This window comes from Rhinoderma darwinii, chromosome 1 (genome assembly GCF_050947455.1).
Source record: "Rhinoderma darwinii isolate aRhiDar2 chromosome 1, aRhiDar2.hap1, whole genome shotgun sequence".
Classification (NCBI taxonomy): Eukaryota; Metazoa; Chordata; class Amphibia; order Anura; family Rhinodermatidae; genus Rhinoderma; species Rhinoderma darwinii.
Genome location: NC_134687.1, coordinates 515464178 through 515608356, shown reverse-complemented (window position 1 = coordinate 515608356; position 144179 = coordinate 515464178). Strand labels below are relative to the sequence as shown.

General features: G+C 43.5%; 1 protein-coding gene across 2 annotated transcripts; it reads right to left on the bottom strand.

Annotated features, from left to right (window-relative positions):
* Nucleotides 1-29735: 29735 nt before the first annotated feature.
* On the bottom strand, nucleotides 29736-99938 carry TRIM36 (tripartite motif containing 36). 2 transcript variants are annotated; one of them, XM_075836503.1, is made up of 11 exons: nucleotides 99708-99938; nucleotides 81843-81911; nucleotides 76399-76633; nucleotides 56599-56924; nucleotides 46607-46753; nucleotides 44475-44570; nucleotides 42233-42486; nucleotides 40992-41113; nucleotides 35712-36002; nucleotides 33016-33313; nucleotides 29736-32343 (listed from the first exon to the last, which is right to left on the bottom strand). In XM_075836503.1, the coding sequence occupies exons 1-11, from the start codon at nucleotides 99744-99746 to the stop codon at nucleotides 31989-31991; spliced, it is 2232 nt and encodes a 743-aa protein (XP_075692618.1). In that variant the 5' UTR covers nucleotides 99747-99938; the 3' UTR covers nucleotides 29736-31988. The 2 variants fall into 2 exon arrangements, with proteins under 2 accessions (XP_075692618.1, XP_075692627.1); XM_075836512.1 differs by lacking the exon at nucleotides 81843-81911.
* Between the last annotated feature and the right edge of the window lie 44241 nt (nucleotides 99939-144179).

Here is a 144179-nt window from a genome sequence, read left to right as displayed (position 1 = left end):
AGGGGAAATCCATATACTCAAGTCTATTTACACAGAATTTAAAAGTGAATGAGTGCAAATGATAGCTCATATCTATAGTGATGGTTTAATCTTTAGCAGGAAAATCATAGTTTAAAAAAAAAACTAACAATATTTTTCAAACTTACTTCAGTTATTTTCTTCTAATCTCTGAAACGTTTATCACTTTCTCCAGGGAAATCTTCCTTCAGCCACATGGTTTTGTACTAAGAAAGCAACCAGTAACTAATGGCTGGCATATAATGAGCATCATCAGGGAAATACTGCCATCTAGTGTTACATATTGAAACAGCCCATATTTTACTTTTAGAGCTAGAGTCAAAAATGTTTGGTCTAACAATAGTAGTAGCAATGAAGAGGCTTGTAGCGTCCATGGCCGCGGGCCGTCGGGTTTACTCACCTCCCGACGCCCGCAGTCATGGATCCGTGAGCGCTGGCCCGTCTCCTTCCTAGGAGACGCCAGCGCTCACTTCCACTGTCCTGCTGTGTCCCGTAGGGTGCGCGCGCTCGCGCACGGCCTTAATGGGCCAGCGCGCGCACAATAGGATTGTCAACATCATCAACTGCCATGATTTCCTGGTCTTTAAGAAGGCCCCAGGCCTTCTGATCCTTACCTGAGCGTTGTTAGTCTATCCCAGTCTGTCTCGCAAATGGTCCCTTAGTGTTTCTCCGTTCCAGTTGTTACCCGTGCCCTGTTACCCGTTCCTGTATTCCGTATTGTTCTAGTTCCTGTGCCTACCAGCGTTGGAGTCGTGTCTACTGTACCTGCTGTCGTTTGCCACGTCCAGTGTCTTCTGCCACGTCCGATACTGCCCGCCACGTCTGGCGCCACCTGCCGCACCAGCCTCCATCCACGCGGAAGCCACAGCCACCGTCTGGACTATTCCAGGTACCCAAGCATTACTGTTTGCCATTGACTTTCGCATAGACTGTGACCTGGTCAGCTGCCTCCCCGCTAAGGCGGAGCGGCCTAGTGGGTCCACATACCCTGTGCCCGTGACAAGGCTGATTGTGTCATGTTGTTCAGTGGGAAATATAAACAATATTGAATGAAATAGTCATCCACTCTTGTAGATCCCTTGTAGAAGAGAAAGGAGGCATGTCCTTCAGGTTGGTTTCTTTCTCATTTTATATAATACTGTGGTGCTTATGGAGAGGGGAGCTCTATAGGTGATCAACTTTCCATGGGAAATGGGGGTCTGGCCAGATTTGGCTGTCCCTCTCACCTTCAAGGAACATATGGTTCTGAGTGAAAGCCTTTCAGAAAGTATGTGTCACGTTGGGTTTGTGGACCCATGGACCATACCGCCTTGGCGGTATGGCAGCTGGCCAACAGGGCACAGGCACAGGAAACAGTCTATAGTTCTGATAGGGTACCTGTGGAAGCTCGGACAGTAGTAAGGCAGGTTCGGCTGGGACTAGGCAACAGGCAGATGTCAGGCATGGTGTAGCAGGACAGGCTTGGTATGCAGCACAGCACGACTACAGCTCAGCACAGCACTAGATCAGGAAACAGGTTACAGGATACAGGTACGGGAAACACTGGGAACTGGAAGACACTAGGAGACCATTTGCATAGACAAACTAGGATACGACAAACAATGCTCAGGCATGGGAGAAAGGGGCTGGGACCTTCTTATAGCCCAGGGTGCTCTGGGAGCAATCAGCTCAATCTCCCACCTGCGTGTACTTTGGCTTCTTAAGTCTGGACTGAGCTCGCGAGCGCACCCTAGTGGTCACTGTGGAACAGGACGGCCGTATGTGCAGACATCTCTGGAGAGAAGGGCATCGACTGGATGGAAGGAGTTCGTGGTCAGCGACCACGGACGTTACAGTATGTGCAGTACAGTCTTGGAAATAGGAGGGAGAGGGTGGAATAAGAGAGGATTTTAGCTGTAAATCTGACATACAGTAGACAAAATCTACTTAAAGGGAATGTTCAACTGGACAACCCTGTCCATAAGCCCTATAAGAGCATATGGACATCACAGAGAAGGTCCCCAGTTTGAAGAGAGAGCCACAAACAAAGAATGGCAACCACTCTGGCAGACTCATTGCTGGTGGTTTTCAGCAGCCAGACCCAGAGGCGTAGCTAGGTTCTCCTGCACCTGGAGCAAAGATTCAGATCCTCCCCCCCCAAACTTATTTCCCGACATCTCCTTCTCTACCAATCAATGAGGTGTAATTTTCAAAAAAAATTCAATGTTACTCGAGCATAAAACAATTTCTACATTTTACAAGCGATATAGTTCTATGAGGTAGTTTAACATAGCGAAGTTAAAAGAAAATAAATCACACACAGCCCCCTGTATATAGCGCCACACAGCCCCCTTGTAGATAGCGCCACACACAGCCACCTTGCAGATAGTGCCACACACAGTCCCCTTCTAGATAGCGCCACACTGCCCCCCCCCCCCTTGTACTTAGTGCCACACTAACCCCCCCTTGTACTTAGCGCCCCACAGCCCACGTCCCCCTTGTACTTAGTGCCACACAACCCCCCTCCCCCTTGTTCTTAGTGCCACACTGCCGCCAGAGCGGAGAGCGGTAACCTACCGCTACTACTCTCCGCTCTGCCTGACGTGACTCACCAATAGGAGGAGCCAGAAGGTCATGCGGCAGCATTCTGACTGGGACAGTTGCCGGCCCGGGAGTGGACCAGTCCAGTAACCTGACTTGAGTCACCTGACCTCACGTCACTGATGAGAGATCAGGTGACAGGACAGGTCAGCTGACCGGACTGGTCCACTACCAGGCCGGCACTGACCCCAGTTAGAACGCCGCCGAATGACCTCCAGACTTCTCCTAACGCTGATCGTTGCTGCAGTCCAGCATGCAGTGTGCCTGTCAGCAGCTATCAGCTGTTTTGATACGGCTGCCCTGCGACACTCCCTCCCCCCCTTCCCTTCATCGTAGTTGCAGCCGGGTGCCCCCTATCTACACCCTGGTAAGACCCATCTGCTGATCACCACCAGCGTTGTTTTTTTTTTGTTTTTTTTTAAAGGTGTAGTCCATTTAATGCACCCCTTTAAGACAAATTTAGATAAGATTAAAAAAATTATGAAAGATGACAACAGTATATCAAAGTTTATTTAATGTCTAATCACGAGATTTTTTGCTGCCTTTCAAATGCATTTATACATGTGACAAGCAGCTAACTGCAGAAAGACACAAGATGTTATATTTTTATATTTAAACTCTTTACTAAGTTTTCCAAACATGTAATAAGGGAAAATCTGCGGTACAGAAAAAAGAAAAAGGGATAGGATCATAATGCAGTTCAGATTACACATGTGGTAGGATCAAGAACATTGAAGGACATTTATCCGCTTAATATTACTACATATGAGTATTATTATGAAGCCTGCGTATAATACGACAGATATATGTACTAATGCACGCTGGTTTTCAAATGTCGGTATACAAACCATGTTGCATGTGTCTACATTGGATGAAAACATAACATATATGATGGGAGAGACAGACTAAAAGGGGTACATGGAAGCAATCCAATACATAATGCACATGAAATCAGTACAGAAGAAAAATATCTACATGATAACAATACATATGATTATGAATCTGAAATATGGCATAACATATGTTATTACCAAAACAAGTGGAGTTACAGGTAATGTCACACAAACCATTCCTCATGTGCCTGCACTGGCTAGGAGCATGAAAAAAAAAAAAAATAGGGGAGAGGGAACTCGCCCCTTATTCTTCGCTCCCCCCACAGTACCCCATTTAAGGACCCTAAACGTCCTCCACGCTGTTATATTTTAACGTATCAATGGCTCATAATATAAATGTACTATGCATATTGAAAATGGAACAAACTAAACATGGAAAACATGGGCCACAATACTGTAAGAGATTCACGTGTTTTTGAGGGCATTAGTAGTTGTTCCCCTAAGGCTGGGTTCACACGAGCACATTAACGTCCGTAATGGACTCCTAGTTATGTACGACACTAGGAGTCCCTGCCTCTCCGTGGAACTACAGTCCCGTACTGAAAACATGATTACAGTACGGGACAGTTGTCCTGCAGAGAGGCAGGGACTCCTAGCATCGTACATAACTACGATGCTAGGAGCCCGGCTCCCTGCACTGAGTTCGGTCCGGGACTTCCGGCCGAAATACGTCCGTCCATTACGGACGTTAATGTGCTCGTGTGAACCCAGCATTATAGTATTATTTGTTATACCATATGTATCATATTATATGCACAATATTGATAATGATTCCCACTATTACTACTGCTAATAATAAAATAATGACATCACTCTGGTTGCCACGTTTTCCCTTTGATGCCCACTTCTTTAATTTAGTGTCATGACTGCTTGTTTTAAAAAATAAAATCCTTTAGCAATTATTTATAGAGTGGCTTCAGGCTCGTAGGAAACTGTAAAAAATACTTCTCAAAAATCTAATAACAGCAACTAGAGTGATTGTAAATTTTTACAAACAGGCTGTGCACATTCCTTAAAGAATTTAGTTTTTTAGAAATTCAGATGTAATAAAGATATGATGTTTGCATTTTTATGACATGCAATATTTTATTCAGTAACCAAAGTAATATTTTCTTCTGTAGCCAAGGAACAAGTACAAAATTCACGGTCATGAACTACATTTATAGAGGTGCATCTAATACAGAGGCTATGATTATATTACATCAAAAGCAATCGTGATGAAATAGTGGATGTTTGTGTGTAGCCAGTTATTTTATGACGCCAATTCCAACCAAAATATATTATATATATATATATATATATATATATATATATATATATATAACTTAATTAGGACCCCCAGGAGACCTCAGATATTTCTCAAATTCTGAGATCCCTACAGTAAAGTCCATCCTTTCATTATGTTCCACAAATCGTACACAATCCTTTAGTCAGAGCATTAAACCGCTACATATTGGTCAAAACTATTTAACAAAAAATCAGTGTCACCGGGTTAATGGCTAGAGCAGACTGTCTTTAGCCAGTGTAAATACCCTGCTGGTAGAACTGGTGACAGCAGACTGTAGTATTAATGGAGCTAACCCTACTAAGGCTAGCATTCATGAATTACATTCTTAAGGACCATTTGAAAGTTCCACCCTACATACACTCCTCCACATTGAAATTGCAACACCAAAAAGGAAAAGTTTTGGAATTGTGGAAATCACAGGATCGATAGACATGTTAATGATATGCAAATGGTAAAAAAAAAAAAATGGAAACAAAATATTCCAAACATCTTGATTTATTCAGTAGTGAGTATGAGTGCCACAGGCAGAAATACACGCACTTACACGCCTTGGCATGCTATCAATGAGGTTATTAATGGTTGTTTGAGGAATGTTATGCCACACTGAATGCACTTGGGCATGCAAATCATCAAGATTGGCTGCTGGCAGTTCCCTTTGCAATTGCCGACCAATAACATCCCAGGTGTGCTCAATGGGAGATAAGTCCAGAGATGCTGTAGGCCATGGTAGCTGCTCACAGTAGCGCGAGCAACATCCGGCCTGGCGTTGCCCTGTAGAAAAACGGCTTCTGGGACACTTTGGAGAAATGGCTCTAACACAGGTTCCACGATCAAATCAATGTAACTCGGAGTTGTTAATGTACCTGAAATGAAGACTATGGGGTCCAGCTACCGTACATTATGCCACAACATAATTCCGGGATTAGGACCGGTGTGACTTTCCCTTGTGTAGGCCTCCTCAAGGCGTTGCCCACGTTGTCTTCAGATCAATCTCCAGCTATCATTGCGTCCGAGACAAACCGGGACTCATCGCTGAAGAGGATAGATCTCTATTCCAGCCCCCATTGCCATCTTGCTGCACACCATTATAGACTTTGAGAGCGGTAGCGTGTGGTCAATGGACCACCTTTAGCTGGACGTCTAGCTCGTAGCCCAATGTTGTGCACATGCCTTTTGATGGTTTGCGTAGACACTGGTTGCCACCCTAGGCTTGGGCTGTGACGTCCAATTTCACTTGCAGTACAGAATTGATCACTATGCGCCATTCTTCCAATCAGACGATCCATCCGTGCAGAGGTTCACTTTCTGTCCCTCTTAGTTTGCGACAAGTGGCGATAACTGACACATCGACGAACAGGAGGCATCGCACAATCATCCCACACAACTTGATCTGATTTTTGAGGCTTCATGTGGCTACAAAACGTGAAAATTTGATCAGTTGCAGATCTCAGTGACACCTGCTACTTCCTCAATTTGTATAACCTTACACCTTGCCCTTCTTGGTGTTGCAATTTCAATGTTGGGGAGTGTATGTCCCAGACTTACGCAATTGCATGCCTATACAGTTGCATATATCTGCCGTTGAATCACATTAAAAAAAAATAATAATAATACACAGCAGTAGACACTTTTTTTTTTTTTTAATACAGTTGCAATGAAAAGCTTTTTAATACAGTTGAGATAAAGGTATATTAACATATCAAAGCTAAACTTAAATGGTCACTAACTTTTCAACAAACTGCATAAATCAATAAGATAAGGAACTTTGTAATATATCTTTTTAGAGAAAAATGCCTCTTACTCCACTTATCAAGCCCCCCCCCCCCCCTTCTTAACTGTTCATTCACTCTGAATTGACAGCTTTTTTTTCTATCTCCTCAATACAAGACAGACTATCAGATTACTAAAGGATTAGGGCACAGGCTGTCCACAGAAGTCTATGGAGGGGGGAGGAGACAGCAGGAGCAGAGTAAGAGAGAGGCAGAGAGACAGACGTTGCAGCAGCATCTAGTGAATGATATATCTTACCTCAGTGCTAGATTCAGAGCTACACTGCTCAGTACTGCTGTGTGATGTTCTCTAAGTTCCTGCTGTTTCTATATATGCGATAGAGATAGGATATCAGGATGTTGACTTCTCTATGTATGCTGTGCAGTAGACCATAGGCCCTGGACTGTTTCCCAAACTTGTGCCCCAATTCTCCCCCGCTGCCCTGCCGCACCGTGTCTATAGTTAATGTCAGGAGAGGTGACGTCCTCTATTAACCTCTTAATGACGCAGCCTAGTTTGGATCTTAACCTCTTAAGGACATGGACTAGTTTGCATGTTCAGGACGCAGCCCCATTTTTCAAATCTGACGTGTCACTTTATGTGGTAATAACTTTGGAATGCTTTTACCTACCCTAGCGATTCTGAGACGGTTTTCTTGTGACACATTATACTTTAAGTTAGTGGTAAAATTTTGTCGATACGTTCAGTATTTTATTGTGAAAAACACCAAAATTTAGCAAAAGTGTGAAAAAATTCGCATTTTTCTAAATTTAAATGTATCTGCTTGTAAAACAAATCGTAATACCACACAAAATAAATACTAATTAACATTTCCCACATGTCTACTTTAGATTGGCATAGTTTTTTTTTTTTATACATCCTTTTATTTTTCTAGGCCGTTACAAGGCTCAGAACTTTAGCAGAAATTTCTCACATTTTCAAGAAAATTTCAAAAGGCTATTTTTACAGGGACGAGTTCAGTTGTGAAGGGGTTTTAAGGGGCCCATGCAATGCAAACCCCCATAAATCACCCCATTTTAAAAACTACACCCCTCAAAGTATTCAAAACAGCATTTAGACAGTTTATTAAGCCTTTAGGCGTTTCACAAAAATTACTGCAGAGTAGGGATGAAATGTACAAATGTCATTTTTTTTTGCAAAAAAAATTTTTTCATCCTTTTTTTTCTGTAACATAGATGGTTTTACCAGAGAAACGCAACTCAATATTTATTGCACGGATTCTGCCGTTTTTAGAAATATCCCACATGTGGCCCTAGTGTGCCAATTCGCTGAAACACAGACCTCCAAAGCAAAGGAGCACCTAGAGGATTTTGGGGCCTTCTTTTTATTAGAATATATTTTAGGCACCACATCCACCATTGAAGAGGTCTTGTGATGCCAAAAAACAGTGGAAACACCCCCAAAAAGACACCATTTGGCAAACAACACCCCTCAAGGAATTTATCAAGCGGTATAGTGGGCATTTTGACCCCACGTTTTTTTTTTCGCTAAATTTAGTGGCATGAAGCCATGAAAATGAAAATCTACATTTTTTTTTCCAATAAAACATAGACATTTTTAATTTTTACAAGGCATAAAGGAGAAAAAAACTCCATCATTTGAAAAGCAATTTCTCCCGATTACGGCAATACCCCATATGTGGTTATAAACTGCTGTTTGGACACATGGCAGGTCTCAGAAAGGAAGGAGAACCATTTGGCTTTTTGAGCTCAAGTATTGCTGTAATGATTTTCAGGTGCCATGTCACATTAGCAAAGCCCCTGAGGGACCAAATCAGTGGAAACCCCCCAATAGTGACCCCATTTGGGAAATTAAACCCTCAAGAAATTTATCAGGTGGTATAGAGAGCATTTTGACCCCACAGGTTTTTTGCCGACTTTAGTGGAATTAGGCCATGAAAATGAAAATCTACATTTTTCCTAATAAAATATCAAAAGTTTCAAATTTTAAAAGGCATAAAAGGAGAAAAAGCACCCCAACATTTGAAAACAATTTTCTCCCGATTACGGCAATAGCCCATAAGTGGTGATAAACTGCTGTTTGGACACATGGCAGGGGTCAAAAGGGAAGGATCTTCGGGTGCCATGTCACATTTGCAAAGTGCCTGCGGAACCAAAACAGTAGGAACCCCCCAAAAGTAACCCCATTTGGGAAACTACACCCCTTAAGGAATCTATCTAGGGGTATAGTAAGCATTTAGACCCCACTGGTCTTTTACAGATTTTATTGGAATTAGGCCGTAAAAATGAATATCAACATTTTTTCCACTAAAAGGTTGAATGTTTTCATTTTCACAAAGGATAAAGTAGAAAAAGCCGCCCAACATTTGTAAAGCAATTTCTCCCGAGTACGGCAATACCCCACATGTGGTCATAAACTGCTGTTTGGACACACGGCAGGGCTCAGAAAGGCAGGAGCGCTATTTGGCACGCAGATTTTGCTGGATTGGTTTTTGGGTGCCATGTCGCATTTGCAAAACCCTAAGGTACCAGAGTACAGTGGAAGCCCCCAAGAAGTGACCCCACTTTGGAAACTACACCCCTCAAGGCATTTAACATTTGCCTGGACATATGACAGGGCTCAGAAGTGAAGAGCAACATGCACATTTGAGGCCTATTTTGGGGATTTTCACAGCATTGGCACACAATTGCAGGGCTCTGCGGTCAGATAGTAAAACAAACCCCCAAGTAGTGACCCCTATTTTGGAAACCGCACCCCTTAAGGCATTTTAAGGGGAGTAGTGAGCATTTTGCCCCCACAGGTGTTTTTCCATTAGTAATTACCCCCTTCCCAACATTTGACGTATGGTTACGTCATAGCCGGGTAGGGGACGTATGGAACGGGCTCACAAAGTTTTGCGAGGCGTCAATTACGGCCGTAATTTGGAGCTGTTCTTCATTGAAGTCAATGAAAAACGGCTCAAATTACGTCCCAAGAAGTGTCCTGCACTTCTTTGACGACGCTGTTATTTTACGCGCCGTCTTTTGACAGCGACGCGTAAAATTACAGGTCGTCGGCACAGTACGTCGGCAAACCCATTGAAATTAATGGGCAGATGTTTGCCAACGTACTTGAGCCGTGTTTTCAGGCGTAATTCGAGGCGTAAAATAGGTCGTGTGAACCCAGCCTAACAAGCGCGATCCTACTCGCTTAACTCGTTAAATGCCGATGTCAATAGCAAACCGCGGCATTTAAAAAGAGAGGGAGCAACCCCCTCTAACAGCTCATCGCGCCCCCCGCAATGCAATCGCGGTGTGGTCATGGTTGCTATGGCAGGGCTTAATAGAAGCCTGTCAGAAAGACGATATACTGCAATACATTAGTACTGCAGTATATCGTGCAAGCGATCCAATGATCGCTGGTTGAAGTCCCCTTGGGGGACTAATAAAAAAACTAAAAATGAATAAAATAAAGGTTTTTTGTGTAAAAAAAACAAATAAATTAAAAGTAAAAAAAAAAAACCTTTTCCCATTTTCCCCCTAGAGCATAGTAAAAAAATAAATAAAAAACATAATTGGTATCGCCACATCCGTAGAAGTCTTAAAGAGGCTCTGTCACCAGATTATAAGTGCACTATCTCCTATATAAGGAGATCGGCGCTATAATGTAGATGACAGGTAGGTAAGAAACTAATTAGCATAAAGCTAAAAATCGCTCATAAAGTGGTTTAAAATAAATAGTTTTTCTAAATAAAAAGCACTGCTGTCACCAACATTATAGTGCTGATATCCTTATATAGGAGATAGGGCACTTATATTGTAATAGTTAAAGAGGCTCTGTCACCACATTATATCATTATTTAACCCGCACGGTGTAGGCCGTAAAAAAATATATATTTGTAATGCCAGAATCGCTATTTTTTGGTCACCTCATCACCAACAAAAAATATAACAAAAAGTGATCAAAACATACCATAAAATGGTATCATTAAAAACTTCTGCTTATCCCGCAAAAAATAAGCCCTCATACCACTTACTTGACGGAAAAATAAAAAAGTTATGGCTCTCAGAATTTGGCGACACAAAATACATTTTATTTTTTACGCTTTGTTTTTTACTTGTAAAAGTAGTAAAATATAGAAACAACTACATCCATATTTGGTATGACCGTAATCGTATTGACCCGCAGAATAAAGTTAACATGTTGTTTTTATTGCACAGTGAATTCCGTAAAAACGAAGCGCAAAAAAATGTCGGGATCACAGTTTTTTTCATTTTCTACTCCACAAATAATATTTTTCCCATTTCCTAGTACAATAAATGTCACTACGAAAAAATAAAACTCGTCCCGCAAAAATCAAGCCCTCGTAGGACTATATTCAAGCAAAATGATAGAAGTTATGGCTTTTGGAAGGTGGGGAAGAAAAAATGAAAATTAAAATCTGAAAGTTGTTTACGACGGGAAAGGATGGTGCAAAGTGAAAATTGCAATTTTCCGCTGATATGCCATTTTAGTGCACTATATTTTGTGCTCAGTTTGTGCCACCGAAGACACACATCTCGTAAACTGCTAAGCTGGTTCCCCCGGGTATAGCGATGCCATATATGTGGACGTAAACTGCTATTTGGGGTTCAGAAGGGAGGGAGCGCGATTTGGGTTTTGGAGCGCAGATTTTAATTGGCAGTTCTGTTTGGAGTTTTGCTGGTATTTCAGTTTATAATGTGGGGACATATGTAAGCTGGGCAGAGAACATCCGGACATAATAAGAGGCTATAATAATGGGGCAAAAAAATAATAATTCAGAGATATGCGGCCTATGGTGCACTGATAAATAGTGCCCAATCTTATCCGCTTTTGGACACTCTGCACATTTTGTGTCGCTTTATTCTGAGATCCAGAACTTTTTTATTTTTCAGTCAAAAAAGCTGTGTAAGGGCTTGTTTATTGCGGGACGGGTTGTAGTTTTTATTGGTACTATTTTAGGGTGCATGCGACTTTATGATCACTTTTTATTTCATGTTTTGTGATGGGTGGTGATAAAAAAAATAGTGATTCTGGATTTTTTTTTATTTTATTTCTGCAGTGCGGGAAAAATAAAATTATACTTTTTTAGATTGGGTCGTTACGGATGCGGTGATACCAAATATGTGTACTTTTGTTAAAGTTTTCAGTTTTTTTCCCAATAATAAAAGGCTTGTTATATGAAAAAAGGCAGTGTTTGTTTTTATTAACTTGAAACTTTTCTTTTTACACTTTTATTCAACTTTTTTTTGTCCCACTTGGGGACTTGAGAGCCTGCACCTCTGATCTTTACTCTAATGCATTGCACTACCCATGTAGTGCAATGCATTAGAGCGGTCAGTCATTCACTGACAGCAAGCCTATTAGGTCCTGTCTGTGGGCGGTGCCTAATAGGCTATCATACGTGGCAGACAGGGAGGCCATTATTAGGCATCCGGTTACCATAGCAACGATCGGCATCGTCACGTTAACATCATGTCGATCGCTACAAACCACTAAGATGCTGCGATCGCATTTGATCGTGGCATGTAAGAAGTTAATTGCAGGGATCGGAGCTAGCTCCGTTCCCTGCCGTTACAGCACGGTGTCAGCTGTTACATACAGCCGACACCGATGACTGATGTCGCAGGCTCAGCTCCTGAGCCTGCGCCATCTTGTTAGCTCGGCCGGACACCTTTTAGGCCACGCCTCTGGGACGGGAACTAGCAGGCATCTGTACTTGGCAGACGGGAGGCCATTGTTAGGATTCCGGTCTGCCGGAGCAGTCATCGGAACCACGCGATTTCATTGCAGGGTTCCGATCTGCTTGTAAACACCGGTTAATTGGCCGGATCGGAGGCTAGCTTCGGTCCTGGCGTTGAAGCAGTGATAGCGTTAAATGGTTTTGAGGGGCCTATATATTAGAAACCCCCCATAAATCACCCCATTTTAAAAACTAGACCCCTCATAGTATTCAAAACATCATTTATAAAGTTTCTTAACCCTTTAGGTATTTTGCAGGAATTTAAAGCAAAGTAGAGGTGAAATTTACAAGTTTCATTTATTATGCAGAAAATCCTTTTTATTCCATTTTTTTTCTGTAAAACAGAAGGTTTTACCAGAGAAACGCAATTCTGCCGTTTTTTAGAAATATCCCACATGTGGCCCTAGTGTGGTAATGAACTGAAGCACTGGCCTCAGAAGTAAAGGCGCACCTAAAAGATTTTGGGGCCTCCTTTTTATTAGAATATATTTTAGGCACCATGTCAGGTTTCAAGAAGTTTTGTGGTGCCAAAACAGTAGAAATCCCCCAAAAGTGACCCCATTTGGCAAACTACAACCCTCAAGGAATTTAATCGAGGGGTATAGTGAGCATTTAAACCCCATAGCTTTTTTGCTGCATTTCGTGGAACTAAGCTGTGAAATTGAAAATCACATATTTTTCTGATAAAACGTGCACATTTTTAATTTTTACAAGGAATAAAAGTAGAAAAAAAGCACCCCAACATTTGTAAAGCAATTTCTACCGATTACGGCAATACCCCATATGTGGTCATAAACTGCTGGTTGGACAAACGGCAGGGCTCAGAAAGGCAGGAGAGCTATTTGGCATGTAGATTTTGCTGGACTGGTTCCTGGGTGCCATGTCGCATTTGCAGCTTCTGAGGTACCAGTACAGGGGAAACCACTTAAAAGTGACCCCATTTTGGAAACTAGACCTTCAAGAATTCATTGTAGTTTTCATGGGGGTGCATGCAACTTTTTAATCAGTTTTTATTCTATTTTTAAGAGCCATGGGTGTCTAAAAAACAGCAATTCTACTATTGTTTGTTATTCACTTTTTTTTTTTTTACAGCGTTCAGCATGCGCTATAAATAACACAGTCACTTTATTCTGTGAGGCGATACCATATGTTTATATATTTTTTTAGGTCTTATGGTGTTTGCACAATGAAAGTATTTTTTATAAAAAAATCATTTACTTTTTGTGTTGCCATATTCTAAGAGCCATAACTTTTTTATTTTTCCATCAAGGAAGCCATGTGAGGGCATGTTTTTTGCGTAACGAACTTTAGTTTCGATCAGTACCATATTTGGGTATATGTGACTTTTTGATCTCTTTATTTCATTTTTTGGTAGGTGAAGTGACCAAAAAATTGTGACTCTGGTATGCTTTATTATTATTTTATGGCATTCACCACGCGGGATAAATAAGGAAATACTTTCGTAGTTCAGGCCGTTACGGGCGAGGCAATACCAATTGCGTATAGTCTATTATTAAAAAATAAATAAAAATAAAATTTATAAAAGTAAAAATCCCTCTTTTTCCCTTATCCGTTTTATATTTACTTTTTTTTTTTGTCCCACTTGGGGACTTGAAGGCTGTGTATTAGAGCTGCCAGCTACTCGCTGACAGCAAGCATAGTGGATCCTGACTTTGTCATGACCCACAAAGCTTCTGTAGATGGCATAGCCAGAGGCCTTGTTAGGCCTCCGGATGCCATAGCAACCATCGGCGCCCGCGATGTTGATGGTGCTTTTACCCTAAGAAGCCGCAACTGCTATTGAACACGGCTTCTATACAGCTGAAGGAGCTGTGGCAACTGCTGTACGAGACAACAGTTGTCACAGCTATTGTATGTGCCCAGAGGGGGGCCGGAATGGCAGTTCCTCCCATGATGTACTATTCCATCACTGAGTGCGAACGATGCGCTCATCATGACGGAATAGTACATCAAGGAGCATGAAGGGGTTAATGCAGTGACTCACAGGTGACGTCTTCTCATATAATGGCTGTTCTTTTTCTCTTTTTTCTTTTCCATTCGGTAAAGATCTCATGACATCTTAGTGTAAAAATCTGCAGAATGGGTAGTGGCCAAGAGAGGTCTTCGTCTCCTCACTTTTTATAAATTTCTGCACCTATAAACGGAGATAAAATTCTCATGGTGCCACACACACACTATGCCCCTAAATATAATTGCACTATACACTGTGCCCTGAATATAATACTATCATACACTGTGCCACTGAATACAATTGTGTCAAACACTGTAACGTAAACGCACCACACACACACAGTGCCCCCTTTAGTGACACTCACAATGCCCCCTGTAGATGGTGCCCCATAGAGTTCCCTGTAGATAGTGCTCACTTGTCCTTGTTTCTGCAACACAGGCCTGGTCTCTTCTGACCAGGCCTCATCCAGTAGAACGACGCTGGTGGCGCAATGATGTCATTGCACTGCCAGCATCAATGGGAATGCACCGAATGGCGGGGTACGGAACTGATAGTTCCCGTGCCTTGCCAGCGCTAGCCTAATAGTATCCACGTCCTATGGACGCAGATACAAAGAGCGTATAGAGCACCGGTTCTGGTTTCCACCTTTCCGAAATGACTAATTTCAACAACCGGTTAGGAAGAACTGGGGTGAACTGGCCGAATACCACCGCTGCATGGGCCACCTGGGAGCCTCAGCCTGATCTGCTCCAATGATGATCCATCATTGATGCTGTGGATGGGAGACATGATAGCAGTTAGGCTTCCCCAGTAGCTCAGAAAAAACTGAGAATTAGAGATAAAGCCTGCAAAGAGAAAGCCTGCAATATTATGCAGAATACAAGTTATATAATGGCCAGAAATTGTATCATTTCTTATATGTACACACACGACAGCATATTCTAAAAAGTCAGCTAAAAGGTTAGGTATGCTTTAAGAAAACAGGACACTCTTTTGGCATATGTTTGGCTAATGATAATATATTGGCACATTAGGCTTCTACGTTGGATGAATTTCCCAGTATATGTCATGAACAATTTTTTGCCACTTCCATTAGATGATTTCATTGTTGGACATTTGATTGAGAACTTGGGAATGTGACATCGTTACTGTTATTACTGGGCCTATAATTGGTCTTATTATGACCAACCCTGAGCTACACAATGTGTTAACCCCCTAACCCCCTAGAATTGGTCTTGCTTTCTAACTTAAAAAAAACAGTGTATAGAGACCTATGTAAAACAAGAAGGGCAGAACTATGTTTAAAGATTTTACATCAGTTTTAAACTATGTGCTGTAGAATTCACTCATGCACTTACTATAGACATTACCAAAGCAGGGACACAATACTACAGTAACAGGGCACCTGTGCCAATGTATGGTGCCTCTGTGAGGCACTATATGCCCTAGCAGCAAGGGCCAATGTAACGATAGGATAAACACTGCATCTATCCCTGGAAGCTGCACCACCTTCAACTGTATCTTCACGGCACATATACAGTTGAACGCATTGGTGGAGGAGAGAGCCATCAGCTCCTTGTCCTGCCATTCTTTCTGGCGGGGCACAGGCATCAGTGGCAGGTCAGAATTGGCCTCAGCCACTCTGTACTCTGTTGGAAAGGGGTTAAATGAGTATGAGTTTTATTATTTTAACGGCCAATATTACTGTGGGTCACAAAATTGGGCCATTAATTCTATGCATGTAGGGGAGCAGTATTACAGTTTTTATGGTTTATAATTGAATGTCTAGACACAGGAAGACAATGAAGAAAAATGTTCCGATGGGGGGGGGGGGGGGGGGGTCACCAAAATGTAAAAACAGCCCTGCTAACAGCAATGCTTCAAGGGAAGAATACCTGCATAACACTGCAGCAAAAACAAAACTCCAACAGCACCAAGCTTAAATTTAAGGTTGGGTCAATGTCTCCAGAGAATCCCGATTCCCGATTCCAAATAGCAGCAATACCTTGAATGAAGTTTGAGGCAGCACTCCGGATTATTAAAATATAAGTGAGAGGTGTTTATTTACCCATGTCGCTATATGCGGTGCATAACACTGCATGTGTTGGGCCACAATTTTCTGTATGAAATAGAGGTAAAAACAATCTGCTTGGCTCTATTCACATCTTGTTATTTATACCTTGAATTTGTCTATAGTGCCAAGGACAGTTAGGTCCAGAATTATTTGGACAGTGACAAGTTTTTGCATTTTAGCGGTTTACCAAGACATATTCAATATACAGTTATATAATCAATATGGGCTTAAAGTGCAGACTCATCTTTAATTTGTGGTTATTCACATCCTAATTTGAGGAAGGGTTTAGGAATTACAGCTCTTTAATATGTAGCTGCCTCTTTTTCAAGGGACCAAAAGGTAATTGGACAATTATCTCAAAAGTTATTTAACCCCTTCCCGCAATTTCACGTAACTGTACGTGATGGGATGCAGTCTGTTCCCGCATTTCCACGTACAGTTACGTGAACGCTTTAAACTGACGCCGCACCGGGATGTGCGGCGGCAGCTTAAAACAGACGGCTGTCCTCGGCCGGTGATGGCTGTGATCGGTCCATAAGTGCAGATGGACCAATCACAACTTAGTGTGACGTTTCGAACAATTTAAACTTCCGCCGCACATCCTGGTGCGGCGGAAGTTTAAAAAAGACGGCTGTCAGAGACAGCCTAGCAGCTCTGGATGCCGGCCAAGGACCAATCACAGCGGTCCTCGGCCGGCGATCGCTGTGATTGGTCCATCAGTGCAGATGGACCAATCACAGCTTAATTTGATTTTGACAGCGTTACAGTTCTGGAAATAAGGCTGTCCAAGACAGCCTAGTAACAGGGGATGCCGGCCGAGGACCAACTACAGCTGTCCTCGGCCGGCGATCGCTGTGACTGGTCCATCAGTGCTGATGGACCAATCACAGTTTATTATGACAGTTGGAGAGGGGAGTTTAGTGTAGTCTCCGTCTCTGACCGCTTCACTTTTGTCAGGGAAGCGATCAGAGAAGGAGCTATTGCTAGATATATTATAAATTAGTAATTAACCATATAAATTAACCCCTGGACCACCCAGCAGCCAATCTACTGTGCCCTATACAGGTGTCCTGTCCCTATACAGCTGTCCTGTGACCTATATAGGTGTCCATCACCAGCCATCTGTACCACAGTACCCTTGGTGCCCTAAAATAAGACTGGTAGCCTCGTGCGCCGCATCCAGCCTCCCTGTGCCGCATCCAGCCCCCCTGTGCACCAAGACGTCTGTTACTGCCCAGCGTTTAAAATAAAAAAATTAAAACCCTCCTGTGCTTGATTGGCACCAATCAGCCTCATCAGAACTCTGCCACCAGTATCACCTGTGACCCCTGCAAATCACTGCCCACCTGTAATTATCCTGTGATACCTGCCCAGTGACGTGTGTGAAAAGTGAGGTGTAAAATAAATCCACCCCTTCATTGTCTCATCGCTACCGTCCTGTATTCTGCGCCTAATTGGGACATACCAAACTCCATCCACCTGCGTTTGACACCTGTTACCCGGGATTTTTTGTAGATAGATTAAGAAAAAATACCTTGGTTTTAGGGAATTAGTTATTCTATAAACTAAAAAAACACTAAAAAAAACACTAAAAAAAACTAAAAAAACAAAAATACAAAAAAAGTTTTACGTTACTTTCAACGCCAGTGACACTTTGTTACCAAGTTTACAGAAGAAAAAAAAATTACTAAGCGTCTGTATACTGCCAAAGAGGCATGTGCCATGCTCTTTGAGGCCTCTGATTCTGGTAGTGGGGAAGAGGTGACATTTTTAGTGTCCTCTTCGTCTAGTGACTCATCTACTGGTGAACCGCCAGGCGTCCAAGGGTAGGCGTCAGTAGTGCACAATCGCAGCCCAGTACAGCTGACTCCACATGGATCCCCGCTGATAATTTTGTGCCCCAGGTGCCTGAATTCACTGCGACTCCAGGCATCAATGTAGATACCGCAGGCTTCAGTGAAATGAACTATTTCCAACTGTTCTTCACTGATGACCTTGTAAATTTGATTGTGGCACAAACAAACATATATGCCCAGCAATTTATTTCCCGCAATCCAAATAGTTTTTATGCCAGGCCCCAAAAATGGACCCCCACAAACCCCACTGAAATCCGCAAGATCTGGGGACTTCTACTGAGTATGGGCATTACCAAAAAACCCACGATACGTTCCTATTGGAACAGAGACATCCTTTATTATTCCCCTCTTTATTTTCTTGCCATGCCCAGGACCCGTTTTGAAATTTTATTAAAATTCATTCACTATAACAATAACGATGAGTGCCCACCCCAAAACGACCCCAATTATGATAGACTGTATAAAATTAGGCCAGTAGTTGACCACAACAACTTAAAATTCAGTCAGGTCTATACGCCCCAAAAATGCTAGCAGTGGACGAATCCCTAGTCCACTTTAAAGGCAGATTACACTTCTGCCAGTACCTGCCCAATAAAAGGGCTAGGTATGGCGTGTAGCTGTATAAGGCCTGCAAAAGTGTGTCTGGGTATACACTGCGCTTTCGTGTATATGAAGCGAAGGATTCGAAGATCGAGCCACCAGACTGTCCCCCTGTCTTGGGAATAAGTGGCAGGATAGAGGAGCTTTGCTCCACCCCATACTAGACCAAGGATACCACTTGTATGTGGACAATTTTCACAAATAGCGTCCCTCTCCTGAAGTGCCTTTCTGCCAGGGGCACACTAGCATGTGGCACAATTCGGCAAAATCAAAAGGGTCTCTCAAAGTCCTTTATAGAGCAGACACTGCGCCGTGGGGAAAGCAGGGCTGTTTGCTCCGAAAATTTGATGCTTGTCAAATATAAAGACAAGCGTGATGTCTGTTTTGACCACACTGCATGCTGATCGATTCACCCCAGTTCCAGTCAGAGGAGCCACAGAGCAGACCACCAAGCCTGTGTGCATTCAGGACTATAGCCAATTCATGGGAGGGGTGGATCTTTCGGTCCAGGTACTGCAGCCGTACAGTGCCCTAAGAAAATCTAAGGTGTGGTATAAAAAATTGGCGGTATACCTCACCCAAGTGGTACTGTATAACGCCTTTGTTCTCTACAGAACATCCAGCAATACGGAGACTTTCCTGGGATTCCAAGAAAAAATTTAAAAAAAGATTTTTGGAGACCAGGAAGCAGAGGGCAGTAGTGAAGGTAGCAGCACTTCTGGGCTCTCCAGAATAATACATGGCCAGAATTTCCCAGGAGTACTTCCCCCCCCCCACCACAGAAAAAAACCAAAAACCCCAGAAAAGGTGTCGAGTTTGCTCAAGCAGAGGGATTAGGAAAGACACCACTCACTACTGTATGAACTGTCCCTCTAAACCAGGCCTCTGCATCGGAGAATGCTTCCGTTTTTATCACACCTCTGTTGATATTTGTTAAATCTAATTTTTACTACTCCAATGACATCACATCCATTCCATTTATTTGTTAACTACCCCCTGGGCATTTATTTTCCAAATTAATTTGATATCTCAATAATACCACACCCAACTTCCCCATCCCCCAAAAAAATACAAATTCCCGTTATACCCCTAGATGAATACTGTGCTTTGAAGGGTGCAATTTTATTACATGAGGCATTTCTTGAATTTACTTTATGTTCTGGAGCCTCTGCAAACATAAGGTGTTGCTTAAAAATCATGCACGTAAAAAGTAGGCCCTAGAGACCTACTAGAACTGTGTAAAAATCATATATGGAGTATTATTCAGCACAAGATCCAAAAACAAAATGGTAGGCCTTCCCTTTTGAGCCCAGGCAGCAGTTAATGGCCACATATGGGGTATTGGCCTTATCCGGAGAAACTGCACAACAAATTTTGGGGTGCTTTTTTTTTTATTACCATTGTATAAAAGAAAAATTTGAGGATAAAGCAGGATAAGCTTTATTGGAGAAAATTAAATTCTGCATTTTCACAGCCCAGTGTTTATAACTTCTAAGAAGCACCTTTCGAGTCAAAATGTTCACTACACCCCTAAATAAATTCCTTAAGGAGTGTAGTTTACAAAATGGGGTCACTTCCTGGGGGTTTCCACTGTACTTGTACCTCAGTAGCTCTGCAAACGCGATATGGCACCCGAAAACCATTCCAGACAAATCTGAGCTTCAAATAGCGCTACTTCTCTTCTGAACCCTGTCGTGGGTCCAAACAGCAATTTAATACCACACATGGGGTATTCCCGTAAATCGGGAAAAGTTGCTTTACAAATTTTGGGTTTCTTTTTCTCCTTTATTCCTAGTAAAAATTAAACATTTCTACGTTTTCTCAGAAAAAAAAAGTCGATTTTCATATTCCTGGCCGAATTCCACTAAATTCTGCAAAAAACCTGTGGGGTCAAAATGCTAACTATACCACTAGGAAAATTCCTTATGGGGTGTAGTTTCCAAAATGGGGGCACTTTTGGGGGGTTTCCACTGTTTTGGTCCTTCCAGGACGTTGCAAATATGACATGGCACAGAAAATCATTCCAGCAAAATTTGTGCTCCAAAATCCAAATGCCGCTGTTTCCCTTCTGAGCCCTGCCGTGGGTCCAAACAGTCGTCTATTACCACATATGGAGTACTGCCGTAAACGGGAGAAAGTGCTTTATAAACGCTGGGGTTCTTTTTCTCCTTTATTCCTTGGAAAAATTAAAAAAATTCTATGTTTATTCAGAAAAAAGGTGGATTTTCAATTTTACAGACTTTTTCCAATAAATTTAGCAAAAAACCTGTGGGGTTAAAATGCTAACTACACCCCTCGATAAATTCCCTGAGGGGTGTAGTTTCCAAAATGGGCTCACTTTTGGTGGCTTTCCACTGTTTTGGCACCACAAGACCTCTTCAAACCGGACATGGTGCCTAAAATATATTCTATTGAGTGGCAATTCTTGGCTAAAACCTTCTGTGGTACAATTTTTTTTTATTACAAATGAATTTTGTAAAAAAAAAAATAATGAAAATTAGTACATTTCACATCTATTTTGCTTTAATTCCTGTGGAACGCATAAAGGGTTAAGAAACTTTTTGAATGCTGTTTTGAATACTTTGAGGGGTGCATTTTTTTAAATGGGGTGATTTATGGGGGCTTTCTAATACATAAGGCCCTCAAAGCCACTTCAGAACTGAACTGGTCCCTGTAAAAATAGCCTTTTGAAATTTTCTTGAAAATGTGAGAAATTGCTGCTAAAGTTCTAAGCTTTGTAACGTCCTAGAAAAATAAAAGGCCGTTCAAAAAACAATGCAAACATAAAGCAGACATATGGGGGATGTTAACTAGTAGTAATTAGCATAAATCTAAACTAGCTCATAACTTGCTCAAAAATGATCGTTTTTCAAAATAAAAACCACTGCTCTTATCTACATTACAGCGCCAATCACATTATGTAGGAGACAGGGCACTTATAATCTGGTGACAGAGCCTCTTTAAGACAAAACTTAAAGGGAGAAAGACCCACAAACAATCAACAACTGAAGACGCTGCAGTAAAGGCCGGGCAAAGCATCCCAAAGGAGGAAACCCAGCGTTTGATGTCCATGTGTTCCAGACTTCAGGCAGTCATTGCCTGCAAAGTATTCTCTACAAAGTGTTAAAAGAACATTATTTTTTTTCTAATGTTAATTTGACCAATTACTTTTGAGCCCCTGAAATGAGGAGGTTGTGTAGAAAAATGGTTGCAATTCCTAAACTTTTCACAGGATATTTTTATTCAACCCCTTGAATTAAACCTGAAAGTCTACACTTCAATTACATCTCAGTTGTTTCATTTCAAATACAATGTGGAGGCAGAGCCCAAATCATGAAGATTGTGTCACTGTCCAAATAATTCTGGACCCAACTGTAAATGCAAAGAGTGTCCTTTTGGTATATGCCTGGCTCGGATCATTATTTTTTATTTTATTTTACTATATAGGAAACGAATCTGCTGCGCTCTCCTGAGGGCTAGAATGAAAAATCTATATCGGGTGGTATATGGTTTCAGTCAATAGACTATGTACGCCTCTTTATATCTATAGGGGCATATATCAAAGTACCCACAATGTTTTTTCCTTCCATTGGAAACATGTGAGATGTAAAGAGCCTTCCTCTGTATAAACTTATAATGTGGTGACAGAGCCTCTTTAAGTGCCGTATCTCCTAGATAAGGAGATCGGCGCTATAATGTAGGTGACAGCAGTGCTTTTTATTTTAAAAAAAAGCCTATTTTTACCACTTTATTAGCGTTTTTAGATTTATGCTAATGAGTTGCTTAATGCCCAAGTGGGCGTGTTTTTACCTTAGACCAAGTGGGCGTTGTACAGGGGAGTGTATGACGCTGACCAATCAGCATCATGCACTCCTCTCCATTCATTTACACAGCGCATAGGGATCCTGTTAGTATAAGGGTATGTTCACACGGCAGCGTCCGTAACGGCTGAAATTACGGGGATGTTTTCAGGAGAAAACATCCCCGTAATTTCAGCCGTAACGGCATGTGCAGGCTCTTGAACGCCGCGTCCATTACGGACGTAATTGGCGCTGCTTTTCATTGGAGTCAATGAATAACGGCTCCAATTACGCCCCAAGAAGTGACGGGTCACTTCTTTGACACGGGCGTCTATTTACGCGCCGTCATTTGACAGCAGCGCGTAAATATACGCCTCGTGTGAACAGACAAACGTCAGCCCATTGCTTTCAATGGGCAGATGTTTGTCAACGCTTTCACGCCGTATTTTTCAGACGTAATTCGGGGCAAAACCGCCAGAATTACGTCCGTAATTAGTGTGTGTGAACATACCCTAAGACAGCACATAAGGATCTAACACATTAACAATACTGAAGTGTTTAGACAGTGAATAGACAGTCCACGGGATGTCTATTCACAATCTCTGCACTTCGTTACTCTGTCTGTGGTAGTTACAGCAGGGAACGCGTAACCTCGCGAGATTACGCGGTAAATAACAGGTTACAACGAGATCACGCTTCCTCGGCTGTAACTTCCATAGAAACAGTAACTAAGTGCAGAGATTGTGAATAGACCTCTCGTGGAATGTCTATTCACTGTCTAAACACTTCAGTATTGTTAATGTGTTAGTATAAGACCGCACATAAGGCTCTAGCAGGATCCCTATGCGCTGTGTAAATGAATGGAGAGGAGTGCATGATGCCGATTGGTCAAAAGTAAAACTACACCCAGTTGGGCATTAAGCAACTCATTAGCATAAATCTAAAAACGCTAATTAAGTGGTAAAAATAGATCGTTTTTTTAAATAAAAAGCACTGCGGTTACCTACATTATAGTGCCCATCTCCTTATGTAGGAGATAGGGCACTTATAATGTGGTGACAGAGCCTCTTTAAATTCACGTAGAGGTATAGACCCCTACCAGGCTATGAGAGCTGTACAACGCATATGAACAACACAAAACGGTCATATCATAGTATGCACAAGTCCTTATATTGTAAGTTTTGATTTATTCATTATTATTTTTTCCCACCTCAATTTGTAATACCACCAAGGACAGGGCTCCCATATATTTTGATATTTGTTGACGTTATTGAGCCCTTATTCACACGACAGGGTTTCCCAGCCGGGTGACGGCCGTTCATAAATCGGCCGTCACCCGGCTGCATTAGGAATAATAGACCCCTAATGGGGCTATTCACACGACCGATTTTTTGACGGGCCGGGAAAACCGGCCGTCAAAAACTGGGACATGCCCTATTTTCGGCCGGGTACCCGGCTCCCATAGAAGTCTATGGGGCCGGGTAATACACGGCCATCACCGGAATGTGTCCCGAATGATGGCCGGGTCTACCGTCGCTCGTGCACTCTCTCCTCCTCCTCACAGCGCAGAGTGAATGTGAGGAGGAGGAGCTGATGCCATTCGGACGAATGGCTACGCTGGAGATACTGTGTGGCGTGGCAGGGCAGGGGTGTACAGCAGGTGGAAGGGAGCGCTGCGCTGGCTCCCTTCCCTTGCTTGTTACGGTTCCCGACCACTGGCTGTGTATTTTTACGGCCAGCGGTCAGGGTCCTTAAAACCCGAGCCATAGACTTTTTACGGCTCGGGTTTTAACTTGCTGCCCAAGCGATCGGGCAGCTGAATGTCAGGTCTCCGGCTGTCAGTGACTGCCGGGGACCCTGAGGAGAGGATAGAAGCAGCTTTCGTTGCTTCTGTCTTCTCCGATGTCTTTTTACACAGCGTTCAATGAACGCTGTGTATAGGAATAGAGGCAGCGGCCGCGCTGCTGTCTCTATTCCTCCCGGTGATCATGTGACTGGACATGATTGCCGGGGTGACGTTCGTGGCAGACTGCTGCTGGGTCTTACTAGACCCAGCACAGCCCTATTAGTGACAATCGTCACCATGAGAGGGCTGATTTCCCCTGTAACTGGGGCTGCTGTGCAGCCTCAGTTACAGGGGAAAAGCCTGGTGTAAAAGAAAGAAAAAAAATTATTAAAAGTTCCAAAAAGGTCTTTTTTGACCTTTGAGGGACAGACCATAATAATAAAAAAATAAGTGCAAAAAATTCATCCGATTAAAAAACAGTCAGGGGAAAAAACCGGAAGCAAACCGGCCAATTTTCCCGGCCGACACTCGGACCGTCGTGTGAATGAGGTCTTATACTGGATGTATTTCTATTAAATCAGGCTGTGTAAATAATGCATATGCAGAGTACAGTTAACGTATACACTTGTATGCATAGGCCCACAATCACCCGACAGAGGCAAAAGGGGTGTTCTTTTGTCCTCCGTCTTGGCAGTATATGTCCGTTTACCGCCAAAAAAAATAAAATATGAAATGGTGTAGTAGACTACCACACATTATCCAATAAAAAAAAATATATATATATATAGTTTTATCAGCAACATGTACACCTGTACAGTGTAATAAGCCAGCCTCCATCTTACGCATACGTGGTGAGACCCTCCTGGCGTCTGCCTCAGACCTAGACATTTTACATTATTTTAAAGGGTGTTTATCTCTTCCCAGAATGGAGTTCATTGATCAGTCCCTGATTTCAGACATTATGCCTGATCTCCAGCAGAACATTTAACACCTACCTGATAAGTAGCACTTGATATGTATCCATAAGGAACTCAAAACAGGAAATTAAACAGAATTCCTGTATCCAAGGTCTTCACTGACCACATGCAAAAATTTTTAGAAACGTTAACGTGTTCAAGGAACAAAAGAACAAATATGCATAGAACAAGTCTATACCATGACCCTTGGTGCATGACCGCATTTAAAATGTGGTGTACTGCAGTTGTCCATTCGCTGTAATTCTCCATAGTCTCCTCTAGGTGTCGCACTTTGAACAGGTAGATAACATGTTTGAACTATGTACATCATATCTGTGACTATATGAACCCATAGCTTCCTGTGACACTTGGTATAGGTTTGATAGTTCCTGGTTTGTTGGCTTTTAGGTTTTTTTCTTCACAATAATGACAGGGCAAATATACTGATGTTAACAATTGGCATTTAAAAAAATAAAATAATATTTCACAGCAAACTGCTGATATTAGAGCCAGGCAGATGTGAATTTCCCCTGCAGTGTCTCTCCGCTCTAGCCTAGGCTTCGTTCACATCTGCATCATGACTCATGGGTTCCGTCAGACCTTTCAGTTATGGGAACCTATGACCGGAAACCAAACTGAAAACAGAAACCATAGCATTCCGTTTGCGTTACCATTCATTTCAATGGTAACGAAGCCGTTGCAAATGGTTTCCATTGTTTTGACAGGATGAATAGCACAGGCGACTAGGGTAACGATTGTCAAATCAACGGAAACCATTTACAATGGATATGTCACCATTGAAATCAAATGGTAATGTAAACCGAACGCTATGGTTCCCGTTCATGGGCTCTGCGGACTTAAAGATCCGACGGAACCCTGATGCAGATGTGAACGAAGCCTTACATATGAAGGTGATGACCCAGGGACCCACCTCTATGTTCTTGGTCTTCGTTTGCCCTTCTAGGACATGTGGACAGTTATGGCACAACCCTTAAAAAATTAAAACCAGTAAATATTTGCCATACGCCAAAGTCAGGTAGGGGAACAGGCTCACGGAGTAAATCCACTCCATACGATGCCGGTGTCTGCTGTATGTTACAGCCGACACTTGAGTAACGAGCAGCATCGCGCTTGAGCGCGATCCAGCTCGTTTAACGCTGCAGTCAATAGCGACCGCAGCATTTAAATCATTAGAAAGAGGGGAGCGACCCCCTCTAAGTTATTCGTGCCCCCCCCCCCCGCCACCGGAGGGGGGCGATGGTTGCTATGGCTGCCTGGGGGCCTAAGGAAGCCCCCAGGTCCGCCATCTTTGTGCTCCTATTAAGCCCTGCCTAATAGAAGCCTGTCAGAATCATGATATACTGCAATACATTAGTACTGCAGTATATCGTGCAAGCTGGTTGAAGTCCCCTAGGGGCACTAATTTAAAAAAAATATATATATATATATATATATATATATCTATATCCATATATACACAAATAAGTCAAATAAAGTTTGATTTCTATTTAAAAAATAAAAAAAGTAAAAAAAACAAAACATAATTGGTATCGCCACGTCCATAAAAGTCTGAACTATTACAATATATCATTATTTAACCCGCACGGGGGAACGCCGTAAAAAAAAATAAAAAAAAATTATAATTTTAAAAAACGCCAGAATCTCATTTTTTTTTGTAGGAGAGGTGACAAAAATAAAAACAAAGCGATCAAAACATCACAAAAGATAAGCCCTCATACCACTTAGACAGGGGGAAAAAAAAAAAGTTATGGCTCTAGGAGTTTGGCGACACAAAATTACAATTTTTACACTTTATTTTACTACTTTTACAAGAAAAAAAACATATATATATATATATATATATATATATATATATATATATAATCCAAAAATCAGGCAGCACTCCAAGGTATAAGCAAGGTAGAGAAAGGTGCTTTATTGGTCCATATACACACGACGTTTCAGCTCAACACACGTCGTGTGTGTATATGGACCAATAAAGCACCTTTTTCTACCTTGCTTATACCTTGGAGTGCTGCCTGATTTTTGGATTCTACTACAGCAGGTCTGTTAGCCCTGACCTGGGCAGGTCGGCACCCACCTATGAGTTACAAGGCTGTGCGGCTGACATTGTATTTGGACTTATATATATATATTTATTTGGTATCGGCGTAATTGTATTGACCCACAGAATAAAGTTAACATATTAATTGCACAGTGAATTCCGTAAAAACAACGTGCAAAAAAACAATGGAGGAATCGCTGTTTTTTTTTTTCTATTTTCTACCCCACAAATAATTTTTCCCGTTTCCTACTACATTATATGGTAAAATAAATGGTGCTACGAAAAACTACATCTCATCCCACAAAAATCAAGCCGTCATAGGACTAGATGACAGGAGGGAAAAAAAAAAAAAAAAAGTTATGGCTTTTGGAAGGTGGGGAGGAAAAAACGAAAATGAAAATCTGAAAAAGGGCAGCGGCAGGAAGGTGTTAAAAAAGTTGGCTATAAGCTTGGAAATAGGCCATTAATGCCGTATGGGTGCGACCACTAACCTCTGCCTAACATAATATTGCATTAGCTTTTCTTAATTATATTATTTATGACAATTTTTTTTTCGTTCAACTTTTTTCTTATTGAAAATTTGACTTTTAGGATGCAAATAAAAAGCAGAGCATACACCCTGAAACCTTGATCTTACTTGTTTTTTGCTCTGCTTCCATTATTAACCCCTTTAGGGCACAGCCTCATTCTGGCCCTGTGGACACAGATTTTCAAATCTGACATTTTTCGCTTTATGTGGTAATAACCTTGGAATGCTTTTACCTATCCAAGCGATGTCACTGTCTGTGACATTTTGTACTTTATTAGTGGGGGGAAAAAAAAAAAAACGGTCGAGGACAATATCAAGGACAATAAAAAACCCACAACATATTTTTCAAAACCGATGTCCCCTCTACATAGCCACCTAAAGTAATATAAAACTAAACTTTGATCTACATAAATTAATCCTAGACTAAATATCTGAAAGTATGTAAACACCCCTCCCAATTGAGTGTTTGTCATAGCCATTGCAAATAGGTGCATAAAATAATGCACACAGCCATGCAAACCCCATAGACAAACATTGCTAGTGGTATGGGTCGCATCGAAGAGCTGTCACAAAGCATTCGACCACAAAGTCAGATTAGAGCCGCTGAATACAAAAGCGTGTGGGGTGTAAAAACATCACCTTTCCTCCATTCCATCACTTACTACAGTGTTCCAAACGGTCTCAGAAAGTGACATCAGTACAAGTATTGTGCAACTGCGAGCTTCATGAAATGGGTTTCCGTGGTCAAGCAGCTGAGCACAAGCCTAGGATCTCCATTGCACAATGCCAAGCGTCAACTAAAAGTGGTGTCATGAACGCCACTACTGGGCTTTCCAGAGAACACATTTCCAAAGCTTCAGTCACAGACAACCTCCGTATCTTAAAAGCACTATGATCAGGAGTTCATTACCTTCTGACACATAAAAAGGAACCTATCCCTGCAATGTAAGAAAATGCAAATGATGCGCTCTTATAATGACCACAGGCAAGAAACATATCCCCAACATACAGCAGGACTAGAAGATTCGAGGCAGCCACATGTTCTACAACCAATGTTGTGTACCTGATTCTTTGCACCTATTGGGGGTCAATATGTTGGAGAAACAGCACAGAAACAAAGCAAAGATGGTCTCATTGCCACACAATTAAAAGACAAAAAAACAAAGACCCCAAAAAAATAAAAAAACACACCAAACATTTACTTGTGGCTGAACATTAAAGTCAATCTTAGACCACTGTATGCTTCCAACTTCATGGTAAGTTTGGGAAAGGCACGCTCCTGTTCCAGCAGGACTGACCAAGTGCGGTCTATAAAGACCTAGTTTGAGGAGTTTGATGTTGAGTTACTTGAGGCCTGCACATAGCCCTGACCTCAATCCCGATGAACACCGATCGCAAGCCCGACCTTCTCATCCAACATCCGTATACAAGCTCACAAATGCTCTTTGGGTACAATTCCCAGACACTCCATAATCTTGTGGAAAGCCTTACCAGAAGAGTGGAGGTTATAGCCACATGGTTTCGAAATGGGACGTCCAACAAGCTCATAATTGTGATGTCAGGTGTTTTTTTTGGGTCTAACGCTAGAGACACAGGAGCAAGATTGAGCGGTATGGTCTGATAAGAAGTTAAAAAGGATGTCAATCAGATTGGGGAGAACATTGCGGTGTACAATCCCAACCGTATTTATCACAATGACAACAGCTTTGTGCCGCTCCCAAGTCTAGTACAAGGATGTTATAAATGAGTAAGAGACAATACACTTAAAAAAGCCATTTTAATACTTTACTTAAAAACACAAAAGCAAAAACATGTAGGTTTTTTTTTTGCTTAGAGAGATCTAAACACTAAAGCTTTCTTGAGGAAATCAAGAGCTGCATAATGTATATATTATTCATTTACAGTAGTACCCAAATGTTTCATTGTAGCAGCATAATTGCACATTTCTACCATTGCATAGTACAGCGATAAGTCTATGCTATAAAGTGCCTTTAACCAAGGAAAATCGCTACCTCAACTAGGTGCATTTAAAGGGGTTTCCAGCCAGTAAAAATGTATGGCCTTTTCTCGGGATAAGCCATCAATAGCTGATGGGTTGGGGTCCGACTCCCGGAACCCCCACCGCTCAGCTGTTTTGAAGGGGCCGCAACGCTCGTACGAGTGCCGCTTCCCCTTAATTTCTTCTTGCTCACTGAATCTTCAACACTCATTTAGTGGCAATTCACAGGTGTTAGTCTTCTCCCTTGAAGTGAACAGGAGAAAAGGCTGCAATACTTGTGAATCGCTGCTAAATGTACGTCGATCATTCACAATGAGCAAAAAGAAATGAAGGGGAAGCAGTGCTCATACGAGCGCTGTGGCCCCTTCAAAAACGCTGATCGGCAGGGGTCCTGGGAGTCGGACCCCGACCCATCAGCTATTGATGGCCTATCCTGAGGATAGGTCCATTTTTACTGGCTGGAAAACCCCTTTAACCATTTACCAGCAATGCAGAGAACCAACCCATAAATCATGTGTGGGGTTTGACTGTGTATCGTTTCCAAATATCTCAACTTTCACAAATCCATTAAAATCAAGTTGCTTTAATCCCAGTAATAAATATTATTTAAGTCAACAAATACAGTTTTATGAAAAAGAAGGGTGTTGATCAGTGCATAAGAGTAAAGGGGAGAGTAAAAATATAACTAAATGTAAAAAAAAGGCCCAAGTGGTTAGTGTTAAATTCCCCTATAAGGAGTTCATTTGTGATATATGAGGTTTCAGAGAACATATCAAGGCATCAATTAAGATACATTAAGGCTTATATGTAGAAACATAGTGCAAAGGAAAAGTGGATTAGTGTCCCATAGCAACCAAATAAATAACAGCTATGTTTGTTGGTTAGAGTGTAAAACAGGCTGGAGAGGTTGTCCATCGTGACCACACTTTTGAAATGAGAAGTTGATGTAGTAGAAATTACAACAAACCACTTTACTGCAATATGGAATCTGAACAAGGCTGTTAAAGGGGTTGTAGGATGTTAGAAGACCTAGTATAACCACTCAGTGCCACTCCATTGGCTGCGTATGGTATTACCACGATGCCCAATTGAATGGTTATGAGCTGCAATGCCAGACAGCCCATAAACTAGAGTGGCGCTGCTTGTAGGAGGGAAAAAAGCAGACACCATCTTAAACTCACACAACCTCTTTAACGTGCCGTTCTACATGAACCACATTGACAATGTCCATCTTCAGCCGCTCATTCAACCTCCAGCTGAAAGATCATACTACAATCTCAGCCAATGGTTTTCAAGTGTTTGCACTTCTTTAACCTTACAATATTTTTATTTTTGGACAAAATGCAACTTCTATTTCAGAAAATGGGGTCATATTTCTAATGTAAACAAGTATAGCCCGTTACTCAAAAGCCAGTTTTGCAGATCTAACTGAATATGCCCAACATATATCCTATTGTGTTCAGTAGTAGAATGGTGCCCAGTGCCTTCGAATTTCTAGCGCTTGATAAAAGACACACATTATAAATAGTACATACAAGAATGACAGTGTTTCAGGAAACATTAGTGAATCGTGTTGAAATCCATAATTCACATGACAGTAAAATAAATACAAACAAACATTCATTGTACCTCCAACTACCAAGCAGTGAAAACATTTAAAAACCATTTCCATCAATGAGGCCTCTGCTACACGGAAGGTGCGTTTAAAAAAAAAAAAAAAAAAAAAAAGTTTATAACATATGTCGTATTGGCTACAGATGAACAGCTCTCATTAACATTCTCTCAGTAATTTAGTAGATACACCTAAAATAATCTAGAACTATTCTAGATATTTAAAAAAAAAAAAAAAAAAAAAAAGAAGAAGCCCTTTGAGGAGACACTTTAAAGGACAAACTTTCAGACAAACATATATACCAGCTTTGAGGGCTTATCCAAGTGACCTTCAGCTAAAACAGACCGTGGAATGACATTTAAAATGATCAGAATGAGGTGCAAACAATGCGCTTACGGGCATTTTTTGAAATGTATTTCAGAATTCAGGCGTATAATAAACGAATGACAGTTGGTTTCTAAGTCGTCACATTTCATGAGAATAATTCAAGTGTTTTGCAGTGATTACTTCCTCCAAACGGATTGCTCCACCGCCCATCAACGCAAAAGCTGGATACATTGTTCCGACGCAGTCCACTTCTCTCTCGTAGAGACATTTCATATTGTTGGCGTCATAGAAACCGACTTTGCCTTTCTCATAGTCCAGACAAACCCCAATCCGGGCAGGAAGAGGAAGAACGCGCTCTCCATAAGGGGTGGAAACATTAGATGCCTTGGGGACAAAAAGCTTTCTCATTCCTATGGTAGCCAAGGTGAAAGGCTGTGATGAGTCAAAGGCAACATCTTCACTGCCGCTGTCGTGACCACTGTCTTGATCATACCTGGAAAACAACATTAGACATAGTACCAGGTTATGAAGGGTTTGAACTCTTCCTTTATGTAAAGTACTGGTAGTGGCATTTACTTAGGAGACGCCTGAGAGGTTACAGTTCATACACTGGAGTCAGTGTTGTGAAGGCTAAGGGTTATTTAGGAAAGACTGCTGTAGGCCGAACTCGACATAAACCGGGTTTCGTTCCAGGCGAACAAGTCATCAGCATAAAACTAATTTCTCAGCAATTTCACTTTTTAAGCGATTACTTAGAATAGGCCATGGAATGCCCCTTAGGGTGGGACAGACTCCTAATAATGTACTAGAGGCTGACAAATAACATTCGTTGCTAGGAGTACGGCTTCAGTTGAAACAAATTAATGTCTTGGAGCGTAGTTCTTTTCTTTGCTTTTAGATTTTATTACATTTAAACCACAAATAAGGGATGTTACATTTAAGGAGGCTGCGTACATTTTTCAGTAGCCGTTTTGAAATATATGTACATCATCTTTTACAAAAAAAAAAAGATGGCTAAAATGAAATACGAGAATGAACATAAAGTAGGTTCACCCCTTTTGAAGGCATAGAAATTGATAGAAAAATAATCCTCTAAGAAAATGACAAAAAAAAACACAAACTTCACACCAACCTCATCAGTACCGTACTCTGATAACTAGATTACCTTGGACTGCTAATGTCACGAGGGTTATGCAGCCATTCTTGCAGCTTTATATCCGATGCAACTCCAACTTTTACCATGTACGAGTAGGACTCAACAGAGAAAGCCCAAAAATGCTTGCCCTTAGTGATGCCAGCATCGCCAATAATGTAATCTAGGCACATGTAACTTCCTACTTGAACACGCTCCGCTCCGAGAAGTAGGGGATGGCCAGCTACACTTTCTACAGTGTTCCTTTTGTCATTAAGCATGAGGCGTTCCTTGTTGAATCCACACTTATCATCAAATAGAAAGCTAAACACTGCAAGAAAGAAAGAAAAAAAAAAAGCAAGTTTTCACAAAAATCATATTGCACATAAGTTTAGGTAAGAAATTATGCCAGAAAATTTATATTATATTTTTTCACTGCAGATTTTCCAATAGGTGTTACACGGAAATTTGTGCCAAACTCACAGCAAAATCTGCGGCTGTGCATTGTAACAAACCTGCTGCAGATGTGTGAAAATCTGTGGTGGAAAAAAAATGGCAAAAGTTCAAACTTACCCTTATTAAGGTATGTTCCAAAAATTCTGCAACATACCCTGCCCGTGGGAACAGAAAACCTGCAGCAGAATCGGAATTACCAGAGGTTTTTTTTGTTCTAAAAATACGCCGCAAATAGCACGTGTTGCAGAGACGCGGCATTTTTATTCTGTGGATTTATTGTGAAGCATTGATTATAGCAAATTTGTGCACCTCTGGATTTTTAGCAGTTTAGACTGTGTTCCCACTGCACAAATGCTGTACAAAACAACTTGCGTATTTAAATGCAGAATTTATGCTCCCCATTAAAAGTCTATGGGCCAAGCAAGCTGCAATTTTGGCCAGATAACAGCATAAGTGGACAAGCTGCGGATTTGAAATATCGCACTGCAGAGCACTTTCCGCAAGACTAAGTTTACTTTCCCACATCGTCTGAGATCTTCAAAACCTTTCGCTTTGCTGCTACTGTAAATTCTGCAGAATTTCTGCGCAGCATTCGGTTGCAGAAATTCCGTGTTTACTGTGGGAATCCAGCCTACGTGTGTACTCGCATCTAAACGCCTTTGTGCGTTCTCAAAAAATAACGTTTTTGCAGGTTAAAAAAAAAAAAAAAAAAAAGAAAGTTTTCACCATGACTGTATAGAGAATTAGCATATTTAATATACACACAAATATAAAAAAAAAAGGGGCTGGGCAATATACACACTAGGGCTGGGCAATTATTCAAATTAATTTGCCCTTAAGGCCTCGGACTACTTTTTTTTTTTTTTTTTAACAGAATCGTTGAATCTATTCTTTAGTGAGCGCCGTGCTGCAGGAGGAAGCTCCACTCTGCCTAGTCACCTGCCTGGTGTGCACAGTCTGACAAGCTGCACCCCGTTCCGTCCCTGCTTTCCCACAGAACAGCTGTTCCATACTGTATCGTTTTGTTCAGTACAGAACAGCAGTTACGTGGGGAGGCAGGGACTTCTAGTATACAGCCACACCGCCCTGTAGATAGCACCACCACCATGCTGTAGATTGCACCCTCACCGCCCCCCTTGTAAATCGCAGCACCACCCCCCCCCCCCCCACCCCCATCCTTTTTGTAGATCGCAATACTGTAGCTCCCTCTAGGAGCGGAATCCCCGGTTAAGAGTCGGCAACTTCTGGCCAGGTATTCAGCTGAAATGAATTGATCAGTTTTTAATGGCCATTTTTTTCAGTGTCGTGTGACTGTAGCCTAAGTGACTGACATCAGGAGTCCCTTTCACATACACCGCGGTCGGGCAGAGAAATCTTTCTGACAAACAGTTTTTCGCGGTCCAATCACGGTTGTGTGAATCCAGCCTTAAAAAGGGGTTTCTCATGAGGGACATTTATGACACATCTACAGGACACTAATGTAGTTTCGCCCCAGAGTGCCCGTTTGGGGCCATCTGCCTGGCCCTGCTGAAATTTAGACTACTCTCACCTGCAATGTCAGAGACCCAATTGTATTTCTGATAAAAAATATTTGCAGAGGTTAAAAGTTGTGAAGTTACATACAATTATAGCAATATATGTTCAATTATTTTATTTAAATAAACTATTAGATTAGCTCTTGGTATTACTTCGAAACGAGATTCAAAAATCGAAAACTGCCCCTAGTGTAGGAGGGGGGGGGAATAAATCAAATTAAAAAAAAAAATCTAGATTTACATTTTTGACAAAATCGCCCAGCCCTACCACACGATATCAAACACCTACATAGCGTGCTTTTTTTTTTATATAACATTACTTTAATGTGAAAATTTCCCTTTTTTTTTTGAATCCCATAGGGGGGATTTTACATTTTTCTACTGTAATGTCCTGGCATGTATCTATATGCCAGTACATTAGCCTGTGTACCCATAGTACACAGGCAGTTAGAGCATACCTAACAGGAAAGAAGGTCAAAAAGCCCTGGGGACCTAAAATGGACCCTGGGCTGTCTATCCATAGAAGGTATGTTTCTCAATTCTGTCACAGGGATTCCCGGGGTCGGGGGTCACCCCCTTAAACTGTCGCAATCAACTTTGGTCGTGGCATTCAAGGGGTTAACGGCGAAGAGCAGTTATTTTTTTGGGTCTTCTATACAACACTTAAACACTGCTGTCCATGCATAAGTGAGGAGGAGTAAGGTTGCAATGCTTTGAAATGAAAAACACAAGGTTTACCTGGAGCTGGAGGGGTCTGCAGAATAACTTCTTTGCTGTGGGTGCTGCACAAAGTGCCCCTAAGGCCCTGCACCCGAAAACAGTAGGAGCTGTTGAGATCTAGATCAGAGACAACTTTACTTGTACTTGCAGCTTCAATTTCATTCCACGCAGGATCTACATTTTTGTCAAGCTTCCGGTATTCAAGAACATAGCTCTCCGCCAGACCTGAATCATTAGGCTGATTCCAACAAATCTTTGCATTGTTATACACCTTGCTCTCAGTTATATTAATTTCAGGTACATCTAGAGCTAAAAAAAAAAAGAAAATGTAATAAGATGACAAAAAGGCATTGAAGTCATAATTAATATTTTTTTAAAACTCACATCTAGTATATATTTAAAAAAAATACGTTTTATATTATATATCTATATATAAATATAAAAATTAAAAAAGTATTTCAAAGGTAGCCTTTAATAAGGGACCATGAGGAATTTGTGACTGGAGACAGTCAGTGTATTAGTACAGTGGTACTTTAAACAAGACTGTAGCTTCATTCATGGTATACAGTTAAAGGGGTTTTCCAGACTTGGATATTGATACTATCCTTCGGGTATTGATGACCTATCCTATCGGTGAGGGGGGGGGGGGGTCGGTCTCCCAGAACCCCCACGATTAGATTCTTATTGAAGGGGCCGTTGCCCTCTGAGTGCTGGGGTCTGTACATTGCTTACCAGGCACAGCTTTGTGTATTCAGTAGTGGCGGTGTCTGGTACTGGAGCTGTGCCTGGCAAGCAATGGAGGGGTAGAAGTGCTCATTGGAGCGAATTGGTGGGGATGCCGGGAGTCAGGATAGGTAGTATCAGACCGGTGGGAGCCTAGGAATAGGTCATCAATACCAAAGTCCAGGAAAATCCTTTTAAGCGAATGAACATCTGATCAAAGGTCCTATACCTGTGTTAATTAAAAGGGAACTCAGCATAATTCGTTTTCAAGATCTCTTCACAAAAAATCCAATAAAACACATGAGCAGGGGACATGTGGAGTGTAATGTCTTTGTTACCACTTTATTATAGGGTTGCACGATGAAAAAAAAAAAAAAAAAAAAGATAATTTCGACGCAGCTCAAACGGTTCAATACCTTTAATTCATGTAATTCATGTATTTTGATAATAAGCTGTGCGGCTGCACAGCTTAGTAATGTGATATATGAATGTAGTTCGAGCGGGGCTGCAGCCATTGCCCAGCTCCTGGCAAGTGTGCATGCGTTCAGTGTGAGGCGATGCGGCTAGCGCTGCACTTATGAGCGGCAGCACTGAAGACGGAGAACATGGCGAGTGCAATGCAAAACACCTCCACGTTCTGCATTCAGTGCAGGCGCCGCCACTCATTATTGCAGCGCCAGCCTTATGCCATCACATGCTGACCGCAGCGCACACTTGTCAGGAGTAGGGCAATGGCTGTATTACACAGGTGCAGCCCCACTCTAACGGCAGATCTCTGCCGTTATCCCCTTGAATGATGCAATCAAAGCGGACTGCAGCATTCAAGGATAAAAGGAGCATGGAGAATACCCCATTGATTGCATCACTGGGAATCCCTGTGATGTGATCAAGGAACATACCATATATGGGCAGACAGCTCAGGGTCCATTTAAGGACCCCAGGGCTATCTGACCATATTTCCTGTTAGGGCATACTTCGTACATAGGCAGCTGTTAGGACATACCCATTGGTATACAAACTAATATACTGGCATATAGATATATGCCAGTACATTAAAGGGGTTCAACCATTTTCGCTATCACTGCCTCCCAGCCACTTCCTGGTTGTATGGTCGGGAGATACGAAAACAGCATAGCTCTCTGAGCTACGCTGCTTACATAAGTCCCATAATAGTAAATGGCAGTTAAGGAAGCAGCATATCACGCGAGCTACGCTGTTTCCGTAACGACCATTTAGTTCTATGGGACTTATGGAAACAGTGTAGCTCAGCAAGCTATGCGGTTTCCAAAATTCATGGTCAGAACTAACCTGCTTCTGCCTCAGAGCGGCAGAACGGGTTTTAAAGGGCCTTGTTCTAGAGATAGGTGGGACCCGCATCTATCTGACATTTCCTGTGGATATGTCAAATGTCTGTTGGAAAAACACCTTTAAAGTTTAAAAATAAAGTAATAAAAGTATTGTAAATGTTGTTCCAGTCCGCTTTAACCCCTTCCCGCTTTGGCCACTTCTGACCTTCCTGACAGAGCCTCATTTTTCAAATCTGACATGTTTCACTTTGCGTGGTAATAACTTCGGCCTGCTTTCACCTATCCAAGCGATTCTGAGATTGCTTTCTTGTGACACATTGGCAAAATTTGCTCGATACATTCAGTATTGAATTGTGAAAAACACCAAAACTTTGCAAAAATTTGCATTTTTCTAAATGTAAGTGTATCTGCTTGTAAGACAGGCAGTTATACCACACAAAATTGTTCCTAATTAACATCCCCCATATGTCTACTTTAGATTGGCATTGTTTTTTTGAGTATAGTTTTATTTTTCTAGGACGTTACAAGGCGTAGAACTTTAGCAGCAATTTCTCTTATTTTCAAGAAAATTTCAAAAGGCTATTTTTTACAGGGGGCAGTTCAGTTGTGAAGTGGCTTTTAGGGCCTTATACAGGGTGGGCCATTTATATGGATACACCTAAATAAAATGAGAATGGTTGGTGATATTAACTTCCTGTTTGTGGCACATTAGTATATGGGAGGGGGGAAACTTTTCAAGCTGGGTGCCAAAACAGTGGAAATACCCCAAAAATGACTCCATTTGGGAAACTAGACAGCTCAAGGAAATTATCTAGGGGTATAGTGAGCATTTTGACCCCACAGGTTTCTTGCAGAAATTGGAAGTAGGCCATGAAAATTAAAATCTACATCGATTCAAAAAAAAATAAATGTAGGTTTAGCTAATTTTTTCTAATTTCCACGAGGAAAGGAGAAAAAGCACCACAACATTTGTAAAGCAATTTCTCCCGATTAAAACAAATACCCCACACGTGGTCCTAAAAGGCTTTTTGGACACACGGCAGGGCTTAGAAGTGAAAGAGCACCATTGGGCTTTTGGAGCTAAAATTTAGCAGGAATGGTTTGCGGAGGCCATGTCGCATTTGCAAAGCCCCCGAAGGGACAAAGCAGTGAAAAACCCCCCACAAGTGACCCCATTTTAGAAGCTACACCCCTTGAAGAATTCATCTAGGAGTGTAGTGAGCATTTTGACCCCACATGTTTCATAGATTTTATTAGGATTGGGCAGTGAAAATGAAAAAAGAAAAATCTTTTTTTCGATAAGACGTAGCTTTAGCTCAAAATTTTTCATTTCTCAATAAATAAAAGGAAAGAAAGAACCAACAATTATAAAGCAATTTCGCCTGAGTATGGCAATCCCCGATATGTGGTCATAAACTGCTGTTTGGGCACACAGTAGGGCTCATTTGGCTTTTGAAGTACAGATTTTGCTGGATTGGTTTCTGGTCGCTATGTAGCATTTGCAAAGACCCTGTGGGACCAAAACAGTGGAAACCCCCCACAAGTGACCCCATTTTGGAAACTACACCCATCAAGGTATTCATCTAGCGGTGTAGCTAGATGTAATATGTTTGGGCCCCCCCTCCCCTTCCTGGTTCCCCAATTTTAGGGCCTTGATAAATCTCCACTTGAAACAGAAGAGCTGTTCCCCTCGGGCCGGCACAACTTCATATTTTTCTTTCCTGAGTTATTGGAGCTTTAACTAATTTTATTTTTTCAGAGACGTATTGGTATGGGGGCTGTTCCTTTTCAGGACGAGCTGTAGTTATTATTGGTACCATTTTGGGGTACATGTGACTTTTTGATCACTTTTTTTGGGAGGCAAGGTGACAAAAAAAAACAGCAATTCTGGCATAGTTTTTCGTATCATAAATTACATGTTAACTTTATTCTGCGGGTCAGTACGATTCCGGCAATACCAAATTTATAGAACTTTTTTTATGTTTTACAACTTTTTGCACAATAAAATAATTTTTGTAAAAATATATTTTTTCTGTCGCCATGTTGTGAGAACCATAACTTTTTCATTTTTTAGTCGACGGAGCTGTGTGAGGGCTTGTTTTTTGCGAGATGAGCTATAGTTTTTATAGGTACCATTTTTGGATACATGCGACTTTTTGATCACTTTTTATTTCAATTTTTGGAAGACAGTGACTTGATACTTTTATTTTTACACTTTTCTTCAGTGCCACTAGGGGACCTGAAGATCCAACTGTTTGATTGATATTCTAATACATTGCACTACCCATGTAGTGAAACGTATAAGAACTGTCAGTTCACTGACAGCAAGCCGATCAGGCTCCGGTCGAAGCCTAATCAGCTTCCGTAATGGCAGGCAGGAGGCCATTGTTAGGCCTCCTGTTGCCATAGTAGCAGTCAGCAGCCTTGCCATCGCATGGCAGGCTGCCGATTTGCTACAAACCACTAAGACGCAGCCATCGCATCGCTGCTGATGACGAAAGGCTTTTAGGCCCCGCCAGCGAGCAGGGCATAGGAGGCTTCCGTTGCTGGCAGACCGGGAAGTATTAGGCCTCCGATTGCCATTGCCGCCACCGGCAACCCAGCTATCACGTTGCTGGTGTGCCGGTGGCTAAAACCTCCTCACAAGCTGCGATCTTTATTGAACGCAGCATCTGAGGGGTTAATCGGCCGGATCGGATGCTAGTTCCGGTCCCGGCCGTTACCTCAGGGTGCCAGCTGTAACATACAGCTGGTACTCGGCGGTGATGGTGGGGGCTCAGCTCCTGAGCCCGCACCATCACCGCGGCTTAATGATACTGCGCTTTGCGGTATATATACGGTGGATGTGGGGAAGGGGTTAAGATGCTGTATGAGAAACCGAAAACCAAAGCAAAAACACCTATAGAACACATCCTTCCATGGGGCGGAGCTTGAATACCTAATAATCCACTTTGAGGATGCATTCCTTATTGTCAGGAATATGGTGTAACGTCAATTTGTTGCATGTTTTACGTTTTCCTCATAACGAGGAAGGCGCCCCTAAAATTAGGCATCCCAAGTATCAGGTATTTTACACTGAGTAACAAATTCAGTGTACAATAAATAAAATAATTTAAAAAAAAGAAATTCCATGGAGGATATTTACCCATTTGGCAAATGCAGAGAACACATTTGTTACTAAAGCTAAATGCATTCTAAAATGTAATGGCATCTTAATTCCAGATGCTTTAGCGGGAGAAGATTCTTCTTGAAAAAACATAAGATTTACCTTTGGAGAAGGATAAGTCATTCAATAAACCTTCTTCCTTAGACACATCAACAAAATAGTCTTCAAAGCTGGAATCTGCGACTGGGCGGAAGGTTTTCAAAGACTCTGAAGCTTTTTGAATTCTGTAAAACAAATCCAGATCATATATCACATATAAAACAGACCAGCTAACTTATTCTAGTCCTGTGAGCGAAAATAAAGTAAAATAAATCACTAATACATACATTGCTATAAAAAATATCTCCACTATTAGAAGGTGGTTGCATAGAAAAAAAAAAAAAAAGGAAGTGTTTATTTTCCATAAAGCCTCAACAGATTAGGTAAATTAAAAGTCCAAACAATGAAGGATTCATTCAGGCGTTCGGTGTAAAATAAAGACAGCAAATACAATTTCTGGTGCTTAGGCTAGGTTTGCTTCAAAATATTTAAATAAATAAAAAAAAATACTAAAAAAAAATAAGTGCAAGGGCATTTGTACATAGTTTAACATCCGAATTACACTGCCTGTGCCAACCGCAGTGGGTACCAGCTGTAATATACGGACGACATCTTGCTGCAAGGGCAGGGATCAGAGAACTCCAATCCTGGACGCGTAACCACTTCGATGCTATTGATCTTGGGATCAAAGTATTGGCAAAGGGAAGGGACTGTCTCTGCTTCTCCATTGCTGCCCTGTGACGCGATCGCACGGAGGCGTGTTGCCATAGCAGCCAGGGGCTCATTAAAAGGTCAATGGCCCAGCCGAATAGATTGCTGTCAGTTTATCAATAATGCTTTTGTATATAACTGCATTGTAAAGTACCCTAGTGAAAAAAAAAAAAAGCTTGCAAGAAACGACAATAGTTTTTGGGTTATCAGGACTAAATGATGCATAATGGCCACAAAAACCAGTTCAGTTCTCTATACAAGTCATCCGTTACACATTCAACGGTTGCATGTCTTTGAACCCTACCCTCGTGACTGACGACTTTATACAAATATTTAGGTTGTCAAGCCAGTAATAGACATTTCCTTTGAAGGATTGGTCATTGAAAAGCGATCCATGCACTGCCCATTACACTTATTATTCTGTTACTTTCAACCAAACTAGCGTTGTGTGCCATTACGGTTTCTGTTATTTTGAGTACATGGGCTTAAGATTGGCAGCATTAAGGGCAGATCAATACTATAAATAAGTGTAATAGAGCTATAAATGACAGTATACAGACTACGTATGAAAGGTGTAAAAGGAAAATAAATACCTGGTGTGTAGCTGCTTTGCAGTTTGAACAAAACAAGAATGATCGGTTTCCTTCAGGACTTCTTGTGCATAGCCCACCAGCCCATTATTCTCCAAAAGGCCCTGATATTCATCCAATTGACTATGTAGGTTTTCTAATCGAGTAGACTGAGAACTCTTTATAGATTGCAGCACAAACGCTCTCCTGTCTTCCAAGATATTAAACAATTTGTCAAAGTTGTATGTAGCCTCTTCTACGGCACGATCTCCATTGCTCTGAAAGATAGAGGATTGCAGAACAACTATGTAATCCAAGAAATTAAAGGGGTATACACACAACAAACATTTATGGCATAGCCACAGGATATGCCATAAATCTCTGATAGATGCAGGTCCCAGCACGGAGTCCTGCACCTATATCGAGAACGGGGGTCACGAGTTTGCCTTGTGAGTCTGCTGCTGACTGCAGATTCCAGGCAGGAACTAGTAGAGAGGAGGCCGTGTACAGCACCTCATTCTGTTCTATGGGACTTACGGAAACAGTAGAGCAGCGCTATGCTTAAGAACAATCAGACATTTATGGCATATCCATGAATGTCTAAGTTGGGAATAGCCCTTTAAAAATATATTTCGGACCATACAAAATAAAAATAATATTTCCCTGCAATAAAAGCAAGTCGCAATCACCAAAACCTCAGATCTAAGAAATTATAATTCATGGAAGACAAAGCCCAGATGAGCCTGGTGGGGAATTAAAACGGACACTGAAAGTTCAAAAGGGACCTGGATGTCTGTGTAATATTACAACTTATGGTTGATTAAGGGATTTATTCTAATATTGGAGTCGGAAAATTGGCTTTTGCCTCTTTGGGATTTTTTGCTTCCTCTGGATCAATAATGCATAATAAGGGTATGTTCACACGCAGTGACCAAAAACGTGTTTTGCCGCAACTCGCGTTTTTCGCAGCGTATTTTACGGCCGTTTTTGGAGCGCATTTTCAATAGAGTCAATGAAAAACGCCTCCAAAAACGTCAAGTGACATGCACTTCTTTTTCGCGGGCGTCTTTTTACGCGCCATATTTTGACAGCGACGCGTAAAATTAAGCCTCGTGGGAAAAGAACACCGTAAATCCATTGCAAGCAATGAGCAGATGTTTGTAGGCGTAAATGGAGCAGTTCTTTCAGGCGTTATTCGAGGCGTAAAACGCCCAAATTACGTCTGAAATCACTGCGTGTGAACATACCCCAATAGGCTGAACTGGATAGACTTCTCTTTTTCAGCCTTACTTACATTGGATGAGCATTGCACAAGCAGGTGACTGCAGTTCAGAAATAGAGATTACAACATGAGCCGGCTAAGCGTGCTTAAAAGAGCACCCTAAGGCCTTATTCACAAAACGTTCTGTTTTCATTCATTCTTTTTACTACTGTTGCACAAATCACACACGGCACCCGGAAGTGCTTCCGTGTGCCGAGCGCGATTTGCATGCACCCATTGACTTCAATGGGTGCGTGCTGCGCGAAACACGGGCAAGTATAGGACATGTCATGAGTTTTACGCAGAGCAGATATGCTGTGTGAAAATCACTGACCGTCTGAACGGTCCTATTCACTTACATAGGTCAGAGTGAAAATCACACGCATAGCACGGACGTATAACACGTTCGTGTGCATAAGGCCTAAGGGTATGTCCACACTTAAAATACAGAGCGGTTTTCAAGGGAAACCAGCTCCTGATTTTCAGCTGTTTAATCAAACTAGCGTTTTTCAATGCGTTTTTTACGGTCGTTTTTCTATTGAGTCAATGAAAAACTGCTCCAAAAACGGCTCAAAAAGTGACCTGCACTTTACAAGGCGTGTTTTTTTTTTTTGTTTTTTTTTAGGCCGTTTTTAAAGACAGCCACCTAAATACCACCCCCTTTGGAACAGAACGCCGTATTTTCCATTGAAAAATCGGAAGCAGAACGCCTACAAACATCTGCCCGTTTATTTCAGATGTTTTTCGGGACGTTTACGCCAGAAAGACGGCTGAAAATAGCCCGTGTGACCATACCCTTAGAGCGGTTATGTGAATTCTATAGGGAGACGGCCCATAGCAGGGAACTGGGCTGTTACATCAGAACTACAAATCACACCGGATAAAGATCTGGTTGTCAAAAACATTGCAAATCCATCCAAAATATGTACTTCAAATGGTCATTTTTTTTGAATCCTCAAACTATTTAAACAAACGAGTTTATTATAGATCTCCTGTTTTACATACCTCAGTTCTTCTAATTAAAATCTCCAGTTCCGATATCTGGGTCTTCACTTGGCTTTCTTTGCTGATAAGATAACTGATGCCCTTTGTAAGCTTTTCCTGTAGAGGACAATGATTTAGACTTCGTGTTCAGAAAGATGCATCATATATACAATGGTCTAATTAAAACCAAATACGTTTTTTTTTCTAATCTGTTATTTTTTGGATTAAGAATTTTATTATTTTTTCTGTACACAATTATGGGGGCAGCCATCTTGCTCAAGCTACTATTACCAGCATTTAGAGATGCTTTGAAACAGCCACGTGGACCATAGGAAGCAAGTCTGGAGCTGAGCAATGGACGTCTCCGGGAAGCGTTCTAGGCATGCCTAGTAAACTGTGCAAGAAGGGATAGGAGGGGAGCGCTGGCCATCATATATTGTCAATGGTGGGTCCTGGGTTATCTATCTTTATCATCCTGACGGTAATAAGGAGGACAGCGGAGAAGTGATCTCTACAGAACAGGAAGTGTCAGTCTATTGTGCGGCTCCGTGGCCAGAGTGACAGCTGCTACTGTATGTGGGTGCAGCTACTTAAACTGAAATAAGTTCTAGCTTTTTGATATTTTAGCTTATGCTACAAAGCCCTGTACTCTTTACTACATGCATGTAGGGACATGTAGGATGAGGAGTGATGTGCGGTCACTCACCAGCTCTGCTCCTACATGGATGTTTAGCTTGTGCCATCTGCTGGTCTGGACATGCGTGCCTAGGAGGAGTACTTAAAGGGGGTTTTTTTATCCAGTAAATATTGATGGGTCGGGGCCCAACTCCTGGAACAACCGCCGATCAGTTGTTTTGAAGGGGGTGCAGCGCTCATACAAGCGCTGCTTCCTCTTCATTTCTTCGACACGCATTTAGCGGCGATTCATAGGCATCGCAGCCTTTTCTCCCATTAAAGTGAATGGGAGAAAAGACTGCAATATCTGTACATCGCCACTAAATGCGTGTCGATAACTCAGTGAGCAAGAGGAAACTAAGGGGAATCAGCGCTCGTACGACCACAGCAGCCCCTTCAAAACAGCTGACCGGCAGGGGTCCCAAAAGTTGGACCCCGTCCCATAAGCTATTGATAGCCTATCCTGAGGATAGGCCATAAATCTTTAGTTGGTGGAAAACCCATTTAAGTATTAATGACAACACAGGTAGACTGACAGTTTGGTTAAAAGAGCCAGAGTATTAGTGGGCCCACAGCTTGCCAGTTAGAAACTACCATATAGGATTTGGTTCAATGGGGGCCATATGCAGTTAGCTTCCCCTAGTGGTGACCGCAGGCAGCCAAAATGATATCACTTATCTCTATGACTGTATTTAGGGGTCAGAGTACCATTTTTCTTAAACAAAGATCTATGGTACCTAGTTCTAGTAGTCCTCAGAATCCCTTGCTGGTCTACTGCACTAAGCAGTTGTGCCATTTTGCCCATAGGGACGACAACCTGTTTACAGCCGCGTCATGTTATTGTGGCTACAGCATCACACGACCAGCAAAGGAATTTTGACAGCAAGAACAAAAAAAGAAATATAAAAAAAGCGTAATACATTACGATTGATACATTGATACACACAACTTTGGGCTTGAGTGTTCCTTTAAAATCAATGGACATTCAGACCTATTGTGCCATTTCAAGAATTGGGAATCGAATCGCTTCTTACAGAGCAGTGCTAAGGACTTTGTAAGCACAAACAATAGCTAGCTACTCTTCATGAGCACAAACAATAGCTAGCTACTCTTCATGAGCACAAACAATAGCTAGCTACTCTTCATGAGCACAAACAATAGCTAGCTACTCTTCATGAGCACAAACAATAGCTAGCTACTCTTCATGAGCACAAACAATAGCTAGCTACTCTTCATGAGCACAAACAATAGCTAGCTACTCTTCATGAGCACAGGAAGGCTAGTGGTGACCATGTCCTCACCTTCCTTGAGAAAGGATTTCTTTTTTTTTTTTACAGAAAAGACAACCACACCTTGAGTACTGATGCATTTGTGATCTACTCTTACCACAAGTCACAACACTGAATAAAACAATCCATGTTGTATCACATTCTTGATGGTTTTATGTTCAATGCCACCCAGGTGCCAGGCTTACCTACCTTCAAAGTTTTGTAGGCGTTACTCATTGTGGTCACTCTGTGGTTTGCATGCGAACCTGCGAGTTTACACAAATGACAAACTGGTCTCCTGCAGATTTCACAATACATATTCACCTTCTCCGTCTCGTGTTCAGGACACATGAGGACCTATAGAATACAGTACATCATGAGGATATACAGCCTTTCCTACAGACAGCTTTATCCTGTTCCTGAACAAATTTAGTTTGGATTTACTTATGTTGTGTCAGTTTATCTATACATTCATCATTTAGTTTCTCATCTAAGAGGAGTTGCACAGGATTAGAAAAACAGGACTGCTTTCTTGAAGAAACAGCGCCACCCCGATTCATATGTTGCATCTGGTACTGCAGCTCCGCTCCATTGAAGTGAATTAAGCGGAGCTGCAATACCACACGATTGTGGACAGGTGTGGATCGGTTTTTCTAATTCTGTTGTGAGCACATGAATAGCGTTTACAGCCATTTGTGACAATTCACCCTGTATGCCCTAGTATAAATGCAATAAGGATCATGGCAACAAGTTTTCCTAAAAGATAAAAATTAGTGCATCATAAGTTATTATCTGGAATGACTATGAAAAAGTAGTTGATCATTTCCCAGGTGCAGATGCCATCTACCTTTGTGTCATACAGGAGATACTGACGGTCTTGGAATATGGAAAGTGTATAACCTTCTAGAAGGGGTCTATGTAAATCAATTGAAAAAAAATAAGAATCTGTAGGATTTCCTGGTTACCATAAACATTTTAAAGAAAGGCGGATGCGTTGTAAACCACGGCACACTTTCCCCAATTTATCTGGTTATTTATAGCATGGTTGCCTTGGTGACTCAGTATCTAGCTAGCCTCCTTGAGTCATAGTCTTGGTGTTTCTTAATATTTGGTGCCATAGGTTTATGGGCAATAACACGGTATGTATTAAAAAAAAAAAAGTTAAAGAGGAGTGTAAAACATTCAATTAAAAAAAAAAAAAAAAAAAAAAAAATCACCACAAACGAGAGTAAAATCAATCATTTGTGCTGCATAAAATACACAGTTTCATAACAAAAAAAAAACGACACTTTATTGAAAAGTGTGGGTTAGTACTAGATATTTCCAATCTCTATGGTAACTTTCAAGCAAGTATTTGTGGAGATTATGAAATCCATATACGGTCCAGCAACCCTATACTAATCATTCTGGTCTGGTTTCTTCTAAAATTATCTGTACTACATGGATCTGCCCACCGAACACAAAGCAGGAGAAAGAAATTGGGAATGAATTTACATTATTCCCTAGAGTACACATAATGGGTAGTGTTCAAAACTAAAACCACCACCGTCAACCATTACTAACTGCCCATGACGGCTTTTTTAAGTTGGTCAAAATGCGTTTTTTTAACCCGCGACGTGTGAATTCAGGTTTGTAGTTGACAAACTATGTGCCTTAGCCAAAAATGGGTAAAATGGAACTATTGTGACCTTTACATTTGATGCCATCTTTCTTCCTCGGTGTGAATACAAATTATTATTTAGAAGCTCAACATTGCTGTTATGTCATAGATACAACTAATTGCTACAAGTACTGCAGATATTTATCCCGTAACCAGACCCTCCCGGAGGAGTCATTAAATGGTCCCTGCATTACAATAAAAGCTCAAAACTGGATTTTCAATAAAATAATGGGACCTCAGTGGAAAAAATAAATAACTAAAGTGTATTAAATATCTGTAGGATCACCAGTTTCATGATAGAACTAGTCATCAAATGCACTGAAAATACACACATTAATCCTACTGTAGATAAGAAAACAGATGGTGCTTTCCACAGAGAGAAACATAATATCCCAACAACTGGCGATGACTTCATCAGGGAATGAATATATATATATATATATATATATATATATATATATATATACACACATACATACATACACACACGCTAAAGCAATAAGAACACTTTAGTTAATCCGTATTAACAATTAAAAACACAAAATCAGTTCACTTTACATCACCTACTTCCCAGGGCCAGTTTATTATATAAAAAGACATTTCAGATGGTCAGGGATAAAGTATAAATGTCAGACCTATAATCAAACAAAAGGATCCCATCTTAAAAATGTTCCATTTGCTCACCAAATACTACGTCACTTGCCCAATAATCTTTGAACCAATCAACCAGAGTCTCTCAATAACAGGCCCCACCCCAAACCGTGGAGAGGTAGACCAAAAACTTAGGCCTCGTTCAAATCAGCGTTGGATTCCGTTGATCGGTTCCGCTGGAAAAGGTCTAGCGGAGCCCATGAACAGAATAAATCTATGCCCAACTCTGATGTGAACAAGGACTTAACTAAATAAGTCTATGCTGAGGAAACCCAAAACAAAAAACACGTCATTCAAAGTTTCTTCTTCAGCAGAGTAAAAATATTCCTCTTCGCATTAATTTAAAAAATTTTTTTTACCCAAGGAGGAGTATATAATTTGCAGTAACACACACTACTGTAAATGCTGTGGTCAGACTGGACTGGCCGACCACAGCATTTACAACTGAAAACTTGTTACTATATATTATACCCTTCAGGCAGGTAGGTGGCCCGAGGGGGTTTGTGTTCCGCTTTCATAATTTTACCCTAGAAGATATGGACACTTTACATTGAAAAATTATTGTTGTATATGTTAGCGGTTACCTGGAGTTCAATGCAATTTATTTTTTTATTTGTTTTAGGTTTAAAAAGGGGTATTTCCCATCTTAGACATTCATGGCATATTAACAGGATATGCCGTAAAGGTCTGATAGATGCGGGTCCCACCTATATATAGAGAACAGGGGTTGTCTGAACCCAGTACCACCTGGTGAATCCTGGCAAGGGACTAGTGGAACTCTCCATTCTGTTATATGGTCGTTCTGTAACTACCATTTAACTGAACGGCATGGCCCTCTCTCCACTACTCCAGAACGGATTGATGGGAAAATTATTTTATATTTTTTTTTCCCCTAAAAGTGGTAGAACATAACTTCGGTATCGCCATAATTGTATCAACCTGTAGAATAAGGTGAACATGTCGTTTCTACCGCCTGAAAGACGTCGTAAAATAAAACCCCTGAAAAAAATATTGCGCAAATCGCATTTTTTTTTGCCTATTTCACACCACAAATTTTTCCCCAGCTTCCTGGTACATTAGGTGGTAAAATAAATGGTGCCATGAAAAAACTGCAACTTATCCCACAAAACACAAGCCTTCATATGGCTATGTCGACTAAAAAACAAGTTATGGCTTTTGGAAGACTGGGAGGGAAAAACGAAAACGGATCTATGGGAGCTGTGCAGCGATCAGCTAATCACCGCAGGGGAAATGCAGTACTACATGGCAGCCATACGCTGCCGATTCTGGTTCAGAGGGGGCTCCAAGTAGGTGGGACAATGGACCCCCATTCAGGAAGTGTGTGGGTCCCAAGGTTGGAACCCTCATCTATTAGACATATATAGCATGTCCTTTAAATATTCCATAAATGTCTTCGATGGGAATAACCGGTGATGAAGCTACAGAATATTGTAAAGGTCTTCTAAAGTTTACAATATTTTAGGGGTTACCAAAATATTGCACAGTAGAGACACTCCATTCTAAAAAACACAGTAAAGAGTACTCGGTCTCCTCACATACATGTGTATGCTTGGAACAAACAGGCTGTAAATATCAGCAATTCCAGTCTAAGGGTTTGCACATTAAGTGTCATGCTGAACGTGAGGCAGACACTTGTAACGGAGCCTCTTCGCCCTCCCTGCGACGGCCTCTTCTGGTTAGATTCAGGCTTATGATGTTATGTTGCTTAGTAACAGCCAGCAGAGATATTACAAATAGTTGGCTCCGAATATGTGCTGACAGGGCATTGTGCTCCTCGTCACCTTTCATCCACATTCTCACTGGAGCTCTGGGCTAGACACAAATATAGCCCAGGGCAATTCAGATTACATATTAAGATGTACTATAATAAAACAACCAGGTATGTGGGAAAGTTTAAGTCCATCTTATTAAGTCTATTTTTTTTAACTTTAATATTTGATGCTATACAACGAAAATAATAAAAAAAACAACTTAATCAAAGATGATCAGGTAAAACAATGCAAGTGTAAACATCGATATTATTGAGCTTAGAGTTCACCCTTATCTGCACACCCCAAATAGTAGCCCAGAATAAGAAAGTGTCCAGTCTTGTGAATAGTAAATCTAATATCTTGATTTGGGCAAGTAAATTTCACTCAAAAAAAATAAAAATAAAAAGTTAGAATTGGACAGTCCAAAAAAAGAAATAAAAATTCTAATTAAAAAGAAAGGTACTAAAAACCCCAAAATAACCTCTTGGGGACCAGGACTATAGACAGGAGGCCTTTAAAATGCCATTGTTGTGAAACTGTGGTGCTTTATAGAAGGGTATCTTTAGGATGTCCACAAAGGGTTAACCCAACAGACGTTAAAATCGTAGTTCAGGGGTTCGGTGCACCATCCTACCAGTCCCTAAAAGGTGTGTGGACCGTGCATTGGGTGGAAAGCCTCGTCAGTCAGCAGATCTCCTCCAATCAGTAAGCAGAGTTGACCGACAGCCATATTAGATACTTGTACAGAGCCGTATCGCTGCACCCATAAAATTCTATGGGCCTGGACCTCCATGTTCTTTTGATTTCATCCAAAAGGCCAAGAGTTTTTTTTTTTGCCTTAACCTATTTTTTGACAAAAGGTATTCAATGCTCCCACAGGAGACTGCGGTGCCGTACGGAGACAGAGTTACCACATCTTCGTAATCCCTAACTATAGGGACTCTGTGCACGGAGCCTGTAAGGCAACCTACACTGATTTAAAAGCGATGTCAGGGCCATTTTATTAAAGACTGACTGCCGACAGGGGATGAAACCAGTCATTCACCTGGTAAATCCCCGACCACTCTCAGTCTGTCTGTTTGCTTTTAATGGAAGTGAGGTCTCGTTAAACCCATGTGACCGCTACAGCCAATCACTGGCCTTAGCAGTCACATGGCTAGAACAGGATGTCATTTTTCTACAAAAACAAATACCAGCAGGGACCACCAGAGCAGCGATGCTGGAGTGTTGTGGGATTTACCGGGTGAGTATTCTTTATTTTATCACATGCCCTGCCTGTAGCCTTTTAAATCTCTCAGACAACCCCTTTAAGTTGTATTTTCCTCTTTAGTGATCGAGACTCAGGCCAAGTCCACACTGCTACTATACGGTTACCTCTGACAGAGGAAGAGCGCATCGATACATTAAAATAGAAAGCAACGGTTACGTTAGAATTCGGTTCCATTGATTTCAGTGGTAATTCTTTTGCATCAGTTGCTTTCGGTTTGACTGTTCACTAGGTTTACCTTTTTGTTTTTTTAAAGCAACTGATACAAAAGAATAACCATTGAAATAAACCGTTGCTTTCCGTTTAATGCATCGATCCTCTGACAGAAAAGAGGTAAACGCATACTAACGTTAGTGTGAAAGAAGCCTTAAGGGGTTTTCTGCGCTTTAATCTCACTGCAGTTAAACCATTTGCCCACAATATGTAATCCCTTATTAACCAGCCTATTTTAGACCTTAATGACCAGCCATTTTTTATGTTTTTCCATCGTCTCATTTAAAGAGCTATAACTTTTTCATTTTTGCGTCGACAGATGTACAAGGTCTTATTTTTTGCGGGACAAGTTGTAATTTTTAATAGAACCATTTTGGGGTACATAGAATTTATTAACTTTAATAAACTTTTTTTGGAGGGGGAAATAGAAAAAAAAACTGCAATTTGCATCCTAAATTTACGCAGTTTATCGTGTGATATAAATAACACAATAACTTTATTCAGCGGGTTCTTGCGATTGCAACGATCCAAAATTTGTATAAACACAGTAAAAACTCTTGTTAAAAAAATTATTTGTTTTTGTGTCTCCATATTTGAAGAGCCATAACTTTATTTTTTCGCCGATACAGTTGTAGGAGGGCTTTTTTTTGCGGGACAAGTTTTTAGCGGTACCATTTTGTTGTAGATTCAACATTTTGATCACTATCACATTTTTTTTTTAAAGGCAGGATTCAAAGAAAACAGCAATTTTAGCTTTGTTTTTTCTGACATTCACCTTGGGGGTTAAATTATGTAATCGCTTTATAGTCGGGGTCGTTACGGACGCAGCGATACCAAATGTGTGTAACTTTTTTACTGTAGTTTAATAAAGCAGTTTGTAAGGGGAAAAAGTGTGTATTTTTTTTCTTAACTTTTTTTCTTTTTTTTTTTACTTTACTAGCCCCACTAGGGGACTTCACTATGCGATTATCCGATCGCATTTATAATACACTGCAATACTTCTATATTGCAGTGTATTATGCCTGTCCGTGCAAAACGGACAGGCATCTGCTAGGCCATGCCTCTGGCATGACCTAGCAGGCATTCACTACAGGCAGACCTGGGGGCCCTCATTAGGCCCTTGGCTGCCATCGGAGACACACTCGGCGATCTTATCGCCGGGATGAGAGGGAGCTCCCTCCCTCTCTCCAGAACCACTCAGATGCGGTGCACGCTATTAAGCGCCGCATCTAAGGGGTTAAACGGGTGAGATCGATACTTATAATCGATCTCACACGTTAGAGTAGGGATGCCCCGAGCCCTCAGCTACATCTGGTAGCTGAGAGCAGGGAGATTTAACGGTTCCCTGCTCTGTATATTTATTCAGATGAAGAGCCGTAAAAAGGCGTATGCATCAGAATAAAGCCCGTTGGTGGCCGCCGTAAAAACGCTATGGGGCAGTCACTAACGGGTTATTCCCATCTGGCCACTTATTGTTTTTTGGCCACTTATTGTTTTTTGGCCAGCACACATGTATGATCAAAAATAACCCTATTGAACTTCTCCATTCAGACTTCCTACCAGGATTTTATACTCCATCTTTTCCCTGCTGCTTGTGAAGATTTGTGGGTGGTTCGCTGTGAGACACGTGCTGCAGAAGCGATCTCAGACACAAACTGCTTGTTCTAAACTAAACACTTCTCTATATTTACACATGGGGCTCTACAGCTGTGGGAGGAGAGGTTTAGAAAGATTAGCGGTTTCAAGGCTGCGTATGCCCGGGAGCAGTCCTATTTACTTTCATTCGAGCAGGAATGAGGTGGCCGGGCTGGGAGCTAATGCGCACACCAGAGAACGCAGCTAGCATAATAGGAGCTGCGCAAACGCGGCAACTGTGGCTGTAACCATTTACAAACAATCCATCCGGTCCACCCCATGTCTTTTGGTTTATCTTCTGAATGCCACAAAACTTAGGTATTTTCAAATATGCATACATTTCCATATACAACAATTTCAGCTAGAATCATTGAGATGGGAAGACCCCTTTTAAAGGGGTATTCCCATCTTAATGATCAATGTCCATGTCATCCTTAAAGAGGCTCTGTCACCACATTATAAGTGCCCTATCTCCTACACAAGGAGATCGGCGCTATAATGTATGATGCTGGCCAATCAGCGTCATGCACTTCTCTCCATTCATTTAGGCAGCGCATAGGGATCCTTTCAGATCAGTATGTGCTGTGTTATACGAACACATTAACGATACTGAAGTGTTTAGACAGTGAATAGACATTCCACGGGATGTCTATTCACAATCTCTGCACTTCGTTACTGTTTCTATGTAGTTACAGCAGAGGAAGCGTAATCTCGTTGTAACCGGTCATCTACAGCGTAATCTCACGAGATTACGCTTCCTCTGCTGTAACTACCACAGAAACAGTAACGAAGTGCAGAGATTGTGAATAGACATCCCGTGGAATGTCTATTCACTGTCTAAACACTTCAGTATTGTGTGTTAGTATAAGACAGCACATAAGGATCTAGCAGGATCCCTATGCGCTGCCTAAATGAATGGAGAGGAGTGCATGACACTCCTCTGTACAACACCCACTTGGTCTAAAGAATAAACACGCCCACTTGGGCATTAAGCAACTCATTAGCATAAAACTAAAAACTATAATAAAGTGGTAAAAATAGATCTTTTTTTAAATAAAAGCACTGCTGTCAGCTACATTATAGCGCCCATCTCTGTATGTAGAAGATAGGGCACTTATAATGTGGTGACAGAGCCTCTTTAATGTAAATATAAGCATATTCATAAATACCTTTATTTTTTAATGATTCAGCATTTGCCAGATATTTCATGCTGTGCAACATATGTTACCTTCTTTGTTTGATTGCAATCACCTATAGATACGGCCACCGCCGGGGTCCAGCAGCGGTGGCCGCACTTGTCCAGTTTCCTCTGTCACTAGCTTGATTTTGTCCAGGTCACGAGTGCACGCATGGATTGCATTTGCGCACTAGCTCCTAGCCGGCCACCTCTCTCTTTTTCTATGTAAATCAATGGGCCGGCTCCAGGGCATGCACACTTCCCTGGAGGCGGTCAATCGCTTATTAGGTAAGAGATACTGTGCTTGCTCAGATACAATGTTATCTCTATTGTGGACTTTGAAGCAAGCATAGTGTCTCGGACTCACTGCATCATAGGGAATGTATGTTTTTGTTTGTTTCTATTTGTACGCCCGATGCTGCTATCGGTATTTTAGATAGTAGCATCGGGAACACACATGTTGAAGAAAGAGGTGCTGCGAGGTTATCACAGCGCCGCTTTCTGGTGATGCTTATGAAGCGTCACACCCACATTTCTAAAGGGAAATGTACACGGATGATGAGGAAGTCATGGTAGGGGGAAAAAAAAACACCACATGGGAGATGTGCAATGAAATAGAGAGACACACACACAAAACGAGGGAGATTTGGATAACCCTTTCCAGTTGCTCCTATGGCGATTTACATTGGGAAAGGGTATTTAAATATGGCGCCCGCACAGAAGCAGAGAGGGCGCCATAGCCCTAAGCGTGTATCCAAAAAAAAAAAAAAAAAAGATAGAAGCAGCACTCAAAAAAACTCTGGCTTATTCATCCACCAGAGTTTTTTTGAGTGCTGCTTCTATCTCTCTTTTTTTTGGGGGATACACGTTTGTGCAGGGAGAGGTCACTCCCTGTTTGAAAGCTGAGCACCAGCCTTAACAGGCAAGGAATCACAGTGCTGCGCCTACCCTTGATTTGTCTATAGCCCTAAGCATATGTTCATACAGGTTTTTTGCAGGGAAAAAAAATGGGAGGCAATTTTGAGGTTTTTTTCCACAGTTTCTATTGCACAAAACACATAAAAACTGTGTAAACAGGGCCTAATAATGCCCACAGCAAGCCCTAGCTAAATGAAAATGTACTACACAGGTGAGAAACATGAAAAATAAGTACTTCTGGGCTATGGTGGCATCATCTAGTAACTATTCAGATACATTACAGATGTAGCAATCTTGACAACATACATGGCGCCAAGAAAATTGATTGTTGTGGGATATCACACTGCAGCAAGTTATCAGAGTCAACTTTGCTACATCTGTAGATACTTTTCATAAGTTTGAACACCTTTCAAACTAAAAAAAATAAATAAAATGTAGTCGTCCCCTCGTTTTTATTTCCCCAACTTTATGCATTTATTGAAACCATGTAAAAAGGTGGGTTCACAATACCATAGGAAACCCGGACATCAATTTCCAGAAAAAGGAATTCCAGTAATCCAGTACGGTTAGGCCAAATCTGCAGCATAATACAGTGCCAGCAAAGTAAATGAGATCTCAAGTAAAGTTTTTTTGTTAAACACACGCAAACCTGCAGCATAAAACCGAACCTATTTTCGCATCAAAATGTAAATCCTGCAAAAAAAACCGCATAAAAAATAAATAAAACAAGCAAGCATTATTAGGTGCGAATTTTACCCGCGGAATGATCCGTGTTTACCTGTGGTTTTGATGTGGATTTTCTGCACCCAATTCTGCTACATGTGCATATAGCCTTACTGTTTACTAATACCAGTGGATGATGAATACGGATATATTCTTCTAATAAGATAAAAATATAGAAGAACTTACTTTAGGTCTGAAGTTTGTTGTAGGTCCAACATATTCATGCTGGGCTTTGATGGTTCCCCAGGGATGGTTAATCTTGAAGCACTCGTTGCAGAAGCTGGCACTACAATCCAAGCAGCTTTTTGTGGACTCTTGGACTGGAGGTTTACAAAAGTCACACATAATAGCAGTGGCAGCACGGGCCGCCTGTCTGTATCGCTCTACTATAGTCTCCAAGGTAAAGTTCCGAAAAAGCCCATTAATGCCTCGTTCTCCAAGGTCCACATCACGTAGACAGCCAGGACATGACAATGACGTAATTCTGGGAGTTAAAGAATTGCGCTTTGACCCTATGAAAATATAACTTTGTTAGTTCAGGGAATTAAGGAATGCGGAGAAATAACCTTCAAGAAATATAACAGTTTGTTTGTATTTTAAAATACAGACTGCAATTATTCTTAGGAACAAACCACCCGTGTCTAACACTTATAGAAAACTTAAAAAAGGAAGAAAAATATGTAAGTGGATTGTTTTAAAGGAAATTTCAGTTCTATTTAAATGTTTATTACACTTAAAAAGGAAACCAGTCACCAGATCCCTTTGGATTAGGTCAGTACGATGCCCTATCACAACAGATCAAGTACAATAACTGCCCATTTTTCTACCCCCAAACAGAAAAAAAAATAAATTAAATTAAAAATAAAACTATTTCTCACCTCATACAGCCACGTCAATTAAAAAAGTTATGGCTGCTGAAAGGCAGAGGTAAAAACTGAAAAATGTAGCTGTCAAAGCCTATTCAGGCCCGGTCATTAAGGGGTTAAGATCCCCTTCCCTTACTGAATGTGACATTTGGCAAAACATTTCATGTACTCGGCATCTATTTGCTTTTTAATCTATATATATGTGTCTAAACCAATTTCACACCAAATTTGGCACATAGGTACATCGGGTGTCCGGGAAGGTTTTCGTAATGGTCCCAACCTTGCTGTTCTCGGTTATTAGCCATCACATGATCACGATCCAATACTTTGAGAATACAGACATTTGCTTTTATAGTAAATGTGTTTTTTTATCTGGCAGCAGCAGGTAATGCACTTTAAAAGAGAATCCTAGATGGGAAGGTACAGGGGAGCGGTTACATATAACCGATTATTTATGGCCAGGAGGAAAGCTGCATTACTAGCTGCAGAGACTCCTTTTGCCCAAATGCAAGCTGGTCAAATGCGTGATACTGCTGCTCGAGCTGCTGAAACTCCTCAGCAAAATCTGATCTGTTGCTGAGAGAGCCAGACAGGCGGCTCTCAGAAGCGCAGAGACTCCTGCCCGAACCCAGGCCAGAAAGCAAGCTTATAGAGCGCATGATGTTCAGCGTGCTAATGAGTAGGCTTTCATGCATGATGCGGTTTTCAATTATGATCCAACCATAGTCTGTGGCCAACTGCTAATAAAATTGCCAATGGTAATCAAAAGGCTCTGTCACAGGAAATGGAGTTATAAGACTACCAGTTTAGTTGTTGGGTATTTAGGATGTTAACATTGAACTAAACATTGTGTAACTGCTGGGGTATATAGGGCTACTAGCGATTTCCGCGTAAACCAAGAAAATACGAGGGCGTGGATTAGCCTCCTGTGCACCCTTGGAACAAATCCAATGAACACACAGACAGACATTATACCTGGGCAGCGCCAGGTACTTTTTCTAGTACAATATATATATAAACTCTCCCTTTATTTGTATCTATCCTACGCAATTTTACATTTCACTTCATTTACTCCAACAAAAAGAAAGAATGGCAAGATCAATTTCACACGTTTTCGTAGTCTTATGTAAGGCACTAACCTAATGAATGCAAATGATTGTCACCATATGACTGACAATCTAAATGGTAATTCGGACATATTTCCTTACACAGGAGAGGTATGTGTTGTGACAGAAATTGCTCAAGCTCTAGAATTGCTCAGTGTTAGAGCCATTGTTAAGGGCCTGTTCACATTAGTGTTCTCTTCCCGTTGAGGGGTTCAGTCTGAGCTTTCCATTGGGGGGAACCCCCCAGCGGAAAGGCAAACGGAAAACGTAGTTTCCGTTTGCATCACCATTGATCCCAATGGTTACAGATACTTTCACAACGGTGACAAGCGGAAACCATTAGCAAAGTCCCGTTTTCTTTTTTACAGAATCAATAGCGCAGTCGACTGATTGTCAAAAAAGACTGAACCCTTTCACAACGGTGACGGAACCCCTCGATGGAAAGACAACGCTGATGTGATCAGGTCCGAAGAAAGAAAATCTAGCATAAATGTTTTCAGAAAAGGGGGGGGGGGCTTTCTATGTTGAGCTTTTGTAGCTCTTAAAGATCTAAATTAAAAATAAAGGACAAATGTGCATATCACTTTTTTGGCCTACAATTAACATATGGACCGAACAGCTCCCATCTTAGAAGTTAAATGTAGGCAGTGACGGATGCCTTAACTGTTCAAGATCTCATAAACCCGTTCATGAAATCCATTAAACTGATGCCTTTATAGACTATGGGTGACGGAAGTCACTATTAGGCATCCGTTCAACGCATATATGTTACCCATAGACTATATCCGTATCCATTTATACATAGTGAAGGGCTATTGAAAAGCCCATGATGTATATATGTTAAACGTATACCATAGAGTGGCAAACATCACCCGTAGACTCCCACGTTAAACAAACACGTCACCAATACGTATACGGTGCGGTATTCCTTTTTGGGTCATCACTCGGGATGGAAAAGTGTAGTCTACTATGCTATTCCATCCTACAAAAAAAAACAAAAACACACGTATACAAGCTCATCGGGGAAAACTGAGCCCAATGGACAAGTTTAGCGTGTACGTCGGAGCAACGTACACGGTAAACGTCGGGTCAAAAACGTATTGTGCACTAAGCCTTAGTTTAAAGACAAAAACCACAACATAAAACGGTGTTTAACTTCAAATAAAACGCATGCACCAAAATAAAGAGTATGAAAAGGCGAGGCACACAGTAAAGAATTCACCAGTCATTACAATACATCTGCAAACTTTCATTCTGTTGGAAACATTCCAAATAACATGAATTCTAACCTGAATTAATAATTAAATAAGACATTTTAGTAAATGAGTGTTCATGAAATGTCATTCAGAAAAATAAAAAAGAGCTATGGCGTAACTGCTTTTTTTCCCCCCTCAATTATTCTTTAAATGTTATAATCCAACCCAAAGAATGAATAAAAGTTTAATAACTGGTTCTGAAAGCCCAAAATAGGCTGGTCCTTAATAAATTTGGTGCATCTTCGTCTTCGTCTTCGCCTCCAGGGGACCAACTGATTCACTCATAGCCGGAATAGATTAAATCTTTTTGGGCGAAAAACCCCTTTTGCTAAACCCCACCCAACTCTCGCTTTTGCAACAGTAGCGTAAAACGTCAAATTACTAAGTTAAGTGGGTATACACATAAAATAACCATAGCCCTAGTACTCGCGGACCCTAGTTTTTCCTCCCAAATCCATCATTAACATGCATTCTTATCTTTATAGAGGCTCCGTCACCAGATTATAAGTGCCCTATCTCCTACATAATGTGATCGGCGCTGTAATGTAGATAACAGCAGTGGTTTTTATTTTGAAAACGATCATTTTTGAGCAAGTTATGAACAATTTTAGTTTTATGCTAATTAGTTTCTTAATAGACAACTGGGAGCGTTTTTACCAACTGGGTGATTGGTCAGCATCATACACTTCTCTTTACAACATACACGTTTAGCTGTACTCAAAGCACCGTGATCTCGCGAGATCACGCTGTGCGGTCACATACTCCCACATTAACTTTACCGAAGCGTCTTGAGTCAATAGACCTCGACTCCAGCCAGTGGGGAGTACAGCTAAATAGGAAAGAAGAGCAGTGTATGAGGCTGATTGGTCAGCGTCATACACTTCTGTTTAAAACGCCCAGTTGTCTATTAACCCTTTCAGGACCAAGGGTCATCAATGCCTCAATGACCACCCCCATTTTTTCAAATGTGTCATTTTATGTGGTAATAACTCTGAATCGCTTGGATAGGTAAAACATTCCAGAGATTGTTTTCTTGAGACATATTGTACTATGTTAGTGGAAAAATTGTTAATAAATTCTTAGCTAAAACACCAAAATGTAAAGAAAATGTGCAAAAATTTTTTCTAATTTTAAACGTACTCTCCTTGTAAAAGACAGATAGTAATACCACATAAATTTGTTGCTAATTAACATCCCCCATATGTCTACTTTATATTTGCATCGTGTTTTGAACATTTTATTTTTCTAGGACGTTACAAGGCTTAGAACTTTAGCAGCAATTTCTCATTTTCAAGAAAATTTCAAAAGGCTATTTTGTCAAGGAGCAGTTCAGTTCTAAAGTGGCTTTGAGGGCCTTATGTACTAGATAGACCCCATAAATCTCCCCATTTTAATAACTGCACCCCTCAAAGTATTCAAAACAGCATTCAGAAAGTTTATTAACCCTTTAGGTGTTTCACAGGAATTAAAGGAAAGTAGAGGTGAAATTTACTAATTATTTTTTTGCCGAAATTCATTTGTAATACATATTTTTCTGTAAAACAGAAGGTTTTACCAGAGAAACGCAACTCAATATTTATTGCCCAGATTCTGCAGTTTTTACAAATATCCCACATGTGGCTCTAGTGTGATAATGGACTGAAGCACCGGCCTCAGAAGCAAAGGAGCACCTAGAGGATTTTGGAGTCTCCTTTTTTTAGAATATATTTTAGGCACCATGTCAGGTTTGAAGAGGTCTTGTGGTGCCAAAATAGTGGAAACTCCGCAAAAGTGGTTTTGGAATCTACACACCTCAAGGAATTTATCTAGGGGTATAGTTAGCATCTTGACCAGACAGGTATTTTGCTATATTTATTGGAATAGGTCTGTGAAAATGAAAATCTACTTTTTTTCAGAAAAAATAATGTCATTTTTACAAGGAATAAAGAATAAAAAAAAGCACCCCAAAACTTGTAAAGCTATTTCTCACGATAATTACCACATATGGGGTATTGCCGTAAACTGCTGTTTGGACCCACGGCAGAGCTTAGAAGGGAAGGAGCACCATTTGGAGCGCAGATTTTGCTGGGTAATAGTTCTGTTAGGGGTTTTGCTGGTATTTCAATTTATAATGTGGTGGCATATGTAAGCTGGGCAAAGTACATCAGGGCATAATAACAGGGGGAAATAATTCATAGATGTGTGGCCAGTGTCGCACTTATAAATGGTGCCCAATCTTATCCGCTTTTAGACACTGCACAATTTGTCGCTATATTCAGAGCGCCAGAACTTTTTTTTATTTTTTCTCCACAGGAGCCGTGCGAGGGCTTATTTGTTATGTTACAAACTGTAGTTTTCATTGGTAGCATTTTAGGGTACATGTGATTTTTTGATCACTTTTTATTAATTTTTTTGGCAAACAAAGTGACAAAAAAAACAAAATACATTTTGACAATGTTTTTGTCTTTTTTTTTACAGTAATCACCGTGCTATAAATGACATTTTACTTTATTCTGCAGGTCGGTACGATTACGGTGATACCATGTGTATATCGTTTTTTTATGTTTTGTGGCGTGTGCACATTAAAATCACTTTTCTATAAAATTTATTTTTGTGTCACCATATTCTGACAGCCATAATTTTTTTATTTTTCAGTCAAAAAAGTTCTGTAAGGGCTTTTTTCTTGTGGGACGGGTTGTAGTTTTTATTGGTATTATTTTGGGATACATGTGGATTTTTGATCATTTTTTATTCTATATTTTGGGAGGGGTGATCGAAAAAAAATAAAATAAAAATAGTGATGCTGGCATGGTTTCATTATTTTTTGCCGTGTTTACCGTGCAGGAAAATTTTAGTTTTATAGTTGGGGTCGTTACGAACGCGGTGATACCAAATGTGTACTTTTAATATAGGAAAAATAAAAATGTTCAAGACTTATTATAGGAAAAAAAAGCAACTTTTTTTTTTTAACTTGTTTTACTTGAAGACCTGCAGCACTGATGGCTGCTATAATACATTACACTACCTAGGTAGTGTAACGTATTCTAAACTGTCAGTGTGACGTTGACAGTCACACTGACAGGAAGCCTATGAGGACCAGCTGGTCCTCATAGGCTTCCGTGAATGGCATACCTGGAGGCCGTTGTATGGCCTCTGGTTTTGCTATGCAACCAAGGGCAGCACCCGCAATCGGCCCCGGGAAAGTTTGTTGCTACAACAAACTTTCCCTGCGATCACATGATCGGGACTTCAACCAATCAGGTCCCGGTCATGTCTCCGGGACCAGAGGCAGGTGTTAACAGCGCGATCCGGGTATCAGAACTACTCTGAGACACCCGGATCGCGCTTTTAACACCCACTGGGAATTCACGTCGGCGCTGCACGGAGCCCAGCAAGCGCCAACGTGCATTTACTATGGGCGGTGAGGAAACCGTTAATAACGGTGATCATGTTCTCTGTAGCCGAACCAATAGGTTTGGCTGTCAGAGAACATGTTGCTGGGGAGCCGCAGACACTGACACAGCCGGCGTCCGAGCGCTTTTCACAGCACTATGCCGGCTGAAACAGAGATCTGTATATTCATGCCCTGGCTGCACAGGGGTATGTGCGAAAAGGACGTGAATATACAGAATGTCGGCATGAAAGGGTTAAGAAATGAATTCGCATAAATCTAAAATTGTTCATAACTTGCTCAAGAATGATAATTTTTCAAAATAAAAACACTGTTATCTACATTACAGCGCTGATCAGATTATGTAGAAGATAGGGCATTTATAATCTGGTGACAAAGCCTCTTTAATGGGGGAGGAGTAAAGGCCCTTTTACACTGGCCGATAATCGTACAGATGTGTTCGCGTAATGCTCGTTGCCGATAATTGCCCAGTTTAAGCAGGGCAGCGATCAGCAGATGAATGAGCAAACGCTCGATCTTAGTATTGTTTTAAGACCGTGAAATTTCATAGTTGTTGGCAGCGCGCCTCCGTGTAAACAGGGAGACGCACTGCCGACATAACGTATAGGGACGAGCGATCGGAGTAACGACTGCTCGTCGCCATCCATAGCTCCATGTGACAGGAGCCGATTAGCACCGATCAATGACTTCTCGTTGGACGTTCGCTGCAGCGGCCGTTTGTTGGCAGGTGTACAAGGCCCTTAAGCCACTGCCAGACACCTCTAGCAGTGGCTTATCTCCTGTGGGAACAAAGGATCAGGAATGTTTAAAGAGGCTCTGTCACCAGATTTTGCAACCCCTATCTCCTATTGCAGCAGATCGGCGCTGCAATGTAGATAAGAGTAACGTTTTGTTTTGTTTTTTAAAAACGAGCATTTTTGGCCAAGTTATAACCATTTTTATATTTATGCAAATGAGGCTTTCTAAAGTACAACTGGGCATGTTTAAAGTTAAAGTACAACTGGGCGTGTATGTACATCGGGGCATTTTTACTTCTTTTACTAGCTGGGCGTTGTGAATAGAAGTGTATGATGCTGACGAATCAGCATCATCCACTTCCCTTCACAACGCCCAGCTTCTGGAAGCACAGACACACAGCGTGTTCTCGAGATCACGCTGTGACGTCACTCACTTCCTGCCCCAGGTCCTGCATCGTGTCGGACGAGCGAGGACACATCGGCACCAGAGGCTACATTTGATTCTGCAGCAGCATCGGCGTTTGCAGGTAAGTCGATGTAGCTACTTACCTGCAAACGCTGATGCAGCTGCAGAAATCAACTGTAGCCTCTGGTGCCGATGTGTCCTCGCTCGTCCGACACGATGAAGGACCTGGGGCAGGAAGTGAGTGACGTCGCAGCGTGATCTCTCGAACACGCTGTGTCTGTGCACTGCCAGAAGCTGGGCGTTGTGAAGAGAAGTGGATGATGCTGATTCGTCAGCATCATACACTTCTATTCACAACGCCCAGCTAGTAAAAGAAGTAAAAACGCCCAGATGTACAGACACAATACACGCCCACTTGTACATAACTTTAAACATGCCCAGTTGTACTTTAGAAAGCCTCATTTACATAAATATAAAAATGGTCATAACTTGGCCAAAAATGCTAGTTTTAAAAAAAAAAAAAAAAAAAACACACGTTACTCTTATCTACATTGCAGCGCCGATCTGTGGCAATAGGAGATAGGGGTTGCAAAATCTGGTGACAGAGCCTCTTTAAATTCAACACGCCCAAACCCCCCCGCCCCCCCCCCCCCCCCCCGACAGAGGAGAGTCGGGAGGCCCCTAAGGTGGACACTTAGGATGGATAAAGTCTAGCTGCCCAAACGCAGATAGTTAAATGAAAGTTACCTCTAAAAAATACCAGCTGCTATCTTATTAGTTTACATACAGACAGTATCTTATTTGCAAAACTCTAAAATATTCCCTAGAGGTATCTTTCTACTGCATATAGGCTTATTATTTATACCTGTGTTGTCTCGTGAAGATAAACCATCATATGCCCTGCTCCTGTGCTGGCGGACCCGGCTAGATCATTGATTAATTTTGTCGGCCACTCATTTGCACGGCCACCATGTAACACTACACCCTGCAATAACAGTTGATCGCCAAGGTTAGGATAGCTAGACATGCAGCGATCAGCTGACCATCGCACAGACTTACTTCAAAGAGGGTGTCTCATGAAAACAAACCCTTTTTAACTATTAGGCCTGTGACATTGTGTTGGTGGTTACTTATATATATTTTCAAAAGTTTGTTTGCAGCCCAATTATTCATTGGTTTAAAATCAGGGGATTGCACTGACAGGCTCCGCCCCCTATTGAGGACATGGCAGCCCATAAGTGGCTGCAACGTACATCATTCCTCGCTGAATTGCCTAACACAGCAGCACTGCGATATTGGCCACAGCGGGTTTACACAAAGGCAGGACAGTTGTCCTGTCTCGTATAATCGAGGGACTAAAATGCATGGAGAAGCAATGAGGGACTAATGGTAAAGATGAGGAGCGAGGAAAAATTATGCCAAATGGGCATGAATCAGAAGTCCCCGCCCCTCATCCACCACTTCGTAGCTTAGTCTAGGAGCACTGGCTTAGGACTTATTTCCTAAAGGGAATACTTTTTAATTTGATTAGGTGTCAGTGTTAAAGGAACAGTGTCACGAAAAAAAAAATTTTTAATATCAGTTTGATTTTAGACTTTTATTAAAAACTTTTATATTTGTGTGTTACTTTTTTTTATTTTTACACTTTTTCTTCCCTATGGGGGCTGCCATTTTTTACTCCATTTCTGTATGTGTCGATTAACGACACATACAGATATGGAGTACGGCAGCCCCAGTCCCATAGTGAATGCAAACGGGGCCCGTTCCATCCACTATGGTGTACGCCGTCTGTGTGGGAACGGCGCATGCGCCGCTCCCACACAGTCCAAGTTGAACTGCGCGCCGTCCGGCGCCATTTTCCTGTGGACCGGAAGTCGCGGCCGGACAGTAAGATTACTACTTCCTGTCGCGGCTTCCGGACTTGTGCACTTGGAGCAGCGGCAGCAGACGGACCGGAGGGAGCGGCGGCGACAGGAGCAGGTAAGTGATTTCTATGTATGTTCATGTTTCAGTGTGTTTTACTACTGTATGTTAACCTTCTACACTGTGTGTTAGCTCAAAAAATGGCGACACAGTGTAGGAGGTTTGACCGTTCAATCCCCTCGTTTCTCCCGGCACTAGCCAGGATAAAGGAGGGGGGGATTCTGAGAGCTCACTAGAGCGAGGGATTTTTTCCCAATTTTGCAGCATAAAGCAATGTGGTTGCTTTACCACATGCAATGCTGCAATTTTGGGAATTGCTCCATCTAGTGACCAGTGGTGGGAAATATTATAAATTAGAATCTAATTTATAATATTTCCTGACTCGTGAAAAAAATAAAAAAAATTAGAACAATGTTTAATCACCTACACAAAATTTTAACAAAAAAATAAAAATAAAAATTTTTTTGCTAACACATTCCCTTTAAGGATATTTAATGGTGCTTCCAATAACATTGGGTCCGGTGTCACCAGTATTCCACCCGTACTTACGGACCCGTTTTCTCTGCACTATTCGGCAGCCCCTTCTCTGTGTGCTGGAATAGAGAAGGGGCAGCCCTTTCAGGCAGAGCTTACGCAGCCATTGAAAGTAAAAAGTTCATACGTACTGTTGTCTTGGTGACACGTTCCTCTTGACATCCAGACCGACCTCCCTTGACGTGGCAGTCCATGTGACCGCTGCAGCCTGTGATTGGCTACAGCGATCACATGGGATGAAACGTCACCCCGGGAGGCTGGACTGGAGGAAGAAGCGGGTAAGTTAACTTTTAATACTTTATATGGGAGCAAGACCCGCATAATAATTAAAGTATGGAAGCACGGTCCGTAAAAAGCCAAAACAGGACATGTCCCATCTTTTGCGGAGCCTTTCTACGGCACGGACACCTTCCTGTAAATATACAGGAAGGTGTCCATGAGCTATAGAAGTGGATGGGTCCATAATTACGGACAAATTCTACGTTAGTTTGCATGGGGCCTTACAACACATAATTGGGTATTTAAATAGTGAGCTTTTACTCTATCTATACTGTAAGTCAACCTCCCGAGCAACCCCAGGTATAAAAGCTAGTAAGACAATAGTACAATTTCCACTTGTAATAGCATATGTTCTCAGACTCCATGCTTTGCAGGTGTAACATAAAATCTTATAAAAAATCTATAAATAAAAATATCAATCCTCCTGCATAACAAATTGTAGTAATGTGTGATCTTTCAGGAGGCAAGAAATGGTGATAATAAACTCACATTAAAAAAATAAATATATATATATATATATATATATATATATATATATATATATGTATTTAGTTAGAGGTTGTTTTTTTTACATATGTTAAAGTCTACATTTTTTCCAGATTTCACTTTAGCTTTATAGACAATGTTGCCTTATGGTCTGCCTCTCCAACAGAATGATACCGAATTCAAACAGCAGAAAAATTAGAAGTAAAGCCAATACACAAAGAAGAACAGAGCCCATTAAAGCCATAGAATATTAGTCACCTCTACTTCTTAGAACATAACAGCTCCGTTGTGATGCTGCAAAATATTAACATTTATATTGTGAGACATTTTAGTAGATAAAGTACGTTCATAATCGTCACGATTTCAGTATAGCGAACAGTCAACAGCAGCAAATCAACTTACCTTATCTAAGAACCTTTGTTAGGAAAAGGAACACTGAAAAAACATATTCAAGACTACACAGAGTGGACTCTCGAAAGTCGTGCAGTGATCAGCAGCAGGAACTTTCATTCAGCCATCGATTAAATTAACTCACAACAGAGGCGATGTCCCGGGAGGATGTTTATTTACATACAGATGTGTCCAGCCTTACTGTTCCTTGAATTGTGTTAATTTACAGTGCCTTGCAAAAATATTCACCCCTCTTAAATTGATTTTTGGCGAGTTTGTTCCATTTTATTTACACAACATGCCGGCCACTTTGAAAGTACAAAATATATTTTTCACTGACAATTAAGAAATAAAACAGAACTTTAACCCCTTAACATACTATTACATCGCTGTCATTAAGGACTTAACGAGCTCCAACATGTAGGTACGTTAGAGCGTTAAGCAGTCACCATGTCGAAAAAGACATGGTGACAGAGTAGAGAGGGCTGCTCTTCTGCAAAGCAGGCCATCTTTACTCCTCACCACCCAAAGTGGTGGTGACACACACACGCTTATGGGGGGTACCCAAACCACGTACATTCCATGATATACATTTTAAAGTTTGAGCCATGAAAAGCAGTAAAAATAGTAAGTGCATATATAATAGGCATGAAAATGACTAAGATATTGAATTGACTTGCGACAGGCTAATAACATTAGAACATAATACCATATCAGGGTATTCCTGAAGTACAAAAACAAAATGACCCTAAGAAGATGTAACAGAGTTGTATTTAAGATAAATGGAATGCCTGACCATAATTTTGTCAGACATGTGACAGAGCAAACTTGGTGAGAGTAACCAAAAGACCATAATATCAAGGTGTTAAGTGCCATCTCACTTGCTATATAGCTAGTATGATGTGTTGTACAGAAAGGTATTAATGCATCACGGTAGTTTTGAAATAGGCAACTCCCATCATCCATGTGGAAACATTTCCCCTATATTCTCTCACCCATAACACGGAAGAGGAATCAATACAGAATAGATAGCTAGAAATACATCCCCGCAATACCCTCATGTGTGTAGTACATCACCCAGCGTCCAAATCAAGATTGAGGTGGATGCATCTGGAGCCACTCAGTCGCTTCTCCCGGAGTATGCAGAAAGACCACCTTTCCGTCAGCCACAATTCGGAGACGAGCCGGATAAGACATCGAGTAGGGAATGCCACAATCTCGAAATTTCTTCTTCACTTCAATAAAGGTGGCACGTTGTTTCTGTAACTCAGCCGAAAAAACAGGAAATATGGAAACGATTGAGTTATTGTGCTTTAGTGGTCACTTCAGGCGAGCGAGGCGGAGGGCCGTATCCCGGTCCCTATAATTCAGCAGTCTAGCCAAAAACGGTCGAGGACTTGCACCTGGAGGTGGAGGTTTGGCCGGGACTCTGTGTGTCTCCCAAAGTAGTTTTAAGCGAAGGATTCGGGGGCCTGCCCCTCGGTTTTCTCAGGAAGACTAATAATGCGTAGGTTATTACAACGCATTCGATTTTCCAGTTCGTCCATTTTAGAATAATTAGCTTCCAATTTGCGAGAGGTGGAGGAGAGTGTAGAGATCAATGGACGAATTTTATCCTCTGTCCGGGAGACTCTGTCGTCCATTTCTCCGATGCGTCCCCGCAGGTTTTGCATGTCTTGACGCAATAAGGGGACGTCGATCTTTATTTCATCGATTTTATTTGTTAATGAGGTCTTACAGGTGTTTATGGCCGCCAGCAATTGAGTAGAGACTTGGCGTAAGGTAGGCTCGGGATCCATCTCAGGTTCAGCGTTATCCCGTGAGTGGGAATCACCGTCTCGTGTCTTGCCGTGTAGAACGAGGAGTGGAGACAGTGTCATCGTTGTCTGTATGAGCATATTTTTCAGCCTATCCATAGTGGGTTGAAGTTTAGATCTGTGCATGTCGTTTATATGAGAAGTAAGCAACTGGCAAGTTACTATAACGAATTATCAAGGCGATCTTGAGAGTAGCAGGGTAAAGGATGAAGCTCCAAAGTGCAGGGGAAGTGTACTGCTGAGGCGGAGACAGGCAGGGCAGGCTCAGTATATCGTCCCCGTTAGCACAGGATGGTCCGGATAATAATGGCGGTAACTCTGGATTTCCTGGTATATTCCTCCCTGCACCAACACTGAGGGACGCCGTGAAATATATATGAGGCCGAGGAGGGTTAATACTGGGTCAGACCACAGTGCTGCTCAAGATCCAGGGCGCGTCTCTCACCCCTCTGCGCCCCACCGCTGCCGTTCCCAAAGTCGTGCTGTACTGTGCACCGTCACGTGGCCTAAGACAGAAGCAACACCCCGGAGGGTAAACATGCCGTACCTGCTCCGGTGACAACTTCTGCCGAGATACTTCGGCTCCGGGCACCCGCCGGTGCACTCAGGTAGGATATGAGCGGTGTGCTGCAGGAGTTCTGTGGCAGTTGGCGCTCAGTGGAGACGGCTAGACCGCAGCCACACGCGGCCCGCACTGCACTCGGTAATTACTCGGTGCCGTGAGTAGGTAGAGGTTGCCGAGTCGGCCCGGGGATAGTCAGGGGTATAGTGGTCCGGTTCCGGTCACTCCAGACCACCAGACCATGCTGTCGGCTCAGGATTTTAGCAGGATGTGCAGCGGTCCCCTGGAGAGCAGCTCAAACGCGTCCAGCCATCTTGCCCGCTATCCACGCCCCCCCCCCATTATAATCATAATTAAGTGCCTGCCCCGTGATGACCCCACACGACCTCCTATTCAAAATCAAGCCAGTCAATTTTGGCACAAAATTTGAAGAATCTCCGAAAAAAGCGTTGCAATAGACGAGTCCCTTGTACATTTTATGTGTAGGCCAAAATTGTGCCAATACCTGCCCAGTAAGAGGGCAAGGTATGGGATAAAAATGTACCAACTGTGCGAGAGTAGCTCTGGGTACTCCTACAGGTTTATGAAGTTAAGGACCCCAGGATTGAACCTCCAAAATGTACCTCCATCCTGGGAGCTAGTGGGAAAATAGTGCCGGATTTAATGAACCTACTGCTGGACGGACCAGGGTAACCACCTTTAAAGAGGATCTGTCACCAGATTTTGCAACCCCTATCTGCTATTGCAGCAGATCGGCGCTGCAATGTAGATAAGAGTAACGTTTTTTTTTTTTGTTTTTTTTTTTGTTTTTTTTTAAAAACGAGCATTTTTGACCATTTTTATATTTATTCAAATGAGGCTTTATAAAGTACAACTGGGCGTGTATTATGTGCGTACATCTGGGCGTTTTTACTTCTTTTACTAGCTGGGCGTTGTGAATGGGAGTGTATGATGCTGACGAATCAGCATCATCCACTTCTCTTCGTTAACACCCAGCTTCTGGCAGTGCACAGACACAGCGTGTTCGAGAGATCACGCTGCGACGTCACTCACTTCCTGCCCCAGGTCCTTCATTGTGACGGACGAGCGAGGACACATTTGATTCTGCAGCAGCATCAGCGTTTGCAGGTAAGTAGCTACACCGACTTACCTGCAAACGCCGATGCTGCTGCAGAATCAACTGTAGCCTCTGGTGCCGATGTGTCCTCGCTCGTCCGACACGATGCAGGACCTGGGGCAGGAAGTGAGTGACGTCACAGCGTGATCTCGAGAACACGCTGTGTCTGTGCACTGCCAGAAGCTGGGTGTTAACGAAGAGAAGTGGATGATGCTGATTAGTCAGCATCATACACTCCCATTCACAACGCCCAGCTAGTAAAAGAAGTAAAAACGCCCAGATGTACGCACATAATACACGCCCAGTTGTACTTTAGAAAGCCTCATTTGCATAAATATACAAATAGTCATAACTTGGCCAAAAATGCTCTTTTTAAAAAAAAAAAAAAAAAACACGTTACTCTTATCTACATTGCAGCGCCGATCTGCTGCAATAGGAGATAGGGGTTGCAAAATCTGGTGACAGAGCCTCTTTAAGTGGATAACTTCTACATAGCATCCCATTATGTAACTGCCTCCCCACCAGAAATAAATGCAGCATGTGGCACCGTGAGCAAAAACCAGAAAGGCCTCCCAAAAACACTGCTTTGCCAACTTCTCATAAGGGGTGAGAGCAGGGCAGTATGCAGCGAGAACATGTTTTGCTCTTGACCACAATACATGTTGACAGCAGTACCCCTGTCCCTGTACGAGGTAGCACTACAATGATCCCCAAGCCAGATTGCATCGTGGGCTATAACAAGCACATGGGAGAGGTTGATCGCTCTGATAAAGTGCTGAAGCTGCATAGTGCCATGCGAAAAACAAGGGAGTGTTACAAAAAGTTGGCCGTGCAGATGGTACAGATGGCATTGTATAACTCTTACGTGCTATTCCAATGTGCAGGCCGGAAAGGGTCATTACTTAATTTGCAACAGGTGATTACCAAGGAACTTGTGTTTGAAAACAAGGAAGGGGAGGGCCCAAGCACATCTGCTGAAAGCGAGGGCGCCCGTATCGTACCAGGGCAACACTTTCCAGACATCGTGCCAAGTTGCAAAGAAGGGAAGATCCCCAAAAAAGGTGGAGTGTTTAAAGAGGGGGAGAAGAAAGGACACCACTTATCAGTGAGACTCCTGCCCTGAAAAACCAGGCCTGCACATTAAACCTTGCTTCAAGGCTTACCACACATCTATGGATTCATTTATGCACCCTTTTATTATACTCGGACTTGCTTGTCACAGCTTACATATGCCCCCACATAATATATTGAAATACCAGTAAACACGGCCTAATTCAATTAAATACAGCAAACCACCTGTGGGGTCAAAATGCTAATTATACCCTTAGATAAGTTCCTTGAGTGGGTATAGGTTTCGAAATAGGGTCACTTTGGGGGCATTTCCACGGTTTTGGTTTCTGACAGGCTTTGCAAATGAGACATGGCACCGCAAACCAATCCAGCAATATCTGAATGTCAAATAGCGTTCCTTCCCTTCTAAGCCGTGGTGTGTGTCCAAAATGCAGATTACCATTATTAAAGCAATTTCTCCTGTGGTAGAGTTCTCTCATTTATCAATTGTGAAAATTAAAAAAAAAAATTATATATATATATATATATATATATAAATGTTGATTTCTTATTTTTACGGCCTACTTCAATAATTTCTGCAAAATACCTGTGGGGTCAAAGTTCGATATACCTATAAATATTTTATCCTTGAGGTTGTAGTTTCCAAAATGGGGTCACTTGTGGGGGGTTTCCACGGTTTTGGTCCCACATGGGCTTTGCAAATGCGACATGGCCTCCGCAAACCATTCCAGCTAAATTTGAGCACCAAAAGCCAAATGGTGCTCCTTCCCCTCTGAGCCCTGCCATGTGTCCAAACAGCAGTTTTTGACATGGTGTATTTGCCGGTCGGAATTTGCTTTACAAATGTTGGGGTGATTTATCTCCTTTAGACCTTGTAAAATTGAAAAATAAAAAACTCACGGCCTAATTTTGTTGGGTCAAAATACTCAATATACCACTCTATAAATTCCTTGAGGGGTGTAGTTTGCCAGATGGTGCTTTTTGGGGGGGGAGGTTTCACTGTTTTAGCACCACAAGACCTCTTCAAACCTGACATGGCGCCTAAAATATATTCTAATAGAAAGGAGGCCCCAAAATAACCAAGGTGCTCTCTTGCTTCTGAGGCCTGTGCTTCAGTCCATTACCACACTAGGGTCACATGTGGGATATTTCGAAAAACTGCAGAATCAGGCAATAAATATTGAGTTTCTTTTTTCTGGTAAAACAGAGATGTCATGGCAACCCCAGAGCTGGAGTCCCGGGCAGGGTGCTAGTAGGCTCTTCCTGGGACTCCAGCTGTGATCCTGACATCACTGGGACTCATGCTCTGGGGAAGCCCCTGACATAATTGTCGATGCATGGACAGCGATGTCAGAGGCTGTCCCAGAGCAGAGCCTCTACTAGCGCTCTTGCCCGAAACTCCGGCTCTGGGGAAGCCCCAGACATCGTGTGTCCAAACATGGACACGGATGTCAGGGAATTCCACAGAGTCCGGGAGCAGAGCCGATACTAGCGCTCTGGCCGGGTCTCCGCTCTGGGGAAGACCGACACACTGCCCATATATGGACAGCGATGTCAGGGAATTCCACAGAGTCCCAGAGCAGAGCCTATACTAGCGGCTCTGCGTCGCGCAGTCCGAAATGACAGCCCCAGGGGCCGCGTGCTTGAGAGCCCTGGACCAGACCATTCCAAGACATTTAAAAAAGTTCCCCTTAAACCACTCCTGCAGATGAAAAGCATCCCACAGCAGGACACTACCACCATGCTTCACTGTGGCAAAGCAAAAAAAATAAATATAATATATATATTATAAAAAAACACTTGAGGACGGCATGTTAGAGGGTGACTTGAGAGAAAGCAGACGGCATAGAAAATAGGTATGTAATTTCAGAGATTATTATCTTGGAGTATGAGAAATTAGGGGAGGGTTTTATAGTTTATATAATTTTTAGGTAGTCCAGGGAGCAGTACTGATGCTCACTTTCAATTTCTAAATAATTGGGAACGAGTGAGGTCTCAGAGTATGGATGTTATAAATGAAGATGATGCAGCAGATACTAATGAGTAAGTAAGTATATGTGTGGTTATACATAGGGCTCTCTAATATTGCAGTAAAGATAGAGCGGTTTCAGGTTACATGTCACTTCCTGCAGGAGGTGTGGTTGTGGAGAGGGATTTTTTTAGATTAGCCATTACTTCTGGTGTGAGAAAGGAGATGTAGAAGAGGAGATAGTGGTGTTTGAGGTCATGTGTCACTTCCTGTAGGTGGTGTGGCTGTGGATAGGGGTCAAATTATGAGTCATCCGGTGCGAGAAGAGACATGGGAGCATAGATAGAGCGGTTTCAGGTTGTGTCACTTCCTGTGGGAGGAGCTAGATGTCAGGCTGAATCGCATTAGAGGGGTTGCCACTTTACATCACTTCCGAGTAGGGGAGGTGGGGGAAAGTGGGTATTTAGCAGTGTTAGTATATGACCGCTTATGTTTCCTGATGAAGGGGGATGCCCCGATACGCATGGAATGTTTAGCCATTTTATATTCAAATATTAAAATCATCTTTCTACTTTGGTTGATGATTCTGCCTGCTGCATTATTGAGAGAGTGACCAGGGGAGTGATATTTAAAGTGAACGAGGATCGGAGGGGAGCTAGGTGCCTGGCTCTACACACGGGAGTACGATCCCATTTGAAAGCCAATTTGACTGCATTACATTGAATTTCAATACAACTGCTCTCCAAAGATTTTTTTTCTATATTTTTGCATTGTTTATATGGAACCGGATAATGAAGGACTCCGGAAGGATTGCAGCGGCTGGAAAATAAGTATTTCTGTCTGCTTTGGATTGTTTGTGGGTGGTAACTTTGTATAGTATAGTATAGAGTATAAGTTGGGAAAACATACTACGTTATAAAGGAGGATAATATTATAGTGGCTGGTATATTTGCGCTCCCTACTTTTTCTGTTTGTTCCATCATTGTGACAAAGGGTAGTGTTGGCTTTGCACCAGAGTTTCCCCAGGATGACCAAAAAGTAAAATTTTAGTTTAATCCGACTAGAAGACCTTCCACCATGCGTTTGGGAAGTCTGCCAAATGCTGGTTGGCTAACAAGTGTTGGTTTTTCTTTAAGCAATGGCTTTTTTTTCTGGCCACTCTTCCATAAAGTCCCCCTCTTAAGTGTACGGCTTTATAGTGGTCATATGGACAAATACTTCCATCTTTAATCCACGATTAAGGTCTTCCTTGCCCAGGGCTGTGGTTTGCTAGTCAGGTTTGTAGCGATCATTCTTTCTCACTTTAACGGATTGAATGGTAATCTGTAGGAGTTCAAAGTTTAAAACTATGTTTTAATAGCTCAACCCCTATGCTTGGAGTGCTCCTTGGTCTTCATGTTGCTGGCGGCTCCATCGCCCTTCAAAACCGGTGTATTTATACATGTGTGGTGTGACCCTTTGCTAGAACAGAAGGGAACTTTTTATAAACCAATTATGTGGCTTCTGGTCAAACCAATTACCCTCACACCTGATTTAGGGGTATCCTGGCAAAGAGGACAAATATATGCAATCAAAACTAATAACGAAGGTGTAACAAGGTATTTTTTCCCTCATTGAACTATTTTTTATTTCATGAAATTCAAGATCATTTTAATTCAAGATTTTAATGCAGCAAAAACAGGAATACCACCAAGGAGGTGAAGATTTTCACAAGGCACTGTACAATGTCCTGATCCCAATTTAATACTATCCAGAAAAGGGGGAAAAAATAAAAAATAAAAAAATAAAAGTCTATTGATGACGGATGCCTCTAATGTATGTCATCCGTCGGCCATCTGTAGCCAAAACTCACATTTATATAAAAAAAAAAAAAAAAAAAAAAAAAAAGAAGGATATGTCGAACGTATTTGTTATTTTACTGGATGTACGTGAAGTAATTTTTGGGCAACAAATGGCAACCAGCAGAAGTTATTTTTTTTTACAGGCTTAACATATTGCGCTATATATCTCAGGTTATGTCACATAGCTTGCACAGCCTGGCAATAAACCTGTGAAACATGGTAAACTATAACAAACCTGATCTAAGTAGTCTGTCGATTCTTTCCATGCTCGGTGACTGGATGCGAACACGGGGGCTTCCAGGTGTCGAAGCTTCTGAACTTACATCTGTGGAGTCCTCCAAAGTCACGAAGAGCAGCTCCTTTACACATTTGTGACAAATGCTGTGCTGACATGGTAAAATCAGTGGATGGGTGTATAGTTCTTTACAGGCAGGACATATAAGCTCCCGCTCAATATTTCTGATGGTTACCTGGAGGATACAAAAAAATAACTGAAATTAGAATCATATCTGGAAAATGCAATCTACAAATAATCTCACTGTAAAGCAGAAAAAAAAAAAAAAAAAAAAGAGATATATCTTTTCTATCTCAAGATTATAAACCTACACGCAGAAACAATTACCATCCTATTCTTTGCAAAATCAAAGAGGACCCTCAAACACTGATGTAATGCAATATAGTAAACCAACACGAATATATTTGTTAAATTACCAAACATTTTGAATATAAAAATAAAATCAAAAAATAGTAGAAATTTGAGACACAATTAAAAATAAATTTGAATTAATGGGGGATACTCTTTTTTTCAAGTATTTCCCAGGGAGTTAGTATCAATTCAAAACGCAATTGATAATCGAACTGGGCATTACTTTACAGACATGGCAGGCAGATCTATATTCCTGGATATTATACTTATTGGGTATAGACTTGTGTTAGCCAATGTTTATATCCCCCTACGTCTTCTTTAAAATTTGATTATACAAAAAAAATAGAGCCAAGGCTTCGTTCACATATCTGTTCGGGCTCTATTCAGATGTTCTGTCAGAGGTTTCAGTCAGAATAGAGCCCTGACTGGCACAAATGGAAACCATAGGTTTTAATAGTTCAGACTTTTACAGAAGCAGCAATACCAATTTTAAACTTTATTTTTTATATTACTTTAGAGGGAAAAGATTTTAGTTCTTTTTAACTTAAAGTGTTTAGTAGTGAAAAAAGTAAAAAAAAAAAAAGTTACATTTTTTTCTTCATTAGTTTCTCTAGGGGACTTGAACCAGCGATTGTTGTATTGTCATTTTAAGGGTATGTTCACACACAGTGACCAAAAACTTCTGAAAATACGGAGCTGTTTTCAGGCGAACACAGCTTCTGATTTTCAGACGTTTTTGTAGCAACTCGCGTTTTTCGCGGCGTATTTTAACAACATTATTGGAGCGGTTTTTCAATGGGGGTCAATGAAAAACTGCTCCAAAAACATCTCAAGAAGTGACATGAACTTTTTCACGGGCGTCTTTTTACGCGCCGTATTTTGACAGACGCCTCGTGGGAACAGAACACTGTAAAACCCGTTGCAAGCAATGGGCAGATGTTTGCAGGCGTATTAGGGGAGATTTTTCAGGAGTAATTCGTGGCGTAAAACGCATCAGAAATTAATGGTATATCTATATAGGGTATGCCATCAAAGTCTCAGGTTGCAATACCCTTTTAATTCCAGGGTGCTGTACAAGGTTTACATGGTGGTACAAAGGAAGAGAACTCTGCCCGCGAGGGCTTAGAATCTACGAGGGAAGTTAAAGAAAACGGATATTAAAATGAAACCTTAAATAAAACCAAACCTTGGCAATCTGATAAAAAACACAAAAAAAACTAATTCAGGTTCAATCCAATAAACATTTAAAGGTTCAGAAAATGGAAGGTCTTTATATTTGTGTTTTTCTTATTGTTGGCAAAGTATCGTTTTGGTATTGAGAAATCAAAATACTACACGAAGTATCGGTATCGAAGTCCAAAGTCTGGTATCGTGACAACCCAAATACATCGTAGATAGTCCGCAAGGGTAAGCTATGAGCCTGTTCACATCACCTTTGCCCTTCTGTTGAGGGGTTCCGTCTGAGGTTTCAGTCAGGTTAACCCCCTCAACAGAAAAGGCAAACGGAAACCTAATCTTCTGTTTCCCCTCACCATGTTTTTTTTATCAATGGTGCCGGAAACGTTGCTAGAGGTTTCAGTTGGTCACCGTTTTGATTGGTTCCGTTGTTTTGAGGAAATAGATAGCGCAGTCGATTCAGCACAATGGCCGAAACTTAACAAGCAGACCATGCAGTCAAACAATGGAGTAAAGAATAGCGTTGTGCCAGGAGCCCACTTACAGCCAACGTGTTTTGCCACTATGCTTAGTCAGTGGAAAAGGCAAACATCATTCCCCTGACAATGTACACCTCTAGAAGCAATTTTTATTTTATTTTTTCATTGAATGAACGTCTTTTTTGTCTTTAAGCAACTTATAAAATCACTTATTTATATAGAAAAAAAATACCATAAAGCTACCCCGGAAATAACACATTGACCTATGCTATAGTTTGTGGTAAAAGGACACTTTTCTTCTAAGACAGCATTGGTACCGAAGGCCCAGAATGTCATGTCCATCTAGAACGGATCTGAGCCTTTTACCTGTGAGAGAAACCTGAGGAGAGACAAGCCTGCTCGAGTATCCTTACTTGAGTCCTAACCTTGTCACACCTGGTCAGGGGTACTCTGAATTGACAGACATCGGTAAGGTTTGTATTATTACTTTCTCCAGAGTCTATGTCCCGGTTTTATTGCGGAGTGTCCTTATGACCTACATCTACTTAAACAATGGGAGAGAAATGTAACTTTTTTTTCCCCTCTCTTTTCACTCCCCATGTTAGTCAAATTTCTTGTTTGTTATTCGCACCTCAGCAAGAACGTACAGGAATATTCGCCCCCCCACCCCCATTTACTTAGGGGGGTGTCTATCCCTTCCATCTTTTGGAGACCAATTAATTGGGTGATGTTTGTGTATTAGATATGTTCGGTTTCTCACTATGCATTTGTTGTCCCTCCCTCTTGTTTGTCCGGCACCATTTTGAATGTTCTTTTCTCCCTCCCTCCCTCAAGAGCTAGTTATGAATTTGCTGTGTCTCACTGCCAGTAGTCACCAAGACGGATAGCCTACCAGTGCAGGTTCTTTACTATACATTATGGTGACTAGTAGTGTCCCTCCAGACAAACTTTCCCCATTTAAAATTATAGCTCACAACGTGAAGGGGTTTAACTTCTCAAAATTCAAAAAGGCCTTGCAGCAGTATCACTTTTGGGACCAAGGTCCTTATGCTACACTGTTCCTTCCCATTTGCACAGGGGGGGGGGGGTTCCCCACATTTTTTGCTGACCTCTTTAGAAAAAGGGGTGCAGCGATCTGCTATTCTAACCAAGCATGCTTTACACTACATGTCATGAAGGATCCAGAGGGTAGGTTTATCTTAATCACAGGTAAGATTCTGGAATCCCTGGTCTTTTTTATATCTTATTATGCTTCCAGCTCTCACTTTATTTTCCATGGGATGTTCGATGCCCTCCTGCCTCATGTAGAGGGCTTGCCATTTCTAGAAGACTAAAATGCCTCTGGACCATGTCCTGGATAAGACGAATCCTGATCATACTCTATTACAACCTCTAAATCCCAAGGCGGATCATCAGCTTGCTAGACCTGGCCTATCTTCTAAGAAACACAAATCTCCTCCTGAAAGGGACTTGAGGGGTAAAACAGAAAAAGCGCAGTTGGGATATACAAAAGCAGTCATTCTTGACGAATGCAGAGTTGCCGACACGCGCTCCTTCTCATGTGGACCTCATAGAGAAGGACATTACTTTGGAAGAGGTCTCATTAGCTAATAAAACTGCTAAGTCTTCCAGTTTTCCTGATCCGTATAGATTTGGGGCTTTGTAATAGAAGGAATTATAGATCAGTTTCGCTCATGAATAATGAAATGACAAAAATATTGTCAAATTGGAATCATGTGTCCGTTTTTGGAGACCTACATCCATCGAGACTAGGTGGGCTTTTGACCATCATTACAGGCAGCAAGCCAGACCAGCTACATTGAATTAGGGATAGAAGGTCTACAATCTAAAATCAGGATGATCGAACCTCTTAAAGTGGGAATGCTGCCTTCATTGGACTGGGGTGGGGTGGGGTGGAGAAGAAGTGTATAATAAAAAAATAAAAACCTTCCATTAGCTTAGAGTGTTTGTTTCTGGTACAGAGGAGGTGGAGCTTCAGCGCACACTGCCTGTCGCTGCTCAGTGTACTTTATAGGAACCCCATGGCTAGGGTGAATATTAGGGGCTTGGCTTCCGATACAACAAATAGGCATGAGACAGGGATGGCATTTGTAATCAGTTTTGTTTCGCCGTGGAGCCCTTACCAGCACTGTACTGATATTCAAGGTTTCCAGGTAGAACAAAAGTGCATAATTTGCAGTTGACTTACTGATGTCTCTTCTCCACTCACCAACCTCCCAAATTTATTCCACTTGCTGCAGAATTTTATGGAAACCTCTGATTTAGAGCTAACCTCTGCAAAGACGGAAGCTCTTAGTTCAACTTACATAAGAACATTGTTAAGTTGCATTAGCAACTTTGTAAATTCCATTTAAAATCAGACATTGGTGCATTTAGGCATTTGGCTGACTCCGAATGTTTCCTCCCTATATGGAACCAACATTTCCCCTTTATTTAAAAAAAACCAAGAGGTTGAATGGCTTTTTCGAAAATCCTCAGTGTCCTGAATAGAAAAAAAACAACTTCTACAAAGGTGAATGTGTGACCTGCACGCTTTACGCATTTTGTACCCTTTTCATTCAGGCTTCCCTTTCTACCTTGAGGCATATGCAGACTGACTCACTAAACTGTGTGGGATTCAAAGGGGAGACCGGTTGGACGTATACTTTCCACCTTCATGGCGATTTGGGAATGCCACAGATCACTAGATATTCTCAGGTGGCACAGCTGGTCTAGCTTTTGCAGATCAGAGGACTCCGATACCCTTATGGGCCGATATGAAAGAACTGGTTTGTGTTAATTTCGGAATTAATCTCTGTACAAATTGTGACCAGCAATCCTATGCCAGGCACGGTCGCATTATGGAATAGATTACGCTTTAATTATTATCATTCCCGCACAGACCGTTTTTTCACAATTCCAGATTTTTCCCCCCTGAGGTAGACTGCCTCGCAATTTAGCTGGTGGCTAAAGGAATGCTTCCTACAGACGGGGGACTTTATAGACCGGCTTGGGGTTAAGTCCTTGACATTTTTTACTTCTATATACAAAATTACCAGACACCAAACATTTTAGTATATCAAATTATGTATTTTGTAAAAAGCCTCAAAATCAATGACATTACCACTAGTGCCTCTTCAATCACTAGGATTTGGAACTGGGGAAGGGACCTTGTGATCGGCATATGGTTCTTTCACCATTGCCTGGAAAGCTACCCTATAGTCGCAAATTAAATGGAAATCAGATATAAGCAAGACATTTGACAGACTCTACTCAGGCGGCTTCAATTACTACATTCTAAAATAGGTCTTTGGTGGAGGCTGGCTGCGAGGTCTTGCTTAGATGGTATCCAATTCCACTAAACTGGCTCAAACCCACCACGTAGTCTCCCCACTTTGCTTTAGACGAAGCGGTAATCAAAAGGTTCCATGTATCATATTTGGTCATCTATAATGTGGGAAAAAAAAAAAAAAAAAAAAAAGATGAGGAGATGCACGGCACCACAGTGCAGGAAAAACTGCGAAAATAAAAAAGGTAGCAATGGTATCGTGCTCACCTATAGGAGTTGTGTACATCAGAGTTGTGTCTGAATAGAACGAGGGTTAAAATAGCCTGCCACGGTCTGATCCAGTAACAAGGTGTGTTACTGCTAACAAATGACAGAAAAAAAAAAAAAGGGAGGGCCACAAAATGGCACTGCTATACATATAAGGGTCAATGTGGTTTAAATAATTTCAAAAGGATTTATTTAACCAGTTCAGGACCAGGCTATTTTGAGCCTTCAGGACCAGACACCGTTTAGCCATTTTTAGCACGTGTTAGATAAATGGCTATAACTTTTTTTATTTGTTGGGCTAGAAACGTAATTTTTGTGATTGTTTTTCCGTAGACAATGCAGGTTTGTTTTTGTAATCATTTTTATACACATCCTTTTTGCGATGTTAGAATATTTAGGCTTAAATAGTAAAAAAAATAAGCTTTTTTACTTTTCAGCTATTTTTTTGGGGTAATAACAGTTTTACCCTAAAATAGACCTTTTATTTGTGATAGTCATTGTCTACCATAAATTAATATATTATATGTCTATATTAGGGTAATTGGGTCAGAGCTAGCGTAAGAGGCTCTGTCACCAGATTCTGAAATCCCTATCTCCTATTGCATTTGATTGGTGCTGCAATGTAGATAACAGCAACGTGTTGTTTTTTTTAAAACGTTAATTTTTGGCCAAGTTATGAGCTATTTTATATATATGCAAATGAGGTTTGAAATGGACAACTGGGCGTTTTTTTGTCGTTATGTCCAACTGGGCGTGTATTGTGTTTTTAACTGGGCGTGTTTACGTGTATGACGCTGACCAATCAGTGACCAGTCAGCATCATACACTCATCTCTATTGATTTACACAGCAGCGATGTGCAGCCACATAAACAGAGACTATGGCCTGTCCCTCAAAAGGTCAAAAAAAAAAAAAAAAACGACCTTCGAGGAACTTTATATATTTATTTTTTTCCTTTTACACCATGCTTTTCCACTGTAGCAGCCCCAGTTACAGGGAAATCATCCCTCTCATAGTGACGATTGTCACTAATAGGGCTGTGCTGGGTCTAGCAGGACCCAGCAGCAGTCTGCCACGAACGTCACCCCGGCGATCATGTCCAGTCACATGATCACCGGGACCAATAGAGACAGCGGCGCTCTGTTTATGGAGCGCTGTGTAAAAGAGATCGGAGAAGACTGAAGCAGCGAAAGCTGCTTCTATCTTCTCCTCAGGGTCCCCGGCAGTCACTGACAGCCGGAGACCCGACATTCAGCTGCCCGTTAGCTCGGGCAGCAAGTTAAAACCTGCGCCGTAAATAGTCTATGGCTCGGGTTTTAAGGACCCTGACCGCAAAAACACAGCCGGTGGTCTGGAACCAGTTAAACAGGCTACACGTCATGACATCGAACTGATGTCTTCATAAGGCCATAGATATGATAAATACTGCATCTTAAATACAATTTGTTCACATAAAAAAAAAAAAAAAAAAAAAGCCAGATCTGCACAGGTCAAAGAGCAGTCATGTCATGCAGGGGGTCATAGTGATGCATTATTCTGCTTAATATATCAATATATATTAGAAAGATGTTTATTGATTCTGTTACATAGGGCTTGAGCAGTTCTACCTATATACTGTAGGTTACATGAACACTATGTAATCTATTTATTGCAGTCACTTCCACAATTCAGAAATGACTGTATAGGAAACTATTCTAACGTTAACTACTCAAGCCCTACGTAACAGAATCAATAAACATTGTGCCAATGTGGTATTCGAAAACACAGCGTTTCACGCCATTTTACATATGCACATAACTGTAAATTTGATTCGATCAACATTACTCCTATCGAACAAATTCCCCCAGAGACCACTAACCGATTAAATTAACGGTAAAACTACTGGATTTTTAAATCCTCATGTTTATACCCAGGGGGACATTCTGGGTTCAATAACTGTTTCGAGTTAATGGTGGACAGTTGGCGTGAGTCGATTAAAGAGCCTCTGTCACCACATTATAAGTGCCCTATATTGTACATTATGTGATCGGCGCTGTAATTTAGATTACAGCAGTGTTTTTTATTTAGAACAACAATAATTTTTGACGGAGTTATGACCTATTTTAGCTTTATGCTAATGAGTTTCTTAATGACCAACTGGAAGTTGGAGAGAAGTGTATGACGCTGACCAATCAGCGTCATACACTTCTCCCCATTCATTTACACTGCACATAGCGATATAGCTATGTGGAGCCACATACACACACACTAACGTTACTGCAGTGTCCTGACAATGAATATACATTACCTCCAGCCAGGACGGGATGTGTATTCAGAATCCTGACCACTTCTGTAGCGTCTGAGACTACAGCATAATCTCGCTGTGAATGACCGTTTACAGCGTAATCTCGCGGGACTACGCCTGCTATGCTGTAAATCACAGAGAAGTAGTCAGGATTCTGAATACAGATCACGTCCTGGCTGGAGGTAATGTCTAGTCATTGTCAGGACACTGAAGTAACATTAGCGTGTGTTTGTGTGACTGCACATAGCGATATAGCTATATCGCTATGTGCAGTGTGAATGAAGAGAAGTGTATGACACGGATTGGTCAGCGTCATACACTCCTCCGTACAATGCCCACTTGGCCATATAGTAAAACACGCCCAGTTGGTCATTATGAAAATTATTAGCATAAAGCTAATATAGGTCATAACTCCATCAAAAATGATTGTTTTTCTAAATAAAAAACAGCTGTAATCTACATTACAGCGCCGATCACATTATGTACAATATAGGCCACTTATAATGTAGTGACAGAGGATCTTTAAATAGCCATTTTGTAAAGTGTGGAGAAGTCCTCTGGAAGTAGTACATGTTTTGCAGATCTTTTTGATCCGAGTTTGTATCGCTCTAGTTCCGAAAGATTGAAGAAGTCCAAATCTTCAATTACAAATAGAAAAAACCACTCATGACTATAGACAGACAAATTTATAAGTTAAAAAAAAAAAAAAAAAAAAACCTGCAGTAGTTGGGGGAGGTACAAAGACTATGAAGTTTTGTAATGCCATTAGACCACCAACATTTGAAGGCGGTATAATCTACACCAGAATAGGGGGAAAGGGGATTTTGCCATATTAAAATTTCTTGCTGTCAATTTTGTCTATAGTATTGCCATCCACAAGAATTTTATTTAGTCCACATACCTCAATGTAAAATCAGGTTACCTACTGATGTATATAGTATGGACCCATCGCAGACTACGAGCACTGTATTTGTATTTAGACCCATGTGGTATGGGTCCCAACGTTGATTTCCAAAACTACAGAGGCCTGATCCTTTGGTCCATATCCCCAGTGGGTCTTACAATCTGGTTTCCACATCTCAGGCACATACTAGGGTCAATATATCCTAGGTAGCCAATTATCCAATCAGAATGTTTGGGGTGTGAAGAAAGCGGATTACTACGGTAGTAGAAAATGCAGACACAGGGGGGACGCAGGAGAGGGAATATAGAGGAGATTTACTAGTGCAAAGGAGAAGTGGAGCACTTGTCTATAGCAACCAATCAGGTGTCTGCTCAGACTTTGGTCTTTCGGAGAATGAAAGTTAAAACCGGATTGTTTGCTGAAGGGTAACTGCTCAAGCGTCATCTCTCAAGGGGATACAATAGATCTCAAATGACATCCTCTGTTACTCGGTCAATGGTGCGGTCTCACATTTGTTAGCCTGGTGTCATTTTTCCAGCCGGTTGGTAACATAAAAGGGAACGGATTACCATTACCAGTAATGTGACAAAGTGAATATGAATCGGCTTTATTAATCTTATTTGGGAGAACAGAATATATGCACCAGGAAACCAAAATATCTTTCTAGAAAACTAATTCAAGTGCTACACAATAACGCAGCGCGAGTCACAATGATCTAGTGAATGAATATGTAGGTTATGAAGGACCTCACAATGACAGACACCCAGCTGACAATGTCCTAGGTGGGGGAGATTGCAAGTCGTGTAAAGAAAAGGCTATGCACCTGTTAGGGTATGTTCACACGCAGCAGCAAAATAAAACTGTAATTACGGAGCTGTTTTCGCCTGTAAACAACTCCTGATTTTCAGACGTTTAACTCCTCGCGTTTTTCACGGCGTATTTTACGGACGTTATTGGAGCTGCTTTTCAATGGAGTCAATGAAAAACGGCTCCAAAAAGTCCCAAGTAGTGACATACACTTCTTTAACGCGGGCGTCTTTTGACAGCGACGCGTAAAATGACAGCTCGTGGGAACAGAACATCGTAAAACACATTGAAAGCAATAGGCAGATGTTTGTAGGCGTAATGGAGCAGTTTTTTTCAGGCGTAATTCGAGGCGTAAAACGCCCGAATTACGTCTGAAAACAGTGTGTGTGAACATACCCTTATACCAAAGGCTAGCGCCGCTTTGTAACTGTATGGCAACGGTCACACTTATGGACTGTTCTCCCACAATCAGAGCAGATGAGGGGCAAACAGATGAAATAACTCGTAGCCAATAACTTGCTTTACTTGGGCTCACATAGAAGAATCGATTTAGTCTTATAAATGGACAAACATGTGGATGGTTTAATTTTCATGCAACGCAGCAAATTTGGGCACAGAATGTGATTTTTTTCAAGTCGCAAAAGACAGACATTTGCAAAGGTCTAATGCCTTTGTGACCTGCCAGATAATCCTACCATGTCTTAGAGGAAACAAGGATCAGACAGATTGGCTTTTTTATCATTACTTTATTTTCCCCAGAGAAACGGCGACAGAGGGATCTAGTGCTATAGAAAATACATTTTCAGAGCCAAGCAAGCATCTTAGGCTTCATTCACATCAGTCAGGGCTCTATTTGGACGTTCCGTCAGAGCTTTCTGTCAAAATGGAGCCCTGACCGACACAAACGGAAACCATAGGTTTCTGCCACCGTTGATTTCAATGGGGACGGATCCGGTGCCAATGGTTGTCATTTGCCTCAGTTGTGCAAGGGTTCTGTCGTTTTGACGGAATGAACAGCGTAGTCGACAGATATTCATTCCGTCAAGATGACAGAACCCTTGCACAACTGAGACAAACGGAAACCATTGGCACCGGATCAGTCCCCATTATAATTAAATTGTGATGCAAACAGAAGCCTATGGTTTCCGATTGGTTCAGTCAGGGTTACAGTACGGGACAGTTGTCCTGAAGGGAGGCAGGGACTCCTAGCATCGTACATCACTATGATGCTAGGAGCCCGGCTCCCTGCACTGTGTTCGGTCCGGGTCTTCCGGCCGAAATACGTTCCGTACATTACGGACGTAACATGGTCGTGCGAACCCAGCCTAAGGCTGGGTGCACACAGTTTTTTGCAGGAGGAAAATCTGCCTCAAAATTCGGTTTGGAATTTTGAGGCCGATTTTCCTCTGCCGGCACGCAGATTTTTGCGGTGTTTTCCACCCGCGGCCATTGAGTGCCGCAGGCAAAAAACGCTGCGAAATACGCTTTCTCTGCCTCCCATTGATGTCAATGGGAGGTCAGAGGCGTAAATGGCCAAAGATAGGGCATGTCCCTTTTTTGCGTGAGCCGGTTTTTCTGCTCGCGGCAGAAAAACACACCGCCGCCTCCCATTGAAATAAATGGGAGGCATTTTCGGCAGTTTGGCGCATTTTGCGGCACGGTTTCCGCGTCAAAAAACAGAGTGTGAACCCAGCCTAAGGCAGCATACTTTACTTATGACTAGTCCTGGGGTAGGTAAACTTGTTATATTGACATCCGTAAAAATATGGATAGGTGTCCATAGCCCATAGAACTGAATGAGTCAGTAATTACGGATTAAAAAAAAAATACGTTAGTGTGTATGGCACCTAAACGTGTGGATATTATCCAGGTCGTTAAGATTGCAGGGATACCATATGTATAGATTATTATTATTTTTTATATTCTTTGTTTGTCTTTTAGACTTTTGCACAATAAAAACCACTGTATGGGAAAAATTTATATATATTTTTTTTATTGAAGAGAACCATTCATCTGAGTGCAGCATGTAATAGCCAGGGCTTCACAAACACTTACCTAAAATTATTTTCCTATCTTCCTCCGTTATTTACATATCGGTGCCGTTATATTTGGCGCCGAATATGTAAATAAGCCCCATAACTGTCAATCAGCTACGGACAGTGTCAGGGCGGCTTGCGCTGTGTTTCCTCCCGCGAGAAAACACAGTGGTTCTGCAGAGAGTGCTCTCACGAGAAGGAATGCAGCGCAAGCCGCCCTGACAGTCCGTAGCCGATTGGACAGTGTCAGAGATCACGCCTTGCCATTTAGTTAGATAGAAACGCCCCATTGACCGCTCAGGGGCTTATTTACATATAGGGCACCGATATGTAAATAATGGAAGAAGATAGGAAAAAAGTGAGATAGTGTTTGTGAAGCCCTGCCCATTACATGCTGGGCAGGAGAAATGTTCTTTCAGCATCATTTAGCTTTCACTTAATCAGCCAAATGGGGTCGATGGGCGCCCATGGGCTCATAGAGGGAGACTACTCCCTCTGTCAAACATCTTGGATGCTGTGGTTTATAAGGATGGAGGCAACTAAGGGGTTAAATGTCCAGGATCAAAGTTATCTTCCATCCCGGCTGTCAATGACCTATTGGCTCCCGATTCTGTGATCGTGCAATCCCACTGATGTACATGTGCACAAATTAGATACATGTACATCAATTAGCATTAAGGATTAAAGTGGTCAACTTGACACTTTAGTGGCCCAGTTTTGAGAACTTCCATAAACATCTAGTTAGAGAAGATAAATGTGGGACTGTTGACAAGGTAAACAAATAATTGCCATAGTTTTATTGGCTTATTGACTTACGGCTTGTATTATATGGTTAGTAGGTAGGGTTACAAAAATTTGCAGTCCTCTGTCTCCCTTTTCTGAATCCCTGGTACCCAGAAATATAAACCACCAAGCACACCACAATCCTGTAATTGCCAGAGGCTCATAAAGGCCATCTACGACCGAGAAACCGATGTTTGATTCCCCTAGCGCAGCAGTCTAATGTGCCACACTACTCTGAGTGACATCTCTAGCAGCCTCATGGGACTTAGGGCACTTATAATCTGGTGACAGAGCCTCTATCTCCTTCATAATCTGATCAGCGCTGTAATGTAGATAAGTGGTTTTTATTTTGAAAAACGATCATTTTTGGCTAAGTTATGAGCAATTTTATATTTATGCAAATGAGCCTTTCTAATGGACAACTGGGCGTGTTTTCTCTTATTTCCAACTGGGCGTGTATTGTGTTTTTAGCAACTGGGCATGTTTACTTTCACTGCACAATCACACTGTGCTGTGGATCATGCTGGGCTGGAACAATGAGAGTGCAGGACACTGATTAGTCACTGATTGGTCAGCGTCATACACTCCTCTCTACAACACCCAGTTGGTTAAAAGTAAAAACACGCCCTGTTGTCCATTGAGAAACTCATTAGCATAAATCTAAACTAGCTCATAACTTGCTCAAAAATGATCATTTTCAAAATAAAAACCACTGCTGTTATCTACATTACAGCGCCAATCAGATTATGTAGGAGATAGAGCACTTATAATCTGGTGACAGAGCCTCTTTAAACATTCTCTCGGTCATGCAACTGGCATGACAAAAAAAATAGGTACATTTAAAATCCCCTCCCCTATATCGCCCTGTCAGCAACCTGCGTGGATGACGGCTATGTATCCACATCTTGTTTGCTAGTCTACTGAGCTAACTCATGTTTGTTTGCACCACAATTTGCCACAGCAGTCTGAGTGACGGTTTGTAGCTGCAGGATGAGGCTCTGTCTCCTTCAATTACACAGATGCCCGGCTCACAGTGAATTACAATGCGGCTGAGCGAATTAGGAGAAAGCTCAGGCCTGCAGTTAATCATTTGGAAGGGGAGTTGTGTCTGCTCATTCCAGATTTCTATGGGAAAAGAACTAAGGGAGCACACATTGCAGAGGAAGCCGTGCTCATCTCAGCAGGCAGTGTCTGCAACTACTCCGGACTCCAAATGTAATAAACCGCAATCTGAAATCTTATCCTAATTGTAAAAGCATACACAGTACAAGGTGCAGATCATTACTTTCCCTGCTATGGAGACGATCCAAATCAACTATTACTTACTCTTTACTTACTCTTAAAGAAAGCGAAGGCCTCGTTCACATCTGCGAAGCAGGCTCAGTTAGGGGCCTCCGTTGCAGATCCGCCCAAGAATACTGGAAATAGCGCAGACACCCCAATGGAACACATTAGTCAAGGGTCCCGTCGGCCGCTGGTGGTGTCTCTGGTGCAACGGACCAGCATTTCCAGATTTTTTTCCTTGTTCTGCTCCCCTAATGGAGAACAATGGAATGGCAAATGGTGTAAACCTAGCCTTAGGCCTCATTTACACGAGCGTGTGCGTTTTGCGCGCGCAAAAGGCACTTGACAGCTCCGTGTCATCCGTGTATGATGCGCGGCTGCGTGATTTTCGCGCAGCCGCCATCATAGAGATGAGGCTAGTCGACGTCAGTCACTGTCCAGGGTGCTGAAAGAGTTAACTGATCGGCAGTAACTCTTTCAGCACCCTCGACATTGAATTCCGATCACCATATCGAGCAACCTTTTAAAAAAAAAAAAAAAAGGAGGTTCGTACTTACCGAGAACTTCCCGGCCGCGTCCTTGGAGACGCGCCTCTCTTGACATCCGGCCCCACCTCCCTGGATGACGCGGCAGTCCATGTGAGCGCTGCAGCCTGTGCTTGGCCTGTGAATGGCTGGAGCGGTCACTTGGACTGAATTGTCATCCCGGGAGGTCAGACTGGAGGAAGAAGCCGGGAGTTATCGGTAAGTCAGAACTTCATTTTTTTTTTTTTTACACGTTCATGTATATTGTGATCATAAGTCACTGTGCAGGGTGCTGAACCAGTTTAACTATTTCAGCACCCTGGACAGCGACTGTCTCCTGACGTCACGTACCGCAACATTTTTTGCTGGGTTCGGTCAAAACGAGTTCGGCCGAACCCGGTGAAGTTCGGTTCGCTCATCTCTAAGACACTCCGTTCGGATGTTTGTAAACAGAAAAGCACGTGGTGCTTTTCTGTTTACATTCAGTTTGACAGCTATTGCGCGAATCATGCATTTCGCACGGAAGTGCTTCCGTGTGGCATGCGTGGTTTTCATGCACCCATTGACTTCAATGGGTGCGTGATGCGCGAAAAACGCACGATTATAGAACATGTCGTGAGTTTTACGCAACGCACTCGCGCTACGCAAAATTCACGCATTGTCTGCACTGCCCCATAGAGTAATATAGGTGCGTACGACACGCGTGAAAAGCACGCGCGTCGCACGCACGTATATTACGCTCGTGTAAATGAGGCCTTATAGAGCAAATACAGATTAGCACGTTACAAGCTCACCTAATGTGGCAACGTCGACAATCATGTTGACTGAGGGGGGGTGATGCAAGGCATTGAATTAATATTCTGTTCGGATTATCTGAACTACATACTTCCTAGAGAGAAAAAGAAAAACCCACACAGGAGGTTGTCTCACCCAGAAGTCCCTTTCTGTATGTTCTATTATGGCATATGGACATAGAGATGCCCGCCATTGAGGACCCCTGTCTTTAAGCCAGAGCAGAGAGCTGCTGGAAACCGTAGCCGTCGCAGATCCAGCCATCCATGTAGCTCTCCTGGCACATCTATTTTAGTAAATATTTGGATTCCTCAAAACCACCACATCTAGGAGCAGCTCTTAGAATTCTTCATTTTGCTCTACTCATTCCTCCTGGAAGTGTATGAATATATTAACTACTGTGTTACAGTTCACATATTACCACTGCAAGGGCATTTATGTATGCCGCGACTGTAGAGGCCTTTTTACACAGGCCAATTATCGTCAAACGAGTGTTCACAGAACGCCCGTTCCCTATTATCGCAACGATCAGCCGATGAACGAGCAAATGCTCATTCATCTGCCGATTGTATCGTTTATGCAGCCGAAAATATTATCGTTTTGGACAGATATCTCAGTGTCGTCTGCCGACATTATAATGTATGCAGAGGAGCGATCATAGTAACAAGCGCTCATCCCCATACTAGCGACAATGAAGGTCTGATCACCGCTTGTTGTGGCCAAAAACGGGCCAGTGTAAAAGGACCCTTAGACAGACATTACTATGTAGCACTAAATCCAATAGCGTACCGTAGCCCTATCCGTCCCCTTTTGATTCCTGCCACTCTTACAACGAAGATGGGTTCTGATACACCCATGCGGACACACTACTGCAGACCATGCTACCCATTCCACACAGCATTATCCATCACCCACCAACCCAATACGGCCATTTGAAATCGCACCAAAAGAGAAAACGGACTGAAGAATTTGATATCTGGGTCCGGCATCTTCCTATTGGTTTGAAGGCAGGCTTGAAATGAACTAGATAATTTACCAATGTCTGATTTACTGGCAGCATATCATTGAGGAGCTGTCATTAGCTTATTAATGCCCCATCTCCTAACTAATCTAGTAGGCGCTATGTAGCTGGTAACTACCGTAGTGTTAAAACATTTTTTAAGAGTTTACTTGCAAAATTATGTGCATTTTTCTAAATATGCTAATTCGGCTATACTTGCTAAATGGGAGATTACTCTTCACTCTGGGCGGTGTAATGTTTTCTGTAAGACGCTATCCAATCAGCATAATACAGTTTTCTTCGCAGCCCAGCAACACTGAGTGATCATATAGTATTCAGCTTCAATTTCCGACTGTTTTCAACTGGTGATACATCTGGTTGTTTCACAGCTAGAACTGAATCCTGATGGCATATGAAAGATTAGAATCTCATGACCAGAACCGCTGTTCTAGGTGGTCCACAGCTGGAGATACAGATGCTTGAAGTGATCCCCCTTCCCTCCTGGCATCAGCGTGACAGCGCCTATTAGATTAGCTAGGAGATTTTCATTACTAAACTGGTGACAAATCCTCTTTAAACAAGAATGACTTTCTAAAGCTTGTCAGTGATCCCACTTATTGCAGCCCTCAGCATGCTGGACAGCAACAATGCTCATATAGGATACGTCCACATAGTTAATACGGACATATGAAAACAGAGTTTTAGTAAATCTGCCCCCATCTGCTCCACTGGAGGAAGATGCCACAGGTTTATTATAAGGTACTTGCCCCTTAATAAATCTGTTGCATATTCCTGCTGGCCATACGGCGTTCTTTTCCCTCTCCCCATTGAACATGAGAAAACAAAGCACTCCTCTTAGTGTCCACTCATGTTCGCTCAGCGGCACCTACAAGGTCCTGGCGCAGAGCAGAATTAGGGCCCTATATGCGACAGCACTAAATGTCAATGCTGTCAAATACAACATCCTGACACCAGTATGTTACATGAGCTGCGACGTGCGGAGGGACCCAGAGGGGAGAATAGCAGTGAGGTCAGCATACTTTTGTTTAATTGTCCAATGGGGGAGAATGGTAGTCTCTGATGGGGGGGTGAAAGACAGATCCCAGCACAAGACTACCTAGCTACGTCCCACAAAGGGAAATCTACGCCAGCTTATCGCCAGCTGGCGTAGATCTCCACTACAATTTACGCCAATTATAATAAATGTGTCGGGCCGGCGACACCTTTTGCCAAGCCACACCCCATTTCAATAAAAGTGCCGAGGGTGGCAAAAAAATAAATAAAGAAAAAACAGACACACACAATGCGTTTCCATGCCAGAAATAGAAACGTTTCATTCTGGCATAGAAAGGTTGATAAATTCCCCCCAAAGTGTTTAGATCTGGTGGCAGAAATCTGCACTGTTAAAGATCAGTGTGGGTTCCAGTGTTTGGCACCCCTCGAATCAGTGTTTAAAGAGGCTCTGTCACCACATTATAAGTGCCCTATCTTGTACATGATGTGATCGGCGCGTATCACGGACGTGAAACACGTTTGTGTAAATAAGGCCTTAGGCCCAGTTCACACTTTGCAGTTGTTCATAGCCAATACTGGTAATGTATCAGATAAAAGGGCAGGCTCTTAAAGCTCTGTTACGTATGTGCTACAGTTTTGTGGCATTTTAAAAAGGTAAGATTATACTTAAAGGGAATGTGTCACGAATGAAACCTTTTTTTTTTTTTTTTAAGTGTCGTTACTTATTGCTATTATATTTTTTGCTGTATTTTTTTTTCTTCCATATGGTGGAAAGTATTAAAAATCAAATAATAATTTGACATGTTTTCCTATGTTGGCCACCAGGGGGGAGCACTTCCCAGAATTATAGCAAGGTGAATAAGGAAAAGCAACCTGACTCACAACTGCCGTAAATGTGGGAGGGAATCTCACCCCCCCCCCCCCCAACAAGCCAGGAAAAGGTGTCTTCAAATTGCTAAGCAGTGTCCAGCAGCCATTTCGGGTCTGTTATAGGACACACCAAAAGGCTAAGGGTATGTTCACGCGCTTACTAAACAAAAGGGAAAACGGCTCATGATTTTCAGCCATTTTTTAATCAAACTCGCGTTTAACGGCCGTTTTTGGAGCTGTTTTTCTATAAAGTCAATGAAAAACGGCTCCAAAAACGTCCCAAGAAGTGATGCGCACTTCATTTTGGTGGGCGTCTTTTTACGTGCCGGTTTTGGAAAACGACCACGTAAAAAACGCCCTGTCGAAACAGAACGCCGTATTTCCCATTGAAACCAATGGGCAGATGCTTGTAGGCGTTCTGCTTCCGATTTTTCAGCTGTAAACATTGTGTGTGGCCTTACCCTTAGGACCTATTCAAACGAACGGGATATACGTCCGTGCAACGCGTGTTGCACAGACCTATATTAGTCTATGGGGCATTACAGACAGGTGCGTGATTTTCATGCATCGTGAGTCTGCTGCGTAAAAGTCACGACATGTCCGTTCTTTGAGCGTTTTTCACGCATCACGCACCCATTGAAGTCAATGGGTGCGTGAAAACCACGCATGTCGCACGGAAGCACGTGATTCGCGCAACAGCGGTGAAAAGGATGAATGAAAACAGAAAAGCACCACGTGCTTTTCTGTTTACAAACATCCAAACGGAGTGTCATAGTGATGGCGGCTGCGCGAAAATCTCGCAACCGCGCATCATACGCTGCTGACACACGGAGCTGGTTAAGTGGCTTTTGCTCAGGCAAAACGCCGCGTTTTTGCATGCGCAAAAAGCACACGCTCGTGTGAATCCAGCCTTAGGCCGGGTTTACACGAGCGTGTGCGTTTTGCGCACGCAAAAAACGCGACATTTTGCCTGAGCAAAAGCCACTTAACCAGCTCCGTGTGTCAGCAGCGTATGATGCACGGTTGCGAGATTTTCGCACAGCCGCCATCACTATGACACTCCGTTTGGATGTTTGTAAACAGAAAAGCACGTGGTGCTTTTCTGTTTTGATTCATCCTTTTCACCGCTGTTGCGCGAATCACGCGCGTCCCACGGAAGTGCTTCCGTGCGACATGCGTGGTTTTCACGCACCCATTGACTTCAATGGGTGCGTGATGCGAGAAAAACGCTCAAAGAACGGACATGTCGTGAGTTTTATGCAGCGACTTGCGCTGCGCAAAAAACACGGACTGTCTGCAAGGCCCCATAGACTAATATAGGTCCCTGCAGTTAGCAGTTAGTCCTGGGTGTCAGTGTATGGAGCGGGCTCAGCGCATGAGCCTTCTCCATACATCCCCACCCCCGCAACACGGCATTCAATTACGTCGTGGTGCGTTAAGGGGTTTGACCAATGACGCTGAAGGTTAGATACTTTCTCAGATCAATTATACATCATTCGTTGTTAGAGGATGATTTTGATGAACATGTGTTTTGTTTTGTTTTCCTTAATAGAAACTTAACTCCTTAATGCCCGCCCACCTTCTTTTGACAGCAGGCGGTGCATGTCCTAAGTCTACAGCAACGTCTTTTGGCGTCGCTGTAAATTAGGCTGAGCGGTCATCCTCTAAGCAGTAGCTATAACGAACGGCTTGTGAAATTAGAGCAGCCTGCTGAATACGGCTGGGGTCGGAAAACAGTCGGACCCCAGCTGTTTAACCCTTTGATTGCCGCGGTCTGTGACTGCAGCAAGATCAAAGGTAACCCCCCGCTTTGATCTAGTCATCGGAAACCCGGTGACGTGATCAAACACGGGGAATCCCTCTGCAGTCGGTCACTGTTCCTGGTAATTTAACCCCTCTGAAGTGTTGGGGTATGTTCACACGCAGAGTCAAAAACACGGAGCTGTTTTCAAGGGAAAACAGCTCCTGATTTTCAGACATTTTTTTAGCAACTCACGTTTTTCGCGGCATTTTCTACGGCTGTTTGTGGAGCGGTTTTCAATAGCGTCTATGAGAAAACATCGTAAGACCCATTGCAAGCAATGGGCAGATGTTTGCCGACGTATTGGGGCAGTCTTTTCAGGCGTAATTCGAGGCGTAAATCGCCTCCATTACGTCAGAAAAGAGGTCGTGTGCACATACCCTTAGAGTTAAAGAGGAGGGTGGCCCCCTCTGACAGCTCATTGACCCCCCCCTGATGGTTGTCAGAGCAGAGCCCAGGGGCCTAATGAAGGCGCCCAGGCATGCCTTTACTCTCCCTCTGTAACAATGACAATAGACTACAATACATCAGTATTGCTGTGCATTGTACCAGCAGGTTCAAGTCCCCTAGGGAGACTAATAAAATGTGTTACAAAAAAAATAAGAAAATAAAAAAAGTTTGTGAAGAAAAAGAAAATTACATTTCAAAATTCCCCCTTTTTTCCCCTCTAAAATAACAGAAAAAAGAAACAATTTCTATCGCTGCGGCCGTGAAAGTCCGAACTACTACAATATACCATTAACTTGCACAGTGAACGCCGTAAGAGAAATAAAAACCGACAAATTCGCTGCTTTTTGGTCACCTTAGCTGAAAGAAAAAAAAAAAAAAAGGCTTCATAAAAAGTGATCAAAAAGTTGTATGTACCAAAAAATGGTGCCAATAAAACCTACAGCTCGTCCTGCAAAAAAAAAAAAGAGATTGTGTGTGTCTCAGAACGTGGTGAAGCAAAACAATTTTTAACAAGTAGTTTAGTATAAGTAGGGTTGCACGATGCATCGAAAGATCGATAATATTTCAATGCCGTGCACCCCAAAACTGTTTGATACCGTTCACTTATGTAGTTTGATACCAAGCTGTGCGGCTGCACAGCTTAGTATTGTAACACATGAATGTAGTTCGAGCGGGGCTGCATAATACAGTCATTGCCCCGCTCTTGACAAGTGTGCACGCGTGGTCAGCATGAGGTTATGCACTAATGAGCGCCGGCGCTGAAGACAGAACATGGCGGGTGCACTGCAAAACACCCCCATGTTCGGTCTTCAGTGCCGGCGCTCATTAGTGCAGCGCCGGTCGCACACACACACTAATTGTCAGGAGCGGGTCAATGGCTGTATTACAGAGCCATGGCCCAGCTCTAACTGCAGAGACCAGAGAAACCTCTGAACACCACCGCTATTCCCCGTGAATGCTGCAATCTAGGCGGTGATGCAGTCAAGGGACATACCATATATGGGCAGACAGCCCAGAGTCCATTGAAGGACCCCAGGGGTGTCTGCCCATATTTCCCATTAGGGTATGCTTAGGTATGACCTAACAAATGCCTGTTTGCTATCAGTACACAGGCTAGTCGTGTGCATGGCCCCAAAGGAATGAATGGGGTGGCAATTCTCCCATGGATTTTCAGGGGAAATGCGGCCACAAAAGCACGTGTGCATGGGGCATTAGAAAAAAAAAAACAAACAAACAAAAAAGCAATACATAAACTCACATTTGGTATGGTCACGGACGCAACAAATTTATAGCATAATTTATGAGATTTATTACACACACTAGGCCCAAAAAAAACCCGGAGGAATTGCAGTCCCCGCCCCCCATTTCAGCCCGCAAACAACTTTTTCCATTTCCTAGTACATTAGATTGTACTTTCAAAAGTTGCCAAAAGTAGCTACAACTCCTCCTGCAAAAAAAATAAGCCCTCACACCACTCTACTGACTGGAAAAAACAAAAAAAAGTTGTGGCTGTTATAGGTTGTCGGAGGGGGGGGGGGGGCACATTCCCCTATTTCTAACTGCTTAGATGCTGCGGTCACTAGTTATCGCCAATTCCACCAGTTGCATTGAGTCAATAGACGTAACATACAACCAAAATCTGCTTAGTAATCTACTTCCCCTAAGGCCTGATTCACACGAGTATTTTACAGCCGTGTTACGTTAAAAATTCCCCAGCATGAAGAGATTTGTTCAAATATCTTATTTACATGGCTGGTACCGTAATCCGCTGCGGATTTCTACCCGCAGATCTGGATGGAAAACATGCAGTATTCCCGCTACGTTTGCGCATACCCTTCGAGTCCATACAAGTGGCATTGCTGTACACCCGCACACACGGCTACCCGTCAGCATTATCGAGATGTAGCCGCCCAGAGCGCCTCCACGAGACACTATTCTGCCATAGAATCAATCCCGCCATAATATACCAGTGGTGTTGCATGGCAAACCTCTGAACCTCTAGAAAATGGAGATCAATAAATACAATGGGCCCATGCAATTCCATTAGTGTCGAGTTACAAGTCCATACAACACAGAACTGGAATATGCCCATGGGCATAACAAGACTTGGCATTTTATAGTGACGCATCTAAACGTTCTGTAAAAAAAAATTAAAATAAGGCTCAGGATAGTGATGATGCAGCAAAACAAACTGGACGCGAACTTGCCGTGTCACTTACAGTAAAGGACTGCCGAAATGCTGCTAGGACCGGGTGACGCCCCGTGCTTTACTGCAACCTACAATGATGCTGCAAAGTGCCCAATACTATGAGTATAGGTGGAGCTGCACCAGTAATACCGGCAGAGAAGAAGTCTCATACTCAAGCAAAAGAAAGTAGCAGCGCTCTGCGTCAGATATGGGGGTACACGGCAGCCAGCATCCCGATTTCCAAACAACCAAATTGTAAAAAGAAGAAAGACCCCCAGACATTAGGAGTCCAAGAAGGGTACTCTCACCGGTACAGGGGCACATTATTTGAACACTATAAAGTCTGTACTTGTCCTCTACACCGGTCAACGCAGAGGGCCATCCATACATGCCCCCTATGCCCACAGGACACATCGCACCTTATTACCCAACTCTAGTGTGATGGGACGACGAGATGCCCGGCCTGTCAGTCATCTCCGCAGTATTATCAGCATAAAGAAATGGAGACTGAGATACATGCCACATTCTAATTATCAAAAATAAAAGGAACACCGGTTGATCATGAAGCAATGCCACGGGCGCCATCACTGCGCCATTCTGTACACCAACTTTATTATGAAGATATATTGGGGGACAAGATTAATAAATCCTGAGTGTCTACAGATCTATGTTCCCAGTGCACAACCTAGACATGTAATAATAGGATTATAGCACCTGCTCATTATATACAGCCGTGATTAGCAGCTGTGCCCACGAAGCTTACACTCTAACCGGCTTCCCACAGCAACAAGGGCAATTCCAGAGAGCCCTGCTGCGATAGACCTATCCGGTTACCTATAGCATCCCTCACACAGCACCGGTACCCTATGGAATAACGTGCATTGACTGCATCTACTAGTCCCCATCACATATGTTACACATCTCCGTGCCACATGCGGACATGTCACCTACTTGGCTGTCCCCCGCTTCCGGCACTGGCTGCATCTCCATCCTCGGAGCGGTCACCACACGGTCAGCCCCAGGGATAGTGTCGGGCGCACTCACGTACTTCCAGAGCCCCGTGTTCTATGCGTCAATGGCTCCGTGACTCAACAATAGAAGCCTGGGACGTAGTAAGTGAAGCACACGCGTGAAGACCGCTCCTGCGTCTATACCCAGCACTCACTGACTGACTAGCGTCCAACTGTCTCCGGAACGACTGCGTATTTACATAAGGGGCGTGGAATATTGAATACCAATGTTTCTATTGGATGATGAATTGAGGGGGCGTTACTAAGGACTCAAGACTTGGGCGGAATTTCAGAACACTCCCTCTGCCGGGCACCAGAGGTCTGCCATGTCTCTACTGGGCGGGTTGTCTCAATCACTTTCAGGGAGGGGGGTCACAGTGATAATGAAGGGAGGGAATGGAGATGCTGCATAATGTGATAGCCTGCGAAGGAAATTCAATGAAGACATGATACTTGTGACCAGCTGCACTGGAACTACAACACTCATCAAGCCAAAATGGCCTGACCATAGGGTATCTATGTTTACAGTAATCTAACCTATAACAAGCTGGAACATTGATTATTGAACCCATAATGGTAGCTACAATATGTGGTCCAATCAGTGGTCAGGTTGGTTCGGTTACATTATCAAGCAAAGTTGGTGCCCTTTCCTAACATGGAGAATTGCTGTACTACTTCAGTTACACAATGCCACCTGTGTTTGACATCGTGTCATATTGCTTTGCCTTTTTTATTCACCTTTCACATATGATACAAGATTATATCACAGTTTAGTAATATGAGGGAGGGGCTGTGACAACCTCTTGACAATAGTATAACTTCTTGAAGGCATGGTAGACTTCATTGATTGGATGGGTAACCAAGGGTAAACGGGGGCATTATTTTGGGTGGAGTTACCTTTTATGTACACAGACTGCTTCTCTGTAAATAAATGCTTTTGTTTGCAGGGTTTTGACTTACTATTCCTTGGTTTACATATAACAGTCAGTTGTTGTTTTATTGAAGCCTCTGTTTTCACATATCTTTTCCATTCAAAAAGATCTCTCCTAATGCCAGCTATACGCATAAGGCCAGGTTCACACCAGTGCCGGGGCTTTCCATTGCTCTGCTCCGTCAGAGGAGCAGAACAAGGGGAAACCGGAAGCGACTGTTCTGTTGCACCACGTACACCGCCGGCGGGCGACGGAACCCATTGACGTTAATAGGTTCAGCCAGATTTCCGTCAGGGTGTCCATGATTTTACTGGAAACAATAGCGCAGAGTCTCGAACACAGATGTGAACAAGGCCTAATATAGCTGACTGCTTTCTACCCAAACTCCCCCATAGGCATATACACTATATGGACAAAAGTATTGGGGTACACAAGTGTTTTACTCAGTCCCGTTGCCACATGTGTATAAAATAAAGCACCTAGCCAAGTAATCTGCCTTTACAAACATTTGTGAAAGAAGGGGTCGTTGTAAAGAGCTCACTGAATTCCAGCGTGGCACTGTAAGGGCGGGTTCACACATAGCGGAATTTCACTTAAATTCCGCTGCGGACACTCCGCAGCGTTAATCCGCAGCGGAGCCGTTTCTCCATTGACTTTCACTTTAATTTAGCAGTGTTCGTTTACACGATGCGTACAATTCCGCTGCGGAGCATAGGCTGCGGAGCGGAATTTGGTGTCCGCAGCATGCTCTGTCTGTTGCGGAGCAGTGGCGGACTGGTTGCGGACTCATGGCGGAATTTCTCCATTGACTTCAATGGAGAGTCAAAATTCCGCAATGAAGTCCGCAGATCTTATGTGTGCTGCGGAGCGTATTGTTTTTACTACCATGACATTTCTTCATTCTGGCTGGACCTATGTATTTCTAGGTCTACAGCCAGACTGAGGAAGTCAATGGGGCTCCCGTAATGACGGGAGCGTTGCTAGGAGACGTCTGTAAATAGTCACTGTCCAGGGTGCTGAAAGAGTTACGCGATCGGCAGTAACTGTTTCTGCACCCGGGACAGTGACTACCGATCTCAATATACATGTATCTGTAAAAAAACATATAAGTTCATACTTACCGAGAACTCCCTGCGTCTGTCTCCAGTCCGGCCTCCCAGGATGACGTTTCAGTGTAAGTGACGGCTGCAGCCAATCACAGGCCAAGCACAGGCTGCAGCGGTCACATGGACTGGCGCGTCATCCAGGGAGGTCGGGCCGGATGCCGAAAGAGGGACGCGTCACCAAGACAACGGGCGGTAAGTATGAATTTCTTTGACTTTCACTAGGGAAAGTGCTGTCCCTTCTCTCTATCCTGCACTGAATAGGGAGAAGAGAAGCACTTTTCCTGCAGTTCGCAGCGGCCAGTCCGCATCAATTTTCTGCACATTTTGTGCAGATCCGCTGCAGAATCTGCAACGCAGATTCTGTGCGGCATTGATGCGGACAGTTGCGGAGGAAATCCGCCATGTGTGGTCATGCCCTAATAGGATGCCACCGTAACAAGTCAGTTCATGAAATTTCTTCCCTACATATTCCACGACCAACTGTGAGTGGTGTTATTGTAAAGAGGAAACACAGCAAATCAGCCACGAAGTGGCAGACCACAAAAAGTTACAGAGCGGGGTTGCCGAGTGCTACGTCATAGTGCATACGCTCTGCTGACTCGATAACTACAGAGTTCCGAACCTCCTCTGGCATTAACATCTACACAAAAACTTTTCCCCGGGGCTTCATGGCATTGGTTTCCATGGCCAAGCAGCTGCATGCAAGCCTTTTTTTTATTGAAAAAAGCTTCATTGCCAATCAGTCGTCATCATACAAACATTGCTGTGACGCAGCGCAGGCCATGAAACCGTAAATAATAACATCGCCGAACATAGCATGACAGTATGACACACAGTACAGGCTAACCTATGTTATACATCACACCACATGCTACACTGACATTCTTCCATTAACCCCTTGCGTACCTTCGACGTAATAGTACGTCGCTGGCCGCTTATGCCAGCGTACCTTCGACGTACTATTACGGCGCAGGAATAAACTGTCACTATGTGAAATCACAGTGACAGAACAGCGGCGGCAGCTGTCATTGACAGCTAACCGTCTCTGCTACCGGCCTGGGGACCAATTAGCAGTCCCCAATGCCGGCGATTGCTGTGATTGGTCAGTCTCTGAAGACTGACCAATCACAGCCGTCTGTGACGTCGTCTGCAGGAGAAAGCTCCTGTCACTTTCTCTGATCTCCTCACTTCTGTGAGATACGTGAGGAGATCAGAGAAAGCGGTGTAAAAAAAAAACCACTATTTTTATTAACCCCCTCCCGAAAATGGGCGTATAGTAACGCCCTGAGGATGAAGCGGGCACAGGAGCTGTGCTCGCTCCATCTTCATCGGATGTCGGCTGTAATATACAGCCGACATCCCACTGCAACTACAGCGATCACTGTCCTCTCCGATTGCTGTAGTTTAACCCCTTAAATGCCGCTGTCAATAGCGACAGCGGCATTTAAGTGATTGATACAGAGGGAGGGGGCTCTCTCTGCACCCCATTGCCCCCCCCGCGAAAAATCGCGGGGTTCTGATGGTTGCAATGGCAACCAGGAAGCCTAGCAACGGCTTCCTGGTTGCCAGGTACGGGAGCCTATTAGGTCCTGCCCAAGGCAGGACGTAATAGGCTCAACTGTCAGTTGTAAAGTGACAGTTACAATACACTGCACTACACAAGTACATACAGAAGTAGTGCAGTGTATTGTACAAGGGATCAGAAGATCAGATCTTCCAGTCCCCTAGTATGTGTAAACTAAAAACTGAAAAAAAGTAAAAAAAAAGTTTTAGATAAATAAATAAATACAAGTTTTACGTAATAAAAACAATAATCGCCTTGTTTCCCTGATCAAGCCCTTTATAATTAGAAAAAAAATGAAAAAAAAGACAAAAACTAGACATAATAGGTATCGCCGCGTTCGTATCGGCCTAACCTAAAAAAATATCATATTATTTATACCGCACGGTGAACACCGTAAAAAAATACCATAAAAAACAATGGCAGAATTTCCTTTTTTGGTCACGTTGTTTCCAAAAAAATGGAATAAAAAGTGATCAAAAAGTCGCGCGTAGCCAAACATGGCACCAATAAAAACGGCAGTGTGTCACGCAAAAAATGTATGTACTCCGCACAGATTACATATGCCCCCACATTATAAACTGAAACACCAGTAAAACACTAAACAAAACTACTACCAAGCAAAATCTGCGCTCCAAAAGCCAAATGGCGCTCCTTCTGGGCCTGGCAGTGTGCCCAAACAGCGGTTTATGACCACATATGGGGTATTACCGTACTCTGGAGAACCGCTTAACAATTTATGGGGTGTGTGTCTCCAGTGGTACAAGCTGGGCCAAACGCATTGGGCACTGAAATAGCATATATGTGGAAAATGTCAATTTTCAATCTGCAACATCCACTGTGCACTAATTTCTGCAAAACCTTTGGGGGTCAAAATGCTCACTACACTTTTAGATGAATTCCTCGAGGGGTGTAGTTTCCTAAATGGGGTCACTTCTCGGGAGTTTTCACTGTACTCGTACCTCAGCGCAATGCAACATGGCGTCAAAAACAAATTTTGTAAAATCTCCACTCCAAAAACGAAATTGCACTTTTTCCGTTTAGACCCTTGCCGTATGTCCAAATAGCTGTTTACAACCACATATGGGGTATTTCCGTAATTAGGAGAATTTGTGTAACACATTTTGGGGTGTCTTTTCTCCTGTATTCATTGTGGAAATGAAAAATTCTGAGCTAAAGCTACAGGTTATTGGAAAAAAAAAATGTTTTCATTTTCACGGACCAATTCTAATAAAATCTATAAAACACCTGAGGGCTCAAAATGCTCACTACACCTCTAATTTAATTCTTTCAGGGGTATAGTCTCCAAATTGGGATCACATCTGGGGAATTTCTACTGTACTGGTACTTCAGGGACTCTGCAAATGCGACATGGCCCCCAGAAACCAATTCAGCAAAATCTGAGCTGCAAAATCCAAATGGTGCTCCATCCCTTCTGAGCCCTGCCGTGGGTCCAAACAGCAGTTTATTACCACATAATGGGGTATTTCCGTAATCAGGATAAATTGCTTTACAAATGTTGAGGTGCTTTTTCTCCTTTATTCCTTATAAAAATTAGAAAATTCTGTGTTTTTTCCAAAAAAAAGTCTCTTTTCATCTTCACAGACTAATTCCAATAAATTCAGCAAAAAACCTGTGGGGTCAAAATTATAACTATACCACTAGAAAAATTCCTTGAGGGGTATAGTTTCCAAAATGGGGTCACTTTTGGGGGGATTCCACTGTTTAGGTCCCTCCAGTGTGTTGCAAACGTGACACGGCACTGAAAACTATTCCAGTAAAGACAGAGCTCCAAAATCCAAATGGGGGTCCTGCCCTTCTGAGCCCTGCTGTGGGTCCAAACAGCAGTTTATTACCACATATGGGGTATTTCCGTAATCGCGAGAAATTGCTTTACAAATGTTGGGGTGCTTTCTCTCCTTTATTTCTTGCAAAAATTAGAAATTTTTACGTTTTTCCAGAAAAAAAGTAGATTTTCATTTTCACAGACTAACTCCAGAAAATATAGCAAAATACCTGTGGGGTCAAAATGCTAACTATACCCCTAGATATATTCCCTGAGGGGTGTAGTTTAAAAAATGGGGGTCACTTTTGGGGGTTTCCACTGTTTTGGCACCACAAGACCTCTTCAAACCTGACATGGTGCCTAAAATATATTCTGAAAAAAGGAGGCCCCAAAATCCAAGAGGTGCTCCTTTGCTTCTGAGGCCTGTGTTTCAGTCCATTAGCGCACTAGGGCCACGTGGGATATTTCTAAAAACTGCAGAATCAGGGCAATGAATATTGAGTTGCATTTCTCTGGTAAAACCTTCTGTGGTACAGAAGAAAATGTATTACATATGAATTTTGTAAAAAAAAAATGAAATTTGAAAATTTCAGCTCTACTTTCCTTCAATTCCTGTAAAACGCCTAAAGGGTTGAAACACTTTCTGAATGCTGTTTTGGATACTTTGAGGGGTGCAGTTTTCAAAATGGGGTGTTTTATGGGGGTTTCTAATATATAGGGCACTCAAAACCACTTCAGAACTGAACTCGTCCCTGAAAAAATCGCTTTTTGACATTTTCTTAAAAATATGAGAAATTGCTGCTAAAGTTCTAAGTCTTGTGAGGTCATAGAAAAATAAAAGGATGTTCAAAAAACGATGCAAACATAAAGTAGACATATGGGAGATGTTAATTGGTAACTATTTTGTGTGGTATTACCATCTGTTTTACAAGCAGATTCATTTAAAATTGGAAAAATCATAATTTCTTCATATTTTCGCTAAATGTTGGTGTTTTTCACAAATAAGCAATGAATTTATCGACCAAATTTTTCCACTAAACTAAAGTACAATATGTCACGAGAAAACAATCTCAGAATCAATTGGATAGGTAAAAGCATTCCGGAGTTATTACCACATAAAGTGATACATGTCAGATTTGAAAAAATGGGTCTGGTCCTCAAGGCCAAAATGAGCTGGGTACTCAAGGGGTTAACTAAAATCAATCAACAAAGCAATACAGACAAGTGATGGGGTGAGGGAGTGGGACAGTCGGGATAGGGAGGGGAAATCACAGGCCCGAAGCTTTATTTAGAGACAACACACAAGAAGTGAGAGTGGGGAGAAAGGGGAGTATCAGTCCTCTTCCTCATCGACGTCCGGGCTGTCCCAGGTGGAATAGTCTCTGAGCAGGCTGTGGATCAGCCTGCGGCAGTCCTGGACGGACACACTCTCTCTCCACAGAATTAAACGATTCCTGGCAAACCATATAGCGTCCTTAAAACAGTTCATAAGGCGCCAGGCCTCCTGGATTGCTCCATCAGTGTTACTCCCAGGAAATAGTCCATAAAGTACCGAGCGGTACCACAGTCTGTTCTTGGGAACGGAGTCCTTGAGTTCGTGTTCCAAGGCTTTCAACAGACCCTGTGCAAAGGGGCACTGCCATAAAATGTGCAAAGATGTTTCCTCCGTGAAGGGGCACCTGGGGCAGTATCGGGTCTTGCACAGGTTGCGGGCATGCATGAATGACCTAAGAGGCAGTCCTCCCTGGATGGCCATCCATGAAATGTCCTTGTGTCCCTTGGTCAACCTGCCAGATGACACGTTAGTCCAAACAGTCTCCAACATGTCAGCATGAAGCCCTGGAACAGACTCCGCCAAGTCCTTTGCTCTGATGTGCTTGTGGATCGTCTTAGGTTTCCACAAGTCGGGCTTAACACCCTCCAGTTGATGCTCCCTCACAAACCGGACAACATCTCCGTAGAACCAGGGAGCGTGCCAGTTGTAAGGGAAGGAGCTGTCCCACTTGTCCCAGCCAAAACCTCGCCATAGAGGAAGGAGGAAGAAATGGGACATGGCCTTGCCCACAGAGCTGTTTGCTGTCCTTAGAGTCCTATGAACACAGTCACATACAAAGGCAATCCGCAGCAGAGTGGGCATGTGCAATATACCCTTCCCACCTTTGCAGGGCTCCTTGTACATAACAGTCCGCTTTACATTGTCCATTTTTGAACGCTAGATGAAGCGAAACACAGTCCTGGTAATGGCCCTTGAGACAGTGGCAAGAGGGGGCCATGCCTGCGCAGTGTTTTGTAGCACGGGCAAGACTTCGTTACAGAGGACCTGTGCTTTGCCCTCAATAGTGAGTTGTCTGGGGCTCCACAGTCCGATTCTCTGATTGACTTTGGCCAAGCGTTCTTCCCACGACTTTAGGGATGCACCTTCCTTCCCGAACCAGACTCCCAGAATTTTGATGACGTCCGGCTTGATGGTAAATGGGAAGAAGGCAGAAGAAGACAGGTGCCAGCTGCATGCAAGCCTTACATCACCAAGAACAACGCCAAGTGTTGGAGGGAATGGTATAGAGAGCACTGTCCATTGGAGGCATTACCACACTGCCTAACCAAGGTGATCATGTTATTGTGAACGGTGTGAAGCTTCAATACTCAATTACTCTCCGACCACTCAATATCCTGCACATACTTGACCTATGGCTTCAGGAATTGAAATTGAGGATTTTAGAAATTCCTTGTTCAGTCAAGCTTAGGATTTCAGTTTTTGACTAGAGATTGACTATAAAGCTACGTTCACACTGACAATCATTATTCATCACCAAAAATGGGAATGGATCCCAGAACAGATGAGATGGGAAACATTCTCAGACTTTTACTTGGGAACGTTTCTTCCCTGTGCTCGGATCTCTTAAAGGTCAGTGTAAATGTCCACCTTTCAACACCATGTTATTTTTAGGTCCAAAATTGAATGTTAATACATTTCTTATTATTTTATGATGACTAGAGCTTCATTTTTAGAATTCAAAGCTCCAAATCTATTGCATAGACAGAATTCAATTATCAATTTTTTGCTGCCTATTGTGAGGGTGATTTTTCATATTGGATTTTTTTGTGTTCGTTGTGTGAAATAATATGTCAGTGTTGTCGGCCAAACATGACTACTTTTTCGCTACTTTGTGCTTGATGTTTGAAAGCAGGACTCCTGAATCTTTTCTTTACTGTGGCCTCACTAGCCGGAACATGCCTGGGCCTCACCACTGGTCAATGTCCATGCAAAAAAATTCAAAATGACATAAATTTATCTTAATACCTTCCCTCCGCAGCCGTTTTTATGCCATTTATCGTGCAATGAAAACGGCATGTTAAAGTTAATCTGCTGGTCAATATGATTATAGCAATACCAAATTGCTAGATTTTTGTTTTCTATTTTACAACTTTTACAAAGAAAAAACTAATTGTTAAAAATAAAATTTGCTTTGGGTCGCCATATTTTGAGAGCCATAACCTTTTTTTTATTTTTCCGTATGAGGGCTTATTTTTTGTGGGGTGAGCTGTAGTTTCTATTGGTACCATTTTTGGATACATGACCTTTTTTTTATTAATTTTTTTTGTGGGAGATGAGGTGACCAAAAAAAAGTGGCATTATAATTTTATTTTTTTTACGGCGTTCATCGTGCGGTTTAAATAATGTTATATCGTAATAATTAAGACTTTTATGGCGGCGATACTAGTTATGTTAATTACTTATTTATTTCTTTTTTACATAGCTTTTGGGGGAAAATAGAGAAAGGTTGTTTTTTTAACTTAATATTTCTATTTTTCATATATATTAAAAAAAACTTTGACTGTTTGACCTAGGGGACTTGAACCAGTGATCCAGTTGGATCGCTTGCACTATATACTGCAAGGCTAATGTATTGCAGTATATAGTGTTCCGGTCAGGCTCATATGAACCTGTAATCGATCACATCTAAGTTCATAACTTAAATATGATCGATCACAGGCGGATCACATGCAGGACACGCTGACACTGAACCCGTCAAGTTTGCGGGAGACTGATGGATTCAGTGTAAAACTAGCGATACCGTTGTTCTGTATCTCCAAAACTAAAATGATTTTTTAATAAAGACTCTGGTAAATACAAAGTTACACTAAATGCACTGACTAATCTATTTATTAAAAAAATATTCCCTCAAAGATGTCCAGAGCCTTTAATAGTAGTGCAAAGATGGCAGACCTGAGGGCCTTCATTAGGCCCCTTCGCTGCCATGACAACCATTGGCACCACACGATCGAGTCGCAGAGGGGCTCATGGAACGTCCGAGGGGTTTGCCACTCTTTTTATAACGGCTTAGATGCCACGGCAGGTATTGACCGCGGCATCTGAGGGGTTAAATAAGCCGGATTTTGCTTGTTACACTGAAGTGTCAACTGACATACAGCTGACACGCTCGTTCTAAGAAGCGGGCTCAGCTCGTGAGTTCATTCTATACTCCCCAATTCGACCTCCGCCATATATATACGGCGGATGTCGTGAAGGAGTTAACATTTGTCTCCTGAAACCAGTACAACATTAGAATAAACACAAAGGAACCAGTTATGATGTTAAACCAGAGATCGCTGCAGCCAGAAAAAGGCATGTGCAACATATAATCAATTCCTTTAAAGCTGCATCCCCAGCTGCCCTTCACCAACACCTGGGGGGCATCTCAGCAACAACTGGGGGGCAACTCACGAAAAACTGCGGTGCACCACACTAATAATTGGGGGCATATCACCAACTGGGTGGCGCCTCACAGTTTGAGGATCACTACTTTAGGCTTCATGCACACGACCGTACCCGTAATTATGGGCACGGCCGGCCACGGACAGCCGGACGTTTTTACGGGCCGTGCTCCCATTATAAAGTTATAGGAGCACGGTGCATAAAATAAAAAAATAGGACATGACCTATTTTTTTCGGCAGGTTTCTACGGCACGGGCATCCTCTCTGCGGGAAGGGGTCCGTCGGCCATGGAATGGTCCCGTAATTACGGGCGATTTTACAGTCGTGTGCATGGGGCCTTAGAGCAGTTTTATTGCATCTAAGCTATAGCTGTGCTTGTGTTGCAGTTTGTGAGGACCGAAACCAGCAGTGGAGAAAGAAGAGGCTGGACGCAGCTGCAGGCTTGAGGGAAGCCGACATGACCGTCCTGGTAGGGAAAGGGTTAATGTTAAGAGGTGAGGGAAAGGTGAAGAAGCTGAAGGAGGGACGGGGAGGAGCTAGGGGGGACGGGGGGGCCGTTACTGCGCTTCCCGCTGTTTCTCGGCATTGAGCCGGAAGCAGCGGGAGGAGTAGTACACAAGAAGCAAAGCTCCCCGTTGCCCGGCTTTTTAGTATGGCAGAGGCCCTGATTTTAGAGCGGCTGCGTGCCGCTGCTGTGCACCACGGTCCCGGATGGCTGGAGGAGACCGTGGCTGCATTAACGCGGATCCCGGACGCCGTTTCGCCACGTCGGGCACGGCGTTCGGGGTCTGTTGTAAGGGACAGGCTCCCCTCCCCCGGCCCCCCTACGAGCATGGCTATGGCGGCGGGGGGGGAGTCGGCAACAACCGCTCCTGCGCTGGGCAGGCAGAGAGCGGTAGCAGGGGTGACGGCGATGCAGGCTGTGTCGACCCGTCCCTCTCGGCGGTCCCGACCTCCAGAGCGCCTGAGTCCGGAGGTAGTCCCGCGGACACGGCGTCGCAGAGGGAGCCCGATCCCGGACGCTGCAGGCCAGGCAGCTGGGAGGACCGCCCCTTCCCAGGCCCTGCGTCCTGGCAGGAATCCCAGGCCGCGACGGGGTCCGGCGGTAAGCAGGGAGTCGCAGGCCGGGCTCCCTGTCACCCCTCCCCCATCAGATGGAAGATGTCAAGAGCAAGGTACGGCCGCCCCGCATGGTGATGTTCCGGCCAGGGGGCAGGCTTCGTCAGGATCGTCTAGACGGACGACTAGATCTGCAGCGACGTCGAGGCAACAGGTCCGGTCGGAAGTCTGGGTCCCGGCGGTCGGGCGGCAGGTTGCCGGCCCATCGGTCAGCGCGTCCTCATCCCCTTTCCGAAGAGGTCGTTGGGAGGGACAGTCGTCGGCGAGAGAAGAACTGGAGGAAGGTGAACTGGACGTCTATCGTCGAGGTCAGGATGGTCCGGCTGACGGGAACACAGCGCCTGTGCAGCCCGGTGAGTGTATAACTCCTTTATTGTCTTATCCAGCGATTTTTATGTCGGGTGTCGGCGGGGGGGCTGCTAGCATAGCATCGGGGGCTGGTAGTGGCGCGGGCGGACGCGACGGAGCGGGTTTGGCAGATTTAGTGGGTTGCTTACGGGAGCTGGTGGGGCGCCTGGATAGGGCCGCGGCGCCGGTAGTAACGGAAGTGTCCCCTGCGGTAGTTTGGGAAGGCTCCAGGGAAGTGGGATCGTTGCAGGCGCGTCCTGTGGTGGCGGTTAGAGAGGCGGTCGCGGTGTCGGTGCAGACTGAGGCACAGAAGGACGGCGATCGAGTGCGCATGGACGATCGTGCTCGGGGGGAGGTGTATGTTTGTTTTGAGGGTCCGTTGGGGGCGCATTTAAAGCAGGAGGTGCGTGATCGGATCTGGAAAGATGAATATGTTGAAATTTTTTCTCTCTTGCCGCTGGCTAAATTCAATTTGGATAAGAGCAAGCGGGATGAGAGTAAAAAGGACGAGGAGGAACGGCGGCGGTATAGGCTTATCCCGCAGACGTTCGTTAATTGGTCGCAGGCGTTCGCCATATTGGCTAGTGTGATAGGGGAAAAGGCGCCGGAAAATTGTTCGGCGTTATTTTGTTATTTTGATGCTATTGGGGAGGCTCATAGGGCGTATGGGGGTCAGGCGTGGCTGCGATATGATGAGCAATTCCGTCAGCGGAAGGCGGTTCGGCCGGCGATTCGGTGGGACCAGAAGGATATTGCTCTCTGGTTACGGGTTACGGTTCCGTTTAGGCAGCCCTTTCCCGGGAGCGGTGGCCAGGGAGGCCAGACTAGTCAGAGTGGACCAAGCGGCGGGGGAAAGGCGGGGTTTTGCTGGCAATTCAATGAAGGCCAGTGTAAGTTCGGGGCCACGTGCAAGTTCAAGCACGTGTGCTCCGAGTGTAATGGTGCATCACACGGGGCGGCAAAATGTCTGCGTAAAAAGAGGTCCGGGAACCAGCACGGGGCTGGTCAAGGGGGTGTCGCCGGTGAGGGTGGAAAGGATGGCCCCTTATCTAAATGAGTATCCGGATAGGGCGGCGGCTAAGTTGCTTTATGAAGGGTTTAGTGTTGGTTTTGTTATTCCTCCGCCTCCTTATGAGGTTCCGGTTACGCGGAGAAATTTAAAATCGGCTTACGTGCATGCGGAAGTCGTGTCGGAAAAGTTGTTAAAAGAAGTTTCGTTGGGGCGCATGTCGGGGCCATTTGTGGAGTCGCCGGTGAAAGATTTAGTTGTGTCCCCTTTGGGTATTGTCCCTAAACGCGAGCCCGGAAAGTTTCGTTTGATTCAACATTTATCGTATCCCAAAGGTTCGTCGGTAAACGACGGGATTGATCACGAGTTGTGTTCCGTAGTTTATACCTCATTCGATAAGGCGGTGGGGTTAGTGCGGGCTGCGGGTCCGGGGGCGCTGCTAGCAAAAACCGACATCGAGGCGGCGTTCAGGTTGTTGCCGGTGCATCCAGAAAGCCAACGGCTGTTGGGCTGTTTTTGGAATGGGGCCTTTTACGTGGATCGGTGCCTTCCGATGGGGTGTTCTCTTTCTTGTGCATACTTCGAGGCGTTTAGTAGCTTCGTGGAGTGGGTAACGAGGGGAGTATCCGGGGTCGATTCGTTGATCCATTACTTAGATGATTTTTTGTGCGTTGGCCCGGGGGGTTCGCCGGTTTGCGGTAACTTGCTTCATGCCCTGCAGAAGGTGGCGAGGGATTTTGGGATCCCTTTGGCGCCGGAAAAAACGGAGGGCCCGGTAGCGACGATTTGTTTCTTGGGAATCGAAATTGACTCGGTGGCAATGGAGTGTCGGCTCCCGGCGGATAAGCTGGGTGCTTTGAGGCTGGAGGTGCGACGGGCTTGTAGAAGGAAGAAAATGTCGTTGAGGGAGCTTCAGTCGCTGCTGGGGAAGTTGAATTTCGCCTGCCGGATTATGCCGATGGGGAGGGTGTTTGGTCGAAGGTTGGCGGCGGCAACGGCGGGAGTGCGGGCGCCGCATCATTTTGTGAGGCTCAAGGAGGAGCACCGAGCTGATCTTCAGGTTTGGGATGACTTCTTGGGCCAGTACAATGGTCGCTCGCTATGGATGGCCCCAGCGCAGGATACGAGTGATCTGAATATTTTCACGGATGCGGCTGGGGCGGGTGGCTTTGGAGCTTACGGGGGAGGTCCGTGGTGCGCAGGTCAATGGCCGGCTAGCTGGGTGTCCAGTGGATTGACGCGGAATCTGGCCCTGCTCGAGCTGTTTCCCATCGTGGTGGCGGCTACCATTTGGGGGGACAGGCTCAGGGATAAGAAGGTCCGTTTTTACTGCGACAACATGGGTGTGGTGCTTGCCATTAATAACATCACGGCGTCCTCTCCTCCGGTAGTTCAATTGTTGCGACATTTAGTGTTGGTGTGTTTGTCGCTGAACGCGTGGGTGGTGGCGGTGCATGTCCCGGGTGTACGGAATTGTGTTGCTGATGCTCTTTCTCGCTCGCAGTGGGACCGGTTTCGGCAATTGGCTCCGGGAGCGGAACGTATTGGTTTGGCGTGTCCGGATCATCTATGGGATCTGGTATCGGTCCCGTAGAGCAGCTGTTACAAAGGTCTTTGGCGGGCACGACGTGGAGGGCTTATGCTGCTTGTTGGAGGCAGTGGGAGGAGTGGGTAAGAGAGTTGGGTGATGTCAATACGGATAGAGACAGGTTGGTGGCACTTTTGTATTGGTTAGGGGATGCCTGGGAGGCGGGGTTTTCAGTAGCGAAGGTGAACCGGTTTATATCCGCGGTGGCGTTTGGGCTTAAGTTGCGGGGCTTGCGGGATGTATCGAAGGAATTTCTGGTATCGCAGGCTTTGAAGGGGTTGCGCAGAGGTAGGGTGGAGGCGGATAGTAGAAGGCCGGTGTCGTTTGCTTTGCTGGGCTTGTTGGGTGGTTCATTGGCATCGGTATGTCGTTCTTCAGATGAAATGGATTTGTTTCGGTTGGCTTTCTCGTTGGCGTTCTTCGGAGCATTTAGAATAGGTGAGTTGGTGTCGCCAAGTACTAAACAGGCAGGGGGGCTGAGATCTGGGGAGGTGAGCCTTTTTGCAGATCGGTTGGAGGTATGGTTGCGTAGATCAAAAACTGACCAATTAGGGAAGGGAAAACTGATAGTTTTGTTCGCTCTCCCGGGGTCGGTCATGTGCCCAGTAGAGTGCATGCGTGGTTTTACAAAAAACAGGGGGTCTCCAGAGTTGCCTTTGTTATGTCATGTGGACGGGTCGTTCTTGTCCAGGTTTCAGTTTGGAGCTGTTTTTAAAAAATGTTTGACGGCGGTTGGGGTTGCGGCAGGCTCATATTCATCTCATTCCTTCCGGATTGGCGCAGCAACGGAAGCAGGGCGCTGGGGGTTGGATGATGAGGGGGTGAGGCGTATTGGTCGTTGGGAGTCTAAAAGGTTTAAGTCCTATGTCCGCCCCCATATGTTGTAATTTTGTTGTTTATGCTTGCAAATGTATATGGTGGTGCCTAACTGTGTTTTCCGTTTCAGATTCGCCTCCTTGTCTGGTGTGGTTGATGGGTCATTCGTACGTGCACTGGGGGGCTTTGAGGGCGGACGTCCGCCCGGATGGTCGCCAGTTGCGCATTCCGCGACAGGATGCGGTTGTGCATTGGCTGGGGTTTAGAGGTATGTCGTGGAACAGGGTGTTGGCGGAATTCCAGACATATGTGCGGCTTGATAGGGTTCCGGAGGTTTTAGTGCTGCACGTGGGTGGGAATGACTTAGGAGTCCGCCCTTTTCGTGAGTTGGTGCGGGATATCAAGCATGATTTGTTGTGTTTGTGGGTATCTTATCCCAAGTTGGTGGTAGTGTGGTCGGACATAGTCCCAAGGAAGCATTGGCGGTTAGCTAGATCGGTGGAGAGAGTCAATAAGGCTCGGATAAAAGTTAACCGGGCGGTGTCCCGTTTTGTGGCAAAGAACGGGGGCATTTGCGTGAGGCATAGGGATTTGGAGTCAGGATTGGGGAATTTCTGGAGGAGTGACGGGGTTCATCTGACCGAGGTTGGCATTGATATTTGGAGCTTGGCTATAGCAGAAGGCATAGAAAGGGCGGTGGTGGTGTGGAGGAACTCACAGGCTTAAGGTGGTCAAGGCCTGTTTCGCGGTGGCGGGGGGAGTCCTTGAGGCCAGTCAGTACAAAATGGTGGGGGGGTCGCATCGGGGGTATGCGTCCCCCAAAAAAGGTACATGGTTGAAGACTTCATCGGGTGTTATCCCTTTGAAGTGGTCTTCTGGTAGAAGGTATGTCACTTGAAGGCTTCATCGGGTGTTATCCCTTTGAAGTGGACTTCTAGTGGTCGGTATATCACTTGAGGGCTTCAACGGGTGTTATCCCCTTGAAGTGGACTTCTAGTGGGTGGAGCCATCTGCAGAGGTGAACGGTGCTTCCGAGCTGGTTTACGGCTGGAGGTAATTAGTGGTTTGCAGATGGCTAATTCGGTGTGTTCTTGAAAGGAACATCTGAAGGGGCTTCAAGGACTTCCTCTGCTCGGGTTAATGTTAACGTTTAATGGTTATTTATGATTCTGACCCATGTTGGGTCATGTGAATTATTAGGAGGAATTCTCTGGTGGATTCCTAACTAGTTATCCGAATGTTTCGGATTTAAATTGTTTTTATAAAACTGTGAAATTAATAAACGGCTGCTGTGGCCATTTCACATCCAACCTCGGTGTCATGTGTCGTTACTAAATGGGGGTGGGGGATAGTATGGTTTAAGGTTAACACACGACTCTACCTAGGCAGGTCAAGAAGAGGCTGGACGCAGCTGCAGGCTTGAGGGAAGCCGACATGACCGTCCTGGTAGGGAAAGGGTTAATGTTAAGAGGTGAGGGAAAGGTGAAGAAGCTGAAGGAGGGACGGGGAGGAGCTAGGGGGGACGGGGGGGCCGTTACTGCGCTTCCCGCTGTTTCTCGGCATTGAGCCGGAAGCAGCGGGAGGAGTAGTACACAAGAAGCAAAGCTCCCACCCTCCCACCCTTGTTTTGTTACTCCTTAGGTCTTCTGTACGTCCGTATATGAGCGTTGTGTTTTATTTTGTGTGTTTATTTAACATGTTTTTCTTTTTTCCGGAGTAGGTTCTGTTGTCATGGCAGCTGGCGGGGGGAGTCCTTGAGGCCAGTCAGTACAAAATGGTGGGGGGGTCGCATCGGGGGTATGCGTCCCCCAAAAAAGGTACATGGTTGAAGACTTCATCGGGTGTTATCCCTTTGAAGTGGTCTTCTGGTAGAAGGTATGTCACTTGAAGGCTTCATCGGGTGTTATCCCTTTGAAGTGGACTTCTAGTGGTCGGTATATCACTTGAGGGCTTCAACGGGTGTTATCCCCTTGAAGTGGACTTCTAGTGGGTGGAGCCATCTGCAGAGGTGAACGGTGCTTCCGAGCTGGTTTACGGCTGGAGGTAATTAGTGGTTTGCAGATGGCTAATTCGGTGTGTTCTTGAAAGGAACATCTGAAGGGGCTTCAAGGACTTCCTCTGCTCGGGTTAATGTTAACGTTTAATGGTTATTTATGATTCTGACCCATGTTGGGTCATGTGAATTATTAGGAGGAATTCTCTGGTGGATTCCTAACTAGTTATCCGAATGTTTCGGATTTAAATTGTTTTTATAAAACTGTGAAATTAATAAACGGCTGCTGTGGCCATTTCACATCCAACCTCGGTGTCATGTGTCGTTACTAAATGGGGGTGGGGGATAGTATGGTTTAAGGTTAACACACGACTCTACCTAGGCAGGTCATGGTGATTCCAGTAAAATTTCATTTTATGATTATTCATTTTATGTTCATACAGTGTATACTGAATCAGAAAAAATGAATTCATAATTAATAATATATACATATATCTGATATATAATACTGCTCTTTAGTTCACGTGATCTCTGAAGTGTGGCTACTGCGGCATGTAATTACAAACGCTGGATGTTCCCGGAAACACAATACTACCACAGCATTGCTTGAATGAGCAACTCCACTCCAGTCCTCTCTTGTTACTCTGCCCCACCAAATCAAACTAATAACAAAAACCCCAGTCATATAGAATTAAAGATTTTGGTTTTACCTGCTTTCTTAACATGGGTTACTAACATATCTACCATCCATGTTAATGGAGAGTGTGCCCAATTCTTCTCGGAAATACTGACTGAGTACATCCTTTCTCAGCTCTATTGATATGCTATAAAAATGTTTTGTGGGAAAACATTAAAGGGAATGTCCTGCTAAGGACAGCCATTTTCAAATACCATATTAGGGCATTTACAAAGAGCGCCTCTCTCTCATTGGAGGACCATAGGCATTATAGGGACAGCCCATTTATTTAATTGAGCACCATGTGATGCTTCATTTCCCCTGTGGTGGCAATGCAGGGAGATTGAGCACTTGCTGCTAACTTCTCCCACAGATTTCAGATGATCAGTGGGTTCTCAGCAGAGATCAGCTTATTTTCCGGGGATCCTTGTAACAAAAAGGGATTGCAAAAAGCAGACAACCCCAGGGGCGTAGCTAGGGGAGGGCAGGCGGGGCATGTGCCCCGGGCGCAACTTAGAGGGGGGCGCTAGCGCCACCTCCTCCTGCACTAGAATTGTACCTGTGTCTATAGGACACAGGTACAATTAGAAGCAATGAATGACCGGGCACGGAACGTGCCCGGCTATTCAGCGCTTTTGCACCAGTGAAGCTACTGGTACCTTTTGTACCAGTGAAGCTTCCGTCGATGAAAGGCGCTGATTGATAGGGAAAGTCATCCTGCCCAGCGAATCAGCGCCTTTCATAGACGCTTCGTTCAACCCCCAGGAGACCTGCGCAGAAGAGAGCAGGTCTCCATTGCTGCCGGCCGGAGTGGGAATGGGATTAAGGTGAGTTTGAATTGTTTTTTATTTTTATTTTTAATTGTAATAAAAAAGTGTGTGGCTGTATCTACAGGGGGAACTTTATCTACGGAGGGGGGACTTTGTCTACACGGGGGGGGGAGCATTTATCTACAAGGGGGACTTTATCTACACGCGGGGGGCTTTATCTATGGGGGGTGTCTATCTACAGGGGGGCTATATACAGGGGTGGGCTATATCTACAGGGGGACTATATACAGCGGTGGGCTATATCTACAGGGGGCTATATACAGGGGTGGGCGATCTATGGAGCACTATATACAGGGGGGCTATATCTACAGGGGGGCTATATAGTATATATCCCCCCTGTAGATATAGCCCACCTCTGTATATAGTGCTCCATAGATCGCCCACCCCTGTATATAGCCCCCCTGTAGATATAGCCCACCCCTGTACATATAGCCCACCCCTGTATATAGTCCCCCTGTAGATATAGCCCACCCCTGTATATAGTATCCCACAAATAGCTCCCCCTATAGTGCTCCACAGAAAGCCCACCCCTGTATATAGCCCCCCTGTACATATAGTCCACCCCTGTATATAGTGCTCAACAGATAGCCCACCCCTATATATAGTATATACAGTGGTGGGCTATTTGTGGAGAACTATATACAGGGGTGGGCTATATCTACAGGGGTGGGCTATCTGTGGAGAACTATATACAGGGGTGGGCTAGATCTACAGGGGGCTATATATAGGGGTGGGCTATCTGTGGAGCACTATATACAGGGGTGGGCTATATCTACAGGGGGCTATATACAGGGATGGGCTATCTGTAGTGCACTATAGGGGGAGTTATTTGTGGGACACTATATACAGGGGTGGGCTATATGGGGGCACTATCTACATGGGGCTCTATGGCAGGCACTATCTACAGGGGGCACAGTGTGTGTGTGTGGGACACGGTGTATGGTGCTATTATAATTAGAGGTGCATTGTATGGCGCTATTATATTTAGGGGCGTAGTGTGTGGTATAATGAGAACTTTATCTTTATTTATAGGTGTAGAAATGTTGGAAAAGTGAGAAGCTGAAGACATCTGAGCGGCAAACTGCAGAAATGGTCTGTGATCGGGAGAAGTCATCATAGAGGTCTGGACCAAATGGAGAAAAATAACTAGAATCTGAGACGTCACCGGTGAGTCACTTAATATAAATGTTTATTCTGCCTCTAATCAGTAATGTAGTCACTGTATGAGCTGCAGCGAGATGATGGGTGGTGTGATTATGATATGATTTATTTTTTTGTGAAACAGCAACTCCCAGCATATCCTTAAAATTGTTCGGGCCATGCTGGGAGCTGTAGTTTTACGCTGTACAAACCTGCACAGCAGGGGTTGCACTAAATTGAGCTGTATTTGTGCTGGTGCTGTATATATGTAATGAGCTTTGTTCTGGGGCTGTATTTATGTACTGAGCACTATTCTGGTGTTGTGTAGAGAACTATATTGCTTGTAAAATGTACAAATGTTTTTATGCTCGAGTTACATAAAAAGAAATGTGGAAAATAAATGACACGTCGATTGGTATAGAAAACAAACACGGCGAGGGGGAAGGGGATGTCGGGAAAGAGGTTGGGGGGGGCGCCAAACTGAATCTTTGCCCCGGGTGCTGGAGAACCTAGCTACGCCTCTGGACAACCCCTTTAATCATTTATTGACAACATGTATTTGAGCATTAAGGTTGTGAATGATAATGCAAATGCCTCTCTACCCGACTAATAAAACATAAATGTGTTCCTAAATGTTTTTGTGTCCTTAGTCTGTGGAGTATTTGTGTCCCGAAGTTGCTGTTCCTTCTGTAAGTTGGCATACCTACCAACATTTGCATCCCCATTCGCAGGACACTTTTGCCCCACCCTACCTGGGAACGCCCACAAACACCCTGAGAACCACCATTTTTATTCTAATATACATAAGCCTCGCCCAATTTGCAGGCCGTTCAGGGGACAATCCCAAAAAATGGAACGGTTGGGAGGTAAGAACAGGAAGATGAAATCAGTCACCTAACTGCATGTACCATGTATAAACACTGCCCTGATCTCCTCACTTCTCTCCTTATGCTTTAGTCAATCTCGCGCATTTTACCCCACATTTATTCTTCCGTGTCTAGTACAAGGGAAGGTGATCCAACATTTACGGTAGGAAGACCAACTTGACAGTTTGTAAAAGGACACAGCACCAAAAACTCTGCATGTGAATAAACCTTAAAGCTGCCCATACACATTAGTTTCAAGTTTTGGATCAGCCATCCATTTGTGTATATCGACCTCTCGACTGTAACCTGATGGCAGATGTCAGGGGAATTTCAACATGCCTGATCCTTTTTTCCACCCCGAGATAAGCCGCTGTCAGAAATGTCTGGCAGAGGCTTGACTCCCTCTGCTGCACCATGGGCATGCTTCATCATATGCCATATCGAGGAGGTATCATACCCTAAAATGTTATCAGAGGAGAATACAGCACCTCATTGGGGTGCTTCACGGCAGCTCACGTAGGGCATAGGGACCCGTAGCCACCCACAGGGCCTGTGCACACGACATTGCTAAGTGCATGAGCCCTTATGTTAAAATAAATTGTCCTTGTATTCTGGTTTACACTTGCATTAAGTTAACAGGATGAAAATTGCCTCACGAATGATTGATCAATAGTTAAAATATTACACTGCTGAGAAGCCTTCCTGGGATTTAGCGGCTTCTAATGTGATCTGGAGCGATACACTTACAGAGAAGGCCTATACTATACATCTGGTAATTTAGCTTGATCGAAGAAAACATTTCCGTTAGCTATGAACTCCTGATCATACAGTAAAAAGCAGACAATAAGATTTTATCTAAGTATTTGTTTCCATTACCTGGAAAATGGAAGCAACTGGCGCATGAACCGTAGACAAAGCTGAATTATTCACACATAGTGCAAATAACTACCTTTTTTTATACAATAAATGTAATTGATTTGCAGCATCTTGTAATCAAACACAGATTGTTACAGAGAGTATTTTTATTGTAAACCAGTCTATTGTCATACTTACAATTCATTATTGGTCAGCAGCTTCTTAACATGCAATTCACTGAAAAATGCTGTTTGCATAAGTATTGAACCCCTTCAGACTAGTACTTGGTAGTACCGCCTTTTGCTGCAATAGCAGCTTTACGCCTATTGCGGTAAGTTTCTACCAGCTTCTGTACACTGTTTATGAGTGATTATCGCCCATTCTTCCAGGCAGATTTGCTCTAGGTTGTTCAGGTTATGGATGGAACTTGTGAACTTCAATTTTCAAATAGTGCCACAAATTTATGATTGGATCAGGATCTAGACTTTTATATGGTCAATGTAGAAATGTCACCTTTTTGTTGTTCAGCCGCACCTATCTATCCTGCTGAACATTATTTTTGTATTAGACTGAAGAAGGTTGACTTGCAGTATCTCCCTATGTTGTATGATCCATACAAAACATAAATTTTTACAAGATGCCTAAACGTAAGTCAAGGAACAACATCCACACTGTTAGGCCTTATTCACACGAACGTGTTATACGCCCGGACCTATGTTACTGAATGGGGCCGTTCAGACTGTCAGTGAATTTCACGCAGCTTATGTGCGCTGCGTGAAACTCATGACATGTTCTATAATTACCCGTGTTTTGCGCTGCACGCACCCATTGAAGTCAATGGGTGCATGAAAATCACGCTCGGCACACGGAAGTACTTCCGGGTGCCGCGCGTGATTCGCGCAACAGTAGTAAAAACAATGAATGAAAACAGAAAAGCACCACGTGCTTTTCTGTTTGTAAACATAAAACCGAAAATCACGCAGCCACGCACCATATGCTGATGCCACACGGACCTTTTGCGCAATCAAAACGCAGCGTTTTTTGCGCGCGCAAAACTGATATGTCCGTGTGAATAAGGCCTAAGGAAACGTTTGTTTCTTTAAGATTGTCATGACTGCTAGCCTAGCTTCTGGATGGCTCTGGGTTGAGTTGCAGAGCCAATCCCATTTCTCTGTTTTCATCCTATCAGATTCTAGGGTGGAGTATTTAAAGAGGCTCTGTCACCAGATTTTGCAACCCCTATCTGCTATTGCAGCAGATAGGCGCTGCAATGTAGATTACAGTAACGTTTTTATTTTTAAAAAACGAGCATTTTTGGCCAAGTTATGACCATTTTTGTAGTTATGCAAATGAGGCTTGCAAAAGTCCAAGTGGGTGTGTTTAAAAGTAAAAGTCCAAGTGGGCGTGTATTATGTGCGTACATCGGGGCGTTTTTAATACTTTCACTAGCTGGGCGCTCTGAAGAGAAGTAACATCCTCTTCTCTTCAGAACGCCCAGCTTGTGACAGTGCAGATCTGTGACGTCACTCACAGGTCCTGCATCGTGACGGCCACATCGGCACCAGAGGCTACAGTTGATTCTGCAGCAGCATCAGCGTTTGCAGGTAAGATCTGGTATTGCCTGCATTGCACCTTCTGTCCAGCACTGTATTCTGTTAATTCAACCTGGGTCCTATGCAGCCAAATACAAACTCCCTTGCGGTGGGCTTTGATGAGGACCATAGAGTAGCCTTAGACTGTGCTGATCAGAGTAGTGACGGACTTGAGGTAGCGTATATATTATCTTGGTATGCTGTAGCATTAATACTACCCTTCACTGGTAATAAGGGGCCTAGCCTAAACCCAGACCATTATCTCTCCTCCACCAAATTTTACAGTAGCCACTTTTTGGTAAATGGCATTCTCCTGGTATCTACCGAACCAAGATTCGTCCATCAGACTGTTAGATAATGAAAAGTGATTCATCACTCCAGAGAACACATTTCCACTGATCCAGAGGCTTGTGGCATAGGGCTTTAGACCACTTCATCTCACGCTTGCAGTTATTCATGGTGATCTTAAGGCCCGATGTGAGCCGTGTAAACGAGCGCCGATCAACAAGACAGCTCGTAGATCGGCGCTCGTTTGCTCCTTTCACAAGGTGCTGGTATGGGAATGAGCGCTTGTTACTACGATCGATCCTCCCCATACATTTCTATCATGTCGGCAGCACGTCTCCCTGTTTACACAGGGAGATGTGCTGCCAACAACAATAGTATTTTATGCAGCTAAAATGATACAATCTGTGAACGCTCGTTTGCCCAATAACTGGCCTGTGTAAAAGGGCCATTAGGCTTGTGTGCATCCTATCCACAATTAAAATCACTGAGCTCCCAATGTTTGTCTATGGAGATTGCATGGCTGTGTGCTTGATTTTATGAATTTGTTTACAATGGGTGTGACTGAAACAACAGAACTCAATAATAAGAAGGGGTGTCCACATACTTTTGACCATATAGTGTATATGGAACACAGTAAGTAATTTGTTCTTGTTTTGTCAGACAAATATAAAGAAATATGATATGCAGTAAGTCTGGGCAGTTTCTAAGTAAATTTTGCTTTACATATTACATCTTTCTGAAGGGGAAGTGAAAGTTTATTTTTAAATAGGGTTCTTTACGGAGGACTGGAACAGATGAAAGAGGAATGAATCACTTGGAAAATTTCGAGACAGACTTGTAAGAAACACATATTTTGGCACACTCATAAACATGATGTAATTCCCAGCAATTTAAAGGGAACTTGTTCTCATGATAGGCTCCTAGCCTGCGGATCCTGAACTCATTGACGTCCACTAAACAGCCGGGTGAAGACTGATTGAGGGGTATTTGTATGTGTGGCAGCTATACAGTACTATTGGTCTTCCAGAACCACAGACACCAGGATAATCCATGCATCCAGTGTACTGGGCATGCACAGGGTGGGCATATCAGTGCTACCTTATTCCTTTATTTCCTGGTGCTGATATCACTTACTTTTTGTAAATGGTATTTACCTGGACACTCACCATAGAAAATGCAAGTGAAAAATAACACAAAAATGCCCTTTGTGAACCTGGCTTTAGCTGATTTGGTATATTTTTGGATGCCAGTTGGTGCATTCCTCGACTGGTAAATGCTGGTTAGATGCTGCTGACAAAAGTGGTTGGGCATTTTCAGGGGACACACAATGAGCACACAGTTAACATGGCTTTATACATGGGCACCTGTGATATGGTTTACATTTTTCAAATAGTCTGTGTTCATTTTTTTACATTAATTATGAAAATCTGTCAAACATCATTTCCATCTTGATAGCAATCTATATATATTTCAATAACATAATGTCTATTAGATAGCACTCATCGCAAGGCAACGCATCGCTACATCTCAAGGAAAGATTATTTCACAGTTGTTGTATGCCAAGTTCACTCTTGGTAGTTGTGTTGTGGAACAAAGCGGTTTTACATGGGGATTTTCTGCCTTACGTAGAGCAGAAAATAGTTTGCAAAAAGGGCACAGGTAATATAAATATACGGTTGTTTTTAAATCTATTTAAAGGAATACTTAATGTAGAAAATTCCTTCCTTAATTGATCTAATTCTGTCTTAAAGGGAACCTGTCACCAGCATTTTAACTATCAAGCCAGCAATATCCGGTGAAAGTGGGTGAAAAATCTTTGTTATGTAACCTATAAATATGTTCTAAGTAGTTCTGTAGCTTTAGTATTCTGTTTTTCAGTGTTCCTGCACCGGATGCAAATGAGCAGAAAAGAGTCAAATCTTCATTCGAAAAGAGTCAGATTTTGATTCCTCCAGCATTTCTGAGTTGTCTCGTATGCCGTCGGTTCGTCTCAGAATCCTGCCCCTGTTTCCTGACAGCTGAGTGGAAGAAGCAGTGCAGAGGGAAAGCGTCTATTGCTGTGCTGTATTGCTCTCCACCACAGTTCTCTCTTCGCCGGAAAGCCGTTATTATGCAGTATGGTGCAGAAAGGGGGTGTGTACCGACGCGGCGCATGCAGAGTTAATTATTTCAGGGTATGAAAGAAGCAGGGAAATTTATTAATGAATAATAACTATTGCAACTATATAGTGATTCTTGAGCGGGTTTTTGTCGTATCTAAGTCATACTGATAGTGAGCTAGATATAATCCCATCCAGCAACAGGGAAGGATAGGCGGGAAATCCAGCTGGATTGCATGCCTATCATTCCCTGTTGCTGGACGGGATTTTATGTAGCTCACTATCCGTATGACTTAGATACGACAAAAACCCGCTCAAGAATCACTATATAGTTGCAATTACATGCAGCATCGTTTGTGCATAATATAAGTTTTCATAAACGAACGGGATACACGTTTTATGTGGGCTACCTATCAGTGACCCGGCCGGGCCTGTGATGTCTATGTATGTTTGTTATTTACTGTATGTGTTTTTTGTGTTGTGTTTATGCTATTTAGACACAGGATTACAATTGGTGCTACCCTTGTCATATTTTTTCTAATTTTGTTAATACATTTTTTATATTTTTATATTTACGCTGAGCCGAGTGCCTGTTTTACCAGTGGTTACCCCTTGCTTATTTCCCTACCCCTCCCCTTTCCCCTTCCCTTTCTTATCCTCCCCCCTGTATATTTTTGGTGATTATATTACTGTTATTCCCTGGTTGGCACCGTACGATTCGTACTGAGCTCAAGCTCATTTAGATATGATCTGATCTCCATATTTATTCTAAATATAGACAGAATTCTCCTCACAATCATGTCTACAATAGGAGACAAAGAACATTAAGCCCTGTCCATTAGCTAAGCCCCACCCTCTCATTTTTTTGACTGTCGAAAATAATAGGCATTAGCAGGAAATAACCCCTGTGTTCTCTGCAATATACTAGACTGTTTGCATCAGAATCAGAAAATCCTGTAGACTTAGGCTCTGTTCACATCTGTGCTAAGAATTCCACTTTTCTGTTACGTCATAAGAGCAGAAAAACGGAATTCATTGTTGTGACTGATTCATCACATGACAGACACCAATGGCATTTGAAGGACCCCATTGGCTTTAGTGGGTTGCATCGGTTTTCCATCATGGTATTCGTTATTTTACTGGAAATAATAGCGCGTGTTGCTCTGTTTTTTCCAGCATTTTTGACAGAATCTCCAATGCAGATGTGAATAAAGCCTTATAAACTGTGTTTACTAGTATCATTTATTTCTTGGTGTAGTGTTCCTTTAACCCCTACCCTTCCCAGCCATTTTTGGGATTTTCATTTTTCGCTTTTTCAACCCCACATTCCAAAAGCCATAACTTTTTTATTTTTCCGTCAATATAGCCATACGAGGGCTTGTTTTTTGCAGGAACGGGTTGTAGTTTTTCATGGCAATATTAATTGTACCATATAATGTACTGGGAAAAAAAATATTTGTGGGGTGGAATGAAAAACAGTGATTCCTCCATTGTATTTTAAGTTTCGCTTTTACGGCTTTCACCGTGCAGTAAAAATTACATGTTAACTTTATTCTACAAGTCAATAAGATTACAACGATACCAAATTTATACATATTTTCTTGTTTTACTAAAAACGAATTGTTAAAAATGACATTTGTTTTGTGTCACCATATTCTAAGAGCCATAACTTTATTATTTTTCCATTGATTGAGTGGTATGAAGGCTTGTTTTTATGGGGACAGCTGTAGTTTCTATTGGTACCATGTTGTACATGAAACGTTTTGATCACTTTTTATGAAATTTTTTGTGGGAGTTGAGGTGACCAAAAAACAGTGATTCTGGAGTTTTTTTCTTTTACAGCATTCACTGTGCAGGTTAATTGTCATACTGTAATAGTTTGGACTTTTACGGATGCGGCATTACCAGTTATGTTAATTTTTTTCATTGCATTTGGGGGAAAATGGGAAAAGGAGGTTTTTTTTTAACTTTTAATATCTTTATTTTTATTATATATAAAAAAAAAACTTTAACTGTGTTCAACTTGGGGGACGTAAACTAGCTATTGTTGGATCACTTGCACGATATACTGCAATACTAACGTATTGCAGTATATCGTGATTCTGATATGCTCCTTCCTCCAGCAGGGCTTAATAGGAATACAAAGATGGCAGACCTGGTGACGTGTATTAGGCCCCCAAGCTGCTATAACAACCATCGGCACTCCGCGATCATGTCGCGGGGACAACGATGATGGAATGTTAGAGAGGGCTGTCCACTGTTTCTAACGGATGCCGCAGGCACTATTGATAGCGGCATCTAATGGGTTAAACTAGCGGGATCCCGCTGGTTGCTCTAAAGTGTAGACTGTAACATACAGCCGATACGTTCATTCAACGGAGCGGGCTCAGCTTGTGAGCCCGCTCCAAACTCTCTCACCGGACCTCTGGCATATATATATATATATATATATATATATATATATATATGGCGGATGACGGGGAGTGGTTAAAGGGTACCTGTCACCACCATTTCACCTATTAAACCAGCAAAACTTGGTGGTCGCGGGTGAAAAATCATTTTATGTAACCTATAAATATCTTCTAAGCAGGCTTTGTACCTTTAGTACTCCGTTTTTTAGTGTTCCCGCGCCGTATGCTAATGAGCATAAAGGCGTCAAATCTTCTGTCGAAAAGAGTCATATCTTCATTCCTCAAGCCTTTCTGAGTTAACTTCGACTTCTTACTTTTGATGCTCACTCCTCGCTCCCCCAGAACACGAAATCCCGCACTTGCGCAATGATGTCCTGTTCTGGTGCGTGCGCACAACGGGACATCATAGCGGAGCATGCACAGTAACAAGATTTGACGCCCGGGTGAAGCAGAGAAGCGTGTTGGACTATACATATAGGGCACATGCGCGCTCTCAGACGAGATTTCGTCATTCAGTTTTCGGCGGTGGTCAGGCATAGGAAGAGGAACGAACGAGACTCACAGATTATTGCCATAAAAGGCACAAAAATGTTTGCAGACCATTATTTACAGTCGGAGGAGTTTAGGAGTGGGGATAGCGGCAATGAACACGGGAACACTGGGAGCAGGAAAACACTAAGGGACCATTTGCAAGACAGGCATGGGAAAACTACAACAACGCTCAGGCAGGGAGTTTAAGGGCGGAGCCCTTCTTATAGTCCTGGATGGACAGGGGTTAATTAGGGAACTTTTAATATGTGGGGCCGAGCGCGTGCACGCACCTTAAAGAGGCTCTGTCACCAGATTTTGCAACCCCTATCTGCTATTGCAGCAGATAGGCGCTGCAATGTAGATTACAGTAACGTTTTTATTTTTAAAAAACGAGCATTTTTGGCCAAGTTATGACCATTTTTGTATTTATGCAAATGAGGCTTGCAAAAGTCCAACTGGGCGTGTTTAAAGTAAAAGTCCAACTGGGCGTGCATTATGTGCGTACATCGGAGCGTGTTTACTTCTTTTACTAGCTGGGCGTTCTGACGAGAAGTATCATCCACTTCTCTTCAGAACGCCCAGCTTCTGGCAGTGCACAGACACAGCGTGTTCTCGAGAGATCACGCTGTGACGTCACTCACAGGTCCTGCATCGTGTCGGATGAGCGAGAACACATCGGCACCAGAGGCTACAGTTGATTCTGCAGCAGCATCGGCGTTAGCAGGTAAGTCGATGTAGCTACTTACCTGCAAACGCTGATGCTGCTGCAGAATCAACTGTAGCCTCTGGTGTCGATGTGGCCGACACGATGCAGGACCTGGGGCAGGAAGTGAGTGACGTCACAGCGTGATCTTTTGAGAACACGCTGTGTGTATGCACTGCCAGAAGCTGGGTGTTCTGAAGAGAAGTGGATGATACTTCTCGTCAGAACGCCCAGCTAGTAAAAGAAGTAAAAACGCCCCGATGTATGCACATAATCCACGCCCAGTTGTACTTTTACTGTAAACACGCCCAGTTGGACTTTTGCAAGCCTCATTTGCATAAATACAAAAATGGTCATAACTTGGCCAAAAATGCTCGTTTTTTAAAAATAAAAACGTTACTGTAATCTACATTGCAGCGCCTATCTGCTGCAATAGCAGATAGGGCTTGCAAAATCTAGTGACAGAGCCTCTTTAACAGGAAGAGCAGGGCCGGCCGGCCGCGAGTGCTGGCGTCTCCTAGGAGGGAGATGCCGGCAGGAAGTCAACGGACTGTGGTCGCAGGTGTCGCCAGGTAAGGAGCGGCGGTGGTCCGCAATCACGGCCATGACAAGTTCAATAGGTGAAATGCTGGTGACAGGTTCCTTTTAATGTTTAAATACATAGATTGGGCATTTTAATATGCTTGGAACCATAAAGGATATATGAACACAAAACAGAAAAGGTCAGCAACAGCGCACATGGACCAAACTTGTCTTTACTCAAGAAATGCAACTTTTTGCCTATAAAAGCCATATAGTTTTCACATGTATTGTTAATGGGCGTGGGATAAACTTATGTTTACCTGTAAAGCTGGTTCACACATGCATGTTCGGTCCGTGATATATAGCCCGTATGTCGGAAGTATTTCATGTAATCATGTTTTCAGTACGGGACAGTTTTCCCGCAGCGAGGCAGGGACTCCTAGCGTCATAGATAACTATGATGCTAGGAGCCCGGCTCCCTGCACTGTGTTCGGTCCGGGAAATACTGCTGACATACTGTCTATATGTCACAGATCGAACATGCATGTGTGTATCCGGCCTAAAGCTGTGCAGCCATTAACAATCTATTTGAAAACTTTGCCGATTTGCAATAAAATCGCATGCCAGCACAGTTTTTGGCCACACCTCAGCCACGCTGTAGCCGCTACGTGTGAACTCATCCTTAAAATATGTATATGATAGTTTAATTTTACACAGGATAGTTTAAAATATACAGTGTTCCATTGCAGATAAGCAGACTGAATACTGCACAGGCCTTCGGATCACTGACCACTTCCCTGCACTCCAGACAAGCAGGCCTTTAATGCTGTGTTCCACCCTTTGAAGGAAGGCATTCATCTTCTAGCGACTGCACTGCAGAGGGATCAATGTCTGCACATTGTTCATTCCTTTTTACTATTTTAATGCCATATGCAATCCACATGAAGTTTTCTCATACATGTTTTCATTATGAGAGCAATAATTTAAGAAAAATAAACATACATTGTGATCTTTCCATGATATTACCACATAGAAAGTTTTCTGCCTGACTATAGATTAAAAAACGCAACAAAACCATCATGTAAGACCTTACAATCTACAAACATGAACTTTGTCTAAAAATGTTTCAGACAGATGGATCAGATTTTTAAATTCATAAGCAATAATTTTGTTACCATAGACGAGGGGTGCACAACCTGCCCCCGACAATGGCATTTATTGCGGTCCCCGACCTTCAGTATGTCGGTGTCCTGATGGTTCAGAAAGACAGAGAGAGTCGCATTCTAATTTTTGGAAGTTGTGAAGTGCTCAGCTATTTCCTTAAAGAGGCTCTGTCACCAGATTATAAGTGCCCTATCTCCTACATAATGTGATTGGCGCTGGAATGTAGATAACAACAGTGGTTTTTATTGTGAAAAACGATCATTTTTTAGCAAGTTATGAGCTAGTTTAGATTTATGCTAATGAGTTTCTCAATGGACAACTAGGCGAGTTTTTACTTTTTACCAACTGGGTGTTGTACAGAGGAGTGTATGACGCTGACCAATGAGTGACCAATCAGCGTCCTGCACTTCTCATTGATCCAGCCCAGCATGATCCACAGCACAGTGGGATTGTGCAGTGAAAGAAGCTGGGCTGGAACAATGAGAAGTGCAGGACACTGATTAGTCACTGATTGGTCAGCCTCATACACTCCTCTGTACAACACCCAGTTGGTAAAAAGTAAAAACACGCCCAGTTGTCCATTGAGAAACTCATTAGCATAAATCTAAAAATGCCCATAACGTGCTCAAAAATGATCGTTTTTAAAAATAAAAACCACTGCTGTTATCTACATTACAGCACCAATCAGATTATGTAGGAGACAGGGCACTTATAATCTGGTGACAGAGCCTCTTTAAACTACAATGGAGATGTGCATACATAGCCACCTCATCACTTCTTCTCTGAATTGCCAAACAGGGGACTCAGATGTGGAATCCCCACCTATCAGATATTTATGGTGTATACTGTTGATATGCCATAAATATCTCAAATGGAAAAAACCTTTTCAGTTTTGTTGTGGAAGTTGTATAATCTGACAATGTGGCCCGTAGACCAGAAAAGATTTGCATCCCTGCCATAGACCCATGAATTATATTCAAGAATGGCCCATTTCAGGCAAAATAAGACAAGTAATGTATCTATGCCAATCTACCAGACACTTGTCATAGTGTACTGTACCCACATAGTTGCCAACATTAGTTATTTTTTCCCAGGGACACTTAGGGTGTGGTGTCTTTGGTGGGTGTGTCTAATGGGGGCGTGGTTTATCTGGTAGGTGTGGCTAGTGGACGTGGCTTTCTTTCCAGAATTTCTGCATACAAATAAACTAACAAAAATGTCTGCACTAGTTTGTCCGACAACTACTATGGTAGCCAGTATTTCTCTCTGATTATCCGGTTGTATACAGGCAGGTGATGTCTCGCTTTATCACTAGGGCTAGGTAGTATGTGCTGACCACTACTGGTAGCGTAAAAACCAGCTGTAACGGCTGGGGGTAGGGAGACGGACAAGTGAGCCCTAATCTACCCGCCACTCTGTCCCTGCCTACTTGCAACGACCCGCCCTAGGCGACGGGGTACAACTGGGCGGCGGTCCCTGCGCTCAGTAAGTGCACGACAAACACGACAAACATACAAGGAACACAAGCAAGGAAAAGGGGCCGTTGCCCACGGCAACACCGTGAGCAACCAGAGTGGTGAACGAGCCGAGTCAAGCCAGGAGTGTGCGAGGTACAAAACGAAAAGCAGAAGAGTAGTCGGTAAGCCAGGGTCGGTATGGAGCAGGATCAAAAATAGCAGGAGCTGTAGCTGGGCCAGGAACCACAAGGAAGGAAACAAAAGCAATAACAAGCACCGAGGGACAGGAAGTGCAGGCTTAAATAGACCGAGGGCGGGAGCTAGCTGAGTCTGGCAAGGTTACGATAGGCTCTCCCACTCCTAAGCCTGCCAGCCTGAATGGTGGAAGCAGGAGTCAGTCTCAGGGATGTATTCTCAGGTGCTGACTGATTAGTTCTGGGAGTTAACCCCGCAGTGCCTGGCAGATCCTTTACAGTACCCCCCCTTTTATGAGGGGCCACCGGACCCTTTCTAAGTGGACCTGGCTTACTGGGGAAACGCAGGTGGAACCTCCTGACCAATACCCCAGCGTGAACATCCCGGGCGGGTACCCAAGTCCTCTCCTCGGGCCCGTATCCTCTCCAATGGACCAGGTACTGGAGGGAGCCTTGGACCATCTTGCTGTCCACAATCCTGGCCACCTCGAATTCCACCCCCTCCGGGGTGAGGATGGGAACAGGAGGTCTCCTCGAGGGAGCCAAGGACGGGGAGCAGCGTTTGAGGAGGGAGGCATGAAACACGTCGTGTATCCGAAAAGACGGGGGTAACTCCAGCCGGAAGGAGACAGGATTGAGGACCTCAATGACCTTATACGGCCCAATAAACCGGGGAGCAAACTTCTTGGACGGAACCTTGAGACGCAAGTTCCTAGACGACAACCACACCAGATCCCCGACCATGGCTCCCTCGAGGAGACCTCCTGTTCCCATCCTCACCCCGGAGGGGGTGGAATTCGAGGTGGCCAGGATTGTGGACAGCAAGATGGTCCAAGGCTCCCTCCAGTACCTGGTCCATTGGAGAGGATACGGGCCCGAGGAGAGGACTTGGGTACCCGCCCGGGATGTTCACGCTGGGGTATTGGTCAGGAGGTTCCACCTGCGTTTCCCCAGTAAGCCAGGTCCACTTAGAAAGGGTCCGGTGGCCCCTCATAAAAGGGGGGGTACTGTAAAGGATCTGCCAGGCACTGCGGGGTTAACTCCCAGAACTAATCAGTCAGCACCTGAGAATACATCCCTGAGACTGACTCCTGCTTCCACCATTCAGGCTGGCAGGCTTAGGAGTGGGAGAGCCTATCGTAACCTTGCCAGACTCAGCTAGCTCCCGCCCTCGGTCTATTTAAGCCTGCACTTCCTGTCCCTCGGTGCTTGTTATTATGTAACGGCTGGGGGTAGGGAGACGGACAAGTGAGCCCTAATCTACCCGCCACTCTGTCCCTGCCTACTTGCAACGACCCGCCCTAGGCGACGGGGTACAACTGGGCGGCGGTCCCTGCGCTCAGTAAGTGCACGACAAACACGACAAACATACAAGGAACACAAGCAAGGAAAAGGGGCCGTTGCCCACGGCAACACCGTGAGCAACCAGAGTGGTGAACGAGCCGAGTCAAGCCAGGAGTGTGCGAGGTACAAAACGAAAAGCAGAAGAGTAGTCGGTAAGCCAGGGTCGGTATGGAGCAGGATCAAAAATAGCAGGAGCTGTAGCTGGGCCAGGAACCACAAGGAAGGAAACAAAAGCAATAACAAGCACCGAGGGACAGGAAGTGCAGGCTTAAATAGACCGAGGGCGGGAGCTAGCTGAGTCTGGCAAGGTTACGATAGGCTCTCCCACTCCTAAGCCTGCCAGCCTGAATGGTGGAAGCAGGAGTCAGTCTCAGGGATGTATTCTCAGGTGCTGACTGATTAGTTCTGGGAGTTAACCCCGCAGTGCCTGGCAGATCCTTTACACCAGCGTAGATAGTGCCACACTCAGTGCCCCTTGTAGATGGTGCTCCACACTACTCCCTGTACATACTGGCACACACTGCTTCTTGTAGATAATGCCACATGGTCCCTCTGTAGATAGTGCCACACAGCCCCCTCTATAGCTGGTGCCACACAGCCCCCTCTCTGTAGCTGGTGCCACACAGCCCCCTCTGTAGCTGGTGCCACACAGCCCCCTCTGTAGCTGGTGCCACACCCCCTCCCCTGTAGATGGTGCCACCCCCCCTCCCCTGCAGATAGTGCCATACTCCCCCCCTGTAGATGGTGCCACAACCGCCCTCCTCTGTAGATGGTGCCACGCACCCCTGTCCCTGTAGATGGTGCCACAATCCCCCCCACACCCCTGTAGGTGGTGGCACAATCACCCCGCCCCTGTAGATAGAGCCATTGGGGCTCCCTCTAGGAGGGGAATCCCCAGCCAGAGCATTGCCGACAATCTGGTCGGGAACTCCTCCCCTGGAGGAGCACCCGATGTCCCTGTCCAAATATAGACAGTGACGCCAAGGGGTCCACCAGTAGCAGAATTCCCGGCCAGAGCGTCGGAAAAGCTCTGGCCGGGGATTCCGGCACTCCAGGAAGAGCCCCTCAATGAGCGGGAATAAAAACATACCATGCAGTATTCTTTTTATTTATTGTATACATTTGTATGGAATGGCATAGTCTACTACGCTATGCCATACCTTTTTTTTTTTTGTATACTGATGCTCTTTTGGTCTCCAACGGGTAAATGGAGCCCTATAAATATGTTCGGTATATATGTCCGGAGCTTTTCCCGGTGTATACAAATGTGATATGAACAGAGCCTTACTACAAGCTGTTAGGGATCTGCCAGGTACTACGTCTAGGTATACTCCTGGGATTAATCAATCCACACCTGAGGCCAGACCTGTTCGACTGACACCCTCTCCCACCAACCAGGGTGGCAGGCTCAGGAGTGGGAGAGCCTATCGCGGCCTGGTCAGTCGGAGTTAGCTCCGCCCCCTGTCCTTTATTACCTGCTGTGTTCTCCTCCTCAGTGCTTGTAATTCTTTTGGATTCCTGGCCCCACTGCTGCTTGCTCCAGCCTGCTTCTGCCGTGCTTCTGCCTTGCTGCTGTTCTGCTTAACCTGCTTTGCTTTGCCTCCGGCTTGCTTCCTCCTCCGTGCTCACTTGGGTATACTCCACCTTATCCTGGTCCTGACTACTCATTCACCGCTCCGTTTCCTTGCGGCGTTCCGTGGGCTACTGCCCCTTCCCTTGCGTGTTCCCTGTTTGTTTTCCCATGCACCTAGACAGCGTAGGGACCGCCGCCCAGTTGTACCCCGTCGCCTAGGGCGGGTCGTTGCAAGTAGGCAGGGACAGGGCGGTGGGTAGATTAGGGCTCACTTTCCCTTCACCTCCTTCCTGCCATTACACAAGCAGCTCAGTGGTTAGCACTGTTGCCTGGCAGCACTGGGTTTGAATGAGATTAAGGGCAAAATCTGCAGGGGGTTTGCATGTTTTACCCGTGTTTGCATGATGATACCCCGGTTTTCCACACTCCAAACAAATACTTAATTGGTTTTCTATGAAATTGGCCCCAGTGTGTGTTTCTGAGATAGGTAAATTAGATTATAAGCCCCATTTGAGCCAGGGACTGATGTGATGACAATCTCTTTACAGCACTGCAGAATATGTTGGTGCTATATTAGCAACAAGCAATAAATGAACCTTCCTTGCAGTCTTCTGGTTATATTTTATTGCATGTAGTGTTTAAAGTACAGCACTAAAGAATGAATCCCCTTTCGCCGTGCCAGTACGGGATACAAACAGACAACGCTGTTTACTTATAAGGGTGTGTTGCAGTGCAGGTTGTTTGTTCTTTCCCTTGAAACATCATTAAGCTTTTCCTTTAACGTTTGCTCCATTCTTATTTATGTACACTGCACTATTTATTTATATAAGGATATTTTCCCTAGCAGGACCAGATTTTAGGAGGTTGTAACACTTTGGAGCTGCAAGAGTGAGGGATGGAATGCATCTGCTCCTATCCTATTCACACCGCATTTTTCCCATTGGTAATCAATGTGAGAAAATGTTCAATGAATAGAAACCAGCTCTGATGATAGGCAGTGTGAATATTGTGAAAGGAATGACAATACAGTCAGGGCACTGCTATGCTTATCACAATGTTTTCCCAAAAATTACATTATTACATTATTTTGATCATTATTGGAATTCTACTTTTCAGTTTACAATAACTTTATTACTACTATAGCTGGTATAATCTGGGCTCATTGCTTTCCTATTTCCTATCACAAGCAATGGCCTCATTGCTTGTAAAAATTCACAAATAACCAATACCCATATTACCATATTCCAGAACTTCTGAGATTTTTCACCCAATGGTCCTTAGGAAGTTTAGATATCGTTTTCTGTAACCCATCTCTTTAGAGGTCTATACATTGGAGCAGTATTTTATTCAGCCTTATCTCAGTGTATGTAACTAATCTCATGGATTTAAGAATCAATTATCCTTAATTATTAATAATCGTTAATCTTCAAGCAATCTTAACAAGAATTAGCCGCTGTGAATGAAGGGCTAGATTAACGACAAAACCATTGCTAGTACTTCATGTTTTCGATCTTGGGAAATGGAGTTGAAGAACTTGGAATTATCTAATAAAATATTGGAGGGATGGGAGAAGCTTAAAAAAAGCGATGGTTAATGAGCAGTGGTGGGAAATGCACTTTCGTCTTATGCACAAGGCTACATATGCTTTTGACTTATCTTATCGAGACGCACCGGCACGTTATTTTCGTAGCTGTCCCAAATGTGTCTTACATAGAGCCAATCTCTTTTTGGAAACAATCCTTGAACATGGGACATGACATTTCCTGATACTCCACAAGCGCTGCTTGTTCCATTATATACTATTAGGAAGTAGGGTGGGAGAATCGACTCTGATGGCTAAGAAGGTAATTCACATAGCTTTTTTTGTTCAAGAAGTGCATTTTCGCATAAGAATTCTGTCGCTGAGATCTCGGAAGTGATTAACACTCTCTAAACACTACTCGTGTATGATAAAATTGATGTAGAAAGACAAAGAAAAGTCCACATAGAAATTGTTTAAAACATGGAGAACATTTATTCAAAAGCATTATTCTTCTGTGGATATAACCACTAATGTGCACATTCCAACATACGTCATGGTTTAATTTACAGACTCTTCAGGGTACTCTAGGAATACTGCAGGATTGATAGAAGGGATAAGACCACCGAGGCAAAATTGTCCATATTGACATGTTTTGTACAAGAAAAATGAAAAAAGGGAGATAAAAGCAAGCTTCTTCTATGCAATTTCACAATATGCATGTTGCTCTAGCTTAAATATCAAAATGTTATAATACTCTATTGTAAGCTAATATGTATATATGCGTATACCCATGTTAGTCTAGCAAATGGTCCCTTAGTTGTTATTTTGCTCCCAGTGTTCCCGTATCCTACTTGATGTATCCTGTACTGTGCTTGTTCCTGAGCTGTATCTAGCATTGGAGTCATGTTCTCATCTGCCACGTCTAGTGTCGTCTTCCTCGTCTAATGTCATCTACCACGCCAATCATCATCTGTGCCAAGTGTCTACTACACCACGTGTCTGCTTCTCCGAGTATCTGCCAGATCATCTTCCCAGGTACTCTTAACCCAGAGACTGTTACTGACTGTTTGGCCAGCTGCTACTCCGCTACGGCGGAGCGACTTAGTGGGTCCACATACCCCACAGGTGTGACAGTACGCTCAGGCCATGGATCCCACTGGTCAACCTAAGATGGCGATTCAGGTGATGCAAACTGACATGCGTGACCTGTGGGCAGGCCAGGATCAGCTCCTACAGGCAGTAAATTCGATCAACACCCGTTTGGATCATCCTACTGCGCCTCCTCGTAATGCTGCTGCTGTTCCACTACCTGTTACCCCTCCTGCCTGCCCTGAATCTATCATTTCGCTACCTCTACCGCCTCGCTATGACGGAGACCCTAGGGCCTGTAGAGGCTTTATCAATCAATGTAGCATCCACTTTAGGTTACGTGCCCATCTCTTCCCCACTGATGAGGCCAAGGTAGCATTTATTATTTCTCTCCTCGCTGGCAAAGCCCTGGCATGGGCCAACCGCATCCTGGAACGAGAGGGCCCGGAATTCTCTGAGCTATCCCTGTTTCTAGAGACTTTCCGTACAGTGTTCGAGGAACAGGGTCGAACATCCTCTGCAGCTGCCTCACTGCTAGCCCTCAAACAAGGGGAGTCAACTGTAGGGGAGTACGCTACCTCCTTCTGTACACTGGTGGCGGAGCTGGCTTAGAATAATGAGGCCCTGGTGGCGACCTTTTGGCAGGGTCTTGTTCCTCACATTAAGGATGAACTGGTGGCTAGAGAACATCCTGTTGCCTTGGATGCCTTAATACTTCTGGCTACCCGGATCGATATGCGCATCCAAGAGCGCACTCTGGAAGTCCATTGGGACTGGCACCGAAATTTCAAAAGCCGCTACTACCCTGTCCTACTACACCTTCGGAGGAGCCTATGCAGGTAGATAGACTCTGATTAACTGACCAGGAATGGCAACGCAGAGGATCGACTGGTTTGTGTCTGTACTGTGGCCACAAGCGACATTTTGCGCGCCAATCCCCTCAAAAGCCGGAAAAATGCAGCACCTAGGTTTGATTGGAGGGACTAACCTAGGTGAATCACTCTCTACCACTAAATTCTCTCCCAAATTGTCTATTCCTGTCACCAGTGAAGGACCGCACTGTGTGCCTGCTTACTTGGATTCCGGAGTGGCTGCAAGTTTTATCCAACAGGACTTCGTTGATCGTTTCCAATTGACCACAGTTCCTCTAGAGAAACCCTTGACGGTCACCTCTGTGGATGGACAACGTGTGCCTGACCCGATTTTGTCTATCACCGAACCACTTAGGCTACAGATCGGAGTCCTTCATTCTGAGCCGATTGCTTTCTTGTCTTGTCCAAAGCTATCAACCCCATCCTACTGGGATTACCATGTATACGCCAACATGCTCCTGTCCTTGATTGGAACTCTGGAGAGGTCCTCCAGTGAGGATCCCGATGTCTGCACCGCTGCCTGCCTCAGGTTTGTCCCATTCTTTGTCTACTGCCTCAGTCTCTACCTGGATTGCCCCCACAATATGCCAGCTACGCGGATGTCTTCAGCAAGAAGGAGGCAGAGGTCCTTCCTCCTCATTGTCCATATGACTGTCCTATAGAGTTGCTTCCAGGAGCCGTTCTCCCTCATGGACGGGTCTACCCACTTTTCTTGCCTGAGACCTAGGCCATGTCAAGGAGAACCTGGTGAGGGTGTTCATCAGGAAGTCTACTTCACCAGCCGATGCTGGATTCTTCTTCGTGGAGAAAAAGGATTGGTCCTTTCGACCGTGCATTGACTACCGTGGATTGAACCAAGTCACGGTAAAAAATAAGTACCCTTTGCTGCTTATCTCCAAGCTCTTTGATAGGATTCGTGGAGCTAAAGTGTTCACTATGTTGGATCTATGCGGGGCCTATAACTTGATTCGTATACGCAATGGTGACGAATGGAAAATCGCATTTAACACCCGGGACGGTCACTATGAGTATCTTGTCATGCCCTTTGGACTGTGTAATGCTCCAGCGGTGTTCCAGGAGTTTGTGAACTATGTCTTCCGTGATCTTCTGTATGTCTGTGTGGGGGTATATCTGGATGACATCTTGATCTACTCACCTGATCTGACGACGCATTAGGAAGCACGTACAACAAGTCTTGTTGCGGCTAAGGAGGAATAAATGATACGCTAAACTGGAGTAGTTCGTATTTGAAAAGAGGTCCTTGCCCTTCCTGTGCTATATTGTCTCAGATCGTGTTCTTCAATTGGAACCGGGGAAGGTGAAAGCTGTCTTGGAGTGGCCATGTCCTCAGGGACTCTGAGCTATACAAAGATTTCTGGGATTCGCTAATGTTTACCATCAGTTCATTCCAAATTTATCGTCCCTTCCTGCTCCCATCTCAGCTCTTACCAGAAAGGGAGTGAAAGCTAAGGACTGGACCCCTGAGGCAGAGTCAGCATTCTCCAACCTCAAGAACGCCTTCACGTCTGCTTCCGTTCTTCGTCATCCTGATGTTACTCAGCAGTTTTCCGAGGAGGTTGATGCCTCTTCCATTGGTGCTGGAGCACACCGGTTTCAAAAGAATTAGAAGGGTAAGGCAGTTTCTTGTGGATTCTTCTCCAAACTCTTCTCTCCTGCTGGGCGCAACTACTCTATTGGGGATCGAGAGTTGCTTGCTGTCAAACTGGCCTTGGAAGAATCGAGATACCTGCTTGAGGGGCCTGCCCACCCCATCATCATCTACACCGACCACACAAATCTTACATATCTGCAGTCTGCACAGCGCCGAAATTCTCGTCAAGCTAAACGGTTGCTGTTCTTCGCCACATTTCATTTTCTTCTTCATTTCCGCCCTGTGGACAAAAACATTAAGGCCGATGCCTTGTCTCGATCATATGAGACTGATGACTCAGAAGAAAAACCTCACCATATTACGGATCCTTCTAGGATTATTGCCGTAAATCCTCTGCAGATCAAGGACATTCCTCCTGGAAAGATCTTTGTCCATCCTTCTGACAGGAAAATAATTCTTCACTGGGGGCATAATTCCAAACTGGTCGGGCATTCTGGTGTAAGAAACACTCAGGACTTTATTGCTCACCAATTTTGGTAGCACTCGCTACCTAGGGATGTCTTGGACTTTATTTCCTCCTGTGCTAATTGTGCCCTAAACAATTCCCCTCATTCTAAACCTGCTGGTCTGCTCCAACCTCTGCCAGTGCCTGATGCTCCCTGGCAACACATAGCTATGGTGTAATGGCAGGAAGGAGGTGAAGGGAAAGTGAGCCCTAATCTACCCACCGCCCTGTCCCTGCCTACTTGCAACGACCCGCCCTAGGCGACGGGGTACAACTGGGCGGCGGTCCCTACGCTGTCTAAGTGCACGGGAGAACAAACAGGGAACACGCAAGGGAAGGGGCAGTAGCCCACGGAACGCCGCAAGGAAATGGAGCGGGGAATGAGTAGTCAGGACCAGGATGAAGTGGAGTATACCAACGTGAGCACGGAGAAGGAAGCAAGCCAGGGGCAAGGCGAAGCAGGTTACGCGGAACTGCAGCAAGGCAGAAGCACGGCAGAAGCAGGCTGGAGCAAGCAGCAGTGGGGCCAGGAATCCAGAAGAATTACAAGCACTGAGGAAGAGAACACGGCAGGTAATAAAGGACAGGGGGCGGAGCTAACTCCGACTGACCAGGCCGCGATAGGCTCTCCCACTCCTGAGCCTGCCACCCTGGTTGGTGGGAGACGGTGTCAGTCTAACAGGTCTGGCCTCAGGTGTGGATTGATTAATCCCAGGAGTATACCTAGACGTAGTACCTGGCAGATCCCTAACAGTACTCCCCCTTTTATGAGGGGCCACCGGACCCTTACAAAGAGGACTCGGTTTAGTAGGGAAGAGAAGGTGGAACCTCCTGATCAATACCCCAGCGTGAACATCACGGGCAGGTACCCAAGTCCTCTCCTCCGGCCCGTATCCTCTCCAATGGACCAGGTACTGGAGGGAGCCCTGGACCATCCTACTGTCCATAATCTTGGCCACCTCGAATTCCACCCCCTCAGGGGTGAGAACGGGAACAGGAGGTTTCCTCGAGGGGGACCAGGACGGGGAGCAGCGTTTAAGGAGGGAGGCATGGAAGACGTCATGTATGCGAAAGGATGGGGGCAGCTCCAGACGGAAGGATACAGGGTTGAGGACTTCAATGATCTTACAAGGTCCAATAAATCGGGGAGCAAACTTCCTGGACGGGACCTTAAGGCGCAAGTTCCTGGACGACAACCAGACCAAATCCCCGACGACAAACCGGGGGTTAGCAGAACGTCTACTATCAGCCTGAATCTTTTGTGCGCTCTGGGACGCCTCTAGGTTCTTCTGAACCTGGGCCCAGACTGTACACAGTTCCCGATGAACATCCTCTACCTCAGGATTATTGGAACAACCAGGGGAAACGGAGGAGAACCTTGGGTTAAACCCGAAATTACAGAAAAACGGGGAGACCCCTGACGAGTTACTGACCCGGTTATTCAGGGAAAATTCAGCAAGGGGAAGGAATGAGACCCAATCGAATTGACAGTCAGAGATGAAACACCTTAAATATTGTTCCAGGGATTGGTTAGTCCTTTCCGTTTGGCCATTAGTTTCGGGATGGAAGGCGGAGGAGAAGGACAGATCAATCTCCAACTTTTTACAAAAAGCTCTCCAAAATAAGGAAACAAATTGTACCCCTCTGTCAGAAACGATATTGACTGGGGCCCCATGGAGACGCAGGATGTGTTTCACAAACAAAGAAGCTAACGTCTTGGCGTTAGGTAGCTTCTTAAGGGGCACAAAGTGGCACATCTTGCTGAAGCGGTCTACTACCACCCACACCACCGACTTGCCCTGAGATTGGGGCAAATCGGTGATAAAATCCATGGAGATATGGGTCCAAGGTCTCTGGGGAATGGGCAAGGAACGTAGTAAGCCCGCAGGTCGGGACCTAGGGGTTTTGGACCTAGCGCAAACCTCACAAGCGGCGACGTAAGCCCTAACGTCTTTAGGCAACCCAGGCCACCAATAGTTTCTGGTAATGAGGTGTTTGGTGCCCAAGATGCCAGGATGACCAGATAGAGCGGAGTCATGGTTTTCCCTGAGTACCCTTAGCCGGTATTGCAGGGGAACAAACAGTTTGTCCCCAGGGACGTTCCCGGGAGCTGAACCCTGATCAGCCGCGATATCAGAAGCTAGATCAGAATCCGTGGCAGAAATGATTATACCAGGGGGTAAAATACAAGCAGGATCCTTCTCGGAAGGAGGATTGGCCATGAAACTACGTGACAGAGCATCAGCCTTAATATTCTTGGACCCAGCCCTATAGGTAACCAAGAAATTAAATCTGGTAAAGAATAGTGCCCACTGAGCTTGTCTAGGATTAAGCCTCCGGGCCGATTCTAGGAAAACCAGATTCTTGTGATCCGTAAGGACCGTTACCTGGCCCCCTCCAGGAAGTGCCGCCACTCTTCAAAAGCCCATTTAATGGCTAGAAGTTCGCGGTTGCCAATATCATAGTTACTCTCCGTGGGCGAAAACTTCCTAGAGAAGTAAGCACAGGGGCGGAGATGGGTGAGGGAGCTGGTACCCTGGGACAAGACGGCCCCCACTCCCACCTCGGATGCGTCAACCTCCACAATAAATGGCTCCTCTTGGTTGGGCTGAATCAGCACGGGGGCCGAGATAAAGCACTTCTTGAGGGTCTCAAAGGCCTGGACGGCCTCAGGGGGCCAATGGAGGACATCAGCACCCTTGCGAGTAAGGTCCGTAAGAGGCTTAGCGACGACCGAGAAGTTGGCAATAAATCTCCTGTAATAGTTGGCGAACCCTAAAAAACACTGTAACGCCTTAAGGGAGGCAGGTTGGACCCATTCCGCCACAGCCTGAACCTTGGCAGGGTCCATGCGGAATTCATGAGGAGTGAGGATTTGCCCTAAAAATGGTATCTCCTGTACCCCAAAGACACATTTTTCAGTCTTAGCAAACAGATTATTCTCCCGCAGGACCTGGAGCACCTTCCTGACATGCTCCACGTGGGAGGACCAGTCCTTGGAAAACACCAGTATGTCATCAAGGTACACAACAAGAAAATTACCCAGGTAATCTCTCAGGATTTCATTAATAAAATTCTGGAAGACAGCAGGGGCATTACACAACCCAAAGGGCATGACCAGGTATTCGAAATGACCCTCGGGTGTGTTGAACGCAGTTTTCCACTCATCCCCCTCTTTGATGCGGATAAGGTTATATGCCCCCCGTAGATCGAACTTAGAAAACCATTGGGCTCCCTGAACCTGATTAAAAAGATCCGGAATCAAAGGAAGTGGGTACTGGTTCCTTACGGTGACCTTATTCAGGTTACGATAATCAATGCACGGCCTAAGACCACCATCCTTCTTCCCCACGAAGAAGCCAGCACCTACAGGAGAAGTCGAGGGGCGAATTAAACCCTTGGCCAGGCATTCTTGGATATACACCCTCATAGCTTCACGTTCAGGACATGAAAGATTAAATATCCTACCCTTAGGAAGCTTGGCACCAGGCACCAAATCGATGGCGCAATCGTAATCTCTATGGGGGGGGCAACACCTCGGAGGCCTCCTTAGAAAACACATCGGCGAAGTCCTGAACAAACTCAGGAAGCGT

Coding starts and splice junctions, on each gene's coding strand:
- TRIM36 (XM_075836503.1), bottom strand. CDS start 99,746: ATGGAGATGCAGCCAGTGCCGGAAGCGGGGGACAGCCAA. Junction 56,925..76,398: donor CGACAGACTACTTAGATCAG/GTTTGTTATAGT, acceptor ATATTTTCATAG/GGTCAAAGCGCAATTCTTTA. Junction 32,344..33,015: donor CGTGACATTAGCAGTCCAAG/GTAATCTAGTTA, acceptor GTTGTTTTCCAG/GTATGATCAAGACAGTGGTC.